Source organism: Ammodytes marinus (assembly GCF_949987685.1).
Source record: "Ammodytes marinus genome assembly, chromosome: 19".
In the NCBI taxonomy this organism is placed as follows: Eukaryota; Metazoa; Chordata; class Actinopteri; order Uranoscopiformes; family Ammodytidae; genus Ammodytes; species Ammodytes marinus.
In genome coordinates, this window is record NC_137223.1 from 10,233,375 (window position 1) to 10,347,500 (window position 114,126).

Below are 114,126 nucleotides of genomic sequence, written 5' to 3' on the forward strand. Positions count from 1 at the left end.
AAGTTTAAAGAAGTGCCACACTGTTACTGTCTTTGAAATGCATTTCGACATTTTAAGGGGAAAACACATTGTATTTATTATTTCAACTATTGAGTTATTTGTAGAACAGCATGCTAGTGTAGGCCAACAAGATTGATTTTCTGAATTTTCAATGCTGCTTTATTTTTATGTTTTAAATTGGGAAAGACATGTTCCAAAACAACCTGTATTTAAAAAGAAATCAAGCAAGTAGGCTAATAATAACCATTAATTAATTATAGGCTATCGCATCACAGTAGGCCTATTGTCCACAATAATCACAGCCCCCCATCCATAAAGGAACTTTAAAAAGTTTAATTTGCACTTGATGTGCCTACACAAGTGTATGGTCTATTATTTGTATTTAGTGTGTCTGCATAGTATTGCACAAAAACAGTAGAAGTTTTCTTTAATTGTGTTTTGTACTGTCTGTAAAATTATACTTGCACATAGCAAACAAAATTGCACATCTGTATTCAAATAAACAGTTGTTTATTTCTATAGTGCGCATTGGCATCTTTGAGCAAAATACCCCCAAAATTTGCGCCGCGGCGCTTTGCGCCGCGCCTCCTGTGACCCTGGCCTGTGACCACCTTGACTAAGACATATTATGGGGGAAACACCGGTAAAAGTAATGATTTGGTCATTCATCAGATGAAATATTGTGGAGTTGTCTGGCTCAGAGAGACATGTGTATTGTAAGACCGCTTTTCAGGGGGCCCATCAGGACTTTTTGTATAGGGGCCCAGAATTTGGTGCTACGCCCCTGACCATTGCCACAGGAAGATGATGGCACATACGAATTGCCAACAGAGGCAGGAATTTAGGAAGACGGGGAGAAAATATTATTGAATTGAGTTAGAAGCTTATTTTAACATTAAGACAGGAAGCAGGGGAAAACAGCTAGCCTGGCTCTGTCCAAAGTTAGGCTATATAATTAAAATTAATAAAAATATAACCACCATTAAAATTAAGTATTTAACATGTAAACTGCTTTTCTAGTCTACAGAAGCCAAAAATGTAAACATTTGGAGGTTTAACAGGGTAATGTGCTAGAAATTAGTTGTTGGTGTTTGCCTTCAGCAGCAGAGTGGTCAAATACGTTATTATTCAAATTTTCACACCTGCTTCATTTGTGTTTTTGCCGAAGAGGCAAATAGTAGGCCTACAGACAGTGAATGTAAGCTAGTAGCTAGCAACAGACACACTAAAAGTGTGAGAACTCACCATAAACTTTTTCCATAATTTCCCTCCAGTCTCTTTCCTCTCCGACTCGTTTTCAAACAGCACAGATGCGCCTCTGCATCCTCAACACACAAATAGCCAATGTTCATTTTTGGAAAACCAATTATAAAAAGCACAATTTGCTATTTTTGCCATTAAGGTTTGAGTACAAATTAAAGAGACGCAACATGTTGCTAAGCATATATTTTCTTGTTTAAACGTATGACGGAGCTAGGCTCGCTGCTCTCCCCCTGCTTTGAGTTTGTATGCTAAAACTAAGCTAATCAACTCATGGCTTATGGTTAGGCCTAATATGCATTCACAACATGTCAGAATGGAAAGAATTTACCATTATTCCGACTTAAAATTTTAGACACAATGTAACAAAGTAGCATAATATAGTTCCACTGCTGGCTTAAAAAATAATGAATAGCCTTAATTTGCTACTTTTGCTAAACTATTTGGAATAGATATTTAACAAGTGAAACCAGGGACAAAAAACGTCCCTTTAAATAAGCTGATTAATTAACTCAGGCCTATATACAGTATACTGTATGTGTGTGTGTGTGTGTGTGTGTGTGTGTGTGTGTGTGTGTGTGTGTGTGTGTCTGTGTATTCCAAAAACACATCAATTCACCAACATGAGTAACTTAGTAACTATAGTCTATGTCTGTAAGTTTGTGTTATTTTTTTTTAAAGATCTTGGAAAATGTTGAAATAGATTTTTTTTTTGAGGTGAGATAAGAGCATGACAATGGGGAACTCTACCAAAACAGAAATTACATCTAGCAATAGCAAAACCACAGTTATGAAGCTCCAGACACTGTATGTCAACTCAATGTCCATTTGGGCAGAGTGACAAGTTACATTTATAGAGTTGGACATCCCAGGGATTTTTGTGCCTTATGCTATGTTTGAATATTATCCGGTTTCATAGAAATCTATCCCCTTTTTCGCATTATTACATTGATGTCATTGGCATTAAGTGGACTGCTTAGAGAGTAGTCTGGGAATTCAAAAAGGATTATACTCATTCATCCTCCAATCCACACAAATGAATGTACACACACACATGACCAATATGTTCTTTTAGTACAGCAAAGAGCACAGTGTATAAAAGGCAGAAAGTTGGTCAGTCACCCTGGAGCCAGTTTATGGATTAATGATAAAACATGCTCCTACTGACAGATTGGCAGGGGCAACTTGTTGGGTGGATGGCAGATCTCTCCTTGGCCTCCAGAGGGCAGATAGCCCTCAGTGCACCAGGGCGACTGCCCTGTGCTCTGGGCTTAGCTGCTCGTTACATTAAAACAGGGGCTTCTGTGACAGAGTCAGCATTATGAAAGCTAAGAGGATTAGTTGATGGACATTTCTGGCGTTCCCAGTCAATTATCAAAATGAAAAGCAGTGACTGGGCAGGGCTGGCATGCTCTGTGGCACAGAAGAGCTCCTCCTCCTCATCTCCTCTCTCTAGCTCTACATCTCTCACTCAGCTTCTGTCTGTTACAGGTTACTCAGGTTTGGGAGGGAGAGAGGGAGGGAGAAATAAATAAAAGGCATCATTGATGTGTTTCTGAACATGGAACGTTTTGTGTATGTTGTGTGTCTGCGTTTGTGTGAGCAACGGATTAAAGAAGACCATTTAAATTTTAATGTTTATAAAGTGCAAAACTGTATGTTATGCAACTGTATAAAAACAGGCCTGCACATCAGCCAACCACCCATCCGTGCTCAAGTCTAACTCCTCCAACCGTGTGCATGATCCATCCCCACACCATCCCACTTACACACACTCGCTAACTGCTTTGCATGTTCCGCTTGTATGTTTGTTGTGCGTGTGTGTTCCTCTGTGATTGCCTGACAGGCTATCAGTGTAGGAGTGTGCACCAGTATGACACACACATGTGATGTTGGAGAGTTTGGGGATGATGTATAGGAGTTTATGGGGTGGGCAGGGGTGAAGGTGGGGGGAGAGGTTATTTGGGTATATCCATAACTGTGGCATTCCACAGCTGCCCGTGTTAAGGATCTACCCCAGGGATTCACAGCACGATGCAAACGTAATCAAGCGAGTCAATGTGCCACCATAGCTCCAGCGGACACATCACTCCGGTAATGACACCCTGACACCCCCCACCCCAATCCTCCATTCTCAGTGCCAGCACCATTCCCCCTTATCACCAATGTATAATATACAGGATAGACCTCACTGGAGCTCAGCAGAGGTGAGGCTGTATATCCATTTGTGACCGAAAAAGATAAGAAAACAAACTACTGAAGCGTTTCATTATTTTTTTTTACCTTGCGAGGTTAGCTTTTTTTTTTTTTTTTTTTGCTGCAAGAGACAGTTCTCTCCAAATATAAAATACAGAACTGCAATCCTAGCTCACCACATAGCAGACTGAATTACATTAAATCCAAGTTATCTCTTCAGGGACACTATCATATCACCACTGTATTACAGATGGTGCTGCTGCTGCATGGGCAGATTTGATATGGGTATTCAGAGGCCGGTTAGATATACAGCTGAAGAATGTCTCCATCTGCTGTTACTGTGGTAACTACTTGGCAGTAAATCATGTGTGGGGATAAAACATACAGCAAATACAAAAATAAAACATCCCATTTATCACACATGGATATGATTTGAAATGTTTTTTTTGTACCAATACTATACCCTCTGATACCTTATTCGGGAATATAATCTTTTTTTAAATTTATGACTTGAATCAGCATGTAAGAGGACTTCCGCTAGTTTTAAGAATGAATATCAGTACACTACAGAAAAAGACTCTTATGAAGTAATCAGCGTCAACTCACTTTGGGCTTGAGAGAAAATAAGTATAGCGGTAAAAGCGGGCTGTGTCTACTTTTACAAGGGTAGGATGAATGAAGGTTCAATGAAAGATGATATCAAACTGTATTTTGGGAAGTGTAGTATCCAGGGAGAGGGGTGGGTGGGTGGGGGGGGGGGGGGGGGGGTGCATTGACTTGCCTGACCTCGACTGCTTAGGTTTTGACCATATTTGATCTAGCTTTTCTATTGCAAAGCCTCCCAGTTTTATAGAGGTGCAAAAAATTATATACTACATTACCACTGTTGCCTGTATGCAGCAGTAATACATTAAAAACTGTCAACTATTCCAATGAAACGTAAATAACAGATCAATATATGTAAATTAGACTAAGCTTTGTCCAATATCTTTATTCATTTACTGTTCACTATAGAGTCAACTACTGTGCCAATTAGAAAGAGAACAGCAAATGAGTGAATGAGGTAGTAAGAGCTAAAGAATTTGATGGCAACTTTACATACTCAGACAGTATTGAGCAAGCACTGACTGTGGAAACCTGACAAAAGCCTCAGTGAAGCATATTTGAAAAAGACAGTTTTTAATGAAAGAACAGGAGGTGGGGGAAAAGCATCCTTTAGTCAATCCACTGCATAAGGATGTAACTGTACAGAGGGAGGCGTTTTAGGGAATATGAGAATCTCACGATTGAAGAGTCTATTCACACAGAGAGGTCAGTCCGGGGGGAAAGCATCTGGCTCTCACATCGTGGAAGTAAATGAACAACAATTAAAAAAAGTTATCTGGAAAAAAATCAAATTAATAAAGGGAAAATGTACAGCAAAGGTTTGCAGTGAAACAGCTGGAGCCGCCCTTGAGGCTGAGGTAGACCTGAGTGTGGTACACTCTTGTCCTCGGGGTAAAGTCCTGGTGAAGGATTGTCTCTGTAATGGCATGTTCTCACTCCTCCTGCTGCTGTTATACCACGGCGTACTGCTGATACAGCAGCTCCCGGATCTTATAGTAGTCGTCACACAGGCAGCCTTCCAGGCCAATGCGTCCGGCCTCCGTCTGGACAAAGATGAACAAAGATTGCACAGTTCACATGGGTCCTCATATAACACTCGTTAGCACCTTGCACAGCACATTGTTACCTTCAGACACACACATTGAAACCCTGTACAGCATTCTGCCGAAAATAAAAAAAGTTGACAATTCCTTCACAGACTTGGAATTTAAATATCTAATGAAGCAATCCACCTCAAGTTTTCCCCCATACACACACACACACACACACACACACACACACACACACACACACACACACACACACACACACACACACACACACACACACACACACACACACACACACACACACACACACACACACACACACACACACACACGTCTCAGCTCTCTTTGATTTCATTTTCTGGGTTGCATCTATTTTAAGTTCTTGTCAATTATGCATTTTGTTGTTGGTATCCTCCTCACTCATACTTTGCCTTCCACTTTACTTGTTCAGTTCTGCTTGCGATTCTTTCTTCCGAGTTAAAATGTTTTTCTATGCCCCCTGGACTTTTTTATTTTTATATCCTACTTATGAAGAATGTTTTTTTTTCTCTTTGTGTTTAGTGTTGCATTTTGCTTGAAGCGCTGTTATTATATTTTTAGATTCTTTAAGTAAACAAGCCTCTAAACCACCATTGTTCTGGGTGTGTAATTTTCATCTACATGTAAAAAGGGCACTTTTAACTTGATAGGTTCTTGGGAATTATTACTGTTAACATTTCAACTCTAAGAAAAAACCCCGAATGCGACTATAGTTATAAACAACACCACCACTTACTTAACTGCAATTGCTAACAATTTGATTTGGTATCACTGTCGATAGTAGCACGTAATGCCTACTAAAAATGTTGATTGCTCGTGATGCACAATCCATCATCAAACAGAGGGGGGGAAGCTGAACGTGTCAAACTGCTCCACAACATTATTAGTGCGTCCTATGGGGACAATTTTCCAGCTGTGCATCGCTACTTCTGACAGCTCAGTCAACAGAATCTAAGGCAGTAAATACTCATGTCATTGGAAATGTACTCATTCATTGCCCATTTGTAGCAGTGATAAATTACTCCCTTGCAAATGGTTTTTCTCAGGCTCTGACGGCTAACAAGAGACGTTTATGAGGGTTGCAGACTGGAGATGTGAAAGGATTTTTGGACACATAATTCTTGTACAAGTGTTTGGCACAAGACTATTCTAGCTGGTTTTTATTTCATTAAAGCACTAGATATGATGAATAGCACTCCGGCTGAGCCAAATGCGAAGGACAACTCACCCTGCGGACTGCCACCATGTTGTTGCACACCAGCACTCCTCCCACAAACTCAGCCTGGATGCCTTCTTTCAGCAGGACCTGCTTGAAGTCAGACAGGCGCGGCTCGTTGATGAAAACCGACGTGTGCCCTGGCATCTAGAGGGGGATAATGGAAGAGAGCAATTACATGTCAATCGCTTATCAACATTCCCCTGTTGGTTCAGGGTTAAACTCTGAGAGTCACCTTGGAAAGTAAACTCTCTCACAGCCTATTTCTTGTCTAGTAGTTTTAAGGCATGAAAATATGGATTATTTCTTCCACTGGCATTGGATGTATGGAACTTCACTGTGCAGAATGTTGTATGTGCCGACTATAGTTTGACCCTCAAAGGCTGTGTTCACATTCATCTTGTTCAAGGGAGAAATAGTTTCCTGTGCTCAACTTCAGAGCATGAAAACTCTTGCAATTTAAATCCGTGCATATCCATAACTTTGTGACTGTGTTATTTCAGTCGGGGAAGAAAGAGTGGATTTCAATTTAAGATAATCTCTACAACGTTATTGCATTTTTCATGGTTAAAAACAGAGGAAAAATCTGAATTCAATCAGAAACACATTATTATATCAAGCAAGATAAGAGATGGAATATTAAAGCTTACTTGCAACAAATGCAGAAATAACGCTTAAAAATAAATAAATAAATAAATAACGGCACGTCATTGTGGCTACAACCTCTGCTCTACAGCGCTCCCCCTGCCTCACCTCTTGTGGAGGCAGTGGCTCCAGTGTGGGAATGACGTCGCTTTCTTCAGACATCTCCTTCTCCTCCTCCATGAACAGACTCTTCATGGCGCGCTGTGCAGCTGCTGTGGTGGCGCTGTGGTCTATCTCTGCGTCTGGAGCGACCTCCATGGCCAGCTCTCCTCCCTCGTCCCCGGCTCCGGCGCCCTCCTCTTTGGCGCCCTCCTCCAGCATCACGCCCGTGTCCACCTTCACCACGCGCATGTCCAGCACGCCGTCGATCCACGCCAACTCCGTGTCTTTGGCCTTGCAGAACTGCAGCGAGCTCACCAGGGAGTCTTTCAAACGCACCTTAAAAGAAGGATAAGAGGATGAGACAAAGATGAAGACTTTGGCCATGTCATGGGTAATAGGTTGCTTTTTATGCTTTATGGTTATACAGATACTAACCTAGTAGCAGTTAACTCCTTAGCAACATTTTACTATTTCACAGTAGGATATTTCAACTTAAAGATATAGTGAGTAACTTCCCATGAGGAATTCTGAGTAATTACATAACACTGTCTGCACATCTGCATGAGGTAAGCATTAGCTGGTCGCACGTGGATTTTATATCTTCTGCTGTACATCCAGCTTTTATTCTTAGCAGTAGAATCAACAACTGAAACACTTTTTGGGCGCTCCTTGGGATTTTTCTGAGCTCCTGCACCATTGTCGGGGGGTGACACCAGTTAGTCAATGCTGCCATACTGAGAAATATAGAGGGAGTTTTGTGGGGCATATAGGCTTGGTCAACTTTGTGTCAACTTGTTTGGTGACGGCTTGAATGTAACCGGCACTCAATTATATGAGAAAGTTATGCACTATAACTTAAATCTATCTACAAAACACATTTCAGGGATGACATGATAGATTTACAACAATTCTGTATATGATAAACAACTAAATATACAAAGGCTGACCTGGTAGATGTGTGTTTCGCTGGTTGCGTCTATGGTCTCCTGCAGTTTGGGCGTGTAGACTTTGATGTCCTTGCTGAAAGCCTTGCAGGACTCGGCCAGGTCGAGGCTGGCTTCAGGCGGCCCGTGAACGATGACCAGCTGTCTGGGCTTCATCTGATTAATAATCTTCTTGATGGAGTCGCCGTCCGAGCGACCTTCGTAGTCTATGTACGACACCCTCGCTCTGTGGAGGGAACAACCACGGGACAAAGCCTATTTGAATACGGACGATTTGTCAAACATTGTTTCATGCCTGCACGTACAAGATTTCCTAATAGACTTATAATTTGTGAACGAGAGTTTTTGCTGAGTGGACAGCAACACTTTCAGTAGTACATTATAGCAGTTACACTCTTTCACACCCGTAGGCCATCCACTACACCACAGCAGTGTGCCCCTGGCCACATATCAGCTTAGGTGGCAGTTTAGAAGAGAATTTTTAAGTTTAATAAAAATTTAAAAAAATTCATTAATAAAAGGATCACTTACTTGATTTCAAGATTTTCTATACTGGAGATGCATTTGGTAGGAACCACAGACAGATCCTGGTCCATGGGCTCATCCCCGTTGGTCATACCGGATTCCATTTTATTTTTCTCCTCCTCTGTGGCTTGGAGCTCAGGAACAAGAAACTCTTCTAACCTGGGGAAAGAACAATAACGCTTTATGGCTGGTGATAACAGCAAATATGCATCAGTGTAGTATCTCTGCATTTATCTTTCCATAACAAAATATTCACGTGTGTGTGTGTGTGTGTGTGTGTGTGTGTGTGTGTGTGTGTGTGTGTGAGCGTTGTAGTACCTGATGATCTCCCCGTACTCGTCCCATTTGAGTCTCTCCTCGTGTGTGGGGAACATGGGATAAGACTTTTTGGCTTGTTTGAAGAAACTTCCTTTGCGGCTCCCCTCTGGCTTCATCATCAGGTCGTGGTGTTTGGTTTTCACTTGGGCCGGTTGATCCAGGTCGTCGTCCATATCGCTCTCGTCGCTGGAGTCTACATCCACCCTGCAGCAAACGACATAAACATTAACCGTGTCATTAGAATGCACTGACAGCACATTCTCCCTTTTTACAGATTTCTGTTTAAATGGGCTGTTTTGGATTTGCAAATCGAGGGCCATCATTTGCATTTCTGTTTTTGCTCTTTGCATAATAATTTGCTGACCCACGTCTATTTCTCGACTTACTCTTTTGCTTGTTCGAGCTTTTTCGCCGCTTCTTTCTTTATTTTATCCTTTTCAAGGAAGTCCTCCAGCTCCTTGCCTTCCAGCTTCACTCTCTTCCTCACCTGTCACAACGAGAGCAGTGAAAGATAGATAGGGTGCAAATGATAGAATGACACATTTTGTTATTTCAAAGTGAGAGACGGGAGCATCCCATGGGGGAAGTGCTGCATGGAAAATAAAATTGAAAATAGTAAATGTAATGTTGGTCTTAACCTCGAGGTCCAGCATCTTCTCCCCGGGGTTGTCAATCAGGTAGCGTGCCAGGGTTCCGGGCGTGGTGCGGTAGGTCAGGATGACAGAGTTCTTGGCGTCTTGGCACCACTGGATGAAGAGCTCTCTGGAGAAGCCTGACTCCAGGTCTGGCTGGCTGCATAGCACCACCTTGGGGCTGGGCACGCGGGCCAGGTCCGCCAGACTGTGGCACAGGTTCAAGTGACGGAACTGGAAGGGGTTGTTTCTCTTGTCTTCGAAACACCTCATGAGCTTATCACTCATCCACTCCACCTATTGGAAAGACAGAATATTAAAAATTTAGGACTGCTGATTGAAGCAATTGTATATATAATCACTGCAAAAACATTACCAAGAGAAGTTCATGTTAATGAGTACATGTATTGTATTTTCTAAATAAAGTTATTCTGTTTCTAAAATGTGCACAACTATTATGGATAATGAACAAGTACGGTATAATACAAACTCTGTAACAAGACTGTGAAGATCTGTGATTGATACCTGTGACTTGGAGAACTCCACCACGTTATAGCTGACATTGTTAAGCAGAGCTAGAGGGTAAACTCCCAGCCCGGCATCCTTTGTCCTCCAAATCTGGTCCAGGAGCTGAGCCAGCTCCAAAACACGCCCAGCTGTATCCACGGATATGAGGACATTACCGTCACCACGAAGGGTCTCCATTACATTGGCTGCAGGTTCAAAAAATAAAGGAATATTAATACAAGCAACAAGCATCACCCAAAAACAAAACACCTCTAACTACCGGGATATGTTATAAAACAATTGCAAAGCTTTTTTTAATGGTAATAAGTATGCTATTAATTACATGTATTCAAACATTAGTACTATATTCTTGTGAAGATCACTTACTGAGCAGCATCTCATCTCTTTGTTTGCGACGTGGCTGTACATATGTGGCATTGAAGGAATCTGTGATGAGTAAAGATGGACGGCTGATGCTCTCCAACGTGCAGCCGTTAAGGTGGCTAGAATAGAGTAAAAAATAATAGTAAATAAGGGCATTGAATAACAGGAGAATTATAAATAAAAACTCAATTCCATTACGCATGAATGTGTTTTCTGTGCTCACATCTCTCTCTTGTGGTTGAAGTCAACTGCATAAATGATTTCCTCCTCCCCGTCCTTCACAATTTTCCAAATAGTGCCTCCGATCATGTGACCGGCCGGTAGAGGAGTGATGGACAGACCGTGTCCTTTTCCTGTGAGGTGAAAAACAAAGATATAAAACACTGTATTATCCCTTAAAAACGGGGATAACTTCTGAATATAACAGTTTAATACTAACATACCTTTCAAGTTGACGATTTGAGAGTATTTCAGCTGCTGGATTTTATCAAAGGCGCAGTCCACGTCATCGAGGGTGAACAGCTTGAAATCTTCACTGTTATTTCGCGACTGAAGTGGAAAGACGAAAATAATTATGAAAAGAGATGATAAAATAAATAAATAAATGTACAGGCATTACATTTCCCAAATTCCCACACACTCTACATACCTGATAGAGATCATACATGAACATCTGACCCATCTTGTAGACAGGAATCGTAGCGTAGATGGTGCAGTTAAGACCCAGCTTCCCCACAGCATACGGCAGGGCCCCCAGGTGTAGAGGGTCGGGGTGGGAGAGGAGCACAGCATCCACCTGATGGACATATCTGGAGCGAGGGAAATTGACTCAATCACTACAAGTGTCTTTTAGAATGGATTTTGAAGTAATTTTACTGATCTTCTTAACCTTACATAATATAGCACTTTCACATACCAGTGAGTGCCTTTCATTTTATTTTGTCCGAACAAGAACTCTCACATCTTATTTATAAGATGCTAGTATTATTTATAAGTTCCTTAAGTGTCACACTAGAAATCTACTGAGACATCTTTCTGATGTTAAAGTCCTAAGCTGTGCAACAGCTTCCCATTGAATCTTAGAACATCAAACTCAGTTTTAATTTTTTGAAAGAACCATCTTGACATCGGCTTTTAATAAGTTATTATTGTTAATGTCTTAAAGTATTGTGATCAAACCACCTTTGTTTCTTTATTTACCTTGTTGGTCTCACTTGCCCTTGCATCATTGTTATTATGTTGCCGCTTTTTATTGTTCATTTTGATCTGATCTTATTTTATCAGAAGATGCACGCCATAATTACCGTTTCATTGCATCAATGATGTCCATAGAGAAGTTCTCGTCCCAGCCACAGTCCAGCAGGAAGCGGAATTCATCCACCTGGAGCAAGTAACACAGGGCAGACTCCTCCTGGACCCCCGACACGGCGGTCAGCTTGATGATGGACGTCATTTCTCTTCTTCAGACGTCACGCTGAAAGTACAATTAGATTATCGTTAGGTATGCTGACCACGACGCAACCATGTGGATAAACAAAACAATAGATAGATAGATAGATAGATAGATAGATAGATAGATAGATAGATAGATAGATCATCACGTAGTTAGTTTGTGAAGCTTTCGATGATTTCGTTTACAACTGAGCACAGAACTCATTCATTTCAAATAACAAAGAAAACTAAGAAAAACATGCTCCGACAGTAAATTAAATGATCATAGTCACATCATAATAACACATATGTTCGTCCAGTGGAAAATGTGTGTGGATAGCTGGTCTAGAAATAAGTAAATTAAAAGTAAACAGTTACAACGTTAACACAATTACCCGGCAAAGTCTCTGTTTAGCATGCGAGCTACTCTCTGAGCCTGTGGCTATAACAGACTAGTATCGAGAAAAAAAGGAACGTGCAACATACCAATAAATATGAGATATTATAATTGTCCTCCCGTTGGAATAGAAACACAATAAAAGGATTTACTATAATTCCAACGTTAAGGCATTTTGGCTAGCGATTTTCTTTTTTGGGGAACACACTTGACTAGCAGACATGTTAGCCACTGCGTCATGTGTGAGAGGGCAACGGAGTGAACCATGTACAGTGGTATTATAAAAACTGATTTCTTAATAAAACACCAAATGCTCATTTATTCTAATGTATCTTAACATAGGTGCTTTCCATATTCTGAATGTGTATATTTTCAGCAATATAATAACTCAAAATAAGTGGCTTTATATAATAATAGCATTTTTATTCTTCGAGTCACACCTTTGTATTTTGCAGAGTTGGTAGAGTCCAGTGTCCTTTGCCTGCTACTTGCTGAGGAAAGCTGAAGGCCACGGCTCGGTGTAAACACAAGGTACTGTTTTAGATATTGCAACGTAGTCTCTCATTAAATGTACGGGTTATTCCTATTTAACATATTTATATTGTTAAACACAAGTAACCCCTAGCGGAGAAACCGTTCTCGATGAAAATATAACACTTTTAAATATGACATTGCTAATGCTACCGTTTAGCTAACTAGCCAGTAGCTGTTCTGCATGTTTGCAACCAGTTTAATTTTCTGGGTGGGGATCAATAAAATTCAGTAATTCAATCTAATCTAAATCTAATGTCAAACAACAGCGAGCCCTTTAAATATTACTTCAAACCTCATATGAGGTTGCTGTCATAAACCTAAGCTGCTCGGTGTATTACAAAATACAGGGTACTTCCTATAGCTTGAGCCATGTCAAATTGAAGACTTAAAATGTAGTGATATAAAATACAAATTGAACAATGCCCAAAACTGTTGAAAATAGCTTAATAACTTTGGGTGAGGGACACTTTTGGGTTGAACATGACTCATCTGGTCCAGTGAAAACGTAAGATCATCTACTTAAAATGTTTGAATTTCAGGTCATTCAAAATATCGTATCATGACATGCTGATGTTTGTCAAATTAACATAAGAGGCAAAACCATCCATGTAGGAACATATCATTTTATTTAGGCATAAATTATGGATACTGCCTTTGGATTAACTGTTATGATTCTTTGTTTTCACCTACGAGACATTGATTTGACAGCATCATTCCCTCTAACCTCATTCCACAATAAACTGAGTTAATGTTGCCCTGTGTCTTCTGCTTCTTTTTGTAGGAACCATGGTCAACTTGGCTGTACTTGCCCGTGAGCACTGGGCGAACATATTGGTGCCCATGGGATTCTTTTTTGGATGGTACCTAGATAGGGTCCAGGACACAAAGCTAACAGCTTTCAGGAACAGAAGTGTTTTGTACCAAAGGTAAGAATAAAAGGCAATTTTTACGCACACATTTAAACTTATAACGGGTTCCCTTAGGTTGTTTTTAAATATAGGATTCATTTCAAGCTATATTTTTGCCATGTGATGATGCAGCAAACACTCACCACAGTTTGAACTAATTACTATGCATAAAAGTCAGTGACAAAGGGAAAAATATGCCATTGCAGGTGCAACACAACTATCAGATATCCATTATATATTTACTCAGTGTGGTACCAAAAATTGAATTACATCTCATTGTTTTATGTTTTACCATGACTGATTACTTTGTCCAAAGTCACAACACAATTCATAACATTAACCATGTATTTATTTATTCATTTTACTTATGCATCCTTCTATCTTCGGTTTCGTTCTAGGGAGCTGAAGCCTGGTGAGGAGGTGACCTGGAAGTAGACTCCCCCCTGCCCAGAATGAGTCCTCTGTCGTGTGGTGTGAAATAGATATATGTGATGGATGGCCCTCAAATCAGAGTATTTAAGAAGACAACAGTATCTCTGTTCTTGAGCTGGATCGACCAACCTTTAAATATTTTGAGTTGTATCAACCGAAAATAAACATGCCCTTTCTCATCAATGTCAGTTTGAATTTGTTTGTTTTATTGGATGCTGAACAGAAAGAACATTCCAGTAAGGTACATGAAGACTGAATGGGACAGGAAAACTGTTTTGCAAGATCTTATTGTGTACAAAGGCCATTTAAATCTATTGTTGCGGTCAGTGTGAGTGAAGAATCTGTGGCCACTACAGATGTTCTGCAGTGTGGATAATCCCTCTCTCAAAGAGCAGCTCAGCCAAAGAGATCTGCGGGGGAACAAGTCAAACCATTACATTCACACACAAAAAACACTTCAATATTTATCATTCAGAATGTACATCTCCATTTAATGTGGTATTCCAATAGTTCCTTGGACTTGATGTCTGAATGTCCTGGAACATACCTTGTCCTCTTTAGAATCACATGGGAGACTTTCAACCGTGACAAATTTGGGATATGAATGGATCAGAAACTCCATGGCATCTGTGTGCTGAAAGAAAAAAAAAAAAAAGAGAGTCATAGTTGTTAGATCATTAGGACGCGCTGTACAAGATGCAAGCTTTCCACAGATCATCCAAACCTACCTCTGCATTTATTTCAAAGCTCTTGGGCTCCTCTTTGTGGTAAACTCTGGAGTTGTCTGTCGTGTAGTAGAGATGAACAGCTTCTCCATCGCTGCATAACCTGGGAAATAGAAGAAGGCTTATGAGCTAAACTTACATTCTTTTATAAATGTCTTTTTTAGAAAATTTCTACTGTAAATGATTTTTGGAACATCTGTTTTTCCTAACGTAGTTAAAGAGACAATATTCCACACTTTGATAGTAATAATAAAAAATTTAAAAAGTTGTGTCACCTGGCACAACCAGCACGGATAATTCGGACTCTGGTTTTGGATGCAATGTGTGAATCTACATCCATAGCCTGCCCACGCTCCCACCTAGCGGGTGCTCCCTGCACACTGCTGGCCAATTCCTCTGTTGGAGATGGCAGGAAATAGTTAGAAGCATTAAAGATAGTAAAAAGAAATTCGGAATTTAGTGTATTCTGTATTATAAACCTGGTGTGAGCATGGGTGGAAGGCAGTCGTGGAGGAAGCCTCGGGCTTTCTGGTCAACGGCGGCATCGACCGGGCTGTAGTTTGTCAGCTTCTTCATCAGAGTCTCGATTCGTGAGAAGAATGTTGTCCTGCGTGGGTCATCCTACGCATACAAAGAGGGGCTTAGGTTATTTAGGGTAAATGCAAGGGATGGTTGATGGTGACAGGTCAATTCAAAATACAAAGGATCAAATTGCCTTGTCAGAGTTCTGCACTCCCATGTACGTCAGGTAGTCGAGAGGCAAGCCCTGTCTGAACTCCACATCCTCCTCCATGGCTACTTCCAAAGCTGCTGGAATCACCTGGAAAAAGGGAGGAGATAAAAACAAAAAGTGTAAAAGACCTTTTGTAAATATCAAAATGTAACACATAGTTCACTGTTTAAATAGAGTCTATGTAGGTAGGTTAGAAATATAGTTGTCTTATTGACTGTTAAACCACAGCTAAAAAAAAAAACGTAGTCCCTATCTGTACACCCAATTAAAAGAAAAAGCTGTTTCTGCAGCCTGCAAACAAAATATGCATACATTGAATACATATTTTTCCAAGAACTGAATGTGTTTGGATCAGCAGAAATAGAAGCTTTCATAAAGCGGCTGAAGGTTACATGGGTATCACGAGGAAAAAGGAGATGAAATACCATCGTTATTGGCTTAATCAATAAATATTTGTTGGAAAAAAAAAAAAAAACACCAATCAGTGACCATTATCTGGCATCATACCCGTGTTGCTGCCTTTTGATTTGATAAGGGTCTACTTCAGCACGTTACCTTCTGTAGCAGATCTCCCCAGCTGTTCTTCTGATGAGCGGAGATGGTGATGTGGAGGGAGTGAGCGTCGGGGAGACAGTCCCCCTGGTGGATGAATCCTCTGGGGAAGTAGAGCAGGTCTCCGGCCTCCAGCACAACCTCCAGGATCGGCTTCCCAATGTCAGACTGAGCAAAGTTAGCTGGAGAGGAAACCAAAAGATTCATCCGCCTGCTATTCAGTTTATTTCGTTAAAAGGTGGAGTCAGCGATTCTGGTAGCGGATCGCGAGGAGAGACTTGATTTTGACAGAAAAGCAATTTGACAACAAGCATTCTCAAGAATAGTTGACTTCACCTTTAAGTAATAGCAATCACCCCACACTTGTATGTGTAAAAATAAAATAAATGGCTTTCAGTACAACAAAAATAAGTACATATTTGTTTTTACTCACGACTTGAAAGCACTGGCAAGACCTCATCTTCTGTCCTGTTGAAAAGTCAGAAAAGACAACTTCACCGTCTGTTTCTTGAACATGTATTTTTTTTAACTTGGTGCTTGTCTGCAGCTGTGTGTCTCACCTTGGGTTGTAAACTCTCCAGTGCTTCTTCCCCTCCAGCTGGACCACAAACGCCTCGATGTCGTCATAATGCGGAGCGAAGCCTTGTGTTCCGGCTGGCGTCAGGTATCTGGTGTGAAGGAAAAACACTCACTTAATAAATAAATCCATAGCTTCCCCCCCCAAAAAAAGAAAAAAAAGTTTCAAGGACAATTACTGTCTTGAAACACTCACACGTTGGCTCCTGCCATGCTGCCAAACTGCTCTTGGAGGATGGACAGCACGCTCCACACTGTGGAGCTGAACGCCTGGGGATTCAGCATGCGGAGGGAGCAGCCACTCTGGGGACACAGAGATATGATGATGATTCCTAATCCACAATGAGTGCAGATGGTGCATTGGTGCGGTTATAAGTCCACTTAAAACAAAACCTACTTAGAACTTGCAGCACGCTGAAATATTAAAATGCAAACATTGCCTGAACACACAGATCTTAATATTTTGTAATGAAGGTTTGAAGGTGAGAAGAAAAACTTCCACAGAGAAAGATGTTGCAGCTAAAGTTCAGAATAACACAGCAACGTGGCATTAAATATTACACATATCTGCTGCCGCCGTCAGGGTTAGGGGCCTCACCTCGTAGAAGTCCCATACAGTGAAAGGCAGTGCTCTCCCTGGAGGGTTGTGCGTCTCCCTCGTGCCGTTGGTGTAGCTTGTGACGTCTAGGTTCACGCCGTATTGAACCTCCTCCTTCAATTTAAAAATAATCAAACAATCTTTAAGAAATGTACCTTTTGTCTATGGGCGATACAGTGGGCAAGCAGAGCCTTCAGCCATGGTGATAGGTTAAGGATTTATGGATGACTGGAAAGATGTGAGAACTAGGGATGGCTAGACAGTTATTTCAGTCCCTCATGTTAAAAAAAAAAATCATGATAGTTCCCATTATTGAAATTCACCACAATCAACAGATTGCAAGTGTCTTTATTAGGATAAAATCTTGCATCATCCAAGCCCTATTACACATCAATTAAGGATGGATGAATGTGTGTTGTGGGGTCCTTACCTGTCTTAATATGCGATCAAACTCCACCGTGGAAAACAGTCCCTTGTAGTAATTTCGATTCTTACGTTGAACAAGAATGGGCTTCTTTTCCCACGTTTCCCTTTGGGATGCAAGAGGAAAAACACAAGACAAAGACGACACCTTATACGGGGTGTTTTATTTAGCTAATTCTCGGTTTCTAACATTCATCTTTGGATGGATATGGTCCAAAGTCCATGCAGTGAACGCACACTAACAACATGAGGACAGAAAGAAATACTGTCCGTACACACTACAATAGTCTCTTTACCTGAAGAAGGACTTGGTAGGGACCGGGCTGATGAGCCACTGGAACAGCTTGATGGCTCTGTCCTTGCTGTTGCTGACTTTGGACAGGTCAGCCAACAGAGCATTTAGAGCAGCACCATCTCCATTTACACATTCACCCTCCTCCCCCTCATCCTCCTCTACCTGCATCTGAAGCATACAAACTCCAGTTTAGAATGAAGAGAAAATACTACTGATAGTAGGACTACTTTAGAGGTTAAAAGAAATATCTTAACATCACCAAATCATTGCTTTTCCATGGGTGTGCTCATAAACACAGCATACATCTTAGTATTTTTAGCATCAGGTGAACACTTACCTCTGTACTTCCCTTATGGATCTCCTCTCTTAGTGCAGACTTCAGGAGCTTCTTTCGCATTTTCTTCTTCTCAGTTTTCACTGGAGTTTTAACCGTGCTGACCTTACTGACCCCATTCTCCTTTTTCCGTTTCTTCTTATTGACCTAGAACATTAAACAGGTTGGCATCAAGAGGAGCACAGTCAGAAGACAAGGGAATAGATAGCAGATGATATGGTGTGTGCTACTCCTACAGCCGTCACACACTAAATCAGCATTTATCGCGTTATTTGAATAAAGTTTACCTGCAGTGAAGCCTTCGCAGCAGGAGGAGACACTTCTGTTGGAATCGTTTTGTACAGAGCAAAAGCAGACATGTGTTTTCTCTCCATTTTCGACTGAGTACGGCATCAACATGCGACATCCAGAGCGTCTTCTTCTAGGTTTTTTGTTGTTAGTGCATTTGCTCTCCGACAGGCTCGCTACTGCCACCTATAGAGTTAAACTACAAGTTACAGCCTAGTTAAGAGCTTCTGCAAACTAAACACAAATGTGTACACAAATTTAATTAATTTAATTTTATATAAACTGCTCATCAAATAAGGAAGCAGAGAACAGCCATGGATACATACATTTAAATGTCAGCAGATATAGTTTTTTTCTGCACATGTCTCATTGTCTTTCCATATATGGAAATACAAAAATGACAAACTGCATTATTTCATACAGTTCTAGCTTTTCTGTTTGAGCGGATATGACTCTAGTTAAAAACTACTTGCTATACAGTAGACTAGAAATATAACCCATGCGCCACCACATAGTGCCCTCACTGGCCACTAGGTGACGCATGCCCCCAATAGTTTACGTGTTTGAGCGGCACGATTAATAAACACCATTTCCCAGAATCCTCTGCGGCGCCCTGTCGGTGCTGTTTGTCCAGCCGTCGCTTCAACAATGCAGCTTTTAATGGTGCCATGAGCGGTGCGAAGTGGGAGACGCAGCATAAACCACAGGCTTGTCCGGAGACTGTAGTCGTGTTGGAAAAAAATTCAACACAACGAGATTTTTTTTGTCTAGACGAAGGTGACGCGCGGCTGTGACTCAGTTTGCCTGTATTAAGGACATCCTGGACTCTTTCTTGCTGCGGGGTGAGTAGCTTCTGGAGCTAACATTGGTCTGCAAACGTAGTGGAGGGAGCAAATGCATTTTTGTTGTGAGCGTTGCTGGCTAGCGGGCGAGCTAATTGGCCAGATGAGACATATGGCCCCTTGTGCAATCCCCCCTTCTTCATATTTTAACACCACAGCCCTGTAGTCCTCTCCTTTTTCATTGTGTCTAATGTAAGGTCTGTGCAACTGGTGAAAATGTAAAAGGTTGTTGGGTTTTCATAAAGACTTTATCTGTAGTGGTCGCTGCAAGTCGTCAGTGTGTTTTGCTTTGATCTCGGCTGAGACACACGTCAACCAAAGCCGGTGTATGTCGGTGCTTTCCCTTGATGACGCTAGATCTGTGTAGAACTAGCCTTGAAAAACATTGTGCCTATAAAACCCCTATTCTTAATATTTGATTGTTAACCCCACATATCCTTAAACGGTCTTCTCTTTTAACTCGAGTAAAACGTCACGCCTAACTCCATTAAAAAAACTGCTAATTTAATGTCGACCTGCTTTATAGAAAGCGCACACTGTCATGTTGTTTATTCAGATTATATATTATCATAATGAGCTTCTGGTGAGGGCAACATGCTTTAACACAACGTGGATAATTTCTGCAACACAATGGCCATCATGTTATGTATTAATACATGGAGGCTGTGATTACTGCATATATAATTGATGATCCCATTATAAAACTAAACATTTGCTAATTGTTAGCTGTGTGGGATTAGTTTCTGGATAACACGTTTGAAGTGCCTTGATTTTCAGAGCGACCTTTTCGCCACAGAGGAAATCGTCAGATATTGCTAAATGTAACATTTGTTCTATCAATACATTATGTGTACATGTAATACATTTAATTGTAACAATAATAGGCAATAGTAAGTCCCTTTTTCACTTTATTCACTGCTGATTACAATCACCTGCTGTCCCATTACTAAATGAGGGTAGACTAGATGTCAGAAACAACTCCCAGTTTAACACAATGCATTTCACCAACACCACAGACACAAACCGTTATTACTGCTTTTATTTTATTATCCAATTCTAAAACTAACCATTTGCAAATGGGAATTCTGTTTGCTGTGTTTGGACATTGTTTAGTTTCTGGAGTATACGATTGAAGTCTTGCTCTATCAGTTGTTGTTGTTGTTGTGCTTTTGCCATTGAGCGTTTAAACATGACCTGCTGCTAACCATAAAGGAATCGTTGCTTTAATGATCTGCTCTGTCAATATGATTGATTCCTTACAACACATTTTAAAATAATCAGTCATTTTTTGACTTAATTCACAGTTGATTACACTCAGTTTTTTTTATGTTTAACATAATGTTATTCAACGGCACCACAAACACGAAAACTTAAATTACTGCTATTGACTATCCAATTATAAAACTAAACATTTTCAAATGGGAGTTCTGTTTGCTGTGTTTGGACGAGGATTGGTTTCTGGATTACATATTTGAAATCTTAGAGGAGAAGATAGTCGGGTATTGCTTTAATGATTTGTTCTCATTCCCGATAACACAGTTTAAAATGTAACAATAACAAGCCTTTTCATGAGCATCACTCAGTTGCCATCCCTTAAATGAGGCTGCACTGCACATTAGAAACAATTCCCAATTTAACGCAATGCAATTCAACAGCACCACAAACACGAAAACTGTTATTGCTGCCCCTATGATTTATTAATTCATTATAAAACTACACGTTTGCCCATGGAAGTTCTGTTTGCAGAAGTATGGCTAGTTTCTGTTCGGTATTGTTGTTTTGCCTTTGCCATTTAGCAAGGCATTACTGTGATAATTTATGTCGCAGCCGTTTTAATGAGGCTATTGATTTTTCTGTTCACAAAGATGTTTGACTTGTTTATTGTTTATGGAAGTAGAAATGTTTTAAATGAAAGCTACATTTTTAATTAGTTTAGCATATTATTAATACTGTTTATGCCTAGGCTGCTTTGTTTTTTGATTACCTGTAGAGGTCTGTGGGCGGGCTTTACGCACCACTCAGGTACTTAGGCCAGGTGTGTGTATTGTTTTGATGAAAAGCTAAGTGTCAAGGGAAAGAGGCAGTGGGTTAAAAAAGTCTTTCGACCGCTTATTTTAGTTCACTCGTTGCTTTCAATGATTTATTCGTTTGCCAGTATATTTTCCTTTATTTAGAAGAAAGTTTTGTTCCTTTTTAAGCTGTAAAATAAATACAATCATTCTTTGAAATCGCGAGTGCTTGAAATTGTTTGGAAGCGAGTCGAGCTACCTCGCCTTCTGTACCCACGGCTGAACGAAGAACAGCCGAGACAATTTATTCCCCATGAGTTCAAACGTGACCTCCTCGCCTTTGAGGAAGTCATCAGTTATTGCCCCTTTAATGATTTGCTCTGTCAATACAGGATGGATTCCCTATAACTCATCTTAAAAAGTAACAAGTTGCTTTGTTTTGTGTATTGATTACGCTGAGGGAAGGGCACATATTTAAATGAGACCCAACTCTCAGTATTACACCATGTAATTCAACTGCAGCATAAACTGCAGCCTCCTAAACGACCTTCCCTAAAACACAAACTCTGACACTTAACAACCTGCATCTGAGTAGGATTTATTGCACTGCTGTTGTGTTATTGTCTGCATTTGTTTTAGCTAGAGGTGTTCCTAATAGGCTGGCAACTGAGTGCAGATGTTGTGTAATTTTCACTGTGTTAATCAACCCATGATGGATGGGACAGAGGAGGTTAGCTCGACCTCTGAGAGCCGGTCCCTTGTAGTTTGAGAGCCCAGTAGTGTGGCTATTGAGTCAAGGCTTTGCCTGTTTGAAGGAATACTGGGTTTACTGCAGGGGCATTGCCTGTATAACATGTTTCAGTAACCAGTAAATCCGTTCTCACTCAAACTTTCTAAGCCCAATGTTGATAAGTTAATAGCGGACCTTACCAGAGTTGCTGGCTGGCTCACCGCTTAATATTCAATTCTTTTGTGGTCAAATTGGAAAGGGATTGCATGAATCATTGCAGCAATGCCTTCATGTGCACTTCTACTTGACATGAGGATGCCTTTTTGCCAAATCACCTTTTTTTAATATTTTGAGTTATATTTGTGTTGTTGTGTTATAGAGGAATGGGTGTCAGTTACCGCGAGACAAAGATGTTGATCATACATTTGGGAAAGCATCACAGCATATTTTCGTGTTTGTTAGAGATAGTTTTTATTTATTTAAAGGCATTCTTCTCTCTCTTTGATATTTAATTGGTTTGCTGAGATAGAAACAACAGCAGTATGTTATTTCAACGTGTGTTAACAGTGAACTAAACAAAAAGGTTAGTTATAATTGAACATTATAGGCTGTCCAAAACCAATATGGTCATATGAATATCATGTAGTTAAAATAAAAACAATGAAAGAGCCAGTTGTATGATTGTAAAGTCTTCCTTGCTAAGGTTAGGTTGGACTACAGCAAGCATTGATATGCACTGTACAGGACACTGTGTTTCACCACTGTGGACAAGGATATTGATCTATTTCTCTTGGGGGGGGAGGGGGCGTGATCGCCACGCTGTCTTTGAATGATTTTTCTTATTTCCCTGTGGTCACACAGTATAATGAGCGAATGCCACAATGAATGTAGAATAAACACAATCAGCATTCCACTATGTGACGGGGTGCATGTAGATGTGCTGCCCTCATTAAACACTTGGACAACCGCCTGGTGCAGCACTTTTCTGTATTCTCCTGTTTGTACAGGCCCTTCTGGTTGCATTATCAGTAGTGTTTGATCAGTGTAGAATATTTTGGCCTGATGCAGAGGCTGATAATTGGACCTTTTTAGCCATTTATTAATGTTAATAGTTCTGGACCGGTTGTTCTCAGTCTGGTATGTTGGAGAAATAAAGCATTATCTGAGGATGTTCTTGCCCCGGGAATCATAGGAGTGCACTCTATCTTACTAAGGCCTTTTTCACGGAAACTATTATGACTTCTTAAAGCAGGAAGGAACATGTGTAACTGATAACTTAATTGATGCTCTTCTTGTCTATTTATTCGTCTGGGACCCTTGCCATTGAACAATGTGAACAATACCAATGCCCCCCGGGACTGAGACATATTTCGCCATAACACGTCAAAATGTCCACACCTCTTCCATCTGTCTTCAATAGCGACTGATAGAAGGTGCCAGTGTACCGAGTTAATAGTGAATAGACTCTGATTGTTCCTTGGGAAAAGTAGTGCTAATGTCTAGTTGCTGTTCATTCTTAAATTAGGCTGATTCAGTGGGGCTATTTGGAGCCATACTGTAGACAAGCCAATCATTCACAGTCAGGACATCTTGGACCTACAATTGGCACACTATAGGTCCTCCCAAATCTCTATTTCCCTGCTTCTGAGGTAGAATTAAAGAGACCGTTTGACTGGCATGTATTGTGATAGGGATGACGGATTGACGGTCATAATTATAATGTTAATCAGGAATGGAGTTTTCTTATTTGTTCGACCATTTATAAAGGATTTTAGTCTTGATAGAAATTCACAGACTAGACCAAGAGAAATTGGCTGCAGAGTTGAACTTGGAGGCTTGGTGGTCGTTAATGTCTTTGTAATGAGGGTCTGGTTGAATGACTGAATAGAGCTGCTGAACCTTGAATGGCAATCTGTCAAAGTGTCAACTTTTTGCCTGGGAAAGTGCAGAGATTTTAGCTTTTTACCTGGAGAGCAGAGTGTTCCTGGTGTGTGTGTCTGTGGGCGCATCTCTTCTCCTTCTAATGACCATCTGCTTTAAGAGGAAGGAAGAGTTCGGCTACATTTACCTAGGACAGCTTGTTCTCTGTGTTTTATTGAATAGCAGCTGGATTCTTATTATTATTGCACTAGGCAAGAGAGAAATGAATGGCGCGAATAAAAGTGAACAGATGCTGTAGCTCGTAGATGGGAGAGGAGAAAAACGCCGGGAATTGACAGAGATGGACTAGTGTTATTTTTGGCACAATTAAGTAAACAGCAGCTTTCTGGTGCCATGGTGGCCGCTAGTTGGGCTGAAGGATTTCCCCGATAATTTGTTTTTCTCCTTCCATAGAGGCACCTTTTTACCTTTACCAAGTGGACCTTTGTTACTGTCAAGCTCAAGGTGAGTGCTGTATGGCGAGGAAGCAGATACAAAAAAATATTTTGACATATGAATTGTCAGGTCTATTCTTTTAAACCAATCATGCAGCAGAATATGTGATCCCTTGAAGAATCCAATCACTGTCAAAATTAGGACATAGCTTCACTTTGTATTTTATCTCCCTGATTACATTTTTTAACTCCAGCTAAAGGTAAAACCAATAAATTGGTTGGCCAATGAATTGCCCAAGGCCAGTTTAAAAAGTAAACAAATGATGCATGATAGTACTTTGTGATTTAATAAAAAAACCTTTGAAAGAAAAAGTAAACAAATAATGTCTGCAGACACTGCATGCAGCAGTGTGGCTTCTGTGGAGCAATGTTAGCGCTTTAAAAAATGTTTTTGCCCAAATATTTACCTTCTATTTCAATAATTACAGACAGCTGGACAGAAATCCAGAAGTCCACACCAGGGAATGCCTATTGCAATAGACAATTAAATATACAGGGATATATATTTTTCTTTACATATCTTCATCAGCCATTTAAAAACTCATTCCGGTCGATCACCACTACTCCAGACAGTGAGGAGTTTGATCAGCCGCAGCCCACACACACACACACAATCCTGCCACTTGTTGTTGTGACTGGCGTTGAGTTGAGTTCAAGTCCAGGCCGTGTGGACATTAACAACATGACTTAAAGTAGTGTGAGTGCCCCTACGCTGACGCTCAGGTGCAATCTCTTTTGGGGTGGGCACACACACTGCAATAATTCTCCCGTGTCAGAGGGCTAATCACCCTGGCTCCCTTCCCACAATCCATCAGTGTCTGGAGGACAAGGCTTGCGGGATTCTGGCAGCTGTTGCAGGGGGCTGAGTCAATCTGTTATGGTCCAGGCCAGCCTGCTATACAGAAGAGGGAGAGAGCGGGCGGGGCCGGCGCTGCCACTGCTATGGCAAGATAACATGAGGATTTATTAGTTATGGAGGGCAGGATTTTACAGCTTGTGTGTTAATTTTCACATGTTACCCATAACCCGCAAACTGTTATGTGAAATATTTGCAGTTCAATGCCAGGCTGAAGGAGGATTTTACAGTACAGTACTGTAGAGACATTTTCAGATGTCACCCTGCACTCAGGGAACATTTGATGGAAATGTTTTTTCCTAGTTCACTGACATTTCATAAACTTAAAGATGGTCAAGTAAATGTGGAAGTAATCAGGATAAAATGACATAAGAATAAGATGGAAAATAGTTAACTGATAAAGGAAACCAAAATAAGACAGAATAAAACTATTGATTATAACAGTAAAAATAGGATATGCATTTCAAGTAGCCAGTGCCTGTTTGAATCGGACTTATTGAGGGAAGGAGGACGGTACTCTGCGGATTTGAATCACTTTTGAGCGTTGGCCAGATATATTTTTTTCTATGTGATTATCGCGGCGTACATACAAGTTGGTGGTTTATGGACGAACCCCTGAATTGCAGATACGCCGTGGGCTGGCACAGAGCGCTTGGTTGTTGATGCCGGGGGAGGTAAACTGGCAGAGACCTCACAATTAGATTCAGTCTCCAAAGCAAATATTTGGAGTCTTGCTTCCATTTGCTGACTGTTCCGAGGGCACAGCTGTTCGAGACTTTTTCGAGAGAGCAGACGGGCAGAGGGAGAAAAAAGCCACCAAAACTTACTTCTCATTGCTGTGACATCTTGTAGGTGTATGTGCTGAGGAAAATGTTCCACTTTGAAAATGGTCAAAAGTAAGCGAGGGAGTTACTGCAGGTGGACTCGAGGACACACTGGGTCTCTCTGTTCTAAATAGGCCTTTCCCCTCTGCACCTTCTGACTAATTATAGAAGGAATCAGGTGTTAGTTACAAATAACATTAATGATGATGAGTGTGTTCCATTTAAGCCATGGAAATGAAATTAAACCTTAATGCACAACACCAGGGCCCTGAGACATCAATCTTATGTATTTATTTTGGCACCTGTGATTAAAACGTTGGCGTCTACTGTTACAAATAGACTTATCAATGTGTAATATGCCTTTTTATTATCCATGAGAAATCGGAGATAGTGAGTGTTGGTAGTCTTTGATAACAGCTGTTGTCATCAAAGGTTTCGGTGTCTCCACCACTGTTAGTCTTGTTCGTATGTAGACAGTTGTCCACCAGCACATTTATAAAGCTGTTTATCTGTCCCCAGTGGCTTAATGTGATCACAGCTGGGAAACTATATGATATGGAGGCATTCCACTCCGTGTGTGTTCATCTCGAAAAGAACTGTGTCATTCAAGAGGGAACTTGTAATGGAACTAGGTTAAAGATCTGGCTGGTACTTTCCCCATCTTCCTGTACACAAACCATCCAATATGATCTCCCAATGTACAGAGGAGCAACACATGACTCTACCTTGTTTATATGATAAGTTCTAGAATTTTAATGTTTTCAAGAAGTTGCAACTGAAATATGTGGTTCAAACTTGAAAATTGATCATTGTTCAAAAGGTTGGAATAGTCCATGAGCCAGGGCCCCAAATTTGGGCCATCGGTATCATTTTGGGGACAAAGGCTCATACTGATTTTTGTCAAGGTATAAACCCCTAGTACTAGAAAAATCACGATAGCAGTAACGGGTTGGTAGCGAAATCACTTTTTTCAGCGTATGAAGTTACTAACCCCCTAAGATAAATTGCGTTTTTGGAATCCAGTGTATATCTGGTTTAGTCTCATGGTAGGGATATTGTTGATATTTCATAATATGATGCTTGGTATCACTGGAAAGGAGACCTTTAAGGCTTTCATTTAAGCCCAGTACTGGGTCTGTCTGACAAACACAGTGGTCACATGACTTCTTTAAACCAGAAATATAACACGTTTTTTCACAAGTTCCGCCTAAACTGTATGCCTTCTTTTATTCCTGTGGCATGAAACAACACCAGGGACACAAAACTCAACAACTTCAGTACTCAAGGCACTCTGATGATTCAGAAAATGTATAATATACCCATACTATTTATTTGTGAGAGGTGATTATGAGCCTTAAATTAGACTTGTGCAACCAGTACAAGTCTTCAAAATAGAATGGAGTGGATAGAATGGACAAATAGGGAGCCCTATTAGTCCAGCAGATATCTGAATGCATTTAGCTTTTTTTGATACAAACATGAGCTCTGGCACACTGTTAGAGCATGCCCTAAGAAAGATTTTTGGCTATAGGGCCATCGCCAATTTATCCTATGGTTGCTATGGCAATCATTTTAAAAAATGGCCGCCATTTGCTGTTATAGTATCTTGTAGCTTGGATTGTAGAGCACCTAGGATCTTGATTATGGTGTCTAATCCTACATTTTCAAGGATGAAAAAGGCAGTGGTGCTATTTCAAACATGCTAGAAAGTGCCCAACTTCATATATCTGGCATTCAGGGAACAAAATTATGGTAAAACCTTCAAATAGTAGCGGAGTTATGCATATTTTCATGAAATACAGAATCAGTTCATGAGTTGTGTGCTGACCTTATATGCTTACAAGTAAATATCTATTTCAAAGCCTGACCAATACATCGGTTTAGCCTGTTTGATAGGTGTAATTGCTATTTTATCCGTGTAACCCACTCTGAGTAAGTCAACATTACTCTAGGTTCCGAAGGAGCTAAGTGATATAAACAATTACCACAATGAAAGTACCAGGCAAAGGTAAGTTGCAAGCAGCAACTTTTACTCATAAAGTTGTAGGTAACACCCAAAACACATATATTCATCATTTGAACATAAAAATATGGGCAAATCAAAATAAATGAGTGTTGTCAATAGTCCTTTTAGTCGGTCTGTTTTGTGATCACTTCCGGTTAATCAATCCACTGTCAGTGGTTCTCCGTTAAAATGTCTGTAACTGGTCCTGTGACAGTTATTGGAAAGGATGTGTGAAGTAGTCAAATGGATACCTATACCAAAGGTTGAGGGTCCCAACAAAGTAGACTGTCAGCTGATGCCTTAAGCCATGCAGAAAGAATACAGGTATGTTACATTTTACTAGTATGCTTGTGCCCGTTAAACACAAGGACTACTATCACACTAATGAAACTACTTCAGCCCTAATGAATAAATACAGCATCACCCACTGCACTTGTTTATTTCACAAGTGGCTCGAGCAGATGAAAACTGTGCTGGCCACTGACACCCTCCAAGGGGATGAACCCATCTCATGGGCTGCATACCACGCATGCCTTCAACTACCAAATGCAATACCAAAGAGCAGTGTCACATTCACTTCTCTACTTCCCCTTTTCTATGACCAAGCCAAATCTTGTCGCCATGATTCGCCATTTTTGAATGTGGTGAAGAAGGCAGTGGAGATTCTTAGTCCTGGTCAGGTAACAATCAACACTCTGGATCAACCTCTGTACGCAGTGGCAAAACAAATCCAGTGGACTTGACCAGCAACTCATGGTGAAGATAACTTTATTCTCATGTTTGGTGGGTTCCACATAAAGATGACACATCTTGGAGGGTAGCGGGTGGACAAGAGCACTTCTGCAAGCTGGAGTTGCTACAAAAGGGACAGCCGATTCCTTTCTGAAAGCCTGTCACGTGACACCCACCCGCCTTGCTCATCAGGTCACAGCCAGCAGCCTATATCTTCTCCTGCAGAGGGCTTGCACTGATTACATAAATGACCAGGAGGAGGGAAATAATCCTATGTCCTTGGAAGATTGGTGCAGTGAAAGAGCTTTGTCATGTCCCCCATTCCACTTCTGGTCCATTGTCCTGCAGCTGGAAATAGAGTTAATGATATATATGTTTGATCAATAAGAGAGGCCAACTTCCAGCTCTATATAGATGCCCTGACCAAGATCGTGCCTTGGTTATTTACTTTAGCAGTCAAAGATCCCATCAAAAGGAACAGCCTCCCCTTTATTCAGCCGGCCTCCAGTCCGAGAGAAGTCCAGGTCCCAACAGCTCTCATCCCTGAAGAGTGACTGCTCCCAGTTCTCTCAGCTTTATATTGTATCCCAGATGTGTGATGGAAGTCTGGTTGAGTTTGTTTTGCAAGAAAACCAGGCGTGTCCGCCGGCATCGTAACAAATGGGCAAGCTAAGAACTGGAACCAAGACTTGGTGGGCTGTTTGGAGAACCTGATTCCATCACAACAGAACAAATCCAACTCCATAGTACAGGTCAACATACTTGATGGGGCTGCTCTCGTGAACATGCTACGACCTGGTGCTGCTGAGACCTTTTCTGAATATGCACAGAAGGTGTTCTCACCATACATCCTGTCTAAGCTGGAGCATGTCAACAGAGTGGATGTTGTGTGGGATCAATAGTTCCCTGACAGTCTACAGGCCTAAAACACGCAGCAAGAGAGGAAGTGGAGTTTGTAGAAGAGTTGAGCCGTCGAGTGCCATTCCTGGAAACTGGCCAGAGTTTTTTCGCATTGATGACAACAAGGCTGAACTGTTCTCCTTCCTTGCTACCCTGAAATCCCTCAACACTGAAAAAAAGTGATTAGCACCCATCATGCTGAAGTCCTCTGCACTCAGCCTCGAGATGTAGAAGGTCTTGCACCATTCACACATGAGAAGGCTGATACCCGCATCCTACTGCACCTTGGAGATGCTGTGAAGGAAGGGTATAACAGTGTATCAATACGCACAGTTGACAAAGATGTGTTAGTGCTGGCAGGAACTGCAGCCCACTCTCTCAACATCAATGAGCTGTGGGTTGCCTTTGGAGCTGGAAAGAGTTTCGGCATTTAGCAGCTCACAAGATGGCAAGGGCACTAGGTCCAGAACGATGTATCGCCTTGCCGGGGTTCCATGCCTTTACTGGATGTGACACAGAGTCATCTTTTGGTGGCAGGGGTAAGAAAACTGCATATACATGGAGGAGCTTTGAAGATGTCACTATAACTTTCTGTGCCTTTGCTGCCACACCTGACTCCATAGACAACTGGATGGAGCCTCTGGAGCGATTTGTTGTATTGCTATATGACCGCAGCAGCAGCCAGGGATCTGTCAATCAGGCACGAAGCAGCTCTTCACCCAGAAAGGAACATCAATTGAGGGACTCCCCCCAACACTAGCAGCACTGATTCAGTACACAAGACAGCTGCCTATCAAGCTTGTCACTGTTAGGGACAGATGATGGTTGGACAACACTTCCAGAAGGGACCCAGGCCTGTCGCGAACTCCTCTGCTGTGGATGTAAAAAGTGGTGCAGTGGACATTGCTAATGTGTCAAGGCAGCACTTCAGTATAGTTCCCTTTGCCACTCTGGTGGACTGTGTTTTCAGAAACAATTATAAATGTGATGATGGTTTTATTGTGATTTAATTCCCTGAATGCCAGATATGTTTGTATGTAGTTTAGCATTCCTCATTCTTGTACAAGTAGAATTAGGCCAATTTTGTATGTTCAAATGATGAATATGCATATGTGTTTTGGGTGTTACCTACAACTTTATGAGTAAAAGTTACTGCTTGCAACTTACCTTGCCTGGTACTTTCATTGTGGTAATTTTTTATTAATTAATTAATTTTTTTCTCCTTCGGAACCTAGAGCAATGTTGAATTACTCAGAGTAGGTTACATGGATAAAATAGCAATTACACCTCTCAAACAGGCTAAACCGAAGTATTGGTCAGGCTTTGAAATATATATTTACTTGTAAGTATATACAGTCGTGGAAAAAATTAAGAGACCAGTCTGGATTTTTCACTCATTGTAAATGCTCTAAATGACAATATTTTTATTTTGAATTTGGTAGAAATGTTGTCAGTGCTGGTAGTTTATATTATAAAATCAAAATGTTCACTTTACTCAAACATATGCCTTTAAAGAGTAAAACAAGAGACACTGAACTTTTGGAGTGGTCTCTCAATTTTTTCCAGAGCTGTAAGGAACACAACTCATGAACTGATTCTGTATTTCATGAAAATACGCATAACTCCGCTACTATTTGAAGGTTTTACCATAATTTTGTTCCCTGAATACCAGATATATGAAGTTGGGCACTTTCTAGCATGTTTGAAATAGCACCACTGCCTTTTTCATCCTTGAAAATGTAGGATTAGACACCATAATCAAGATCCTAGGTGCTCTACAACCCAAGCTACTGATACTGTAACAGCAAATGGCGGCCATTTTTTAAAATGATTGCCATAGCAACCATAAGAGAAATTGGTGATGGCCCTATAGCCAAAAATCTTTCTTAGGGCATGCTCTAACAGTGTGCCAGAGCTCATGTTTGTATCAAAAAAAGCTAAATGCATTCAGATATCTGCTGGACTAATAGGGCTCCCTATTTGTCCATTCTATCCACTCCATTCTATTTTGAAGACTTGTACTGGTTGCACAAGTCTAATTTAAGGCTCATAATCACCTCTCACAAATAAATAGTATGGGTATATTATACATTTTCTGAATCATCAGAGTGCCTTGAGTACTGAAGTTGTTGAGTTTTGTGTCCCTGGTGTTCTTTCATTCAACAGGAATGAAAGAAAGCATACTGTTTCGGCGGAACTTGTGAGAAAATGTGTTATATTTCTGGTTTAAAGAGGTCTTGTGACCTCTGTGTTTGTCGGACAGATTCAGTATTGGGCTTAAATGAAAGCCTCAAAGGTCCCCTTTCCAGTGATACCAAGCATCATATTACAGAATATGTACAATATCCCTACCATGAGCCTAAACCAGATATACACCGGATCCAAAAAACGCAATTTATCTTAGGGGGTTAGTAACTTCATGAGCTGAAAAAAGTGATTTCGCTACCAACCCGTCACTGCTATCGTGATTTTTCTAGTACAAGGGGTTTATACCTTGTCAAAAAACCATGATAGCAATTGTCCCCAAAATGATACCGATCAACCCCCCTGGCTCATGGACTAGAATAGGCTACAATGTATTGCAGGTCAAGCAGGTACTGACTTACTATCACCTATGGGATAAATGAAGAATAACTAAATAAATGTGTATAAAAAAGTTGTTGGTGACAATAACGCTTGTCACCAACAACATTGTTACATACAGTGTTTCTCCATCTCCCCTGGACTTATCTTGATGTGTATGGGACTTGCATACATAAAGACGGGATCTGGAAGACATTATTTAACTTCACCTTAGATGTTGCCACAGCGAGAGAGAGAAAGAAAGAAAAAAGTTTTCTTTTGACACTCGAGAGCCTCTGCCGCAGTGAACTTGACGTGTATTCAATCACCAAAGCACTTTCCACTCTGGAATACAAAAAGACTCTTTATTGTTTTTCCCCTGCTGCCCTCATTCTTCTAACTTGAAGAAACTGTTGTAGGACTTGAGTTGTTCAAGTTCGTAGTTGTGGCGGCTGGATTCACTTTGCTCCAGATAAAGGTCGGCCCATGCCTTTCAAAACTTGTGAGATTTCGGCATGTGAAATATTCCAAGCTCTTGATTAATCAAAGGAATAATCTTCTATATAAGTTAGCACAGCTGTAGCAAGACCTACTTGATATGCCACTGGTTAGAGAAATCCGATAACCCTGTTTTTTTATTTTGTAGAAGTATGAAGCATTAGATTAGTTAATGTGAATTTCTTAATGCTTTTACAAAAATATACTGCTGCTGAAGGTGGGAAAGACTATTAATCCACAATACCCAATACACTTTGCTTGTTTGTGCCAGTTTAGACAGTGTTTGACAGGCCTGTTTGTAGCCTGCCCCTTTTATGTCGCTTTTCATCACTGCCTAACGTAATTACGTGGTCGCAAAATGCTTAAATGAATACCATGTGGCAGCCTGTAATTAGATTTCTGGTAATGAATGGGTCAAATAAGAGTTGCAGGCATTCAAGCACAGAAGTTCCCCTCTGAGAAGTGGGGTGGGGGGGGAGGGGGGGGGGGGGGCTCGTCAAAATAGTTGGTGTGTCACAAGGGACATGCACATGGGCCGGAAGCTTGGTTAAACTTTTGTTAACCAAAAAATGTCTTGTGACCGATCGTCCAATATTGAATATATTTCCAGAATATTGGACTTGTTACATAAATAGTGGTGCCTCATTGCTGCTTACAAGTGATTATATACAACCTTTTACACCTTCCAAATGTTAACCAGAAAAATGTGTAAATGAAGCTTACACTCTGGGCAAAGGAGCTGTTAAATAAAGTGTTATTTCAAAGGCGACAGACCAGACAAGTCAAGGTTGGCCAGTCCGCAGTCTGTGTACCTCCTAGGGAACGAAGTGATATGTCAATAAAATGGCATTGGAGGATTTTTCCTTGTAGGTTTTGAAAAAAAATAAAAAAATACTCCCAGTTTTGAAAATGAAACGTTGATGAACATTCTCTCAACAAGTGTATCATCCGTCTCTCTGTCCCTGTGGTTCCTTCCCCTCATCAGTCAACGACATGGGCTGCAACATCACTGATTAATTCAGGAAGCTCATCAGCAACCAACTTGTAGACTAATGAAGGAAGCTAGGTCATCTAATTTATTTATAGGAAAAGCGAATTGCTACACGTAAACACCCACGGATAGAAACGGTAGGAGCAAATTATAGTTTATCTTTCATCTCTGCAGATGTGACTTTTTCTGACTTCTCCTCCTCCGCTCTATGTCAACCTGACATACATTTTCTATACTTCTGAGTAGAGTGAAAGATATTGAAGTAAATATTGGCTACCGATGTGTAGTTCCATTTCGGTGTCCAAGTCTCCACAGTTGGCCCAAGCTATAGCAGTTCTCTTTCCGAAATGGAAGATATTTAGAAAGACAGGAATTCATGCATGCACTATGTGAACCCAGCGAGGCTGTAAATAACCTCATTAACAGTCTAGCGTATAAGTAAGTAAACATTTCAGAAGCCAAACGTGTAACCGGGCCGTTCAGGAAGAGGAAAAGCCAGCGGAAAAAAACGCAGAGAAAATGGTCAAATGCTTTTTCCGCCTTCACATCAACCACAATTAGTCGTGCATCTTTCCTGGTGTTCGCCCACTGGACTCATCTCATACATTTGAATTTGAAAAATGCACATTCAGTCTGTATCTTTAACACATTCTTTAGGCACCTTAAACTGTTTTGTCTGTCTGGGGCAAAGGCATAAAGATAGACATATTTCAACTGCGCTCTGGTTAAAAAAGATTACATTTACCATCCAATTGATACCAGTAGAATCATAGTTAAAGTTGCAGTGTGTAAAGGGACTTGCCGTTTTACTTTAGACTTGGTAGAAATGGTATGAATAATATAGTATTCTTAAGTATATTTTAAAAAGTGTTTAATTTCTGAAAATATATATATATATATATATTTTTTTTTACTTTTATAAGTGTTTTACATAGGAGCAAGTTGTGCCACCATGTTCCACCGCAATGTTTTTACAGTAGCACTGAGCAGACAACTTTGCAGCCTGCGTTTTATTTATAGGGGTGTCCTGGGGAAATGCACCTGTTGGAAAACGAAGAAGAAATACTATAGAATAAATAACTAAATTATTGTTCACCTCATCACTTGATATTGTAGAAGAAAGACTTGAGGCAGTGTCGGATTATGTCCTCTTTAGTGACTGGCTTGTTGTCCTTGAAGGCCACCGTAGCAATGCTTACTAACCATTTTGGGGAAACCTATTTTTTGACTACCGGTACTGTGTGAATTTTAAATATTTAAAAAAAAATGTCAAAAGGTTTTCAGATGATGGAGCCAATTAGAAAAATTTGGAAGTGGTTGTGTGAGTCTTTTGCGTCTGCTCTGACTGTAATTGGCTGTCACATTCTCAAGTCTCACCAACACCGTGAGATTCCCCCCCACTTGTCCCCGTCTCACCCCTGCAGTGCAACTTGTGCCGCGGCGTTTGACGACGACAGCAGTCGCTTCAAAGCCACCGTGATGCGTGCTGATTATCCGCTCTCCCAGCCTTTTACAAACACAGGGCCACACTCTGAAGATGTTCACAGATTGTAGTATTTTTAGATACCTTGTATAGTTTTATTTTTGCTTTCCCTTGGATTGTCTCTTAAAAGTCATGCAATGTCTAATCCTGTAAGGACATAGCACATTGCACCTTTTCCTTCTCATGAATCGCCCTTCTGTGTAATCTTTGTCATATTGCAGGAGCTCTTGAGGTTGGAAGGCACCCATCTGTCATTATGAACTCATTCCTTCTCCTCTGCCTCTCTTTTCTCTGCTTACATCTCTCGGTCTCTTTATTTCTGTTTATCTACATCTCTCTCTATCTATGCCCCATAACAAAATGGTATTCAGGAGACAGTTATTAATGAGTCATCATGTATGTGTCATGTTTGCCTCGAAACAACAGCCTAGTGAAGGGTGGGTTTTCCAGTCTGCCCCCGTATGACTTCTTCATCTGTCTTGCTGTTTTAATGCACACGCTGAGAGATAAAGGGCAGCACTCTCATATCTCTCATATGTTTGGCACCCAGTAGGAGGGTGTCCACATTGAAGGCGTTCTTAATTGCTTCTGTGCTGCGTCATCCCGAACCCGATACTCCCGATGATCGTTATGGCCTCGTTGTCATCTCTCTGGCATTATCAGATCATAAAGGGAACAGCAGAAAAGTGTCACCCACCAGAATCTCTTTAAAGTTTTCACCGCTGTGGCGCATAAAGTTTTGATACTGTTATTATAACTGAAATGAACAAAAACTTCTTTAATTAAGCCTCCGTGGCAACATATTTAATTTTCGATAAACCACTTTAGAGTTGGGCCATTTAACGATATGAATTCAGAAACTAATCTTCGTTAAATATATTTTAATGTCCTGATGTGAAATTACATGATACTCTTAATAGAGGATTTTATGACACCTCTATGGTTTGTTTTCTCTGTATATAAGAAAGTGGTAGAGTTCCCTTTGTCTCTTCCACATCCAGCCTCTCTCTAGTTTAGTTTTCCTGCAGCAGTTGAGGATGAACCTAATTTAGTTTCTGTCGACCAGGACTCTGTTGCATTAAACGCTCTGTTGGATTTTGGCTCCTCCTGTTGATCACCATTAAAGGAAAAGGACAGCAACCATATCGTTTATTTTCTCTATTTCAGTGAACGGTTGGTGTCCATCATTCCATCAATTCATCATATAATATACTGCATAAGTTTTTTTTTTCTCTCGCTTACTAGTACATGAGGTTGACAACTCACCTTTGCATGTAGCAGACAGCGATCGGAAACCTAGATTAGTTGTTTACATGTAACTGTATCCGTGGACATCTCGAGCCATCATGTTCAGGTTTCCCAAGCCCTGAACAAGGCTGCAAACACTGCAAAATATAAAATGCAAGGAAGTAGTAAAAGAAATTGCAAGCACAATATCCGACTCTATGACAAACTGGGTATTTGTTGTCTTGTCCAATAAAATAACCCAATGGTATTCAGCAGTGTACATTAAACCTCCTAAGAGGAACTTTAATATGTTTATGAAACAGTCTCATTTTTCCTCTGACGATCATACATTATCATACTGCTTCATTTAAGGCACAGTAAAAGTTGAAAACTTCTTTTTATCATTGCATTGAAAGCGGATCTTTCTCAGACAAATACATTAGTTAATGAAGTACTAACTTTCGTCTCATAAGATCTTCATTACACCAGTACTTAATATATATATATATACATTTTCTTTCTTTGTATGCCCTATTTAAGAGATAGAAGAGAAAGGAAAAACTATGTGAAAACTTGCTGTTAATGATCTGAATTATCACTTAATCAATACAAGTAGTTTTCCTTAATAAGGTACTCGGTAGGAGGAAAATTTGACTTCTTAGGTCTTAAAAAGCCTTTCATTTTCTCACTTATCATTACCTTTTTGAGTACCACTAAACAGCGAGGAGTCACATCTGTAATTTACCGGTGAAAAGGGTCCTCGAAATGGTTCAGTCATGCGCCTGCAGATGAGCTGTGATCCATGGCTGCAACAGCTGCTCCACTCACACAGCCCCTACGACTATCAACTTCCCCTGCAGCTGCCTCCATCTTTTTTTCCCCCCTTCTATCACCTCCACAGGGAATGCCCTCTCTCGATCCTCTGCATGAAATCACAATTAATTACGGGAATGGTTGTCTGCATGTACAATGGGCATCACGGTAACCTGCAGTCCCAGCAGGCGTTATGGTATTCTTAGTTGCAGCTGCATCACCGCCACAGGCCTGTCACGCCACTGCTGCAGTAAGCTACGATTGTGTGTATCTCTAGGTTACAACACTGATAATAGAGTGTAGGGGCTGTAACTAACCAACATTTTCCTTTTTTAGATTAGGAGGTGGATGAGGAGAATGCTTGTTGACAAAAACTATTTTCGCCAAAATCAGTGAATATCTTCTCACGGTCCGCTACCAGTCCGTACTGTGTGTGCACTGACTGAAACAACTTTTCATACACAGCCTAGACTATGTAAACTTATATGTAAATAAAGGGTATATGTATGGAAACAAAGGGGGCCCGCTATTGCTAGAAAAATGCCTAGAGAACAGAGAAAAAAATTAATCCACAAATTAAGAAGAATACTAAAAAAGGTCAACCACTTATTCAATGTATTTATTTATTTATTTCCGCATAGATTTCTCTCAGTCGATTATCATTAATAGTTGCTACAGCTCTTGTACAGTAAAATGAAAGTGACACAATGGAGTGATTAGAAACAAATGACAAACACCATCAATACCCTCAGCAGCACCTGTTCTAACGTAGTACATTTTCCTATTGACGGATAGGTTTACAATAAGTGGTCCCATTCCTACAAAACACATGACCTTCCTCCTGCGGCAGTGGAAGAGCTAAGTGGCTGACGTTAGAGAAATAGTCGGGTATTAATGTGTGTAACATGGTGACTCTGCAGAAAGAGTCCCCTCTTTGTCCTTGGACAGTTTGATTTCAAGCCTTCGTGGATATTTGGATAATCTGTAAAGATATATTGTTTCACAGATACGTGAATGAAATGTCAGAATGTTTACCGCACTAGGAACATTTTTCGGCCGATTGGTCCCTGGACCCCGTTGATCCTGACTGGAATATCTCAACAACTATTGGATGTAGGGCTGGGCGATATATCGAATATATGCGATGTATCGCGAGATGTTCTCCACGGGATGTATAAAATGACCCTGATCGCGACCATCGAATACAAATTGGCACGTAATGTGTTTTTTTTTTGCCGACGCCACCGGCAAACTCGCTGGTGTTTGCTTCTCTCGCTCTTTCCTGTGGCTCTCTGCCTCACAGACTCGCATGCCTTGGCAACTCACTCACTCCCCCCTCCCAGTCTCCTGGGTGCGCACCTGTGACGTAGTCTGCAGTGCGCCCTGTGTGTGTTTACTTTTATCGCCATGTGAAAACAACGAGAGGGGGAGAAAAAAAAGACGAGGGCTCTTGTGCTCTTATGACAGCCGAACGAGCGGGTGGAGGGGGGGCGCGAAAGATGGCGATGGTGGCCGTCGTTTATAGCATGGACCTTTTTTGTAGGTCCATGCTTATGAGAAGAAAGGCTACACAGGCGAACGACCGGGGCAGGCGGGCGCACATGACGGCATTAGCGGCCGCTGTACACAGCACAGCCTGCCCTGGTCCTTATGAGAGGAAGGCTAGTGGCTACACATGCGAAAGAACGGGGGAGGCGGGCGCTTGACAGCATAAGCGGCCGCTGTACAGAGCCTGGTCTTTATGAGAGGAAGGCGAACGAGCGCCGGGGGGCGGATTACTCCGACTTCACGGAGAGTTTTTGGTCCAACGTCACACAACCACGGCATCACATTTATTACTTGCAGCCTCTTATAATAGGTCCATGTCAACACCAAAGGAGGTGCACACCGTTTATTAACTAAAAGTCTATGTAAAGTAGGCTACATTTGCGAGTATTTTTTATAAAATAAAACCTAGATTACTATTATGGAGCAAAACCTGTTTTTGCATTTAAAGTGTGGCTGCTATCTTCAGGGGGTTAGTGGTGATAAACAATTAGTAAGTGGTTGTAATGAGTAATAATTAGTGTTCTCAGTTTACAGATTAACAGAAGATGGAAAAAACTGTTCCCAAATAAAATATTGCTGGATCCATTGTATGGGAGTGGAAGGATGTGGAATAATCAATACAATGTGCAAACTCTTTGCCATGTGCAAGTTTCAAATTGTTCTAATAGAAAGCACTAAAGAATATAAACAAGATTTTGTTTCATGTAGCCTAATGCATCGTTAGTGCAGACACATTTTGCAGGGACTATTTAAATCATATTACTGGTGTGATGTTATGCAAAAAAATAATTAAATTGAACATGTAGGATGTGCTCTAGAGGAGATTTGAAATATATCGAGATATATATCGTGTATCGAGATATAGTAAAAAAAAATTATTTTAGCCCATATCGCCCAGCCCTAATTGGATGAACCGCAGACATTAACGGTCCCCAGAGGATTTTTTCCTAGTGACTTTAAGTTACTTTTTTCTTCTGGCACAACCACAAGGTTGAATTTTGTTTTTTATTATAAGCAAATGTATGTCTTCTCTACACACTTACAAAACAAATTGTTCCATTTATCATCAGCTGTAGTCTGTGTTTAGTACTAATTTGCAAATGTAAGCATGCCAACATTCAAAAATATGATAAAATATGAATCAACATTATACATTAAAATGTAAACAGGGTAATTTTGAGCTTGTTAAAGGTTCAGAAAGTGGAATGGTCAGTTTAGCTAACTTCCTGTCAGTTACTGCAGTTAGCGGTCCCCTCCCTCGTCCCCAGGTCACCACATTAATGCACTCCAATCTTCAAGCAGCGAGTTATTTAGCATCATCTCAGATCCATAAGTGTGATAAAACATGATAAAAACCATCAAATCAGACATTGGGAAGGATTTTTACCTGCTCCGCCATTGTAGGCGCATACTTATTCACCCATCTGTCGCTCTGCACGTGCACCGGCAGTGAGACGGGTGCCGGTTTGTAGTGTTATCTCTTCTGATTGGTTCTGAGTAGTGGGATCCCCGAAAAGTTTATTTGCCTATTACATGCAGAGCGAGTGACTGAGAGATCGGCTTTATGAAACGTGCACACTATAAGTGATCGCTGTATGAATAAAGCTTACCTCAACTTTTAAGGATCTACAGATTAAGCTAAAAGCACATCTAAATATCCAGTGAGTTCACTTCGGGTTATCGGAGTAATTGATCACAAAGGAGATTGTCTGACAAATAACACTTTTTTTAATAGTTGGTTCATTATTTATTTTCCAATTGACTTAGCGGTGAGTCATGCATAAATCAGTGGAATCGAGCTTTTGAAGTGGTGTGGGAAATCTGTGTCAGCCTTATAATTATAAGTTAGTGATTTTTTTCTTTCTTTTGAGACATAAAAAGGAAAAAATCAAAGAACCATAGCCTTCATATTTCAGTCCCTGCTGTTGCTACCTCTTGGAGCCTTACTAACCAGGACTTATTAAAGATATTTTCCGTCACCCTTTCAAATCCCTCAATTTGTCTCACATTTCTGTCAGATGCCTAGTGTGAAGGCCAAAACAACCCTATAATGCTGTACCAAAAAACTTCAGCTTTTTCACTCATTCAATACCTGCTCCTGCTGCCTTGTTCCCTCCATCTTCCCCACACAAGATGCGACCTTTGAGTTCATCGTGGGCGAGTACAAATCTGTTGTATTTGGTCTTAGGTTTCTGTCTGCGCTTCCTATATAGAGGAATCTCAGGACTGTCTAAGAAAGCAGAGTCAGTGTGCAGAGAGGCTGTTCAAACATTTATACAAGCGTTTGCTCTCACATGTCTCAGAGCTTTCAAGCGGCGTCCCACTTCTTTATTCAGACTCGCAGCTCTGCACCTGCTGCTGTTATGCTTTTGACTTCAGATGACCATGACTTCAGTTTAGATTTTCCATTTTTTTTTTTTTTATGTTTCGTATAGCGGACCTGCTTGGCGTTAATCACAACTCGATGCATCTCCGAGTGCCTGCCAACACTACATTCTCTCCCACTCTGCGACCTGGCACGAGTTTAGAACTTGATCTTGATTGATGTCGAAGGCAGTGTTACATGCATCTTGTTTTTTAGTTTTTTTAATAGCTCCAAATCAAATGAACAGACTGCTATACTGATGCAGCCTGCGATATTCATAGGCCCAACCAGTAATTTGCTGACTAAGTCATAAGCTTGCCGTGTGGAGCAAAAAGGTTTGCTATCTGGGTCATCGGCGAGGCGGCTGCGCTCCGGCTTCTCCTTTCCCCTGAGAAAGACTGCAGATCACTAGAATTGAAAGTGTTGCAGAATTTTGCCCTCTAAAAAAAAGGAGCTGGATTGTATATCAAATCTGTATGGATTTACAGTCTGAGGAATGGAATATCTACACTGTAATATACAGAGACAAGTCCTCATATGTGAGGGAGTAATTCTGAGAAATCTTATCAGGATAATTATAATATACTCCTGAAAATTGTTGGGAAACCCACTTTGTGCATCCTTTGTGAGTTTTGACGTGGACTTTGAGTTTTTAAGGCTATGGTCTTTAACTTTTGATTTAGATGATGAACAGCCTATTTGAGTTTAAATTCAGTTTTCAATAAATTGCCTGATGACATCTTGAAGCCCTACTTAAAACTTGGTTACGATCAACCATCGCGAAATACAAATACTTTGCAATTTTCCCCCCGGTCTTTAGATTTTGACAATTATCTTTTTTTTTAACAGCATAAAGAATATTCTGAACATGAATACACTTGTACGAAAACAAAATACAATAAATAATTTAATTGTTCTAAACAAAATTTTACTAAAAGCAGTCCTAATACCTCAGAACAGTATAAAGGAAAATAATAATAATAGTGACTTTTCAACTCATGGTATAGCCTACCTTACCTTGCTGTAACTCCATACTGTGTTGTATGAGATCAAGACAAGGGCAGGCATGTTGGCGGTACAACTGTGTGCAATTTTTTTATATAGCTCATTCTTACACCTGTGCAGCCTTGTATGCCTAAAGAATACAAGTGGCTACAAAAATGGCTACCCACGGCAGCACTTTAGGTGCTTAACACCAAATGGCCTTGCAGTTTGCAGTTGGCGGTGATGCCATTACCATTGATCCCCGCAAAACTAACTCCAGAGCAATCGATGTTTTCCTGTGCCTTTTTCATACAGAAGGCCGTCGGATTAGGCCGACGGAAAGAAGACATGCTGTAGATTATAAAGAGTGTGTGTGTGTGTGTGTGTGTGTGTGTGTGTGTGTGTGTGTGTGTGTGTGTGTGTGTGTGTGTGTGTGTGTGTGTGTGTGTGTGTGTGTGTGTGTGTGTGTGTGTGTGTGTGTGTTGCATTTCCCAGCATCAGCCACGGGCACAGCCTTAAACCAGCATGTTTATGGCCCCAGATTAGGCTTAGCAACGACGTTTGCCAACATCTGTTTGCCATTACCCCTGTGACACTAGCAGCCATGGAGCCATTAATCAGAGCGCTGTGATATTTGCCACTCGGTCACTCTGCACCTCAGGCACAATCGCCGAGCAGTGGGACGAGGGGGTCAGCATTCAAAGGGTCATCAGTCCTGGGAGATAGTTCTGTACATGTTCCCTCCTAACTACACCAATAATCAATGGGCCTGTAGTAACTTTGTTGGACTAAACCCTCTTGTCGAATGTGAACCGGGATAGTTTTGTTCCCTTATTTCACTGCACCACTGCACTGTAGCTGATCATAAACTGTACCTCGGGAAAAGGATTTGCAATTTTCAGGTTCTCAAGAACGTAAATCTGCTACTTTTCTGTTTTATGTCATTGGATATCACTATAATTGGTGTTTCTTTTCTGACAAAGCAATGAATCCATTTAACAAGAACATAAATACAAATGAAAAAAGGCATGCATGCATGATTGACCTAGTATAAACATGTTTTATTACGTGGTGAAAAGCGAAATGCAAGGACAGAGGTGTGTGTAAAGGTATGTTCCAAAGACATTTCATATGTCAGCAGAAAACTGTGTGAGAGTTGATATAATGCAGCCTGCGGGTATGTATGGTTTAGGGTGCATTCAGACATGCAGCTACAAGGAGACAAGTAGCAGCATGATGTCGGTCATTATAGGCAAACTGAAGTCACGTGCCTGCCACGTGATTGGCCGGTACCTTTCCTCATTCCTCCCTTTGACAGGCACACACACACACACACGCACACACACTCGCCCAGCTGTATTGTAATATGCTGTTTTTCAGGCAAGTTGGGTGGTAGTAGTAATCTCCAAACATCAGAAATGCCAGTCACAAGGAGGCAGCAGAGAGAGGTGATTTCTTGACTTAGACAGAATGAAAGATGGCTTTTTCCTGTGTTGGATTTTAAGATGGTATCTGTTTACGTTGTTATTTAACCGGGCTGTAATGAAAGCGTTACAGAGGTTTGTGTTCACTGGTAACACGGGATGATATCCTTATCGAGACAAGCTGTTAAGTCAGCAAAAGTAAACACTTGAATTCCTTTTTACCTGTGGTCTATGTCACTCTGAACTTCACCACCTAATCAAGGCTTGCTCTCGGTGTTGTGGGTTCGATAGTGTTTTGTGATAAGGACTGTTTGGCACTTGGCCCATCAGTTGACATTCTCTGTGCCTATGCTCTGGTGGTGCGACATAGCTATATAGCTCAGAGGTCAGACCGTCTGTGTGTCTCGTGAAATGCAACAATCTCTGCTGAAATATAGATTATGCTCGCTCATGATGTAAGAATCTTTCAGAGATTTTGATGCCTGTTAAATTGGAGCTACTATTACTTCCATATTATCTGTTTGATAAGAGCTGTCTTTTTTTTCATATTTCTTTTTGATTCATCTAACCGGTTCCTAACAGGAAAATGAGCTCGAGACTCGAGGAAGATTCATTTCAGCTCACCTGCAGTGGCCTCCCAGACAGGAATATCTTTGCAACTGGCAAGAGACCAACAGTAGTTCTGCAATAGAAGCTGCGGCTCGTTTCCTCTGTGAAAAACCTGAGCCTTTTTTTCTTGTCTGCGGTACAAAATTACTTTCTGAGATGCACTGTTATCAGGGATGCTCAGTAATTTGAGTCAGCGATGATGCCTGGTTGCAGGGGGGAGGCCTTTAATTAGATATACTGGAGGTGCTGTTGGTGTCGGCTTGCCCACTGTGTTGTTTAATAGGGATGACTCTCCTCTGTTTTGTGTGACTTGGAAAAAGGGGAAATTGAAAGGAACAGACATGCAATGGTATACTGCAGCAGCACTGATGAATTTTTTTTCTCCTTGACTTTGCAGTTATGCACAGAATGCGGTGAAAAATGGGACAAGCATTTACAGTGGCTAACTGTGGAAAGACTTATTTATACATAATGTATAGCCCCTGCAGCATTTTACCTCTTGTTTCTATGTAATGACAAAACAAGACTCATTAATGCAAAAGAGAAAAGTGATCAAAATCTAAGGCGTAGCTAATGAGTTTGTGTTACTTAACACTTAACAGCGTGGCTTCCGGAAGAATAAAGAGACATCTTGATTCCATTGAAACTGAAATTTAAATCTCAGTCAAACCTTTTGAGAGGTGCATGAAAAGGTTTAGATATTTTACTGCAACAGACAGATTTTTTTGGACTTCATCTTAAATAGTCCTTTAAAAGCAGCTCTTTCATTCATATAGTGAAAGCAGTCACTTTGAACTTGCTACAGATAATTATTGAGATCATTGTTCCTTAATGTTTTTATTCTCTCTCCCCAGGTTCCTGTTTTGAGGACAAGAAACACCTTCAAAAGCTCCATCTCTTAAGTAGGTCCTGACAAGGGGCAAGAAAATGAGCACACCCCCGATAGAAGCAACAGGTCGACCCTGCCAATCTGACTGACCTGGGAGCAGCCATGTCCGCCCTGCATCACCCGATGAGGGGAACCCCTCTCCATCTAAGGGACTGTTTTCTGACATAGTTTTTGAGGAAAAGCCGAACAAAAATAGAAATGGAATTAGTTTGTGTGGTCTTTAACACATCAGAGTACATATTAGAATACAGGTGAGGCTGGACCTCTAGTCAATAACCACAGGACGCTTAAGAGGAGGCCAACAGCCTCACACAACCTTTCCAGAAGGACATAGCGCCACAGCCCAGCTTTGATGATTTAGTATCCATCCCAGCTGCCTTGCTGACAAGGTCGTACCATGGCTGCTGATCCCCATAGCAACAGTTCCTTGGCGGGGCGGGGAGCAGACTGAAAGAGAGTCAATAATGCAGCGTAACGGTGGTGGTGTGGGTGCCGGCGGCCAGCCCTGGGTGTTGCGACGTGTGCGTCTCACCTGGCTGAGTTTCATGCTCTTCTTCATCCTGGTCTTCTTCCCGCTCATCGCCCACTACTACCTCACCACCATCGACGAGGCTGGCGGTCCCGACAAGCGCATCTTTGGGCCGCGACCCGGCGGTGAACTGTGCGAGGCCAAACATGTCCAGGACCTGTGCCGGATCCGCGAGTCAGTCAGCGAGGAGCTGCTGCAGCTGGAGGCCAAGAGGCAGGAGCTCAACGGGGAGATTGCTCGACTGAACCTGCGCATCGAGGCCTGCAAGCGCAGCATCGACAGCGCCAAGCAGGATCTGCTGCAGCTCAAGAACGTCATCAGCCAGACGGAGCATTCCTACAAAGAGCTTATGGCCCAGAACCAGCCCAAGCTGTCGTTGCCAGTCAGGCTGCTTCCAGACAAGGAAGACCCCGGACTACCACCGCCAAAGTCTGCGCGCTCCTGCCGCCTACGCTCCTGCTTCGACTACGCGCGCTGCCCTCTTACGTCTGGCTTTCCTGTGTACGTCTATGACACAAGCTCTTATTCCTGGGCAGACTATCTTGACCCGCTGGTGAAGCAGGCTTTTGCAGCGTCAGTTAAGAGCAACATTTATATAACTGACAACCCCAGCATAGCATGTGTGTATTTGGTGCTGGTAGGGGAGCTACTGGAGTCCTCATCCTCTCCACTGCCGCCTCCTTCAGAGCTGGAGAAGCAATTAAAAGCTCTTCCTTACTGGAGATCCGATGGACACAACCACGTACTAGTGCATCTATCGAGAAAGTCACTGACACAAAATTTCCTGTACAATGTGAGCACGGGACGGGCGGCAGTCGCTCAGTCCACCTTCCTGGAGCAGCAGTACCGCGAGGGCTTTGACTTGGTAGTCTCCCCGCTGGTTCATGCCCTCTCTGAACCAAACTTTTTGGAAGTGCCCCCTCAAGTTCCCGTAAAGAGGAAGTACCTTTTCACCTTCCAGGGCGAGAGGGTGGAGTCGCTGAGGAGCAGCTTACAGGAGGCGCCCCCTCAGTCTTTCGAGGAGGAGATGGAAGGAGACCCGCCGGCCGACTACGACGATCGCATCATCGGTACCTTAAAGGCAGTGCAGGACAGCCACTTGGACCAGGTGCTGGTGGAGTTCACCTGCAAGAACCCACGGCCAAGTTTGCCTACAGAGTGGGCTCTTTGCGGTGAGAGGGAGGACCGGTTGGAGGTGCTCAAGGTTTCGACTTTTGGCTTGGTGATTGCTCCAGGAGATGGACAGGTGGTGGCCTCAGCAGGCTGTGGGATGAGGCTCTTTGAGGCCCTCGAGGTAGGGACCATCCCAGTCGTGTTGGGGGACCACTCCAAACTACCGTATCACCAGTTTATCCGATGGACTGAGGCTGCCATCATAGTCCCCAAGCCTCGTGTCACAGAGCTTCACTTCCTACTGCGAAGCCTATCGGACAATGACATGTTAGCTATGAGGCGGCAGGGTCGCTTCATTTGGGAGACCTACTTCTCCACCTCAGAGAATGTTCTCAACACCCTTCTGGCCAGCATCAGAACCAGCATCCAAGTTCCTGCCGCACCTATCAAAGAAGAGCCTGCCGTAGAGATTCCTCACAAAGCAGGGAAGCTGGCAGGGACCGACGCCAATCTGGCTGACAATGGTGATTTGGATTTGGGCCCTGTGGAGACTGAGCCCCCCTATGCGTCTCCACGCTTTCTCCGTAATTTCACATACACAGCGGCAGACACCTATACATCATGGAACAGGGCTCCGGGTCCTTTCCATCTGTTTCCCCACACTCCCCTGGACCCCTTGCTGCCCTCTGAAGCCAAGTTCCTGGGTTCAGGTACCGGGTTCAGGCCTATCGGTGGAGGTACAGGCGGCTCTGGGAAGGAGTTTCAGGCCGCTCTAGGAGGGAATGTTCCCCGGGAACAGTTCACCGTGGTCATGCTGACGTACGAGAGGGAGGAGGTGTTGATGAACTCTCTGGAGAGGTTGAATGGACTGCCCTACCTCAACAAGGTAGTGGTGGTGTGGAACTCTCCCAAGCCTCCTTCAGATGACCTGCTGTGGCCGGACATTGGTCTGCCGATTGTGGTGAGTGCACCTTTTAAAAACAATCCTCTATTTCAACAAAAGTAAACAAATTCATCTTTATATTGTTGGTTTCTTTTGGTCATCTCCTTCTCATCCTGTCTTTCTAAAATGCAATGAAAGTAACTTTTCAAAATGTGTCTGAGGAGATGCAAAGTTTGCTTATGTACATGAGTGACATTGAGCTGATTGGATCAGTGCCTCTTTTAAACTCTGAGGGAGTCCATACAAATTACCGTCAGCTTTTTATTAAAAAGGATGTGAAGAAATCTCATGAATAATAAAATGTGTGCCTTTTTTGAATTATGCCTGAAAAATAAAATATTCATGTAGCTTATATTCACACCATTAGTTTGTGACAGAGACACATTGTAGACAAGTGGGAACTAATTAATTGGACTTCCTCTCAGCTCTACATTGTGAAAGTGTCTTTCACCTCGTTGTTTTGTTTTCACCAGCCCACAATGTTACAATTTTGATTCACTCCTCCTACCAAGGTCGTTTTCATACACAGAACAGAAGGCCACTGTTTTCAGCAGTAAAAAGCTTTACACCGCTACAAAACTCTATGCTACCTGGCCAGTACCAAACCAGTAGTTGGTGACAAACTGGTGAACATAGTGGAAGGGACAGATGTTTCCCCTCGGGAGTTGTAAAATCACTACTCACAAAAAAGCCTGACGGAACGGTTCTCGCTTAGCAGAAATCTGGTCTCTTTCGCCCGCAGGTCGTCCGCACGGAAAAGAACAGCCTCAACAACCGCTTCCTTCCCTGGGACGCGGTGGAAACGGAGGCCATCCTGTCCATCGATGATGACGCTCACCTTCGCCATGATGAGATCATGTTCGGGTTCAGGTAAGTTTTCATGTTTAGTTGTCTTATAACGGTGATTGCATTTTTTTCACACTGACTAAAAGAAAAATACAGTTTAAAGTAAAAGTGAAAGCTGACTGACTTAATAAATTAAGAACAGCTATACAACTCTTATTTGCGAGCCAAGTACTGACATTTGTATTGGCTTTGCAATAAATAATCAATTGTACAGTTAATAATAAAACAATACAACCTTAGATATAATAAGGTTTTTCCCCAAGGAGAAGTGATGTGAAAACAAAAATGAAGTAAAGTAGACCGGAAATCTTTGTCTCCCAGGAGAAGTAAAAATGTCCAAAAAATGCAGTCATCACATTCCTGCACACACTGAGTGAGACAGAGCAACTGAACCAGAGAAAATAAAAGGGAACCACGCTGTCGGTGCCTTGTATTTATGATTCATTTGTTGCTACTGTTCTTAGATAAGCCAAACGTGAAGGCGTGTTTAAAGCACTTAAATGATCAAGTGCGCTGTTCTGTTATTTCTGTGCATCACGCCTCCCCTCTTCCAGACAAAACTACAACTCTGTGCTTCAGTAGCAGCTTGTCCAGACAGGCATGAAAAATGGCTCTGAGTGTGAGTGTGTGGGTATGTGTGAGTGTGTCTTGTGGTTTGTCAGGAATTATCTCAACCTCCCCCAAAAAAATATCCCAGGAATGTTTCCTCAATTCCACATTCGCCGAAGAGGAAAATATTACGCAGCAATGTTAGACATTTGAGTTTCACACACGATGTTTTGCATCTTCCGTGTCCGCAGAAGGAATTCAATCTGATAAACTGAAACTGTGTGTGTGTGTGTGTGTGTGTGTGTGTGTGTGTGTGTGTGTGTGTGTGTGTGTGTGTGTGTGTGTGTGTGTGTGTGTGTGTGTGTGTGTGTGTGTGTGTGTGTGTGTGTGTGTGTGTGTGTGTGTGTGTGTGTGTGTGTGTGTGTGTGTGTGTGTGTGTGTGTGTGTTTTTACTGTAACTTGGCCACAGTATGTGTAGATATGAGCCAAGAGTTGAATTGGTTGAAAGCATCACATCACATGCCAGTGGATGACTTCAAAATGGTTACTTAATTGCTCCCATGAGGCAAACAGTTGTCACATCACGTCACATATATAAATTAAAAGTCGAAGCAGATGGATGTAAAAAAATGTGGCGTATGCACAGACACTAATGAGCATAAAAGAGTAGCATTACCACAAAGTATCTGTTCATTCCTGTCCCATCGGTCTTGATGAAATGATGGTAAATATTGAATTCTAGTGACGTCGTGTTTTGTTTTGCAGAGTGTGGCGTGAGGCCAGAGATCGCATCGTGGGTTTCCCTGGGAGGTATCACGCGTGGGACGTCAACCACCAGTCCTGGCTCTACAACTCAAACTACTCCTGTGAGCTCTCCATGGTGCTGACAGGAGCTGCTTTCTTCCATAAGGTAAGATCTTGTATTCCACATTCTCAAAATAAAACAAAACAATAACATTAAGAAAAACTTATCTTTCTTCATGTTCGTAGCAGTATCATTGACGTGTCCCTCGTTTTTGTGTGTGTGTGTGTGTGTGTTTTTGTAGTACTACGCCTACCTGTACTCCTATGTGATGCCCGTGGCCATCCGGGACATGGTGGACGAGTACATAAACTGCGAGGACATTGCCATGAACTTCCTGGTCTCTCACATCACCCGCAAACCGCCCATCAAGGTCAGCAACAGCAAACTTTGTATCTCCCTCAGTCCCTCGGTGTGTTTATATTTTTGCCCACTTAGTGTTGCCATTACTCAAACTGACATATACAATATTCCACATAAATGATAAATCAAAATTACGAGATCAAATTTGTGCGTTCCGCCTGTTTGTTTTTTTTCTTTTCCCCGTGGATTTTTATTGGAAGGACATTTATTACCAGGGTGTATATTTATGGATAGACAAATACTTATAGCAATCAAGGCGGGGAAGCTGTTGGAACAGAAATGTCATTGCAGCCCTCAGTTTAAGTTTATTTTTCATTTAGTGGGGTGTTTTTATTCAGTGTTTCCGAGGGGGATTAAGGACAACTTTGATGGAGCGTGCTGCATGACAGAATTCCACTGCTTGGAAAAATCTTTGTGAATAATGAATTTGGGGCAGGTTTGAATGTGGAGCCCTAAATGTTGTGGGACTATATTACTCTTTTAGTCGCAATAAGACAACTAAAACAAAATCAGCAATTTTCTATGCAACGCTGGTGATGAGTGAACAAAACTCAAACTGGAAGTTTGTCCGTTTCTCAATTATCCATTTGCTAAGATTTTCCATGCTAATTATGCCCAGATTAGCTCAACAAGTACGTTTTAAAATGCCAAATGCGGCAGACTTTTTAATTGTTCACACCGACTTGTTTTAAAACAAGAATCTCATAAAGAGTCTTAATTAAGCACTTGATGGCCACATAGATGATATTGTGCATACAAGTACTGTTTATTTGAGTCTTTTCATGTTTTTCATGTCTCTTCTATTCCGTTTTAGAAAGGCTAAAATGTTGTTTATGTATAGGTCTTATTACAACCCCATCAACAGCATATGGAGAGATCCAAGGCTCAGCTGGATTGCCATTCTTAGTAACAGTTGCTAAGATATGGTTGGACAATGGGGTGTTCAGACGTTTAAATAGTGAATGGACTGCACTCAGGGCACTTGACAATTTTTTCTTCTCATTCATCCCTTCACACACACACATACACTCATAAATTGCAGCAGGCTTCCACTTAGAGTACTGGCAAACTGTCAGGAGCAATTTAGTGTTAAGTGTCTTTTCCCAGGGACATTTGAACATGTGGCAGGGGGTGTGGGGAGTACAATGACCACCTGCCAAAATGGACTTCCTATCCTCCTCTTAGGCCACAGCTGCTCATATTTTCAATTTGTAAGATACAATTATTATCCAAATATACTTTAATGTAATTATCACAAATTCACAGACTAACTTCTTCTCCTGTCTTAGGTGACATCTCGTTGGACTTTCCGCTGTCCCGGCTGCCCGCAGGCGCTCTCACACGACGACTCTCATTTCCACGAACGCCACAAGTGCATCAACTTCTTTGTCAAGGTGTACGGCTATATGCCCCTGCTGTACACACAGTTTCGCGTGGACTCTGTGCTGTTTAAGACTCGTTTGCCCCACGACAAGACCAAGTGCTTCAAGTTCATATAGCGTCTATAGGGGCTGAGCCGCCCAGCGAAAAAGAGCCAAAAGCAAAGTGGAGTGATGGACTGGAAGTTTTTTTTTTTTTTTTTTTTTTCTTTTTAAGAACAGCAGCTCCCACTTGCGAGCAGTGAAGAAGATGGATGGATGGATGGACGGACTACCAGATACATGCACGGAAGTAAAAGTGTAGGATTTTGCCTTGGGGGGGTAGACAAGTTAACCTTAAAAGCTTGTTTGGCTGGTGGTCTGATCTACGGTACTACTTCAACTTTGAAGTAGTGTGGAAGCTGAAAGGTGCCACTGCCAACAACAAAACAAAAGCCTTTTCAGTGGATGTTACTCCTTTCTTTCTCATGTTCTTCAATCATGCTCAATCATCAACCACTACAGATGTCATTTGCACCTCTTAACGGCCTGCTGAGGAAAGACGACAGTTGTACACAGTGTACAGAAAACGCTACCGAAGAAAATAACCCGCTCTGACAGAGGAGCTATCCATTACGGAATCACTGACAGACTGATGTCAGGCTGCATTTGGTGCAGCGGCCCTGTCCACAGTTTCAGCTGGGAGAGAAAAGAGTGGCAACGGCACACAGATGCCACTACGCTTTTTATTTTTTTTATTTTACAGATTCAACTGTACTTCTTGTACACAAGAGAAGCACTGATGGAAGTATTTTATTGAACTTTTTTTTTTTTTTTATAATAATGTCGTTTAAATGTGTAAATTTCTGTGTCCAATGAACATTTTCCAGAACCTCTGTCTGCAGGAGATCAGACATCAGACTTGTTAGTCTGAGAACGAGACAGGACCTCGACTGAAGAGTTAAGCAGGTTGGCCCAATCATGTTTTTAGTAGGAATTCACTTCAGCGGTCACCATAATGCCTCAAATTCTATCATGAAAACCAGCCACCATTTTTTTTTCTTTTCTACAGGATGCAGGCTCTTTGACGAGTCTGTAAAATGGCCTGTTTTTTATGCTTTAGGGTATTACTAATGTTAGTAAAATTGGTCCGAGGTTGAAGTAGTCCTGTCTAAATGTAATAATATTGACCAATCAATGGTTACAATGTCCATCACTGAAGTGCGACAAAGTCAAGAAACACAGCTGCCAAAATCAACAGAAATTAGGCCTGGATGTTTAATTAAGAATGTAATTATAAAGAAAGGCTTCAGTGATGTTTTAATGTACTATTGGGATTATGGTATACATTTTTAAGGTTGAAAGGAAATAGTTAGACATTTTAGTTTGTCCGTTAATAATGAAGCTACAGCTGCTTAGCTTAGCATAAAGATTGGGGAGAAATGGCTAGCCTGGCTTTGTACAAAGGCAACACAAATCTGCCTATCAGCCCCTCTGCAGCTCACTCATAAACAAGTATCTGATCTAAAATACTGTAAAAACAAAAGGCTGTTTCGCCTCCCGTTTCCTGTCTGTTTGCCAAGCTAAGCTAAAGGTAACAGATACAAGAGTTACTAAGCACATTTCCTAACATTTGAAACTATTCTCTTTAATATACTACAAGTTCTGGCTTTGCAACAGAAGTATTAGATAGATCCTGCCATGTTAATATCACTCTCCTGTATAGAAATTTCCCAACGCAAGACAGAAACGTCACTTAATGGTGTCGCCATATTGGTTACATTTGTTTTTCTTTTTTTCTTCTTACCATTGCTTGATGAATGTTTTCTTTGCCAAATAGGTACGATGCAATGCTGCTCTACAGTATAGTTTGCAGGGTGCACCGTACGAGTGACTGCTGAAGGCATGCAGTCTGGTAAAATGAATTCTAAATGGTACTTTACAAGAACGTAAAATACATTGGAGCCCTTTCCATCATGTATTATAAATCCAAAGTCTTTTATTTGACCTTGTCACAATTAATTCCCGTAATCTAAACAAAAGACTAACCTGAAAATATCCCTTTTGAAAAAAGATTTTGAGATGTATTTTTTTTTCTTGTCCCCCCTAAATTAGGTTCTCGCTTTGAGGATGCTTTTAAGAAAACAAAAACTTGCATAAATAGTTCCTGTATATTTATTGAATATATTATTAAGAAAATATTTTTTTTTTAAACTGAAAGTGACACATTCAATAAAAAAAATTATCAGACATTGTAGTTTATTAGTTCTAATCACGAAGAGGTCCCCAACTTGATTGAGCCGCCGGTTTTGTTTCATTGCCAAGGAAAACTAGCTTGTGCCACTGAAAGGGGGAAACATAAGCTACCTAAAAGCAGCAGGGAGGAACGCAGTAACGTCGACCTGTAAGTAAACGTCATAAACTGAGCCAGACAATGTCTTTGAAGCTAAGCCCCTACCTGCTCCAGGTGGCTGCTACCACTGCTGCTGCTGCTGCTTAGTCCCCCCTCCAGTGTAATATACCAATATCTGATTGGGCATGTTTAGCGGAATGGAATAAATGAATGAAGAACCAGAGTCTTTATTACAGCAAACTAATCCAAATTGACACCGCACCAGACTCGAACAACCGGCCCGGCTTCACTTTTAATTGGAGCACCAAGGGCCTCCTAATTACCTGGCTAGCTTCAGAGCTGACCTCAGGGCACGGAAGGGGTTGGCCTATATTTTGGAAGTTTAAAACATCCCATTCCTCTAGCCCCTGGTCCCCCCCCCCCCTGTTGGATCAGTGGCACAGCTGGTTTTCCATGGCCCAAAGCAGGAGTTATTTCCCTGGAAGGCCATAGTCACTCTGTTTAGGTGAAAGGGAGTTTGTGAAACTATGTGCTCCTGGATGTGATCCACAGCTGCGGGCGAGTTCCCCGGCCACCTGCAGCTGCTGCCAGACTGATGACAGCGCCATACACACATTGGAAGGCTGGATAAAATGGAAATAAAAACGTAACATTGTTAAAACATCACATGGCTTATTGCCTCATTCTTTTTCTCCATCTTTACAGAACTCATTTCGACACTTTGACTATTAAAAAAAGAAGAAGAAAAAAGCCTTTAAAATGAGAACAAGAACTTTATTTAAAAGCTATAGTGTGTAACTACTGGTTGCCCCAATGAGTAATTCTGAGGAATTACAACAACACTGTCGGCGCATCTGCATGACGTACGCCTTCGGTGATCATGAATGGACATGGATTATTCCTTCTGCTGTACTTTCAGGTTTGTTCTTAGTAGTAGAAGCTGAAACATGATGTGGCTGCTTCTTGTGCTCCTGCGCCAGGGGGTCACACCAGTTTTATTAACGCTCTCATAATGAGAAATACAGAGAGTTTTGTGGAGCTGGTAAGCTTGATCAACTTTGTATCAACTCGTTTGGCGCTGGATTCCAACCATTCATTTTTATGAAAAAGTTACGCACTATAGCTTAAAATAGTAACGACACCTTTAGATGTGTGATCCAACCAAAATGTAAAAAACCAATGTGTTAATTAGTGAGCTGTTGAGGATGGAATGGGAAGGTTATTCTGGCCTACTTGTTGACCAGTTTCCAACCTTCATGCTAAGCAGACCTGCTGGCATACTGATCCTTCGATGGTTGTAAATGCTGGTTATGCACGAATTGTGCTTGAAGTCAAACTCGTCATAAGAAATACTTAACTGTTGTTCCCTTTTTTCTGCAGTCAAAAGCCAAGGATTTATATGGAACCAATGTAAGAAATCTGTTATTCATTCTTCTTACGATTTACGAATTAATCAAATTTGACTTTGTCTAAATTTTGTAGACTGAAGGGACGAGGTGTGGTTGCAACATCCTCCTAACAGCGTCCTAACTCTGGGTTTAGCTCTGACATCAGTGGGACAAGGAGACAGAAAAATGCATCCCACACCCCTCAGCATTCAGCCAGCACAGAGAGAGGAGAGAGGGGCTTCATACTGGTTTGTTTTTCTCCTACTAACACTGGCGTGTGGCTGTGTAGTCTTCAGTTGCATTTTAGGGAATTGTCTGACTCATAATTTGTCTCTTGTGATGAGCGTTTAAAGATTGCCTTTGTTCCCGATGAGGACCACGCACATTCCTGGACAGTGATTTCATTTACTGTAGCCTTTTATTTAGTAACCTACTCCCATTCAATTATAATGAGAAACAATACAATTCGCCTTTGAGTTCAAACCTTGACTCCTCACTTTACGGCGAACGCAACCGAGGCTGTCAACGGCTCTGCCTAACAGTTTTTTTATTGGGCTGTCTGGCTTCTTGCATATTCCTCCTCAGCGGGGAAGCACCGTGTTTCTACATGAATGAACATGGCTGAGTTGTCACAAGGCTGAATGGTGAAAGAGGCTCAAATCTGTTCTACACGGGGAAAAGGAAGCTACTCTTAGATACCAGTGGCACGCAGAGCCGTGTCCAATTCTTTAAGAGCACAAGACAGAATGTCATTCCTCTAGTTTAAAAGTGGCGTCAGATGCATAGTGTACAGAGTTATGCAAGAAAGACCAATTTTTTTGTAAGAAAAAAAAGAAGCGGTCTCTAACACATACCCAAAAAGAGATACCCACGAAATAACCCACTGACTGAAAGTCCCAAAAAATAAAATGAACGAGACCAATGAATGGATATTTGCATAATGTCATGTGCATGTAAACAAACTGTACAAAGCATAGCTTGTAAGCATAGTTGCAGCATGTCGTAGGCCCTTTGTAACAGTCTTTTCATTGCACCCTCTCGTTTGTCAATTGGTTGATATAGAGAAATGTCTGGTATGCTGGTGGCAGCTGAAGTCCAGAGGAGAAACCGGGAGGGAGGAGGAGTCTGCTGCTGCTGGTCCTGGACCGAGCTTGTTTGGTCCCAAGATTCAGAGACGGAAAAGTCCTGTAAACAGATAGTGTAGTGTACATGCAGATCTCGCTGTATAGGCAGAGGTACAGGAGAACAGTGTCTTGTAATGTCATTCATTTTCAGTCTGCCATTGCCTTCTATTGTCAATTTAAAAAAGGCTGGAGCCAGACCTTACACCTCCACCAACAAAGTTAGTCCATCGTCTGCCTCCGATAAACAGTGTCAAATTAGAGGGGTATCCATGCAGTCTGTGGCAGTGAACACCGAGAACCCACAACACCTGTCCTCACACCTATATGCATCACACACACACACAAACACACATTTCGCTCAAGGTGCTCCCTGCTCTCCCCCCCTCCAAGAAAAAAAACTCCAGGGAATGTAAGTTGATGTTGAGGCTTCATAAATCTTGCTCTCCCTATATCTCTATGTATCAGTGAGTGTGTGCCAGTGGCAGACTTGCTGTCCCTCTGCCTCCTTCATCTCTGTCCAGTGAGCTTGCTGGTCCTCACTGGTGCTGTTGAGGCCCAGGGTTACCCAGCCCAGACGTTCCCGGGGCCGCATGCTGCTCCGCCGGCACCACACCGACAGAACCAAAGACACCTCCGAGAGCTGGAAGAGGGCCACTTGAAATACAAAGGTCTCCTTGTAGGTGGGGTTGGGTTGCCCGCGACACACGGCCGTTTTACACTTGGACATCTCTTTCCCCTTGGAGTCCAGCATGGTCAGCTTCACGTAGGTGTCTGAAAGGAGGTGTAAGAGAGTGGTGAGAGAGCGCCATCAAGTGGTGGGATATCGGTACAGCAAACACAAAAATGCAGATATGTTTATGGTTTTTGTGTGTTCTCATCAAATAGGGGTTTTAACCTCGGAAGAGGCATTGTATGGAGTAAACAAGAACTATGGGTCTGGGTAGAGGCCAGAATTAAAGACCAGCGCTCTACAATTTTAAAGGTCTACTAAGAGAAAAAAAGTAAAGAGTTTCTCAATTATAATGGTATCCAGCAAGGAATATGCCCAGGTTTTTGAAATATCTGTCTCTGTTAACTTCTTTAAGTTCATTTCTGTAATTTTTCTGAGAATATGACTTTCTTGCAACTTTACATTAGGTTATGATATGTATTTCTTGCACATGAAAGGTGTCCTTGAAGAAAAAGTCTGATTAATAAAATGTATTACACTTACTATCACAAGATCGATACGACAAACAGGACAAACAAAACCCAGAATTTTTTTGTGTTGCTCAATAGCACAAAGTGTGAAAGTACGTTTCTCGGAAATTTGTTGCAACCAGCCCTTTAATGTTATGTAACGCATATTTTCAGGATGACTGTTCATTGAAGGAGTGTTTGATTGTTTTTCTACACTTTGTCCAATAAAAAAATGGCATTTTGGACAAATATCTTAAAATACACTGAACACATAATTTAAATATTTAAAAAAATTATTACCCAAAGATTATAAGTAAATGCACTGCAGGCTTACCTCTCATGATATAAAGCTGTCCCCCTACAAAGTGTTTTAAACAACAGAACAGACCACCTGAGGGCACACACCACACGGCACACAAGGTTGGAAAGAAGAAAGAGAGTCAGAAATAAGGGGTTAACAGTTGATTAACAGCAATTGCTTCAGCTTTATGGCTTTAATCATTCAGGTTATTAAATAGCTGCCACTGTTGCCAGGAAACATTTAAGTGTAATGGTGCACAATTTTTTTTTGTTACATGCAGCTGGGCCATGTGTTTTGCCAAAACAATTGCTTGGTGTATCAACAAGTTTACAAGGGGGAATTTCACAGACAGGAGTGTTTATATAGTCACTCATCACCTCATCCAAAAACTGGCACAAAACCCAAGAATGAAAACGATTTGAAATGGAAGTTTAGTACGTACTGACGGGTTTATCAGACGCTGTTGTTTTGAAGTGGCTTCCCTGGATGACCTCGGCAGATAACTGTCCTGTGGCAGAGTTGTAGATGAGGCCCAGGAGGATCTCTGGCAGGGACGAGTCTTCAGTGGAGCGACATGACAGAGCGCCCGCACTGCGAGACACACTCACCACGGAGCCGCAACCCTGGTGAGATCACACACACACACACACACACACAAACAGGAAGTCATTCAAAGAGGAAAGAGAAGCAACAAGGGGATTTTTACAGTCAATACAAAGCATTATTTGTCATAACAAAATAGAAAGAATTCCAAAGTAGTGAGGCCTGCATATCAGAAAATCAGAACCAAATTACATACTTATACTTTTTGGCCATGTAAGCTGCATAGCTCAATGGATGAGGGTTGTTCTACTGCTTACACTCAGACAGGAATATGTCAACTACTTTTAGTTGAGATGGATTCCGATACATTTTATTACAGATATTAATGGTCCCCAGAGGATGTACATATATCTATAGTTGATATTATCACTGTCAAATCAAAATCCCACTATACCTCAAATAAACCTCAGCACAGTGCATGTTACCAATTCACAAAGTGTTTTTTCTCACGGTGAGTTCAGAGCCCTGCTCCAGAGTGACGGGTAGCGCCATCTTTCCCTGCAGGTTGAGCTTGGTCAGGTAGAAGACCTTTTCTCCCAGGACTTTCTCTTTCTTCATCCGCCTGATGCTGTAGAGGCGGAACCGAACGGCATAGTCTCCCAGAGCCTCTTGTTCCACTCTGGAGAACTTAAACGTTTCGGTGAACACCGGACAGGGGCCCTTCTGCACGCCGGTCTTGGCCCGTTGCTTCTTGGTGGGCAGCAGCACCAGATGGACCTGCCACGCGATGTTGCCCGTCTGTTTGAGGGCGGGAATGTCTGTCGCCGCAGTGACCGTGACGGCCAACCACTGCTCGCCGGAGTCGTACTCGAAGGCCACGTCCAGCGTGCCGTACTTGCCCAGCGGCTCGGGCTCGTAGGCCATGGGGAGCTGAGGACCGGAGCCGTCCTGAATGGAAAGAAAACATTTCACACATTTAAAAGGTTGTTGTGTTTCCTTCTTCAGGAATACTGATGAATGATGAATGATGAAGACAAGGTGAAAAAACACAAATTAACTTTTGAAAATATATATGATTGATCTACCACGTGTTTTGCAGCCAACTGCCTTTTTAGAGTCCAATAACAATCAAAGGGTTCAAAGTTATATCACCAATACATTCCCAGATGTATTATTATTATATTTCTTGAAGCTGAGTGAGTATCAAGGTATTTTATAGGACCATTGCATTGAACCGTTCAATTAACTTGGTTTTAATTATTTTCATAGCAACTGTTAACTTGATAACTTCAAGTTATTCTAATTAATTTGTGTTAACTGAGGAATTTTTTTTGAAGTAAGTAAACCATTCCTTGCATCAATGCTTTTTAAACAAGTACAATCACTGACTCATCCGCCCCCTGTTCTCCTTTTACAAAAGCAGACCTGTAACTGACACTGACTGTAACACATTTGACTGTAAACAAGTTATCAAATTACTGTAGTGTTCTCACATACATATCTAATTAACTAATGGTACTACTGATGACTTATGGTGAAGAACAGGGCAGGAATAAGCTGGTACATAAAATATATACTATAAAAGTATGCTATATACTAGTTTATAGTGTACCATAAAAAAGAATTGTTATGTGCTGCTTAAGGGGAACATAAAGCGGCCTTGATCTCACCTCTGGTCCTAACACGGCAGTACTATCACTGGGAATGTCCTCCTCACAGCCTTTGTTGAGGTAGCTCTCGGTGTCCTGGTCCACACTGGCCTCACTGGAGCCGTTGCGGGGGCTGTCTCCGTGCTGTGGGGACCCCGTGCGCGGTGGGGACGTGCCCCTCCGGACCCCTCGCTCAGAGCGGGAACGAGAGGACACGCGCGGCCCACAGCTCACAGCCTGGTACGGAGGAGGCTGAGGCTCGGTGAGGGAGGAATCTTTCTTTATTCTCTGGATGCTATTGACTGAGAGAGAGAAGAGAGGAAGAGGAGTAATGTGATATGAATGGCGTGTTACTGGAGACATATTGTTCTCCACAGGGATGGTCACTATGTATGCAAAACATATGGTCTAACACAAAGTCAGGTTAACCCCCTTGACATGAACTGTACCGGACCCGCCTTTTGAACTAGAATAGGTCACTCAAACTGAATTATATTTTAAATGTGTGTGAATTTCCAAAACGTTCGAGAAATATATTGCATGTCACAAATTTGGCACCTTGGACAATGTAGTGATAGCTCAATTTAAACATAATTAAAGGAATCGTTGGACATTTTGTGAACTATGATTGTCTATTGTTTTGCTTAGAGTTTGATGATCAATGCACTCAAAATCTAGCTAACAGCACCTCCCAGATAAGACAGCGTGTGGAATATAACCTCACGTAAACCCCATTTTGGTTTTGTACTTATTAATACACTCCAAATTTAAATGAAGTGTTACCGTCTAAAAAAATGCCAGCTGGCCTTTTCCTCCTGCCTCCAGACTTTCTTCTAAGCTAACCATCTGCTGGCTGTTGCTTCATATTTAATTCATAATTTTGTTTTCAGGTATAAGAGAGGTATCGATCCTCTGATCTAACTCTGTGCAAGTTTTTTAACAAAAGATATGGACAATTCCATAATTTCAGAAGTTTGGATGAAAACAAATGTGAGCAAAACTTTTTTTTAAATAATTATAACACCTTTTATTTATTTAGCGCTTTTAAGGTCCCATTATAATAATATTAGATTAATAATTCAACAGAGACTATAAAATATAATATACTATAACATAAAGAAATACTGCAACATCAATTACAATGTTTCAGAGTGGATGTTTGTATGAAGTGTTTATGTATGTTTATGACATTTTTTATAAATTAGCAATAGTACTTTGTATACAATACTTGGTACTTAAAATATAATTTTTTAATCAAAGCAAATTTTTAAAAGCTTAAAATGTGTGGGTATAAATCTACATACATTAGCTCCATAGAGACACGTTATGCATTTATTTTTAGGAAATGTAAACTACTGCATTTCTATTCTCATATTGCATAATATGGTTTGTCAATACTTGTCAATTTAATACATTTCATGTGTTTTGAGATCCTGAATTATGTCCTTATGACCTAATTCATTACAAGTGTGTCCTTTTGATATTTTGTGTTGAACAGCATGTGTGTTGCTGCTGTTTTTCCATGTGGGTTGAAATGAAATGATGCAGCGCTTGTGCACATTCTCACTGTGTTCGCTGGAGGCTTCGCTGCTGTAGCCTCCCTGTTCGGTGGACTGTTTGTGTTTGTTTCCCCACGCAGATGTGCTGTTCTGCTGGGCCTCCGCTTCAGGGCCCTTATCCTCCTCACTCTCTGATAACACTCCCTCTGCACAGAAGGAGGTGGACAGGGAGATCAAACACTAACATGTATCACACAAGACATCATTTATGGAGCGTTAAAGCTATAGTTTGTAACTTCTGTCGGCGCATCTACAACAGGTAAGCCTTTCGGTGATCGTGCATGGATTTTTATTCCATATTCCAAACATTTCATGGGCATGTGGGATTTTTCTGAGCTCCGGTGCTAGAGGGGGAGGGGGGGGGGGTTCAAATTGTCTGGTGCTAGCTTGAACTTTGTCTCAACTTATTTGGGCGATGGCTTGAATGCAACCGACATCCATTACTATGAAAAGTTACGCATTATTGCTTTAACGGGAAGGCAGAAGACAAGAGGAAAGATGCACAACACTCTGGAAAGTTGACCATTATAGGGTGAGATCTTCAGCTTATGACTTGAGTTGACTTTGAAAATAAGAGAAGAAGAAGAAGATGAGACCCAGGCGGTGAATCAGAAGCAGCCACACATTCTAACCTTTGCCTTTCTTTTTCTTTTTCTTCTTGCTTTTCTTCCTTTTCTCCTTCTTGTTTTCCACGTCCGAGCCTTCGTCCGATTGCTTTGAACCCTTCTTTGCTCCTTTCCCTTTCTTCTTGTCTGACTTCTTTTTCTTCACCTTGGAGGATGTTTTCGAGACCTCGGCCTCTTCTTCGTTGTCTCCCTCTCCGTCTCTCTCTTGTCCATCCTGTGTCTCTTCCTCTTCCCCCTCTTCTTTTTGCTTTTTCTCTTTCGATAGCTTGCCTTCGGTCGTGGTGGGTGATTGAGGAGCTTCCGCCTTTCTGTCTTGTCCGCTGCTGTTGCCTGCATCGGCTTCCTCTTCTTGCTCTCCTTCTTCCTCCCTGTTTTTCTGTAACTCTGCCTCTTTCTCCAGCTGCTTGGCCCTCCTCTCTTTCCTCCTCTGCTCCCTCTTCTCCTGCAGCTCCTTCTCGTCCTGCTTCCTCTTAGCTTCCTCCGCTAACTCTGCGTCAGTCTTTTTTACTCGCCAGCAGCCGTCCCTCCACTCCCACTCCAGCTGGCTCGCCGACGCTTGCTCCCCCTGCGATGCGTCTCCGGTGGCCTGGTTAGTCTTTGAGGGTGCGCTGCCCGTGTCTGGCTCTCTGGACATATTTGACCACATGCTTTTATTATTGGCCTTGCTGCTCTCCTGCTCTGTGGATGCCTGGCCCGACTCCTGGTGGCCTCCATTGTTCTCCCCGTCTTCCTCCTCCTGCACCTTGTTGATGATGGTGGTGACCCCCTCGGTCAGTTGGTCGCTTACGGCGTACGTGGCATCGCTGACGGCGTTGGCCAGGTCGTCCACGCGGCTGGTGACCGAGTCCAAGATGGAGGAGATGTTGACAGATGGGAGGTTCTGCCCGAAGCTCTTGAAGAAGGCCATATCTCTCTCTCTCTCTGGGGTATGGGGGCTCCAGTCACTGTCACCATGCACAACCACTAGGTTAACTCATCAGAGGCACTGCCATGGACATGCGGATGTGAGCAGGGATGTGGAAAACTAAGTATGTACCTTTCCTTCACACCTGGGGATGATTATTATTCTCCATGAAACGCTTGTGGCGCTCTGCTTGTTTGACAAATAACGCCAGGACAAGAAATACAATGGTCAAGTAAAGGGCTATGTCATTAGAATGTCCTTCTAGGGACAGGCATTGGAAATTAGAATTAGCTATGATGCTGTAATGCTGTACACTGGAGGCTTTTTGTTCAAGTGTTTATGTTGTAGCATCTCTCCCTATGAAATAAACTTGAAATTAAATTAAATGGAAAGAAATATATTTAAGTTTAAGGAATACTGCCGTTCCGGTTCATAAGCCATTGTCATTTTAGCAGAGGACCCATTTCCTGTTTTGCACCGAATGTGCACATTAATATCTTAATGCAACACTGAAGATGTAAAATCAAAGCATGGATCATAAACCTTAACTGTGTCATTAATCGTGGATTGCTGTTACTTTGTTAAGGTGAATGTAGCATTCCTCTATTATTGATTTGGTTTAATTTCATAACTTCAAGATCTTGACAAAAAATTTAAAAAAAAATGCGTCCCAATTTGTGTCTAAATGGCAGCCACTGTGCTCAATCCATTGGTGTGTGCAGTACCTGGCTGGTTGTTCTTATAGCTGCTGAGGTGTGACAGATCGTCAGGACTCGCCACTGACAGCTTGTTGCTGAGGTAAAGAAAAAACAGAGCCATCAACGCCATGAAGGCTGCAATGGAAGACAGGACACCGAGAAGCTCGGGAGAGACTGGGGAGAAGAAGAAGAGGAAGAAAGAGGAGAGAGAGAGACAAACATCAGTTACACTGATTAAAACACAAATGGCTGCAATCTATTTTGAGCAACAACAAAAACTTCTAAGGCTGTAAACAACCCCACTTTTATACCAACATTTTTTTAATTTGATGATGGGGATCTTACTTTGAAATCAAACCCTGTTTTCTAGCTTTTGTTCTTTTCAACACTATTTTTTTTTCCCACTTCAAAAGCATACCGGGTAAAATCCACAGCACTGTATGTAGGCCAACCATACTTCATGTAACCATGCGGCTCTGTGCTGCTGTGCTATTTTTATGGGAGCCTCAAAGGGACTGTATCTTACTGAAACGTAGACTCAGTAAACCAGCCAAACCGCACTGGGCCTGCACTTAATAGGCTACAACGCAGACACACCGCAGTGTAATAACTGAAGTAAAAAATTAATCATGAACGGGATTTCTTAAGACCAAATGCCTCTGCAGCTTGTAAAATGAAGCACACCGTAACCAAGGCTGTGTGATGTGCGACGTCTGAATTTCCCCTTTAAGTACTTGTGGCATATAATGCAGTTCTATAATCCCACAATTCTATGGTCATATTCAAGAGGGAATTCCTTAATATTCTATTAGAGGCAGGCAGCACCAGGCATAAAGGCTCTGCACACAGGTGTTTTCATTTGAATGTCCACTACACTGCTCCCCTGAACAGCCATTGTCCTATCATAGCTTAGTAACTGAATGCAGGCCTGTCAATCTTTGCCTTTCTCCACGTATTGAGGCATTGAACATTGAGCTGTCGTTTGGAGGGCTCTCTCTTTCGTCAAACCTTCCCAAAACAAACGTTGTGTTTGTTAGCAGCTGAAGTTTGCATGTCTGGCTACAACTACCTGCAATATTAACTTGGTCATATCATTATTACATAAATTACTTTTTGTGGTTAAAGGTTTTGTTATAAAACCTTGTTGATGAATAGCAAATGCACTGTGTATTGGAAGCCAGCCTTGGATGCCATCAGAATTCAGATGGCATTCTGAGTGAAATGTCTGGCTCTTTAGTTGCTAAATGCTCCACTTTGTTTACCAGCTCATTGCTAACTTTGTCTGTTTGGTGCTGAGCATAGGTTTAAGGGGATCATTATCTTTGGGATCACCAATACAAACATCATTTTTTACATAACTCACATTTGATTCATTGTCACTACAAAACACATTGATTAGTGCAGCTTTAAGAGTAAGGAGGGAAGGGGCAATTGTTGCACAGTTGAGATTATTCAATAATGAAAATATGTGTTAGTCGCATCCCTGTTAAAAAAGATAGTGGAATAAAATGATGCTGCATTTGAGGCCAATGCGTCTGGTGAAGCAGACAGCCCAAAGTTGGTAGCATGTGGTTTGTAGCTGGAGCTCATTCCAAAAAAATAACCATCAGCGGTCATAGATTAAAGTGGTATTTCCCTGAGAACACATGAAAGAGGAAGAGAGAATAACAGAGACCTAGTTTGTCAAACCTTCTGACTACAAGCTGAACTTATGGACAGACTTATTTCACCATGGCAACAGGCAGAGTCCAATGCAGCCCCTGCAACTAGTGCTGCTGCTGCAGACTTGTCAAAATGATGAATGCTAAATACCCAGGAGTGGCAATAGAAGTAGCAGAGAGAGGTAAGAGGTCGATATGGCAGGAGAGGCTTACCTTCTCTAATGGAACATCCTCTTTAAAAAGCCAACTGTTTCCAAAAAGCCCTATCAGTACAGCTTCTAGCATAGGCTGTCCTACTATAAGGATCCACCAAGAGGGGGGGGGGAAACGGAGCCGTCCTGCTCTGAAGTAATCCGACATGTAATAAACCCCTTACACTTTAGTCCAGTCCAGCACTTGCCAGTTAGGCTTACGTATCGACTCTCACTGTTCGCTGTTGTGTTGATGGAGGTGGAGTGACCTCTGAAACCGCGGGGTGCAGCAGCAGCCGCCTGTAGAAATGAACAGCTTATGGCCCTGTGCCCCGGGGTGTGATGACACTTCATACGTGGCCATGCTCTGTAAATGTCAATGACGGATGAATAATTTAGACACCTGAGGTAACCCAATCCATCCGTCAATATAGGCCTACACTGGAAAGTGGAGCGAGAAAGAGGGTGAATTTGGACACAGCTGATCGCGCCATCAGTTATCTTTTATATAATACCCATCATTCTCCTCTTCTCTTCCCGTTTCTCTGGTTTTCCACCCTCCCTTTCTCTCTCTGGCCTTATCTCATCCTTTCTTAGTGTGAGCATGTACAATTGGTGTGTCTGAACAGAATAAACAAGGAAAGAAAATCCCGAGCATGTGAAGTGAGGCTTGAACTCAGGACTGCGAACTTCGCCTCAAGATTCAATCTGCTACTTTTTTTTCTCAGGTAATGACTCCAGCATGCTGCCAAACACAGAAACGCAGCCACTGAAGCATTCAAAGCAAATTAATAATAACCTTGAAGAAATGTGAGTTCCTTCAGGTGAAATTATAATTAAAAAAACAAAAAAAACAGAGGGACACAAATCATTTTGTCATTCAATTATGTTGGTCTGTATTGGTACACAGAGAGAAACAAATTATGTCAAATTGCCTCATTGCGAACGTAATACCCTTCATAATTTATTCATGTAATACCTTATCCCGCTTTTAAGCTTTTAGAGCGGTGCATAAGCTTGGCTACTTGCTGTTGTTTATAGGGCATGCTTGTTTAAAAAGTAGGTAGGGCCATTTGGAAATGTTGCTTACACATGTGTCTTCTCACTCTTCTGATACGAAACAAAACCTCCACGCTGAATAAACCATGAACACACAGCTGCGTTCTTTTGCTGAAGTAAACTAAAACTCGATACGCTATTCATAATTCACACACAGACATAACACTTTCTGGTGTCTATATAGAAAAATAAATTGACCGCACCAAATTTCAGTTCAAATTCACATGAATAAGGCAGGTTGACAGCTTAATCGGGCTATTATACGGACCTGGCAAATATGTTGTGCTTTTAAAGGTGATGCAGTGGAGAACACAGATAAGCACTTGTGTTGTTTTTTTTAAAGCAAGTAAACACACGCATAACATTTTCTACTTTTATAATAATGCAAACACACACAAGTGCAGGGAGGTGTTTGGCTATAATGTGGCCTTACCTCGTCTGGCACAGATGAGCTCATGAACACCACAGTTCCTCCCCCCTCCTGGGAGAGAAAGAGATGAAAAAGTTTTGGGGGTCAAGGGGTCAAAATATGATTCCATGAGCTGTAGAAACATATGTTCAGGCCTCAGGCTAAAAACACTGGCAGATGGTTATGCCAGCAGAAACAGAACTGCTGAGCTGGAATCAACTGACTTACATAAATGTGCCATAGGGAGGAGGTGGTGTAGGATAGATGTGACTGAGATTCAAGGAGTCTGGTTAAGAAGAATAGTGAAACCATTTTGTTCACTTTCTTGCTGAGATAGATGAGAAGACTGATACGGAAGATTGACACCACTCTCAAATGTGTGCAGCCAGGAGACAGTTAACTTAGCTAAGCACGAAGGCTGGAAGCAGGTGGAAACAGCTAGCCTTTAAGCATACAAAAAGTGTAAAAGCCTCAAGTAGCTCTTTAATAGCTTTAAGTAGCTTCATGGGTGCTCAAAGGTAGATTTGTTTAACTTTGAATAGAGCCAGGCTAGCTGTTTCCTACTACTCTCAGTCTTTATGCTAAGCTAGGCTAACATGTGCCTGGTTCCAACTTCATACAGTATTTAACTGACATTAAGGAGAGTGGTATCAATTAGCAATGATGCTACTAATTAGCGCATTTCCCCAAATCTTGAGCTATTCCTTTAAAACATTGTGTAACCATCTGTAGCGCAGGATACTTCCTGTTAGAATGGATACAATTTAAATGTTTCTCTCTTAGTGCGTCAAAACAACGTAATAAATTATTCATATTAAATGCAGTGATTTTTACATCTTTGATCTATTCTAGATCATCAAGACCTTATGCAATTTTTCAAGTTGATACAGCAAGAGCCATAGCCAAAAACATTGAAATACTGACGTTTTGAGTCCAAGACCCCTCAAAATGAACAGTAACAGTGAATTTGGAACAGACACGGAAAGTAAAGACTCTATTTGATTAATTACATAGGATTAACTTTATTAACTTTCAAGGATTTTTAAAGCTGTTTCATCAGATAAAAGAACTAATAATATATGAGTTTTTAGATGCTTAAAGCTATAGTGCGTAACATGAGGAATTCTGAGTAATCACAACAACACTGTAAGCGCATCTACATGAGATAAGCTTTCGGTGATCGTGCATGGATTGTATACCTTCTGTTGTAAACTGAGAAATACTGAGAAATTGGTTTAATCATTTTTGTGTCAACTCGTTTAGCGATGGATTGAATTTGACCGACATTCCTTTACATGAAAAAGTTACGCACTATAGCTTTAATGTAAACTCAAATGGGTCATGACTTCAGTTAGATCTTTACATTATCTGGAGATAGATTTTAATGTTTTCACTCAATTCCAGAGATATTTTTCCTTGGGGTTATTAATAACCCCTGATAAAAATGTCTCTCCTTCCGAGGATTAATTTAATGAATGATAATGACACTCGTATCTCCCTCACACATATTCACACAACCACAGCCTTGCGCACACTGCACAGATACACTCTCATGTTATCTCTTTCGGCTCAACACCTCAGTGTCTAATGAAACAAGCAGTGTAACAGAAGCATCTCAGATATTTGCTCTGTAACAGTCTAAAGGTTTAGGTATAAATTCCAAAATTGTGTCAGGATCCTTTTTTGTGTGTGTCTGCATTGGTCTGCAACTGTATTTTACTCAACTGGACTGCTTTCATTAAATGTAAACAACATTATTCATGGATTTATGGTCCCATCATCACGGATTGGATGCTTGAAATGTTCTGAGGTGATGACTGGATGCCAGAGCAAAGAGAAAAAAAGCTGTGAGGCGGATTGATCTTCTGTCATAGGCCTACAGGAGACAGACCTTCTTCTCCGGGCCACTTTACTAAAAAGGTGGAGTCAGCTAATCTACAGCATGCTTGTTGTCAACATAGCTTTTGTCATAATCAGTGAAGATCTCTTCAGGATCTGCTACCTGTCCATATTGTGTGTGCACTGAAAATAAATCTGGTGTTAATAAACAGCCCATGCTCTGTAAACTGGTATGTAAACAAATGGTAAATGGACTTGACTTATATAGCACTTTTTAAGACGAATTTATCAGCCCCAAAGTGCTCAACATTTCTTACCACATTCACCCATTCACACACACACTCATACATCGATGGCAGTAGTAGCTGCCATGCAATGCGCATTCTGAACCATCGGTAGCAATATGGGGTTCAGTGTCTGGCCCAGGGACACTTCAGCATGTGGCGGGTAGGCGGGGGATCAAACCTCCGACCCTGCAATCTGGTGGACGACCGCCCTACCCACATTGCCACTGCCACAAAGCGTTTGTAAACAAAGGGGGCCCACCATAGACATGAACGTTTTACAGGCTGTGTATAAACATTATTTTTTACGGACAGGTAGAGGATCGTGAGGAGATTTTCATGGATTTGGTAAAAAGTGAATTTGACAACAAGCGTTCCCAAGAATCACTGATTCCACCTTTAATTAATGGTAGAAAAACTTGGCCGTCAGCCATACACTGGTCCCTGGCAAGCTGGCAACAAGTAGGCCTATTACAAAAATAAGTTATGCAAGAAAACTTCTAAAGGCATATTTACTGATGATAGAAAGGATATTAGACTAGAGATCAGTTGAGATAAACTCAAGAGTAGATGACCTAAAGAAAGACAAAGGCGCTTTTGCAGTTTCAATCTCTCTGTTTTACTATCAAACCATCATCATCCGCATGGGGATTGAATTATGTTTTTTAAAGTGAAACAGCTGGGGCAAAGTGATGTACTTTTTGGAGAAACTCCACTGAAGCACTTCGTATCAATTGTTTCAAAGTAAGACAGAAAGCTGTTAAGCCTGCAACAATATCCTCTGAGCGTCTTTTGGAGCAGCTCTTGTCTTATAAGAAGCCGTCACTCAAACTAGATCGGTATAGATGAAAATCTATTCTGATGTGATTCTTCTAAAATGATGTCTGACACTTTGACTGGATGGATAGTGATACAAATAATACAGTAGGGGGTCCACTGGAAAGTGCAGCATCATTTTAGTAGAGATGGCAGGATTTATAGGTTTTTTTAAAGATTATTTTTTGCCTTTTTAAAGCTTTATTGGATGGTACAGAGATGAAATGGGGAGACAGATAGAGGGGGGATGACATGCAGTAAAGGTCCATAGGTCAGATTTGAACCTGTGACCACTGCAACGAAGGCCGGAGGCAATATGGTATGCTCTATCCACTACACCACCAAAGCATCCCGCAGGATTTATATTTAACGATCAGTCCAGACATGTATTAGGTGTCCGATATAGTTTTTCCACCACAAAGTTAATTCTACTTCTTCAGCTACTTATAATTGTTAAATTAAGTTAAGTTTCACATCACATTGGTGTTTGTTGAATCTGAAATAAGGCATGTGCTGGATGTCCACTGTTGTACACTCTGCTTGAGGTGAGCTCAAAGACACTAGCCCCTTTTACACAGCCATAAGCCGGGAATATGCCGGAATTTCGGCCCTTCGCCCTCTTAATTGCAGGTCAAATATAAAGATGTACCCAAATAGGCTTACATTCTGCCTTGTAAGAATGAGACAACATTGCATGAATAATCTAATTTAATACATTCTTTATCCTATTTAAGTGTGATTTTATGGTAGCCTAGGTTTTGTCTACCATTGGACAGAGCCAGGCAAGCTGTTTCCTACTTCTTCCAGTCAGTATATGCTAATATGAGCCAAGGATCCCCTGATAAAAGTAGCCTATTTAACGGACATTTAATACGGTTTGGGACTATTATCTCGTCCACAGGAAGTGAACAACCGTGGCTATTTATATCTCAGATAGTCATTTCCTTGCCCTGTACAGCTGGTGTCCATGGCACCCCCTACCTGTGTCGCCGCACGCTTGGCTGCACGTGACACAACAAGAACTGTGCCCTTTAACGGTGGGACACTGAGAAAAGGAGCTAGTCACGCGCCTACTCTTCATCACTGTATACAAAATAGCTCTTCATTTGACGCCCTCCTTTCTCAATTTTTACTGAAAATCCTCAAAGAGACATTTCATTCATCGGCTTGGAGCTTTTTTCTTCTGGTTGTACACATTACACATGATGGTTAGGGAGAGTAGCCTATCAGCTGCACGTGCATCCAAATAATAACGGTTTAACAGCGAGTCATTAGGCTACGACTCAAATAGCTCTTTTACACAATTAAAATAATACACCATAGCATATTCACCTGCCAAGAGATAGGCTATTATTCTAATAGTAGCAAAACAAAGTAGCCAGTTACCATGTGATGCTAAGAAGTAGCCCGGTGTGATTTTTGGTTGAGCCCCAAAAAATATATATAGGCTATTTAGCCTAAATGAGTCGCTAAGGTGTCACAGGCGTGTGTTAGTCAGATGTTGTACAAACGGTCAACCACAGCACCGGGACTATTTTCTGCTCTGTCCACTTTTAGCATCACTTCACGCGCGCATCCCATGAAGGGATCACAACATTCCTGCATCGGTGCGGGTGTCCGCACTTCAGCATCAGCACCGTGCCGTGGCTGTCCCAGCACTGCGGTACTCCCGATGAGGTTTTAAAAAACAGAGAAACTGTCCGTAAAAAATATACCAAATGATAATAACAAACCCGGTGGATATTAGTTTTTTTTAAACATCATTTTCATTCTATCCCTAGCAAAGTTTCACACGAGTCCCGCAGTACACCTGAATGCTTACCGTCTATCGCCATGATGCTCCGTCCCGGACTCTACCAACTCTGGGGGGGGGGGGGTGCTATGGAGGAGGGAGGTCATTCATGTGCCAGTGAACGGTGTGTGTGTGTGTGTGTGTGTGTGTGTGTGTGTGTGTGTGTGTGTGTGTGTGTGTGTGTGTGTGTGTGTGTGTGTGTTTCACAAAGGCACTGTGAAAGATAGACTAGAAAAAAAGTAAACATAAGACTTGTGTTTAAGAAAAGATAAGCCTCCATTGATATCCACAGGCAAAAGGACATAAATTAACAGGGATAAAAAGGGAAAGTAAAACAAATTATTATATAAAATAGGCCTATGTTATATAAAACAAACATAAAAATATGTGAAAACACAAACGAGAGCAACAAGATTAATAGCAGAAAACATCCAAGAAACTCCACAATGTGTAGCTATTACATGTAGCGGAAGCAATACAAAATTACACATTTAGCCTATATTTATCATGCATTTATGTAATTGTAGTGCAGTGGGCAATATTTAGGCCTAGTTTTTCATCATGTGTCATACCAAAAATATGGGCCTATCAAATCAAATCAAATCAATTTTATTTGTATAGCCCAGAATCACAAATTTGCATTTGCCTCAGTGGGCTTCACATTGCATACAATAGAACACAGTCAAACAGTATAACATAATATATAAATAAAAATAGTGTGGATGCATGAGGACTTCCGATGCTGAGGGGGGACCAGATCCTTCCAGGTTGGAATCGAATTTAACACCAAGGTTTCTTACTGTTAAGCTTTGCGAGATAACGCAGTTGTCGGAATTAATAGTAAATTGCTCAAGATGATTTCTAATGTGCGCAGAGCCGATTAATAGTAATTCAGTTTTTTCTGAATTCAGGAGAAGAAAGTTTTGCGACATCCAGCTTTTAACAGCAGATAAGCAAGCCTCTAAATTTATGATTTGGGTACTATCATTGACTTTGACCGGGACATAGAGCTGAGTATAGTCCACGTAGCATTGAAAGTTGACCCCGAAGCTATACGAATAATTTGACCTATGGGTGATATGTACAAAGAGAACAGCAGTGGTCCGAGAACAGAACCTTGAGGTACTCTATATTTCACTTCGGTGAAAATGGATGTTATGTTGTTGTAAGAGACACACTGAGTTCTGCCGGATAGGTATGATTTCAACCAGGCATGGGCTATTCCTGTAACGCCAAACAGGTTTTTCAGACGATCCAGGAGTATGACGTGGTCGATTGTGTCGAACGCTGCACTGAGGTCCAACAGTAGCAGAACTGGGGCCGTGTTGGAGTCCATCATCAACAGACTGTCGTTTACTACTTTGGTGAGTGCGGTTTCGGTAGAGTGACGTGCCCTGAAGGCAGATTGAAATGGTTCAAATAGATGATTACTAGTCAGGTGATCAGAGAGCTGTATATCCACAGGAGTGTATTTATTTACCTTTTGTAAAGCAATTTGTGAGATGTTGCCTTCACCTTCAGGCTACATCACTGACTCAAAGCTCAAATACAAGAGCTGTGTGTGGCAACCAGAATATTACTTAGTATATGTTGGTGCATAATAGTCACAGCAGAAGGAAACTGCATGTCAGAAATATTAACAAGACGTGTACACTGTTAATGTATTTGTTTTAAAAAGAAAAATAACTACACAATGTTTCAAATGACGAGGATTGCTTGTGCAAAAATATTGACCAAGGAAAGCGGCAATATTCACAGTGTAATGAATGGGGGCAAAACTGAATTTTGTAAGTGCCACGGCAAGTTTGACTCTGAGATGTTACATTTAATGTAAATGTTCGTTTTATAATGGACTTGGCTTTCTGCAAAGGAGGCTTTTTGCACCTTAAAACTGCAGAGGGGCTGTCTCCAAACTTTTGGAAGCATGCTATTTATTTATTTATTCTTGATTTGAACTAAAGGACCTGGCACACTAATTAAAGCTGGGTTTCCACACTTTTCTCCTTAGCATACGTTTTTCAAAGTTTTCTTTTTATATTTCAAACTTTTAACTTCAGCATCAAAGCAAAACAGGAATAGCAATATAAAACATAGAGAAAAACAGACAAACAAATAAACAAGATAGAAACAAATACAAAAACGATAGTACATAACAGTACAGTTTAAAAACATTAAACACATTTCAAATATTTTATTTTTCTTTTGGGAGGTATAGGCCTACATTGTTGACATATTGTTCCATTTCCTTCATGAATACAGAGCATTTTGTTCTTTTGTTTGTAAATGTACATGTGTGAATGTAGAATGTGGCAAAAAGAAGTATATGTCACTTTAATCACAGCAACCATAATATTTCGATAATAAAAAGCACATTTTGCAAGAATGTTGCCAACTTTATTTCATCCAACCAAGTGCAAGTGATGCCCCAGAACCCGCTTGCGTCACTGATGGAAGACACGCCCACCGGGCTTTCTTTGAGCACGCTTCCGGAAAGTTTACTAAATTGCTGCTGCTGCTGCCTCACTTTTAATTCTGGCACTTTTATAGTCTAAGGGACAGATAGAGAATTATAATTATGAGTGAAATCAAGCCAAACGATTCCGCCCCGGGTGACGACAGCGAAGATGAAACGGACTGGGCCGCGGCTAAAGCTTTTTTTGACAACCTCAAAACAAACAAACCGAGACCTGTAAGTAATTTGTCTGAAAAGTTGTTTTGATCACCATCACGTTTGTGTTGTTTCTTCTTTGAATGTGTAGCGTTATCAAAAGCTAAACACGCCCTTTGACTAGCCTAGGCCTACTACATACACATTTAATGTTTTTGACCGCCCCACTCCCATCCTACTCGCAGCCCAAACCCAAGAATGCTGTCACCATCGCCGTGTCCTCTCGCACCCTCTTCAACATGGTGGAAGAGAGGAGGATATATGAGGAAGAAGGAATGGAGAAGTACGTGGATTATCAGGTGGAACATGAGAACGAGCCTCTGAAGCCCGGACCTGCTTTCCCCTTCGTCACGGTAGGCCTGGCTGCCTGAACCCTGGGGATTGTCTACCTGTTGCATGTCTATGCAGTGTGGTTGTTGCAGGGCGTTGTCCCAGAAATGCATTTCTTTCACGTAGGCCTACTCACCAGGAAAAAAAGAAAACCATCTTCATCAAAACGGATCAAGTTTAGATTCAAGTTCCTCAGTGTAGTTGTTGCGTGGGTAGGCCTGTAATAGTAGTGATGTTACAACTCAGGCCACACCCCAAAAAGTCATGTAGGCTAAAGTGGCATTCACTGCCTTTTTAAATCTAGTACAGTGATAACACCGCAAAACTCCCTTCTGGCTGCATGGAGTCCTAATGTGGATGTTTGTGGTTTTCAAACTTTTTGTTGCAAAGGCACACAGATGAGCAAGCCAAAATCTCAAGGCACGGCTCTTTTTAAAATCCTCATATCCTTTTGTAAATTTTTAAGGTGGAGTCAGCAATCGTGGAGAAAGCTTGTCAGAATCAGTGACTATCTCCTAACGATCCGCTACTGGTCGGTACGGTGTGTGCCAATGTTAATGCAATGTAAATTCACAGCATAGGCTCTGTAAATGGACTTGTTGCTAGCTACGGTGGGCCCTCTTTGTTTACATACCCTTTGTTTACATTCCAGTTTACAGAGGCTAGGCTGTGTATTAACACTGGATTTTGCTTCAGTGCACACACAGTGAGGAGATATTCACTGATTTTGACAAAAAGTGACTTCGCAACAAGCGTTCTTCAGAATCACTGACTCCACCTTCTCTTTTTGAAGCTGTGTTTTTAATTTTGTAACGTTTGTGTTGAAACCTCATCTGACACTGACATCCTGGCTGTTGGCTTCTGTCCTCCCCACGCAGGCGCTGATGAATGTCAACTGTCGTCTGAGGCAGCTCTACCCGGAGAGCGAGGAGCTGTTTGACATCGTTTTAATGACTAACAACCATGCCCAGGTCGGAGTGCGCCTCATAAACAGCATCAATCATTATGGTACGCCTAGTCCTTCACCAAACAATGTTTGTTTTGTTTAGCATGAGAGGGGAGCAGCGACAGTGGTGGTGTCTCGACCACTGCAGCAGCAGCAGGCATTAGAATGACACTCAGTCTACTGATTACACTTCACTTAGTAATTATTTAAAATGGAATTACAATGGGATTCCTTTCTTCACATGTCTCTATCTTGCTTTTTATACCTTCAGATTTGACCATAGAGAGATTCTGTATGACTGGAGGGAAAAGTCCTATAGGCTACCTAAAGGCCTACATGACAAACCTCTACCTCTCCAAGGATGGGGAGAAAGTCACAGAGGCCATTGAGGAAGGTGAGTCTTGATTATGATCCCGCTATCTCTCATACACACCCACACACGCACATACACCCACCTTTTCTGTACGATAAATAGATGCATAGACCGCTGTCAGCAGCCTCAAGGTGTATTTGTACTACACTGATTTTTACACACTTGCGTGCTGACACTGTGTATGACTCATTCTTGACCTCACGCTGTGCAGCAAGAAGATGATTTATGGATCCCCATGGTGCAAGCACACACAAAACCTACTGACCTGATACAATCAAACACAGAAACAAGCTTTTACCCCGTAAGGTTTATACAGTATCTCACAAAAGTGAGTACACCCCTCACATTTCTTCAAATATTTCATTATATCTTTTCATGGGACAACACTGAATAAATGACACTTTGATACAATTTAAAGTAGCGTGTGTACAGCTTATATAACAGTGTAAATTTACTGTCCCCTCAAAATAACTCGACACAGAGTCATTAATGTCTAAACTGCCGGTTACAAAAGTGAGTACACCCCTGAGTTAAAATGTCCAAATTGGGCCCAAAGTGTCAATATTTTGTGTGGCCACCATTATTTTCCAGCACTACCTTAACCCTCATGGGCATGGAGTTCACCAGAGCTTCACAGGTTGCCACTGGAATCCTCTTCCCCTCATTCATGACAACATCACGGAGCTGGTGGATACTGGAGACCTTGCGCTCCTCCATCTCCTGTTTTAAGAAGCCCCAAAGATGCTCAATAGGGTTTAGGTCTGGGGACATGCTTGGCCAGTCCATCACCTTTACCCTCAGCTTCTTTAGCAAGCCACTGGTCGTTAGGAGGTGTGTTTGGGGTCGTTATCATGTTGCAATACTGCCCTGCGGCCCAGTTTACGAAGGGAGGGGATCATGTTCTGCTTCAGTATGGCACAGTACATGTTGGTATTCAATGAACTGTAGATCCCCAGTGCTGGCAGCACTCATGCAGCCCCAGACCATGACACTCCAACCACCATGCTTGACTATAGGCAATACACACTTGTCTTTGTACTCCTCACCTGGTTGCTACCACACACTCTTAACACCATCTGAACCAAATAAGTTTATCTTGGTCTCATCAGACCACAGGACATGGTTGCAGTGATCCATGTCCGTAGTCTGCTTGTCTTCAGCAAACTATTTGTGGGCTTTATTTTGCATCATCTTTAGAATAGGCTTCCTTCTCGGACAACAGCCATGCAGACCAGTATGATGCAGAGTGTGGCGTATGGTCTGAGCATTGACAGGTTGACCCCCCACCCCTTCAAGCCCTGCAGCAATGCTGGCAGCACTCATACGTCAATTTTCCAAAGCCAACCTCTTGGTATGACGCTGAAAACGTGCACTCAACCTTCGTAAACTGGGCTACAGGGCAGTATTGCAACATGATAACGACCCCAAACACACCTCCAAGACGACCAGTGGCTTGCTAAAGAAGCTGAGGGTAAAGGTGATGGACTGGCCAAGCATGTCCCCAGACCTAAACCCTATTGAGCATCTTTGGGGCTTCTTAAAACGGGAGATGGAGGAGCGCAAGGTCTCTAATATCGACCAGCTCCGTGATGTTGTCATGAATGAGTGGAAGAGGATTCCAGTGGGAACCTGTGAAGCTCTGGTGAACTCCATGCCCAAGAGGGTTAAGGTAGTGCTGGAAAATAATGGTGGCCACACAAAATATTGACACTTTGGGCCCAATTTGGACATTTTTTCTTAGGGGTGTACTCACTTTTGTTGCCTTCAGTTTAGACATTAATGGCTGTGTGTCGAGTTATTTTGAGGCGACAGTAAAATTACACTGTTATACAAGCTGTACACTGACTACTTTACATTGTATCAAAGTGTCATTTCTTCAGTGTTGTCCCATGGAAAGATATAATGAAATATTTGAAGAAATATGAGGGGTGTACTCACTTTTGTGAGATACTGTAAATGAGGCTCATCTGACCTGCACATGGACACATTTGAAATGCAAATCATGACCAGCAAAACCTGCAAAGCAGGCAAAACATCTTCTGCATGTCAATAATCAGACGCATTGTTGTGAGATTTTGTGAGAGATTCTTGCTCAAGAACAGTCATACAAGTGTATATAACCTATATCGTATTGTCTGGTCTTTCAGGCATCGCTGCAGCTACAATGTTCATGCAGGATAAGCAGCTTGAGACGAGTGAAACAGAGCTGAGAGTGGCGTTCGATGGCGACGCCGTCCTCTTCTCAGACGAGTCGGAGATCATTGTGAAGCAGAGCGGCCTGGACACTTTCTTTGAGCACGAGAAGGAGTTTGAGAACCATCCTCTCGCTCAGGTAACAGATGGTTGTTTGAATGCAATTAAAGAGGACATATTATACTCTATATTTCATTTTTTGATGTCGGACTCCTATACAGCAGCTAGACACATTTGACGTCACAGAGAACAGTCCTGTTAAACAAAAACTCCTAAAACAGCGCGTTCAGAGCAGAGTGATATTACCCACCCACATTAGCCACAATGATTGCATTGATTAAAAAAAGACAGTATCTCAGTTTTTCTTCATCTATTTTAATACTTTTTTTTGTTGATTGCAACCACATCACAACATACCAGAAAATAGACAGAATGAACAATGGGCGTCCCCTCAACTTCAGAAACACACAAACTGAACAGAAGACAACACCTCCTATATGTGGAAAAACAAGTCTTTGGGAAATCAGCAGGGTTTAGGAACCTGCTCTGCTAGCTCTAAATAAGTTTTTAAAACAACTGGAGAATCATTTATGGCTGGTTGCCCTTGTGTGTGTTTTATACTTTACATTGTATCATACAGTGGAGGAAATAAGTATTTGATCCCTCACTGATTTTGTAAGTTTGCCCACTTAAAATGAAATGAACGGTCTATTAATTTTAATGCTGGGTTTATTTTAACAGTGATAGACAGAATATCAAAAAGAAAATCCAGAACATCACATAAAAAAAATTAGGGCTGTCAAGCGATTTAAAAAATTAATTTAATTAATTACAGGCTCTGTGATTAATTCATCTAAATTAATCGCATATTTTTATGACACTTTTATACCTGTTTATAAACAGCTGTATTGCCTGCTACAGTTTCTCTCTCTCTCTCTCTCTCTCTCTCTCTCTCTCTCGGTCTCTCGTAACTTCTGTCTCCACAACAGACGGCGCTGCACTGCCACAGATGCCTATGCCGATTCATTCACCATCGTCGTAGCCTACTCATAGCCAAAAATATTGACACACACACCACACACACACACACGGAGCGGGTGTCCGTTTACGCGGGAGGCGAGACAGCTAGCAAACAAAATTGAGACACACGGAGGAAAATTGAGAGATACTTTTGAACCTACATTGTTGCACCCACTAAATCAATAATGCACAGACACTGCGGAGAATAAACTAAGATGTCTTCCTACCTTCATGCTTATTTGCCCAAAGCATCCCATAAACCGTCCATAGAGCCCTCGGCCCCGCCCGTTCCCCTGCTTCTCTCTTTACTTTTCTCGCTTTCACCCGTGCGGGCTGTGTATGCAAGCTACAGCCTACAGGTGCAGCTGCGCACCACTTTTGCACCGGGTCAAAGGGCATTATAGAAGTGCGATTAATCTGCGTACATTTTTCTGTGATTAATCAATCGAAATTAACGCGTTAATTTGACAGCCCTAAAAAAGATATATAAATTATTTTGCATTTCATTTAGTGAAATAAGTATTTGATCCCCTATCAAAACATTGCTTAGTACTTGGTGGAGAAACCCTTGTTGGCAAGTACAGAGGTCAGACGTGTCTTGTAGTTGATGACCAGGTTTGCACACAGCTCAGGGGGATATTTGGACCCCTCCTCTTTGCAGATCCTCTCCTAATCTTTAAGGTTTCGAGGCTGTCACTTGAGCTTCAGTTCCCTCCACAGATCTATTGGATTAAGGTCCGGAGACTGGATAGGCCACTCCATGACCTTAATGTGCTTCTTCTTGAGCCACTCCCTTGTTGCCTTTGCTGTATTTTTAGGGTCATTGACGTGCTGGAAGACCCATCCATGACCCATTTTTACAGACATGGCTGAGAGAAAGAGGTTGTCACCTAGTATTTCATGGTACATGGATGGCCCCCTCCATATTTCCTTTGATGCAGTGAAGTCCACCTGTCCCCTTAGCAGAGAAACACCCCCAAAGCATAATGCTTCAACCTCCATGCTTGACTTTGGGGATGGTGTTCTTGGGGTCATAGTCAGAATTCCTCTTCCTCCAAGCATGGCGAGTCACTATGATACCAAAGAACTTGATTTTGATCTAATCTGACCAAATCACCTTCTCCCAAGCATTCTCTGAGTCGTTCAGGTGCTCATTGGCAAACTTCAGACGGTTCTGTACATGTCCCTTCTTGAGCAGGGGGACCTTACGGGCACTACATGATTTCAATCCATTACGGCATAGTGTGTTACCAATGGTTTTCTTGGTGACTGTGGTCCCAGCTGCATGGGATCATAAACAGGCTCCTCCCGTGTAGATCTGGGCTGATCCCTCACCTTTCTCTCAATCATTGATACCCCACAAGGTGAGATCTTGCATGGAGCCCAAGACCGAGGGAGATTGATGGTCATTTTGTGTTTCTTTCATTTTTGAGTAATCGCACCAACAGTTGTCTCCTTCTCACCCAGCTTCTCGCCAATGGTCTTGTAGTCTATTCCGGCCTTGTGCAGGTCTACAATATTGTCCCTGATGTCCTTAGACAACTCTTTGGTCTTGCCCATGATGGAGATGTTGGAGTTTGATTTATTGACTCTCTGGACTGCCGTCTTTTATATAGGTAACAACTTGAGACAGGTGTGTTTTATACAGGAAACTAGTTGAGATTAGGAATACTTTTTTTAAGCACGAGGCCTGATCTGTGGGAGCCAGAATTCTGTATGGTTGATAGGGGATCAAATACTTATTTCACTCAATGAAATGCAAAATAATTTATATCTTTTTTTTAATGTGATTTTTGATATTCTGTCCATCACTTTTAAAATAAACCTTGCTTGAAAATGATAGGCCGCTCATTTCTTTGTAAGGGGGCACACTTACAAAATCGGTGTAATAAATACTTATTTCCTCCACTGTACATCCAACATCTATTTAATTTTGTAATACAGTTATACATGGTCTATATAACTGTTTCAATTAACTCAATTATTATTTTTATTTTTCTCAGGGTCCTTTAAAGTGTTTCCTGGTGGCTTTGGGGAAGCTCCAGAGAAAATTCTACGCCAAGAATGAGCGCATGAACTGTCCCATCCGGACGTACCTGGTGACGGCCCGCAGTGCAGCCAGCTCCGGGGCTCGTGTCCTCAAGACTCTGCGTAGTTGGGGCCTGGAGATCGACGAGGCCCTCTTCCTGGCCGGAGCCCCCAAAGGCCCACTGCTGCAGAAGATCAGACCGCACATCTACTTTGACGACCAAATGTTCCACATCGAGGGGGCCAAGGAGATGGGAACCATATCCGCTCACGTCCCCTACGGCATCGGACAGAAGTACCACAAGGGGGAACTCATCGAGCAGCCAGAGAAAAAGAAATAACTTAAAAAACTATTAAACATTTGCAAAAATTGGTTTGCTCATAAATAAGATACAAATAAAATAAATAACCGCAACTTTTATAGGATCTTGGTAAGCATCTGCAAAGTTTTACTACTTTTGGGGGTTTTATAAAATATCGTCTACGGTTATCATTGGGATAGGGGTTTATTGATGAGTCAGGGAAATGTATTTTTCAAAGCAACAAAAGTTACAAAAGGTGCAATGCACTATTTCACATAATGCTGTTTTATAAAGCAATCTCCACATTCGTAACCAGTTTGGGCCTTTCAGCCATAATACTTGTGTACCTTTTTTAGCCTTTTAAAGTTATTTTCATTAATATTGGATTTTGTCTTTTTCTTTAAACTTTTCTACAATATAAAAAGTGTTTACTTTATTTATCTGTAGGTCCTTGGAGTGGTCAGTATGACCAGGGCTGGAGAATGTATCTGCTGTTTGCTCTTTCTACAATCAGTGTTAAGAGGATATTTGTCATGGTAAACTTGCTGTGTCTTACAGGAAAAACTGATTCTGTTTTGTTCCTTACTGTCTTCGCTGTTGCGCACAAACTATAAAACTCATGCTTATATTCCTGTGAGGTGTTAATGCTTTTTATCTGGATATCAGGCAGCATACTGTAACAAGACTTTTCGATGGTGTTATTGTGTATTTAATATAGGACTAATTACATATACTGTACATATTTATGCTTATGCATTTCATATTACAAACATATGTAAATGTGTGTTACATCATCTTAAACTCACTGTTTAATGTTCATATCATGACTGGTAACACTACAGTGTTGGAATTATTATTATTAATTGATTATACCCAACTTGTGATAACGCATTTAAATATTTTTGCACAGTTACATTTTTCTGTTTTTACTTCTGATTCCTTTCCAGCCTGCACCTTTAACCATATCACCTTTTAATACTGGGTGTATGGATCACATAGGAAGTAGTCGGAAGAAGGAATGTGGAGGAAGCTCATTGTTGAAAAGTACTTAAGTACAATTTGAAGGTACTTGTATTTTATTTAAGTACTTTGAGTGTTCACATTTTATATTTATACTCATTTCAGAGGTTAGTATAGTATTGTTGATGTCTGAGTTGAACGAAATTTGCAGTGAAATGAAGTCAATGTAATCACTGTCTATTCAATCAAGTAAATTGTATATGAAGTAGTTAAAGCTAGCTACATCACTATTGATGCATCAATGCAATGTTATCATTTACGTAGCCTGCCTTACATGTTGCAGGTAGCCTAATAGTTATACTTCTGTACTAATTGTCCTCTTTGATTCTGCTTGTAGCTCCCACCGCCTAGTGTTCGGCAGGGACTCACTCCCATGAGAAAGGAAACAAATTTCAGCGGTCACATTTCAGCAGTGTATCTTTGGACAGATCTGTCCTGTCGTTAAATTTCAATGTTCCTGACAGTGTCAAGTTCTCCAATTTCAGCTGATGGAGACCCACTCTCATTTTACATGTGCATAATGAGAGAGGCCACTAGAGGGAGCTCCTGTTTTATCTGACTGGATATTTACAGAGAGGAGAATGAAAAAGCCCAAAAACATGTTCTAGAAGTTTATTAGGCCTACCACATGAAAGGTGGGTAATATTATCAGAAATAATACAAATATTTTTCTACCCTTTCTGCTATGACCCATCCTTCTTAGACTAAAATAACACTTCATATAAGGTAACAAATGAATAGGTTTATATAGCAGGAAATTGCATTATTTTTAAGGTAAGAACTGAGATGTATAGCCTACAATATTGCCTGCGTTGCGAATCGCATAGGCCTACTTTTTCTTTTTTCTATTCTACATAGCCTACTATATCCGCCGATAAAAATAATCTAGTTAGGATGCAGTAGGCTAGGCATATTATCAACATTAAAGTTTAACCCTGAACCAATAACAGCACCGGGGGTTAAGCCTAGCCTGGCACCGCCCACCTTTCTACTTCCGCTCAATTTTCATTTCCCTTCAGTAGTCAGTCTGGGGTTGCGTTCCGAATCGCATACTTTCTACTATATAGTATGTAGAAAAAAGATTTAGGATGTCCCAATTCTTGTGGCCAGATTTAGGATGGTTAGAAGTACCCGGATGTCCTACTTCATCCGGCCAAGATTGTTAGTGTTGAATCCATAGACATTTATAATGTCTATGGTTGAATCCTATTTGGGCGATTCTGACCCACAATCCAATGCGCACGTGAAGTGACGTCACATCGAAGAAGCCTCCAAATGAAAACAAACGGGGATGCAACGGATATAAAAGCAAGAGGCAAGATCAAGACGCGATGTTATGATGAAATAAGAGAGTAAAAGTATGTCCCAATAGTATGCCTACTGCATCCTAACAAGATTATTTTTATCGTTGGATGTAGTATGTAGAATAGAAAAAAGAAAGAGTATGCGATTCGGAACGTAACCTGGGTCCGCGGTATATTCTTGGGTTTTTCTCAGCCAAATTTTTGGCGGTCCAATCAGCGAACAGAGGGAGTGTCTCAGAAGCATGACATACGTCACGATCAAACGTTATGCGATTGGTTGGCAGATCCAGAGTGGCACTGGGCAGATCCAATAGTTTTAAACTTCAACAGACAACCGCCTTCAAGTGAGTTAACATTTGTCAATTGAGCGATTCCAGACTTTCTGTACAAATGAAATGAAGTACGATGGTCTAGTTGGACCAGGCTGGGTTAAGCCCAGAATAGGCCCACAGATATTGAAAGTAGCCTACTAGCCTATATCCTAGCCCAAATGTTCTATAGATAAATATCAGTGTTAGCCAGCTAGCTTACAAGAGCTAGCCCGCAGCTTGTAAGCCGCTTAAAACAAGCAAACTCTGTTTTACGGCTGGTCCAGACAGGACTCCGAAGTGCAGTAGCATAGGGAAACAGCAGCCAGTTTTTCCCCCCTGTTAACATACAGTATGTGACGGTTGCTTGCTGCCTAACTTTGACTTTAACCCGCTTTAGTTAGTTGGTCTTGTGCTAATGTGTAGGCTAATTGCTCCCGATAATGCTGGAAAGGTGGGGTGGTGGGACAAAGTCTGAATCGTGTTATTAGAAAACAACTGACGAGTCATACTAGGTAAACCTTTAAGTATGACAATATGGGATTGTTATTCGTGTAGCATTTAGTTTTGTAGTTAGTTGAGGTGAGGCTAATTTGAACAATTTGAGATAGGAAAATGACAGATCAACAGATCTGTTTGATGGGTTGATCTGTCATTTTTTGTATCAAGATGTCATGTGAGACTAGTAGGTTACAAAGTAGGCTATAGCTTCATCCTCGTATGTGTAGTGATTTCAAATGGAATGTAGCAAATTAGAATTATAAAATGATAAAATGGAAATATCCAATTAAAGTAAAGCATGTTAAATGTAGCCTTTCATTTAAGTACAGTATTTGACTGAATGTAGCTACTTACATAGGGTCCAGCACTGCATGCTTAGTGTAAATAAGGGATAGATTCCTGGAGAAAGACTTGCTTTGTTGAACCCATTTCACTGAATGCGTTGTTTGAATTCAGCAACAGGCTGCTTTACCAATGTGGTCGCTATGGTAATGGAAATACATATTGTTTCCCGCCTTGAGACATTGAGTAATGACAAGCTTGTGAGGTGTAAAGCTCAACGTTGAGGGGACAGGATTTATTTAAATTTTGTTGTATATTTTCCTACAGTTGACTTATTCATCTTGTCAGTAGAGCATCTTTTTACAGCGAGGCATGGCTTTTCGTCAGGCAGCAGTGTGTGTGTCCCTGAGAGCTGGGGCCAACTGGCTGTTGCCATGGATACTCGGTGCTGACACCACAAGAACTGTGTAGGCTTGTTGAAGACATAATTAATAACAAAGGATTAGAGGCAAAGGTAGCATGGGGCTCAGTATGAGAAACCTCATCACACAGTAACTATAATTGGCAACCTTTTTGTGTGTGTGTGTGTGTGTGTGTGTGTGTTTGTGTGTGTGTGTGTGTGTGTGTGTGTGTGTGTGTGTGTGTGTGTGTGTGTGTGTGTGCGTGTGTGTGTGTGTGCATGTTAATTTGTGTGAGGACTCACACCGGAAAAGTTACTGAAATAACCGTGGTAACAGTAGGCTGCTCTCATACTCCGCAGCAGCATTTATCTTCTTGACAAGCAATTTGCTCTAAATATGTTTTCTTGGTTGGTGGCCAGATACTTGTAGGTAGATGTTTTCCGAAAGTAATTTATTTGCACCCACATTTCCCTAGTGGCTGCTTTGATGACAACATATTGGATATCTGGGGGTGATTTATTAAACAAAGTGAGATAATTGATCTACTTAATAAACTGTTGGTTAACACATGGATGTACAGAGGTTTTTGAATCTTGTTGACATGGCGTACATCCAGTCTTTGTAGCATGGCTCTGCCACTTTCACCCAGTCTAAAATATCTCAACAACTTTTGGATGGGTCACCATTAAATATTGTACAGATATTTGTGGTCTTGAGAAGATGGAGCATAATAACTTTGGTCATACTCTGACAATGCGTTTGACAATTTTGTTTTTTTGTTAAATGTGTTAACTGGCATTTGCTGTCAAAAGGATGATATTTCAGGTTTAGACGTGTATTATGTTGTTAACCTTTGGAAGGATAGCCATGCAATTTGGTGCAGACATACATTTCCCACCTCAGGGTGAATTGTAATAACTTTGGGCATTCTGATTCCTTAACATTCCATCCATCGCCATCATCAGGTCAGAGTTGTAATTTATCCATTTGTTGTTGGGTTTATTATCAAAATACCTGAAAAACTAAAGACCTTCTATCAGCTCCAACCCTACTGTAACAGGTTACTGGATTGGTACGATTCTTAAAGAGAAAGATACACCTGACAAAATGTTTGCATTGCCTAGAACGATAGTAATTATAAGATTAAGTTTGCTTAACAAATAGTTGAGTTCAACATTTATTGCTTTTTGAAAGTAAATGAATCCAAAAATAAGGCAAAAGCAAACCAGAATTCCAATAATTAGGTACAACTAACGTAATGCTGTCAACAATCCTGACATACATCCTACCTTTATAAAAGTTCTAATATTCTAATGTTTTTGTCGAAACCTTTTTAGAGAGCTGTTGATTGAACCTATTGCTCATTTTGGAGGATGTAGTTTTTATTACAGTTACACTGCCCGGCCAAAAAAAGAGTCCCCATCTGGATTTTACTAAGCAAAAAGGCAAGCTCCATCAGTCAAAAACTGCAGTGATTAATATGTTTTAGTTGGCAACAAGGTATTTAACCCTAACTAATGCAGTGAATAGCTTCTTATTTCTTAAACTACCATGTCAGCAGACAAATGTTGTTGTTTCAGCAGGGTCAAATTATTGGCCAGCATAAATCAAATAAAACTACTCAGGAGAAGATGAAACTACTAAAATCGTGTTAAGAACTGTCCAACGCATTATTAAAACCTGGATAGAAAAGCGTGAATCATCATCTTTGACGAAGAAATGTGGTCAGAATTAAAAAATCAAATAAAAATTATTCGGTGGAATTAAAATATGCACAGTAGAACTCCCGGCTATTTTTAATAGTGAAAGTAAGCACATTTCAACATGCACAATGTGTAGCCTTAAGAAAAGCACTTATTCGCCAGGAGCTATGGAATAGGTTGTGTGGTCTGATGAGAACAGATTGACCCTGTTCCAGAGTGATGGGTGCATCAGGGTAAGAATACATGTAGAGGTTGATGAAGTGATGTTCCCATCATGCCAAGTGCCTACTGTACAAGCCTGTGTGGCAGTGTACAGTATGATCTGAGGTTGCTTCAGTTGGTCAGGTCTAGGTTCCAAGCAACCTTATGTGCCAAATAAAGCTTTTCAGAATGTGTTACGGCGAATATGTACCGTAATCAAAGTTAAAGATGGTCCAACAAGATATTTGAGTGTGTGACTTTTTTGGGGCCGGTCAGTGTATAATGACACATATTACAGAAACGCAGTACAGTTCCACAAACACAATTCTCCAAAATAACCATTAAGTTGAATCAACTTGTCTCTGAATTATTAAAAAAGAAAATCATTACGTCCATGACAGTAGGATTCACTGTTGTTTCAGACTGCAGTAGTTTATTTTTATCTTTAGTTTTAGCCAGATAGTACATAATTACCTGGCAACTGAGTGTCCATTACAAATCAGAATTTAAGGTGGCATCCATTATTTATTTATATTGTTATAATGTTTGCAGTTTTTGAAATGTACTCCCCAAGCTGCAATTTTCTTAATCTTCTTCTGTTTGAGTTTCTGTTGTTGAAGTCTGAGTTCTGCAGGTGGCGCGCATTTCTTCATCTTCACCCGCGACGACAACTCATTGAATCTGCGACACGATGTTACAGTCACCATTTAGGCTACTGTGTGAGTGACTGTGGGTTGGTGGCACACTTACAGTGATATGACAGGCTCTGTTGACAGAAAATTGTGGTATGATAATAACATGTATTGAGGTCAGCTGGTTCCCCCTCTGCGGAGGCACATCCTTATAGAAACATTATCCAAGGGTACATCCTCTCCGAAACCAGAACAATTGAAGCAATAGGTTTAGATGCTGCAAATTTACAGTATTAAATTGAAAAGAGTATGCTATGTCTTTATTCCTGAATACTTTGAATCAGAGTTGGATGAATTGTAAAGATTAAAGTATTGACTGTTTTTTGTTTGTCTTTGCCTCCCCCTTTTCGTGCTTGAAAAGAGATGCCCATCGCCCTTGTGGTGTGCATCTGTACTTGCTGCCTGACTGATGTTATTGCAGACCTTAAACTGTGTTTATCTCTACACCTCCAGAATGAGTTTGCTCTTATTCAATTCAGCCCATTCTCATTTGGTTGCAAAATGTGCTTCTCTGAAAACAACCCCTCAGGTCCGGAGGCATTGACAAGTGTCTCCGCATGAGATGGATTACTGATGTTTTGTCCGGTGACACGCTGTTTCCTAATCTTGGCTTTGCATGGGTGCACCTGTTCCTATTAGCCATTATTGACAGGCCCCTACTAAGATACGAGACGCAGAGTTGGTAAGCTCCATACCCCAAACATTCAATATGCAGACCTAAAGATGGGAACAGGTTAAGTGATTCCTTGGAAATGCTTCTAACAATCTGAAATCAATCTCTGCTTTGCCTGTTGCTTTGAAAGGCGAGCAGGAGAGTGACACAGTGATCTCACTAATAGCACGTTGCTGTACGTTTGAGGTCAGGCTTTCTGGTGCTCTCAAAGCTATTAATCCACTGACACATTTTATCAGTTTGGAAAGTGGAACTAGAAGACTATTTCTCTTCAAGCAATTTTAGATTTATCTTCCCTGTGCTAAAGGGATCGGCCCACTCTTTGTCACTGCCATCTCCAAAATATGTCCTATGCTGTTTTTAAGTTAAACTGGCCTTTGTCATTTTGAGTAATATCAAACTGACCCCCTGTCCAGCCAGTGTCTGGCATGAGGCCGCGTGGACACGTGGGAGAGAGCAGCACTCTGATCTGATGCGAAGGGCAGGCTGCACCGATACAAAACACAGTGCCATAGAAACAGCTGAGCGGTACAAGGCCGTACTTCTTTATGGCCAGAGCTGATGGCTATGGCATTTAGTCTGCTGTGCAGGCTTAGTGAGGGGCGCACAGTGTGGCCCCTGCAGAGGCTCAGGCCCAGTCAAGCAGTGACACAACTATCCAGTGAAGGAAGAGTGCAACCACTGAAAGTGCAACCACTGACTGAGCAAGCATCACCAATTATCCCCACCTCTGTGCTTGTAGCAGGAATCCATTTCAGCGCCATTACCTCTGGGCAGCCATGGGCTGACAGTCTCTCCTGTCAGGGCGATAGTTCTAAATTGGCTCCCACCCATTTCCGCCTCCTGAGATTGAAAAGAGATTATTAAAGACATTCATCATAGGAGAGGCCAGAGTCTTTCTGGAAAGTCTGAAATGGTGAGCTATGGCGGCACAATGGAGAGGGGCCTGGAGACTGAGATAAGAAAAAAAGGGGATGTGAAAATGATATAGAGATATGTCTGTGTGCTAAAGGCTTGGTCGTCCTCCCTGCTACCAGACAGGGAGGTCCCCTGAGTGTCCTGCGGGTGGGCTATAGATGCAGGCAGGGTGTTGGGCCAATGTCTGAAAGGAACACATGCGCACAGCAGGCCACCCAGACATGGCATAAACCCTACATAACCGATACTGCACTAATGATACCCCTGGAGACCGAAACAGTCTGGCTCCTGCTTGACAAGATGCACTGTAAGGCAAGGCAAGGCAAGTTTATTTATATAGCACAATTCAAATCCAAGGCCACTCAAAGTGCTTTACAGGGGCAAGATTAAAATACATAAAACACATTAGAAGACATTTAAAAGCGAATGAAAAGAAGTAAAACATTTAAATTAAATAAAAAGTACAGGTTAAAATGAAAACAGAAAAGTCTTCAGACTCGATTTAAAAGAACTGAGGGTTGCAGCAGACCTCAAGTTTTCTGGGAGTTTGTTCCAGATATTTGGTGCATAAAAACTAAAAGCTGCTTCTCCTCGTTTAGTCCTAACTCTTGGGACTGTAAGTAAACCTGTCCCAGACGACCTAAGGGCTCTGGACGGTTCATAACGTATCAGCAGATCAGTAATGTATTTTGGCGCTAAACCATTTAGTGCTTTATAAACCAACATCAGTATTTTGAAATCAATTCTTTGAGTGACAGGAAGCCAGTGTAAAGACCTCAGAACTGGGGTAATGTGATCCACTTTTTTGGTCCTAGTGAGGACTCGAGCAGCAGCGTTCTGAATTAGCTGAAGCTGTCTGATAGATTTTTTTGGAAGGCCTGCAAGGACACTGTTACAGTAGTCAAGTCTACTAAAGATAAATGCATGGACAAGTTTTTCTAAATCTTGCTGAGACATAAGTCCTTTAATTCTTGATATGTTTTTAAGGTGGTAGTATGCTGACTTATTAATTGATTTAATGTGTTTCTTGAAATTCAAGTCGGAGTCTATGACAACACCAAGATTTCTGGCTTGGTGTGTGGTTTCTAGCATAACAGATGTAAGCTGTGCGCTGACTTTTAATTGTTCATCTTTGGCACCAAAGACAATTACTTCAGTTTTGTCGTTGTTTAATTGAAGGAAATTTTGGCACATCCAATCATTGATTTGTTCAATGCACTTACTCAGTGCTTGTATCGGACTGTAGTCTCCTGGTGATATCGTTGTGTAAATTTGTGTGTCGTCTGCATAATTATGGTAGCATAATTTGTTCTTATTCATAATCTCAGCTAGTGGGAGCATGTAGATGTTAAACAGAAGAGGCCCAAGAATGGAACCTTGGGGGACCCCGCATTCAATATGTGTCCGCTCAGATGTGAAATTGCCTATTGACACATAGTAGTCTCTGTCCTTTAAGTAGGATTCAAACCAGTTTAGTACAGTTCCAGAGAGTCCAACCCAGTTTGCTAGTCGATCTAGTAATATGTTGTGGTCAACTGTGTCAAAAGCGGCACTGAGATCCAGTAAAACTAAAACAGAACTTTTGCCACTGTCTGTGTTTAAGTGGATATCATTGAGGACCTTAACCAGAGCAGTCTCAGTGCTGTGGTGTTGTCAAAATCCTGACTGGAAAACATCCCTGTCTGAATCATCCCTGTCTGATCCAAGGGAAATACTTGGGGTGAGGCTGTATAGATAGGACAAGTTGAAGGTCTCCTCCTTGGCCTTATGCTCACATATGAATTTAGATCATAATGGCTTGGAATACTTAACACCTAAGGTTAAGAAATATTTGCAGCCAGGAATGGTGGTTAGGTGAGTATATGATGTTAACATTATAACAAACAGCACAGCAAAGAAGACCACTTGTGAAATGCTGGATGTTGCACTGTTGAATATTAATTTTAAGTACATTTTACTTTCGATTAATAAGGCTCTTACATTAAGGAGACTCCACTCTGCCTTGCTTTGTGTGCATAATTTAATTTCTGTAAAACCGTTTCCAATCACTTGCCAATCCCAAACTCCTCCCATGCACTGATTAACGGTGTTGTTATCGATGCAGTTATGTAACCACCTGAATATTGATGAATATTAGAGCTACAATATGCCCATATGAAAACAGTTCAGTATGTCAGGGCTGTCTTCGTGATACAAATGGCATGCATATCAGCAAATGTTTATATTAGAATTATAGAATTAGGTGAATATATAGAAGCTTTACAAATGTGAAACTGCTTAGCAGTGGCCTTGGCCAATTAGGTTAATTTGGTAAGCACATCTTGTAGTTTGTGTGTGTGCATGAATGTATTTATTTAGTCAGTAATATGTGTGTGGTGGTTGTGGACAATCCTAAAGTAACACAGTTTAGGAAATGGAAAAATATTGCAATAATACGTATTAAAACAGATTAAATAAGCTTGAATTTTGGATTTCTTAGCCTCCATAATTTCTATATAAGTGTGTAATTTAAAGGAATACAGTCTGATTACATTTCGAGAACAGCATAGTACTAAAAGGTCTTTTGGGTAAAACATTTCAGTGAGATATTATCAATTTGTTCCTTTTAACAAAATAGCCTACTAAGATATGCTGTGTTTGAAAAAGAAAGAGACATTACATTCTGGAATTGCAGATAGGAACATGTATAAATTATACAAGTTATTCAATTTGAAAATAGTTTAAGAACAAACAATGAAATTATGATGTGTTTAAATGTAAAGCATGTAGCTGAAGCAAGGAGGAAGTTAGCTTAGCTTATGCATAAAGTTGTAAAGAGCTAGTCTGGATCTATGTGAAGTGCACAAATCTGCTAACAAGTAGCTCAATCACACGTTGTATTGTGCGTGTAACACTCTGTAAAACCAAAAATTGGCAGATTTGTGAACTTTCAACAGAGACAGTTTTGCTATTTTCCCCTAATTAGTATTCATACTAAGCTAGGCTAACTGCTAGCTGGATCCAGCTCTGTATTTAATGCATAGACAGAGTGGTATCGATCTTTTCACTGAACTCTCTCCAAAAGGCTAAAAGACGTTTTTTCCAAAATGTTAAACCACATATTGCACCTGACATTATTCCACAGTAGAAAGTCTCTTTCTTAACAAACATACAGTATGTCGTAGAAGAGGTGTTTAATAAGCAACTCTCTTTTGTTAATGAGATATATTGATTAGATTGTTGTAATCCATTACTCACAAGCCCGTCCATTAGTCTGTGTGTCAGCTGCCATGTGCTCTGTTAGATCAATGCTCTTCCACGGCCACTGACCTGGAAAAAGCTGAAAAGGCTTTGTCTGCTCTGCTATCAATAGACGGTCTAATAAAGAACAGCATCCTTGGAGTAAGCTCTGCTTATCAAGCAAAGACACTCGCTAAGATTGTGCTGAAACTCCCTCTCATTAAACCCAAACCTGAAGTTCCGCAGATTAACAGCCAAGAAGCTGTGACTTGACTCTGACCTTAGAACGTCTCACAGTAACAATATATTATGTTGTATGGGGGCAAATATGATAAAATGTGATATAGTTTTGGTAGACTAACCTAACAAGTCATGGATATCCTTGCTTCACATACTACAGGGGTATCTTGGCACTAAAGTATGGCCATCTGTTTAGCCTAAAGTGAAATGTATTGGATCTCTTCTAGGTCAGTCTTGCACTTGCAATGAGTCAGGATTGGGGTAGAACGATCCAAAATCGGTGCTGTCCACTGGACCATGGATCATCTGTCAGTTAAAAGAATTAGAGAAAGAACACGTCCGTGCAGACAGGACTCAAGGCAATGGACAGGACAAGCCGCTCAGCGAGCATCCTTCCCCAAAGAGGAAGAGCAAAGCACGGCCAGCCACTGCCAAAATCGCAGGCCTCCTCTGGAGCTCCTTGCCCCTTGATTAAAGGCAATCGGGTCTGGCTGGTAGAGCTGATAGTCCCTTCAACTAACCAGTCATTCCCCAACCAGCCATCAAACTTTGGTGCCCCCAGCAACAGCCCAGGAAGCATCATCAAGGGCGCCAGCAGCCTGTACAGCTGGAGCTCAGGAGTAACCGGCCTCCTGCACAGCTCTGTCAAGAGGCACAGCCAGGAAGAGTTTCAAACTCAACTGAGAGAGGAGAAATGGTCTGGGAAGCTTGGAGAAGGGCCTCATGGCAGTGCTCATCCACAGGCAGAGCAGGGCGGAGGCAGCATCCACAATAAACTCTGCACACATCCAGAGAGGGTTGGGCCGTGTCAGGGGAGGTGCTCCACACAGACCCACACCGTTGCTGAAAGTGTAAAACAACAGTGGATGCTGGAGAAGAAGGTCAAAGCCAAATGGAGGTTTTCACAGTTTTTGGATGAGGTATCTTCCAACGTGCTTGAGCCAAAAACCTTGCAGGCATTCGCGAAACTGACCTCTACCTCCAGCTTTACCATACAACCCCAGCTCAACCTTGAAGACAAGACTCATGAGGTGATAAAGTGGCACCCCAGGCTAACCTGCTCAATGGCCCAAAGGCAGTGTTCTTTACTTGAAAAGAAGAAGACCAAAGAAGAGCAGACCCTTCTTGACCTGACACAGAATATCTATCTGGAGACAAACAATGACACAGTGAGGAGGGATTACAAGGACACAAAGATTAAAGTAAAGCAGCCGCCAAATCAGCTTGGAATAAACGAGAAAAACGTGATTCCACCTCCTCCACAGTTTTGTCAAGGGTTTGAGAAGACGAAGAGTCCCTTTTTGGAGTTACATGCCGACTTCCCCAGCTATCCCCACAGATCTGCCTCTCTGCTCAGGGGCATCAACATGGTGAGTGATGAAATTCATCCCAGTCTTTAATCAAAGCCAGGCCTCGTAAAATGTGTTATGATTGAAGCAGAAATTGTTTCTCATATAGTTTAGAAGGGATGTCTGTAGAAGTCTTTGCATGATTTGAGGATTTTCTAAGGGTTTTTCTGCTGCATGATTCGGAGCATAAACAGGTGATCGGAAATGATAGAGAAGTCATAAAGGGACAAGTTCGTAGGTTGATAAAGTCTATTGGCCTTAGTTTTAATCAATAATTTTAACATATAGGAAATAATCCATGCAACTGTAACATTAGAAAAAATATACGTTATCCACCTAAGGCACAGTGTGTAAAGGGAATTGGCTCTTTTCAGAACAGACTTTGTAGCAATATAATATAATATTCATATGTATGTTTTAATTAGTATATTATCGCTTGAATATAAAAGTTTATTCAAATGTTTAAATTATTACCAGAATTGTGCATTTTATATAGGAGCAGGACACGCAGCCATGTTGCACCGCCATGTTTCTACAGATGAACCTAACAGCCTTAAGTGAATGTATAGTGGGTGTCAGCCAGAAATGCAGCTGTTGGAAGACGAAGAAAAAGTACTGTAGAATAAATAACTCAATACATCCTCACCAAATCACTTGATATTGTGGACATACTTTAGGCAGTGGTGGGTGATGCCATCTTTAGTAACAATCTCATTGTCTTTGAACTGTAGCTTCATTCAATAATCTGAAGGGGGTGGGCTAGACACAGACATTTTCACCACTAGATGACGCCAAAATAAACAAAAATACACACCACTGCACCTTTATAAAAAAAATAGGTCCCAATTATTTCCAGGATCAGGGGAAAATTAAACAAACAAGTCTGAAATTGGCTTGCAAGCTATTTCCGCTGATCAATACAGACAAGCTACTCGGCTGATCCATATATTCAGGTGGATCATGTCTGTGACCTGTGCACAGGAGCGCCGCTTCATGTTGACCAATAAAACATTTTTTTATGGATGAGCTCATTAGCATTCTACCCATCGGCATCGTTTCCACACAATCTGAACCAAACAATGCAGTCATTTACTGACTCAGCCTACTCACCACCAGCTTTTATTGCGTGACATCCATAATTTTACTCCGCTTTAAAGCAGCTACGAGTAACATTTAAATATCTTTTAAACAGCCCCATGTTTCCTCTGATAGTCATAAATTACCTTTAACAGCAAACGAGACCATCGGTGCAAAGAAATCATTTTTTATATAGTTTTTATTACTGCGCTTGGTCTGGTCGCACACCCAGTCCGATTTTTGATTCTATGGTCACATTGGTCGCAGATTTCAGTGTAGCGCTGCAACGCGATTTGAGAAGCCTATCCCACCAGGTGAGGGAAGGGGAGCGGGAGCCTTGTTTGAGACAGTTATTTGTCGTCATAATGACTGATAACGGGGCTGAACCATCAAAGAAAAAAAAGAAAATGCAATGAAGAAAAGCTAAAAGGGAGAGTGATAGACGGGCGGGAGGAGGCGAGGGCATTGCCAAGCAACGTGTACACAATTACACGGGAGTGAACTAGACTGCAGTGTTTACTCCTAAATGAATGAGCGGTATTAACACAAAGTTTACTTTGCTTCACCATCATCAGATGACCATTATTCATCTGAAATAGTCATTATTTACAACAACATGAACATTACCTCATAGTGATCCATACTAACTGCCGTCTCTCGCTTTCTGTGAGGACACTTAATCTTTCAGCTCTGTGAGAGTAGTTAGGTGACACTGCATCAACTCATTGCAATCAGGTGTGTGTGGCACTGACCGGCATTAGTTGATGCAGTGTCACTAACCACTCTCACGGAGGCGAAAAGAGTCAGTGCCCTCACGGCTTTCAACACACGGACATGCACTATATTGTGTCCTAATCAATTGAGACTGGCACGACCGGCACACGCTAGAAAACAGCTTTACGACAGCTGGCGCCGTAAAAATACTACCGCTTTTGTCCAAAGGGGCCGCCAATGGACAAAGTTATTCTGCTTTTCTGCAACAGTAGGCTACTAGCAATCAGTGGTTCCCCAGACATATAGCAGCAGTGTGCATGTCACAGAAAGACGGACCCGAAGGCTCAATTAGCAACTCCTGCATCAAAAGAGAGTGTATTTGCAGTTTCAGTGTGACATTCCGCTCATTGTTGGATGATTTTCAATGAGGCTAGACTCCTCACATTTGAAAATTAATTATTTCAGTTGCTAAAAAGCACAAGATAGCTCAAACATCACTATGTTTCTAGGTTCCCTGGGCAATGCGAACCGTCTCTGAACGAATGATAGCACTGGTCACGAAGATCTCTAATTTTCAGTCTGTCAGCGTTCGTCTCCAAATACAAAACATACTTGACAGCTCTCCGAAAGCGGCACCGCTGTCATTTAATAATAGAAGAGAAGATCACATTGCCTTAATTTATTGTATGATTAAAATTCAGCCTTTGCCGTCACCTTAGCAACTGCTTGAAAGGAAAGGTGGGCGGTGCGGGGGCTGAGAGGCAGGCATGTGAGGCTGTTGGTGTTCATCTCAGTGTAGCATGCGAGTGTCTGTGTAGTGTCGCTGCAAAGTTTTTCTCTCCTCCTTGTACTTGCAGGAGCGCGGGAACGAAACATTCTTCACAGGCACGCGGCCTTCACACAGCCTTCACACTGCCTCAAACTCAACTCGTAACACGTCCTTCCCACAGCTTAAAAGCCCATTTTTATGTAGGTATTCTGTAGCCTGTAGATCAAGCAATCTCTTCTCTTTTTTTAATGACGATAAATAGGTCTCCATGCACAAATCTCCCCCTCTAATTAGCTACTTTCGAACCTCCTTTCCAGCACTCGCCAAGACAATAGAAAACATAGCACGGATGCCACACACATGATCAGGCCTGTACCTTAAATCTGAATGGAGAGGAAAATACTTATTCACAATAATATTCACAAGATGATGGATTATTCATTGCCTTCAGAAAAAAAAGAGCCAGCATCAGAAGCATATAAAACGTATTCTGCCTAACAGCCTAGGACTTGAGATGTAAGATTCAACAGATTGAACCACCTGTTCCCCCCACCACCAACAACATACACACACACACACACACACACACACACACACACACACACACACACACACACACACACACACACACACACACACACCTCTTATCCCTCCTTTTTCAATCACTTTCCATTAATCCCCCTTTTCTCTCTTCTTTCTTGCTCTCTCTCTCTCTCTCTCTCTCGCTCCGATTCAGCACCTCGACTAGGATATTGAGTTGCTGCCAGTATCCCTCATGGGGAGGCTCGCCATGTATCTGCAGTCTGGCTGCAATGGAGGTTTCCACTCTCTCTTCACACACTCTCCTCCTCCTTCCCCCCCCCCCCACTCCTCTCCTTCCCTCTCCCTCTCTCCGCTCCTCACACTCTCGGTATGATACGATTGTTCCCTTTTCACCTCCAGTGAGCGCAGATGTTAGTCAGCCAGGTGCGGCCCCCCTGACGAGCGTTGTCGTTGGAGGGAGAGGAGCGAATGAGGGAGTGAGGGGGGGGGGGGGGGGGTGGAGAAACATAAACAAAAACAGAGCGAAACAAGCGAGCGTTCCTGCTGAATATGTATGTCAGGTTTCTCTTTTGACAATGAGTGTGTGTGTGCTGCGGAGATGCTCTAGGCTACTATAGGCAGCTCCCCGGGCCAGTTTTGATGGGTCCCCTCCACTAACATGCTGTAATTTCCTTTAGGTTGCCGATGAAGAGATGAACAGCATTGATACTATCAGGTAAGCTTCTCCCTCTCTTTCTCTCTCTCTCTCTCTCTCTCTCTCTCTTTGCACACATCTTTCAGCGCTCCATCATCACGCCCCCGCGTTCTGCCCGTCTCCTTCCTTTAAGCTCTTTCCCTCCCACTCTTCCTCTTTTGTCTTTACACACACGCACACACACACACACACACACACACACACACACACACACACACACACACACACACACACACACACACACACACAGAGTCTCTCTCTCTCTCTCTCTCTCTCTCTCTCTCTCACTCCTTCTGCCTTCCCCTCCTGGCTCATAGCTGCTATAGCTGTTGTTGCTGTTGGAGTGGTGTTGCTGGAGGCGGCAACAGCAGCAGCAGCAGCGTTGGTGCGGTGGTGTGTGTGCGTGTGTGTGTGTGTGCGTGTGGTTTCTCTGAGCTTTGAGGCAGAGCTGGGTAAGCCAGTCCAGAAAAGGGGGGTGGCTGTGGGGTGAAGGGGGTTTCTCCATTCTCCCGGCGAGGCTCAGGCAGCAGGATCTTTATCTCTCGGTCTCCACGATGAAGCTCTGTGCGAGCGGAAGGTACTGCTTCACAGTTTCCCATCTCTTGATTTGGATTGCGAAGGTGGCTTGGTTGTGTCTGTGTCAATATATGTGTGTGTGTATGTGTGCTCATCTGTATGTGATGTGGCCGCTCTCACAGCATCAGTTTGTGCTCTCTGTGTGTTGATGCAGTGCTGTTAGGTATGATCTGCTTTCCTGATAGTTTTGTCAAAGATAAAAGGGTGTTGCAGAAGAAGGCTTATGGTTATACGCATTGTATCCCTCTTTACCGCAGCGTGTGTTTTAAAATAAAATGTTCTCTTTATTGATCAATCAAAAGGGTTTTTAAGTAAGTCTTGGATGTGTTCAGGTTGTATAAATTAGCTTCTGTGCAAATTTGTTTTACATGTGCTTATGCTGTGATTTCAGACAGTCACCTGTCGGAATGCACCTACAACAACACTAATTAATTGCTCTGCATGATGGCGCTGCTTTGCCAATGGGAACGACTAAAGCAATAGTGGGCTCTTATGAATGATTTCTATGCGTTGAAATTATCCTGACAGTCTGAAATGTTTGCAAAAAGCCCAGGTGATAACTGAACTGATGCCTTCAAATGCTCGCGTCGACAGATTTTAATGAGCTAATTTCAAAATTTCAGACGCTCACCTACTTTTCGGATAAAAGTTGCGCTACACGGCAATTAAAGCAGCAAAGGAAACATGACGAGATGATGGAAAGGATGTCTTTTTTCCTCCCTCTCTCTCTCTATCCTTTTTTTACAGCGCAATCTTACAGTAGACACGTCGTAATTGATACTATTACTAATGAACCATTATTAATCCGGCACAGATGGAAATAGATCCCAAAGCGTTACCCCTTTTGTGTTTGATTACCGATGGTATTATTACGGGGCAGATTACAGTTTAAAAGCCGACTATAGGGGTAATTAATCCGACGGGTTGTTTCTCTAATATCAGACATCAATTGTCCTCACACCTCTGTGCTACGGGCCGTTAATTGAATTATAGCAGCTCTGCCGAGATAACAGGAGGGTAGTCCTTTGGCTTTTTCCCCTCGCTCTTTTCTGAATGGGAAACGAGGTCACCTGTGGACTGCTGCTGTGACAAGGTTAAACAGGGGCAAACTGGATCTACCTGAGAGTCTGACCCTGTCTCTACATCCTACCAACCCACTACCAATACCACCTCCCCCACCACCTAATTTCCTTCCATTCAAAGTGATGAAATGTCCTGAAATCTTTTCCTCTCTCTCTCCCTCCCTCCATCTCTCCCCCTTGCGTTTCTCTCTTTTGTAATCCCTGTCCCTTCCACGGCCGGGCTCCCGAGATACAGATGTACATTTTCCCAGACATTGGAGCAGGCAACTCCAGAGCAGAGGAGAACTCATTGGTGGGATAAAGCAAGGGATTTAAAGTTGTTTTAAAGTAAGAGTTATCAAGCAAATGTCAAGCATCTCTTGCTGAAATTTTTTTGAAGTGTTTTTATCTTTAAAAGAAGATTGGCACCAGACACAAAAAAAGAAGTGACAGCTGCTCCACCAGGATGACTGACAGCTCCAAAATTGGATTATGTTTACTGAAAGGGTGATGATGAAATGTCGTCCTTGGGTGGCAAGAAAAACAAAAGTTTTTCGTAGTTTTAGGGTTTGTCAATGATTTCATCAAACGCACTTTCTGTGGATGTACATTTAGAATAATCTACCGTTAGTGTTCTTCATTTAATACATCATTATACAGAAATAATTGGAATTATGCTTATTCACTTTCTAGCTGGGAGTAAGAAGAGTTGATCGATACCATGCTCATGTCTGTCCATTAATTACAAAGAGAGATATTAATATTATCAGCATAAAGACTGGGAACAAGGCAGAAGAGCTAGCCAAGGGAAATTAAATCCGCCTGCTAGCATCCCTAAACATGTTATTTTAATGTGTTTAATCTGCATAAAACTGGTTATGCTGACTTCACTGAGCTTCGTTATCACAGCAAGTTTGTCAGTCAACCACTTCCAGTCTGGAAGTAGGCCTAGCTGTGGAATGAATAACACGGCACATAACCCTTAGTGAAAGTCCAATGTGTTGTGCTGCACTTTGTTTTTGTACTAATCAAATAATCAAGATACGTGTTAGAGTAGGCCTATATGAACACATCGTGGCTCTGTTTCCCATTTCCAGCCTTAATGCTTCCCCAAAATGTCAAAATAATCCTTTAATTTCAATTTTACTTTGCCATTTTATGAAGTATTTTTCCCTACCATTTCAAATATGAAACCAAGATGTATATTATATAAATCAAATCCTTGTTAATATCGGACAAATATCGGACACAAATTAGGCGTCCATTTAATCACTTTTATTGAAGATGAAGTGGTGATACAGAAGAGCAACAGCAAATGTTTAAATATGTGAAAGTGGTGTGGGGTAAAGGCTAGTCTGAAGGGGCCAGAGGTTACTTTTGATTTGGTTAAGTGGACAGTGCTGCTCTAACCGATTAATATGCTCTCGTCTGTGGTCTGAATTGGGTCTGCCTCTCTCTCCCACTCTGAGTCCAGGTCTCTCTCTCTCTCGCTCTCTCTCTCTCTGGCGCTGACAGCTCCTCCGGGGGGTCATTAAGTGCATCTTACCATCTCAACCCCATTATTCCTCCTCCCCTTGCCCTGCGGTCAGACCTTACAGGTCAGATTTATTCCTTGTGACGATGAAGCAGCTTAGTCGACCATGTAAATGTCCGATTGGCTTCACTGCATAACTGCTGCCATAGCTCATATTTTTTTCGTCAGTTTGATTCGAATTGAATATTTACATATAAATCTAAAGCCTGTGTTATGTCAGCTACTTCCTGTGAAAAAAAGACATGGCACTTAAACTGAGACTCAAACTGAACAGCAGCCACTAAACAACAGCTAATAGCTTACTGTATCTATAGCACAAGTGGAGAAGAAATAATGGTATACATGGAATCATAAACTCAGCAAGGTGACTGTTTAAGGCTGAATAGTTTAGTTAACATTAGCTTAGCTTAGCATAGCATAGCATAGCATAGAATAACTTAGCATTGATTGGGGAAACAGCTATCCTGACCTGGACAAATGTAGCAAAATCAGACACTCAGTCAGTCCTGCTAAAGCTAACTAATTAACATGCTGAATATCTTTTTAAATTTTTTTTTAAATGAGGTAGGCTAGTATCATCGCGTAGCAGTATTGTAGTGTGAAACAGTGACGGAGCTTTAAATATATTCAAATTAAAGTTTTCTTTCTGCTTTCTGTAGCTAGTTTTCCAGCGATGATCCCAAACTGGAAGCCACATCTTACACATCTATTTTTATATGCCACTACATTAATGGCACTATGCTGGAGAGGCTTTAATGCTATATTGCTTTAAAAAAAAAATCTTCAGAATTTCTCTTTTTTGTTGTTGTTGTAAAAGCTCCATTCATGCATCCCTGAGTTGATGCTATTTGGGCTGCCTCTTAAGAGTATGGATCAGTAAGTACATCTGAGCCGCACTGCTTTATATATACACAGTATACAGTTACTCACACACACACACACACACACACACACACACACACACACACACACACATACTGTTGTGTGTGTGTGTGTGTGTGTGTGTGTGTGTGTGTGTGTGTGTGTGTGTGTAAAAGAGCATGAGGAAAATTCTTATGGACACACATCCACAAATACACACACATACAAAAAATAAATGAAGAACCCATCTCTTGCACAGCAGGCAAGTAGAATTGCAGAGGTGGTTCCTTTGTTGTGTCTAATCACTAACTGTCCATTCGAGCTCCACTTGTAAACAATATGATGTGCTGATCGTGGGCGTTGTGCGCAGAGCCGGCCCGAGGCATAAGCGAACTAAGCGGCCGCTTAGGGCCCCCGACTGCCTGGGGGGCCCCCTAAAAAAAAAAAAAAACTTTTTTTTTTTTTAGTTTGTGTGTTTGATATTAACATCATACTATGCAAATGTGAGTTATCATACAAAAAAAGGAATAAAATGTTTTGGTCTAGATAATTAATAGCCTAAAAATGTAATTAGTTCATCTCGGAGGAAATCCGAAATTATCTGATCATGTCACTTTCACATCCATGCACAGTGTGTATTGAGTTTATTTAAAAACAATTGGAAATGGGGCTGCCCTCAGTTGCCCATGCACTGTGTACAGTATAGTCTATAGCCTATGTCAGCCTTGTCTGTGGAAAAAAAGATACAGTAGCTGGATAACAGAGTTCTTCTGCTTCGTTCCTCACACTGCATTTAAATGCATTCACTATATTACAGAGAAATATGTCCCGTAAAAGAAAAAGAGCTCCAAGCCCAACCCATAATATTTTATTTTATATTAATATTTTTATGGAAAATCCATGTGTCCTTCTTCAATAGCTTCTAATTCATCTGACCCAGTGTCTCCAAATTATTTGTTCACACAAGATTTCTCAGATTTAGCCTCTTAATTTTACTCTCAAAGTGCACCAGATTCATGCATTTCACTTTAAAAAGGTTAAAAAAATCTCCCGGGGGGGCATACCCCCGGACCCCCCTAAGAGGGTCTGAATCTCGGCTGTCTAATATTTTCGCACAGCCGCACAGTGGAGGCACTAGCGGAAAACACTGGGTGTGTGAATGATATTTAACAAAGATCTATAGTTTCAGCAGCGCTAACATAGGAGAGGGGCCCCCTAATCATATTTCGCTTAGGGCCCCCTGAAGGCTTGGGCCGGCTCTGGTTGTGCGTGTGTGTCTGTTTGTGTGTGTGCATGTGTGTGTTCTTGCATTGTGTGTGTTCTATTTTTTATGAGCTGAACTCCTTTTAAAAGCTGCTTGTGTTTCTCCATCCCATCTCCTTTTGGATGTGGCTGCAGGAAGATAGCAAACCTTCGCTTTATAAAAAAGGAAAGGATGCGACAACATTAAGTAAACGGTTTCATTTTGATAATTCTTTAAAGGCGAAAAAATCTCTCTTTCAACAAATTTAAATGCTTAAGTAATTCAGTGATCTTGAACACAAGGTTATCACCAGGAGTGTAAAATTAAGTAAGTAGGTTTCAGCTGAACTTTTGGATTCTGGTTTGGCAAAATACGCTCTCTCTGGGTTTTTGCTAGGACAGCTCTCAGAGGGATTCACTGGCACCATAACATGATTTTCATGTCTGGAGGCTGATGCTTTTTGTGGGACAGAATGTGTTTGTGTTCATGTGTTTAATATGGTCAGTGTGTGCGTTTGTATGTCAGCGCGCTTATGGCTTGGGGTTTTTTCTTGCCTTGACTGTACTCCAAACTTGTATTTATTTAAACTTGCATAAATAATCCAAAACACTTTGAAGAGTGACATAATTTTGAATTATGTTTGTATTTATGTTATTGATGTTGGCGTACAGAGCACGAACTAGAGATTTAGGTTCTCGCTGCATTAATAACTAAAGCTGTTGGATTTAGAATTACATTCATTTTACTTAAACAAATTCACATGGCTCAATGGTTTCTCTTTATGAATTTATCTTTATATTTTAAATATTAAGGAAATAATTTAAATTATAAATGATTTGCAACAAAACTACATTTTTGTGAAACAATTTCTCCCTTTTAAAATACTTAGAAGGAAAGGATCAGGATCTATTTTGCTTTTTTTTTTTTATTTCTTATGAAAATATTAACATCATCTCAATATTTTTCTTGTTTATCGTAAACTATGTAGGTCAATGTAATTGTTTTGCAACAGTAAACACAACTTTTGGGTGCAGTTAGACAATTAAAGTAGGTCTCCCTTTAAACATCTTAAAATGTGTAACTGAAAATCACTTGGTATTTGTTTTGGGAATACGTTCCTTGCCAAGTCTTCGATGAGAAACCAGATACCACACAAACAAAGTGTCTCTACGCTAAATGTACAAAGCTACAACCAGCTAGCTTAGCTTAGCATAAAGATTGTGAACAGGCAACGGAAACAGCCACCCCTTTTCTCATCCAAACTAACAAAACAAATTCCACCGGCCAGCATCTCTAAAGCTCATTAATTAACACTTAATATATTTTTTGTTGAATGTTTAACAGTCCTGCACTCAAACAAAAACTTCAAATGTTTACACTGGTTTCTGTGCATATTAAACAAACAATATAATGTAGGCCTATACAGTATGTAATGTATAGTGATACTGTATGTTAATAATTGATCTTAGACACATTTGTCGATAGATTTTGTTACCTTTGCTATAGGTTGCTATATCCTCGTTTCCAGTCTTTATGCTAAACTAAGCTAAAAGTATTCTGTTGCTTAATATTTACTGTACTCATTAAACTCTCTGCAAGAAAGCAAATAGCCATATTATTCATTTAAAACTAAACTTTTAGACCAAATATACGTGTACTAGTATATGTATACTGGTTCCTGCAGAAAAAGCCCTTTAACGCAGAGCCAAACATTTTCAGTTATTTTCAACTAGTGGTGTTGACGTTGGACTCAATCTGTTCTCTGTGTTGACCTTTTGGACTTTCAGTTGCACAGAACTGAGTAAACTTTTCATGTGTGTATTTGGAGCTCGGCTATGGCCTCCATCACCTCTTCAGCTCATCCCTAAAAATCCACCCCACAACCCCCTGTTGCGAGCGCCATCAGCAGCACACAAAATCCGTTCAGCAGGGCCATTATCCCCTGCTGCTGCTAACGATGTTGGTAGTTGGTGTGTGACTCCTTAGGTGTCTGCTCCCGAGTTAATCAATGATGGACAGAGAAACAGCAAACACATAACCCCCCTCCCCCCCCCCCCCCGACACACACACACGCAGACATTTTTGTACTCCTACCTTTTGTGAGGACGCTCATTGACATGATGCATTCCCCCTTACCCTAATCGTTACCTACAGAACTAAATGCCTAACCCTAACCCTCACACAAACCCTAACCATAACCTAAACCTTTTTCTGACATGAACCTGAAAACCTAGTCCTAACCCCTCAAATAGGCTTTTGAAGAAGTGAGGACCCTGCATATTGTCCTCACTTTCCAAAATTGACATCACTCACATATATATAGGTTAATAGCGAAAACTGGTCCTCACAAATACACACACACACACACACACACACACACACACACACACACACACACACACACACACACACACACACACACACACACACAGAATAATACCCTAATTTGATAGGAGTTTTTTTTCTTATTGTATGTGTGGGTGAGTCATCTAGTAGGCTGCATGTCATGGGGCTGATGAGTGACTGCTGCAGGTTAGCTACCTTGTTAATCTGAAGGCAGAAGGAGCATCTTCTTCGCCTTCTTTCTCTGCTGCTGCTGCTGGATGAGTCAGCCACTCGAGGTTCCCCCGCTTCTAATGCTGAGGTCTGGGCCTGTGATAAGGGCTTCTCCTCAGAGCCCATCTATCTACAAGGTAGATTGCGATAAGGGAAGGCAGACACGGATAAACAAAACAGGCGGGGAAGGAGAAAGAGGAATGATGATTTATTTTAGAGGGGGACCTCACGCCCACTCTCTTTGTTTTTTCCTCATCTTATTTGTTGATGGCTTCTCCCTCTTCCCTGTCTTTGGCACATACACACTTCATTATTTTCCCTCTTCCACATTACCCCTAACTTTTAAAGTCCTCCTCCTCCCCCTCCCCTTCCTAATCCTTTCAATGTTTTGAGTTCCTCTCAAATGTCAGCGTGGCACGAGTGGGTGGCAGGCAGGCAGCACCAACTGAGCGTGAGCCCCGTCTGAGGTTTTGTTTTGCTGCAGTGTGTGGGGAAAGAAGAAGAAGGAGCGAGAGAGAGATTGAATGAAGGTGCGTTGTGTGTTGGCGGTTGGAAAGCGGACACCTGAGAGAAAAAGCAGGCCCGAGATGTGTTGCTATAACAGCAGTCCTTTTTGACTGACTTTTTCCGATCTAATACTGTTGGTGTCTTTCATTGTGAGGAGAATGGGATTGAATGGGCAGAGCTGATGCCGCAGCACACACACGCACGCACACACACACACACACATGCACTCATGTACAGGTGAATAGATGCATACAAACACATGCACACTCACATGCATACAAGCACACAGGTATACGCGTCTCAAAGTATATTAATTTACGTATGCACAAACTGGCAGCCTCATACGTGCACTAATACTCAAATCTAGCAAATCTTACACACATAACACCCACACACACAAACACACAGTACACACGCGCAAATCCAGAGCTGGTGTGCTATGACTCAGAGGGTAGCAGCTGGAGTGAAGGCTCCAGTGGCTGTGGTGAGCTGTCACCATCTGGAGGAGTACACGTCTGCCTGCCTCCTCAGCCAGCAGCATAAATCACCTCCCAACAACTGGCTGTCAAGATGATCAACATGTTTCCCCTATGTCATCTCTTTTTTTCTTCTTTTTTTTATCACAACTTGTGTACGTACAGTATCCATTCAAACCATACAAATCTGGAGATTTCCTCAAGCTTTGCTTACGTAACCCTGCTGCAATTGTCTCATCCACACACAGTATTACGTTGTTTGCTGTCAGAGCGGAGTGTCCATAGTTGGGTTCAAAGGGAGCTTTGATCAAGCTCTGACTTGCTGTCTTGTCTAATAAACCAGCGCACAATTTGTCCGTGGGCTGCACCTGTGCCGCGTAGGGCATTGAGGCCCGTTGGACTGAGGGGACGGTAGAGATGTTTGGACAAGGGGCTTTCATTGTGTTGGTCCTTGTCAAAGTCTTTCTCATTCAAATGTGTGGATGTGTCAGCTCACGTCTTTGGTGTTTGGACATATTAGGAACTGAAGACACTGCCGAAAGGGTTAGAGGGATGTTTGCTTTTCACTGATAAGTCTGAAGTTCCGCTTGTCACCAAGACCTTTCATCAAGCCGCAGTGATATGAAACAGGTTTGAACATATATGCAGGCAAGGAGAAAAAATGAATACATTTTCTTTTCTTTAACAGGGCCTGAAAAAAAAAATTCTCAGTCAGGGGATTCTACATTGAAGCGGGAGTTTCTGCTAAATTTAGAACCACTTCAAGTCATTTCACATGAGAGATTTCTGTTTTTTTTTGTTGTTGTTTTTTGGTCTGTGCTCTTTTCCCTGGTTTCAAGTGGATGCAGCTCGAATGGAGAAATTTGATTTCCAGTATTTACATGCAGCAGTCAGAAGCATTTAAATCAATATGTGTGACGAAAGTTATGGGGTGGTGTGTTTATGTGTATGTTTACGTTTTACTTTGTTGTTTGTTTTTTCTTAAGTTTTAATTTATCTTATAGAGAAAATAATCCTATATTTAAACTATGGGCTAAAACATGTACTGGTTTCCCTGAATTTTGAAAACAAAGTATTTAAAATTTGTCTGAAAGGATGTGATGTCTCCCTCTATAGATTTCTCCTCACACGACTTGAATTTCAGTGCAATTCAGCACTTTAAGTCTGAAGCACTGAGACCAAAGCTTGACATTTACCACTGAAGTCTAGATACTGTCATTTTCACGCCCACTGTATATTTCAAGGCACCACACAGTGGGACATTGTGATGAAAGATCCCTAAAAAAAGCATTTTACCCTTAAAAAGGCTGCTAAACTTCAAAATGGTCTGTTCTTATACGTTTTTAATTGTGCTTTAGCGTATCTTTCGGGGGAGACTTGCCGTCAAAATCAATGTTGCCCTTCAAACAGGATCACTCGTTGAACCGTAGTTATTAATGGTTGCAACCTGTGTGTTTGTTTTGTTCGGCAGGGTCAACCCATGTAGAGCACTTGGTAACTCTGCAGGCCAGACGTAGCTGGTTTCTTTTTGTGGTCGAAATAACGCACACGACGGTTCCCTGTGGTCAACCTCTATAAACACATGAAAGGGAAGGAACACAGACCAACCATGAAAAAGATATACATTGGCAAAACCGCCTTAAAAGTCCCCCGAAATGGCGGCAAACACCCGAAAAAGAGGTAAGAACGAAAAAATCAGACGCCGTCTTTCCATCCGTCCCCGTTTTATTTAAGGGTACAGTGTGTAATATTGGTATAGTGGCATGAAATGTTGAAAGTTCTAGATTGCAACACTTCCTTGGTAACTCCTCCCTTTCGAATAATTACAGAAACTAGCTAGCTAGAAGCTAGCCTCAAGTCTTTCGACATTATTAAGGGATGCGGAAAATATATATTTATCTATGTATTTATTCTGAAGTACTTCTTTTTAGTCTCCCAACAGGTTCATTACCCCAGGACACCCACTTCGAAAAATGCACATGACCGTTAAGTTTGTCCAGTATGTGCTACTGTAGAAATATGGCAAAATGGCAGCCTCCGTGTGGGGTGACCCACTCCTATGTTGATAAAAAAGGCTCATTCTAAGAAAATAAAATAAAAAACTATTTTTATTTTACACTAATCAAAATATTTGTAGCAAGTCTGTTATGAAAAATGACATTACATTATACACACTGCACCTTTAATATCTGTTGTGTCCGTTCATCTGCCCACGACGGTGTCTCCTCTCGACGCCCAGTGGCTCTTTAGCATCCTCATTCCACCTCTTCGCGGCCCAGGTGTCATGCTGCCTCGTCATCTCATCTCAACGGAATGAAAGCACTCATTATGTCTGACTCAGCTCCTGTTCACCGAGGAGGTCACTAATGGGGGGGTTTTGATTTATTTTTTTCCCTGGAGCCACTTCACGTTAAAACTTATCCTATATCAAACGACAAACACCTGTATTCCCCCTGCGAGTGCCTGCCAATCACAGAGGAGCAGGGGGTGGAGGCCTGCTGGGTAATGAAGCCGTGAAACGCCAATAAGGCAATAATTGAATCATTCTATGGCAGCGATACTGTTTCTACTCGCTGACTCTGTAGATGCAGCAGCTTCAACATAAACAATATTCCAGATCCAATGTGCAATGATCATTTACAATATACCTTTGTTCCCCAAAAAAGTACTTCCTGATTTAGCCCTTTGCCTTTTCTGCAACTGCATTTAGTGGGGATTGAGCAGAGATTGGAGTTTCACTTGTACAAACATTTCTTGGTGCAGCAGAGCTGTGCTTAACATGTTGATTAAAAAAAAACATTTTAAAAGCACTATGGCTAACGAGCAATCCTGAGAGGAAAAACTAAATCAATTTTAGGGGCCTATTATCTAATTACCATGAAGTAATAAATAAAATACACCTGTCATACAGCGCGGCAGTGTTGTCTATGTTGACATTTTTCTCTGCTGCCAAGTGGTCACATCTCTTCCACTACATAGGAGAGATAGTAAACGTTGAGGGTGATAGAAAGTGTTAGTGCAGAAGTACGTGATTTGTGACACACCAGTACCAGATCCAAAAATGCCCATGCAAGGTTTTTCTTGGAATTCAAACAAAAAAACAAATGGCCTTACTTGTCGTAAAAAATAGAATGTTTATCTCCATTCACTGAAATTGAAATCAACTAGCAGTTTCTCCTACATTTCTTAGAGACTGCAGCTCTGTCTCAGCACATATTTGCTGCACCTCTACCATAACAATGAATTAGTCATACACTACTTCCATTACCTAGAAATGCAAGAAAAAACCAAAGGAAAAGGAGCAAATGCAGAGTCCAGTGAACATGCAGTATGCAGCAGTGCACCAATTCAGCAATGTTTCTATTGTTTTGGTGACAGTGTTAAATTAATAATCAAGCTAAAGTGGTCGATAGTCCACAATAATTTATGCAAGTTACAGATAGCTGAACTTAAAGGTGGAGAATGCTTGTTGTCAAAATAACTTTTTGTCAAAATCAGTGAATATCTCCTCCCTATCCGCTGCCTGTAAGAACTGTGTGTGGGCTGAAAAAAACAAGTGTTAATACACAGCCTAGGCTCTGTAAACGGGCATGTTGATAGCTACGGTGGGCCTTTTTGATTACATACTGTCCCTTTGTTAACATACAGGCCGTTTACAGAGCCCAGGCAATGTATTGTCACACACAGAATGGCAGGCAGTGGATCCTGAGGAGATATTCACTGATTTTGACAAAAAGTTATTTTGACAACAAGCTTTCTCCAGAATCACTGACTCCACCTTTAACTGTGCGTGTGGATATGCTCTGCGTACTTTTAATCCCGCTGATTACAGAAATATAGTCACACGAAAATAATCAACTGAACACAAGATGCTGCCTCCACTAGTTACCCGGAAGCATTAAAAAGAACCAGGCCCTCTTCTTTTTGTGTGTGTGTGTGTGTGTGTGTGTCTTTCTGAGCCCACAACCATGTGTATCTTTGATCTTGTTAAAAGACAGACAAAGAGAGGAAGTGAAAAAGAGCCACGTGACCCCATCTCCATCCGCACGCCGCTATCTGCTATTCGGCCGCAGATAGACTCATTACTCTCCTTCCTCCATCTGTCCATCAATACAGGGTCCATTAAGCCCGGCCGTGCACGCTCATATCCATGACGGCAACAGACATTTCCTCTTTTTCCCACTCGCACTTGCCCTTTTATTAGATTGAAGCCCAGGTAATGCACATGATCTGAAAATAGTCATCATTGTGCTGTCTCTCTGAATTACGTGGGGAGGAGGAGGAGGGGGGGGGGGCGGGGGTTCGCCCTTTCGTAAATCTGAGCCTTCACAGTCCATTCATGTGATGTATTAGAGTTCATTGGCTCACATTTCCTCCCAGGTCACACCCTCACTCTTTTTTTCATTTTTTTCCCATGGGACCAATCTCATTTATGGTTGCTGTTATGTGCTGCATAGATTTAATACTGAAACATACTTTAAGAGGAGCTCCTTGCTTACCGCTGCCTGGATTCTTAATTGGAGATTTGTGTTTTTGGTCCCATGTTTTCCTTCAAACAAAGCACTTTCTCACGCAACTTTCCCACTTTTATCTCCCTCTCATGATGTTCTCATCACCACCATGGTCGTTCAGGGGGGCATTAAAAAAGATGTGTAGGCCGTTGTGAGTCTATTTGGATATGCATATAACCTAAGTTACAAACTCAACCATATGTCCTGAACACAATCATCTGCTGTGTGTGTGTGTGTGTGTGTGTGTGTGTGTGTGTGTGTGTGTGTGTGTGTGTACAGCTCATTGTTGGAGCAGAAGGAGGACTTGCGGAAGAGGCTTTCCTACACAACACACAAGCTGGAGCTGCTGCAGAGCGAGTTTGACTCCACACGGCAGTACCTGGAGACAGAGCTGCGTCGAGCACAGGAGGAACTGGACAAGTTCACTGATAAGCTGCGCAGGTAAAAAGACATACTGTATAAAACTCCTTCAATTAAGTCAAATATACCAAAACATACCACTCCGTCACAAGGAAAAGTCCTGAATTTACACTTCCACCTTAAGAGAGGAATCCACCTATTTAGCATTGCATTCTTGCTATATCGGTCGGGATACATGGAACATTAAAACAAAGAGGATACCCCACAATTCATCCCAAACCTCAATTGTTTTGGAAGTTCATCTGGCCCAAATCACCTGCCATATTTTAAGGCAATTTATTATGTCCACCTGAAGCCAAAATAGGCTCTATACAAATTATGCAGATGTACACCCAAAGACACAGTAAACAAGCTTTGAAGTGCAAAATAAGTGGGGTTCCTGTTAGGGAAAAAGTACACAGTGAGTGTTATATTGTTATTTATTGTTTTAAGATTGCTTTTTATTTCATTTGTAAAGCTTGTTTGCACTAAGACACCGAGGATGGACAGGGGACATAATCACAAAGACAGTTCAGTCCCACATCATGTGACATGGACACAATAACATCCCAAAATGGCCACAGTTTAAATTGAACCAGAGTGTTGGAATGTTGTCATCATAAATTAACCATTACACCATTTATAGTGTATGAAGTGCTGCACTGAACTTTCAAAATTCAGTGTTTACCCATTGGTTTCTAAAGTTAGCCAGTGTTGGGTTCTGGTTCAGTGAATATATGATTTTAATGCTCAGGGGAGATGTAACATACTGTGGAGGTTTTAGGAGAGGGAGACTCTTATAGCCTTAAGAGGACCAGCTGACCCTTTCCTCATAGTATTAGACTGAATAAATGCACTTAATGATTTAATACTTGAGCATAAAAATTATGGTTTTCCTGCAAAAGAGAATACATGCAATTTCAAATGAATCCTCTCTGGGAGGATTCATTGAAACAATAAATGCAGATTCCGTTAATTGTCTCAGACAAGCAGGCTAGAATAAGATAATTCAATTCATGACAGTGTTGTTTATTTTCTGTGTATTTATTTTATTTAATATATTTTTTTGTTTTACTTTATTGGAGGATAGACAAAAAAAAAGTCAAAGAAAATGACCATTTCAACTTGATTTCTTCCTTTGATCATCTTCTGACCTTAAACTTATCTCATGACCCTTCTGTGTTGGGATACACTGGCAAAGAGAGGGTGATGCTCACATGTCGCCACGTACAGTACAGTGTGTCTATGCCTTCTGGGGTGCAAATAACAGAATATAACTCTCACTAAATCACTGTCAGTGGAGTGAGAGTCCGTGGGATGTATAAACCGAGGCCGTTGCGACCATGCGATGCAGCTCCTATACTGACTCCTATACTGCTGAGCCTGCCGTTATGCTTATTTTTCAGTTTCCAGAGTCCTCCGGCTGCTGCTGTACACTGCATATGTACGAACAAACTATTATTTACAAGTGAGAAATGTTGTCTGTTGTGTTGTTTAGAATACAAAGCAGCTACTCAGCGCTGCAGAGGATCAACCAGGATCTGGAGGAGAAGATCCACCGAGATGTAAGTGTTAAGGTGTGTGTGTGTGTGTGTGTGTGTGTGTGTGTGTGTGTGTGTGTGTGTGTGTGTTTCCTGTATCATGCCGTATGAATTCCCATGCCTGCGGTTAAGTACCTGTAGAGATAGAAGAAGGAGAGGCGCGTAAGCAAGTCATGGGGGTTTAGACATGCCACAGAACA

The 114,126-nt window shown here is 41.5% G+C and overlaps 6 protein-coding genes across 6 annotated transcripts in view; 3 read left to right on the plus strand and 3 right to left on the minus strand.

The window, feature by feature from the left end:
* Positions 1 to 4,889: 4,889 nt before the first annotated feature.
* Positions 4,890 to 12,479, minus strand: cpsf2 (cleavage and polyadenylation specific factor 2). The gene is made up of 15 exons (XM_080048380.1): positions 12,341 to 12,479; positions 11,728 to 11,897; positions 11,073 to 11,232; positions 10,867 to 10,972; positions 10,647 to 10,776; positions 10,427 to 10,542; positions 10,058 to 10,245; positions 9,539 to 9,829; positions 9,287 to 9,387; positions 8,901 to 9,104; positions 8,589 to 8,741; positions 8,061 to 8,283; positions 7,120 to 7,449; positions 6,379 to 6,513; positions 4,890 to 5,105 (listed from the first exon to the last, which is right to left on the minus strand). Exons 2-15 carry the CDS (start codon positions 11,874 to 11,876, stop codon positions 5,013 to 5,015), a joined length of 2,379 nt encoding a protein of 792 aa, XP_079904506.1. The 5' UTR covers positions 11,877 to 11,897; positions 12,341 to 12,479; the 3' UTR covers positions 4,890 to 5,012.
* Positions 12,480 to 14,310: 1,831 nt separating this feature from the next.
* Positions 14,311 to 18,786, minus strand: riox1 (ribosomal oxygenase 1). The gene is made up of 15 exons (XM_080047895.1): positions 18,649 to 18,786; positions 18,365 to 18,508; positions 18,029 to 18,195; positions 17,740 to 17,839; positions 17,310 to 17,423; positions 16,908 to 17,014; positions 16,696 to 16,803; positions 16,569 to 16,603; positions 16,139 to 16,317; positions 15,566 to 15,670; positions 15,330 to 15,471; positions 15,126 to 15,246; positions 14,854 to 14,953; positions 14,673 to 14,759; positions 14,311 to 14,535 (listed from the first exon to the last, which is right to left on the minus strand). The coding sequence occupies exons 1-15, from the start codon at positions 18,733 to 18,735 to the stop codon at positions 14,476 to 14,478; spliced, it is 1,656 nt and encodes a 551-aa protein (XP_079904021.1). The 5' UTR covers positions 18,736 to 18,786; the 3' UTR covers positions 14,311 to 14,475.
* A 461-nt stretch (positions 18,787 to 19,247) lies between these two features.
* extl3 (exostosin-like glycosyltransferase 3) lies at positions 19,248 to 54,799 on the plus strand. The gene is made up of 6 exons (XM_080047849.1): positions 19,248 to 19,491; positions 45,281 to 47,918; positions 48,643 to 48,770; positions 50,061 to 50,205; positions 50,342 to 50,470; positions 51,750 to 54,799. Exons 2-6 carry the CDS (start codon positions 45,780 to 45,782, stop codon positions 51,957 to 51,959), a joined length of 2,751 nt encoding a protein of 916 aa, XP_079903975.1. The 5' UTR covers positions 19,248 to 19,491; positions 45,281 to 45,779; the 3' UTR covers positions 51,960 to 54,799.
* Positions 54,800 to 57,137: 2,338 nt separating this feature from the next.
* On the minus strand, positions 57,138 to 63,447 carry LOC307265792 (synaptotagmin-14-like; the record flags this gene model as incomplete). The annotated part of the gene is made up of 7 exons (XM_080047596.1): positions 57,138 to 57,454; positions 58,197 to 58,253; positions 58,606 to 58,786; positions 59,217 to 59,654; positions 60,377 to 60,657; positions 61,923 to 62,060; positions 62,547 to 63,447. 7 exons carry the CDS (start codon positions 63,445 to 63,447, stop codon positions 57,138 to 57,140), a joined length of 2,313 nt encoding a protein of 770 aa, XP_079903722.1.
* An 11,210-nt stretch (positions 63,448 to 74,657) lies between these two features.
* On the plus strand, positions 74,658 to 82,966 carry LOC307265902 (cytosolic 5'-nucleotidase 1A-like). Its single transcript, XM_080047736.1, has 6 exons — positions 74,658 to 74,882; positions 75,047 to 75,214; positions 76,070 to 76,199; positions 76,409 to 76,531; positions 78,658 to 78,842; positions 81,727 to 82,966. The coding sequence occupies exons 1-6, from the start codon at positions 74,769 to 74,771 to the stop codon at positions 82,090 to 82,092; spliced, it is 1,086 nt and encodes a 361-aa protein (XP_079903862.1). The 5' UTR covers positions 74,658 to 74,768; the 3' UTR covers positions 82,093 to 82,966.
* A 26,091-nt stretch (positions 82,967 to 109,057) lies between these two features.
* Positions 109,058 to 114,126, plus strand: part of LOC307265650 (brain-enriched guanylate kinase-associated protein) — a gene marked incomplete at both ends in the record, with an annotated part of 11,130 nt that continues 6,061 nt past the window's right edge. Inside the window, 3 exons of the mRNA XM_080047437.1 lie at positions 109,058 to 109,155; positions 112,266 to 112,427; positions 113,884 to 113,950. Coding sequence (XP_079903563.1) covers positions 109,058 to 109,155; positions 112,266 to 112,427; positions 113,884 to 113,950 — 327 coding nt within the window. The remainder of the gene's footprint in view (positions 109,156 to 112,265; positions 112,428 to 113,883; positions 113,951 to 114,126) is intronic.

Bases quoted from the DNA above. Each gene is read 5' to 3' on its own strand.
- cpsf2 (XM_080048380.1), bottom strand. From the start codon at position 11,876: ATGACGTCCATCATCAAGCTGACCGCCGTGTCGGGGGTCCAGGAGGAG. The intron at 10,777-10,866 runs GTATGTTAGTAT...TTCACCTCACAG, and splicing joins TCAAATCGTCAACTTGAAAG to GAAAAGGACACGGTCTGTCC. The intron at 8,742-8,900 runs GTACTACAACGC...TTCTTTCCCCAG, and splicing joins GAGTACGGGGAGATCATCAG to GTTAGAAGAGTTTCTTGTTC.
- riox1 (XM_080047895.1), bottom strand. From the start codon at position 18,735: ATGGAGAGAAAACACATGTCTGCTTTTGCTCTGTACAAAACGATTCCA. The intron at 18,509-18,648 runs GTAAACTTTATT...TTAATGTTCTAG, and splicing joins CTGCGAAGGCTTCACTGCAG to GTCAATAAGAAGAAACGGAA. The intron at 16,318-16,568 runs GTGAGTAAAAAC...TTTCCTCTCCAG, and splicing joins CTTGCCAGTGCTTTCAAGTC to CTAACTTTGCTCAGTCTGAC.
- extl3 (XM_080047849.1), top strand. From the start codon at position 45,780: ATGCAGCGTAACGGTGGTGGTGTGGGTGCCGGCGGCCAGCCCTGGGTG. The intron at 47,919-48,642 runs GTGAGTGCACCT...TTTCGCCCGCAG, and splicing joins ACATTGGTCTGCCGATTGTG to GTCGTCCGCACGGAAAAGAA. The intron at 48,771-50,060 runs GTAAGTTTTCAT...TTTGTTTTGCAG, and splicing joins GAGATCATGTTCGGGTTCAG to AGTGTGGCGTGAGGCCAGAG.
- LOC307265902 (XM_080047736.1), top strand. From the start codon at position 74,769: ATGAGTGAAATCAAGCCAAACGATTCCGCCCCGGGTGACGACAGCGAA. The intron at 75,215-76,069 runs GTAGGCCTGGCT...CTCCCCACGCAG, and splicing joins CTGCTTTCCCCTTCGTCACG to GCGCTGATGAATGTCAACTG. The intron at 78,843-81,726 runs GTAACAGATGGT...TATTTTTCTCAG, and splicing joins AGAACCATCCTCTCGCTCAG to GGTCCTTTAAAGTGTTTCCT.